General features: G+C 43.0%; 4 protein-coding genes across 9 annotated transcripts; all 4 read left to right on the forward strand.

Moving 5' to 3' along the window:
- The first annotated feature begins 12,646 nt into the window (after positions 1 to 12,646).
- Positions 12,647 to 13,500, forward strand: LOC108934797 (dual specificity protein phosphatase 18). The gene has a single exon (XM_018752899.1). The coding sequence runs from the start codon at positions 12,811 to 12,813 to the stop codon at positions 13,390 to 13,392; it is 582 nt and encodes a 193-aa protein (XP_018608415.1). The 5' UTR covers positions 12,647 to 12,810; the 3' UTR covers positions 13,393 to 13,500.
- Positions 13,501 to 18,607: 5,107 nt separating this feature from the next.
- On the forward strand, positions 18,608 to 34,010 carry tmem116 (transmembrane protein 116). Of its 2 annotated transcripts, XM_018753022.1 has the most exons (11): positions 18,608 to 18,839; positions 19,299 to 19,345; positions 19,439 to 19,502; positions 20,128 to 20,256; positions 22,425 to 22,529; positions 22,881 to 22,930; positions 23,472 to 23,555; positions 24,580 to 24,715; positions 26,328 to 26,472; positions 26,757 to 26,836; positions 32,881 to 34,010. In XM_018753022.1, the coding sequence occupies exons 1-11, from the start codon at positions 18,762 to 18,764 to the stop codon at positions 33,049 to 33,051; spliced, it is 1,089 nt and encodes a 362-aa protein (XP_018608538.1). In that variant the 5' UTR covers positions 18,608 to 18,761; the 3' UTR covers positions 33,052 to 34,010. The 2 variants fall into 2 exon arrangements, with proteins under 2 accessions (XP_018608538.1, XP_018608539.1); XM_018753023.2 differs by lacking the exon at positions 26,757 to 26,836 and having other exon boundaries at positions 32,881 to 33,010.
- A 26,912-nt stretch (positions 34,011 to 60,922) lies between these two features.
- On the forward strand, positions 60,923 to 76,831 carry LOC108934828 (aldehyde dehydrogenase, mitochondrial-like). Of its 4 annotated transcripts, none has more exons than XM_018752969.1 (13): positions 60,923 to 61,162; positions 61,950 to 62,054; positions 62,499 to 62,639; positions 64,196 to 64,275; positions 64,733 to 64,844; positions 65,146 to 65,274; positions 65,674 to 65,787; positions 66,698 to 66,800; positions 66,954 to 67,138; positions 67,234 to 67,398; positions 67,590 to 67,747; positions 68,982 to 69,096; positions 76,799 to 76,831. In XM_018752969.1, the coding sequence occupies exons 1-13, from the start codon at positions 61,022 to 61,024 to the stop codon at positions 76,823 to 76,825; spliced, it is 1,575 nt and encodes a 524-aa protein (XP_018608485.1). In that variant the 5' UTR covers positions 60,923 to 61,021; the 3' UTR covers positions 76,826 to 76,831. The 4 variants fall into 4 exon arrangements, with proteins under 4 accessions (XP_018608485.1, XP_018608484.1, XP_018608487.1 ...); XM_018752968.2 differs by lacking the exon at positions 76,799 to 76,831 and adding an exon at positions 69,249 to 70,391; XM_018752971.1 differs by lacking the exon at positions 67,590 to 67,747.
- A 12,202-nt stretch (positions 76,832 to 89,033) lies between these two features.
- mapkapk5 (MAPK activated protein kinase 5) lies at positions 89,034 to 120,548 on the forward strand. Of its 2 annotated transcripts, XM_018752959.2 has the most exons (14): positions 89,034 to 89,669; positions 91,192 to 91,265; positions 100,761 to 100,836; positions 101,481 to 101,578; positions 101,918 to 102,026; positions 111,286 to 111,375; positions 111,697 to 111,792; positions 116,757 to 116,837; positions 117,485 to 117,672; positions 118,470 to 118,590; positions 118,925 to 119,055; positions 119,255 to 119,370; positions 119,796 to 119,900; positions 120,158 to 120,548. In XM_018752959.2, exons 1-14 carry the CDS (start codon positions 89,634 to 89,636, stop codon positions 120,250 to 120,252), a joined length of 1,416 nt encoding a protein of 471 aa, XP_018608475.1. In that variant the 5' UTR covers positions 89,034 to 89,633; the 3' UTR covers positions 120,253 to 120,548. The 2 variants fall into 2 exon arrangements, with proteins under 2 accessions (XP_018608475.1, XP_018608476.1); XM_018752960.2 differs by lacking the exons at positions 89,034 to 89,669; positions 100,761 to 100,836 and having other exon boundaries at positions 91,199 to 91,265.
- Positions 120,549 to 127,760: the final 7,212 nt, after the last annotated feature.

Consider the following 127,760-nt stretch of genomic DNA (forward strand, 5'->3'; position numbering starts at 1 on the left):
AACCGGAGAATGTGAACTGTGAACTAGAGATGCGTGTGACCGAGAAGTCACGAGGAAGGGTGGTTGTCCCTGACAAGATTCCGCAAAGGTATGGGTGCTGAGGAGGGTCTTTTAAAGGGTAAGCAGTTACTCAGGAACTGGAGTCAGGTGATGTCAATTGGGTTGTGGGCGTGAACGTGACAGATGTAGTCCCAGATGTTCATCACTCCCTTCTTGGTGACAAAGTTTGCGAGGAGTTAGGATTGGTCAAATGAGTGTACTGCATCAATAGTCATGATGTAGCATTGGTACAGCAGGAAACTGCAAATGACATTGTGTCCAGATTTGAAGATGTTTTCAAGGGACTGGGATCTCTTCCATTCACTTACAAAGTTCTTCTCAAAGATGATGTTCAGCCTGTAATACACGCTCCAAGAAGAGTTTTGGCACCACTAAAAGATAAACTAGAAAATGGAATTTGACAGAATAACAACGCTGGGAATAATAAAGAAAGTGGAGGAACCCACAGACTGGGTGAACTCAATGGTTTGTGTCAAAAAGAAGAATGGTGATCTGAGAGTGTGCATGAATCCTTGAGATTTAAATGCAAATATAAAAAAGAGAATATTACCAGATTCCAAAGTCCAAGGAGATTACAAGTGAAATGGCTGGTGTACAGTATTTCAGCAAACTTGACACTTCTCAGGGGTTCTGGCAATTGAAACTTCATGATGACAGCACCAAATACTGTACTTTCAACTTGCCATTTGGACGTTATTTGTTCCTACAATTTCCCTTTGGCATAATATCAGCTTCTGAAATCTTTCATCGTGCCATGGAGCACATCATAGAAGGGCTGAATGGAGTTCGTGCATATGTTGTGTGGTGTGAATAGCGGTGTGGGGATTGTCATTGTAGGAGCACAGTGAGAGGTGTCAGTTTGGTGTAACTAAAATTACCTTTCTAGGCGACAAGTTGTCAGGACATGGTATTGAGCCCGATAGGAGTAAAATACAAGCAATCCTTGACATGCTAAGTCCAGTGGATAAGAAAGGTGTGCTGAGGATAATGGGAACGGTGAACTTCGCTGGTAAATTCATTCCAAATCTCTCCGCAAAAACCAAAAAAAACTCAGGGAACTGTTGAATCACAAAAACGAATTCACATGGACAAGTAAAAATGAGGAAGAATGAAAAATGCTCAAGTAAACTATGACAACAGCACCAGTTCTTACATACTTTGATGCATCCAAGAAGATCAAAATCTCTACAGATGTGTCAAAAGATGGGCTAGGTGCAGTCTTACTCCAAGCAGATGCTCAAGGCTGGAAACTGGTAGCCTGTGCCTCTAGAACAATGTCACAATCTGAAAGCAGATATGCTCAAATTGAGATAGAGTGCCTGGGACTTGTGTTTGGATTTGAGAGATTTCATGACTATATGCATGGCTTACCATCATTCGCTGCGGAAACAGATCACAAGCCTTTAATTGCAATCATTTGAAAGAATCTGAATGAGATCTCTCCACACATTCAGTGTCGAATGATGAGACTGCAGCAATATGACTTTGAATTAGTGTACACTCCAGGGAAATACATTGTCCGAGCTGATGCACTATCTCGTGCACCAACAACATGTAAATTGCATGAGGTGAGCTCTACAGAAATTGATGTGAGCATGGATGTGAATCTTGTTCTGGAAACGCTTCCAGTGTCTGGTCAGAAATTCAAGCAAATAGGTGAGGAGATAAGAAAAGATCCAACTCTACAGACTGTGATTGCAAATCTGAACAATGAATGGGTCAAAGGCTCACGTCCACAATTCTACAATGTTAGAGCCAAGCTCAGTGTAGCAAATGGTCTTCTGTTGAGAAGAAACAGAATTGTAATTCCACAAGTGCTGAGAAAAGAAATGCTTTGCAGGATACATGAAGGACATCTCGGAATGGAGAAATGCAAACCAAGATCTAGGGATTCGATCTATTGGCCTGGACTGAATGCTGACATTGGGAAAATGGTCAGTACATGTGAAATTTTTTTGAAGCATCAAAGCAAGCAGGCAAGAGAGCCCATGATCACAACAGACTTACCTGAGTATCCATGGCAGAAAGTGGGCACTGATCTATTCCATATAAATAGGAAGGATTACTTGCTGGTATTAGACTATTTTTCCAGTTACCCGGAAATAGCCTTGTTGTCCAATTCCTCAAGTACATGTGTGATATACACACACACACACACACACACACACACACACACACACACACACACACACACACATTTTCAGAACCGCTTGTCCCATAGGGGGTCACGGGGAACCGGAGCCTACCCGGTAACACAGGGCGCAAGGCCGGAGGGGGAGGGGACACACCCAGGACGGGACGCCAGTCCGTCGCAAGGCACCCCAAGCGGGACTCGAACCGCAGACCCACTGAAGAGCAGGACCCGGTCCAACCCACTGCGCCACCACACCCCCCATGTGTGATACAGCACATGAAATCCATTTTTACCAGAAATGGTATTCCGCATGTTGTGATGAGTGACAATGGCTCTTTTTACAATTCAAAAGAGTTTTAGGACTTTGCCATTTGCTATGATTTCCAGCATTTGACTTCAAGTCCACAATATCCTCAGTCCAATGGGAAGGCAGAAAAAGGAATGCACATTGTGAAGTAATTGCTCAAGAAGGCATCATAGAGCAAATTAGATCCATTTAGCTCTTCTGAGCTATCGAGCATCACCTCTCGAACATGGTCCATCTCCTCCTTGATGGGCAGCAAAATAAGAGCAACAGTTCCTTACAGAACTGACGCAAAACAAGATGTGATTAAAAAAAACTGCAATGAAACAAAAAGCTCTCCAAAAGAGACAGAAGGTAAACTACAGCAAACATACCAGAAGACTGAAACCATTATCAAAAGATGACATTGTGAGATTTGGAACAAGAAAGCTGTTGTGCTGGAAGAAGTGAGTCCGAGATCATACATGGTCAGAGCAGAAAATGAACATGTCTTCAGGAGAAATCACAGAGGTCTTCTCAAAACACAAGAAACGAACCAGACATTGAATGATCAAAAAAGAAAAAGGGGTTCAAGCCTCACCTCAAGAACAAGTACTACTGAGCACACAGACTTCTTCATCCATCCCACCTGACAATGGTCATTCTGCGGTGACAAATGATCCTCCTGTACTAGGGAGACCATTACGTACCATAAAGAAACCTGATAGACTTGATTTGTAGATGCCCATCTCCTGTGGCATTTAAGAAGAATAAAGAAAATGCATGGTTTTGAAGTTTCCCGGTTTAAGTAGCAATAGACTGTTTTTTGTGTTGCATTCATTGCTGTTGCCATAGTTTTGTTTAATCCAAAGTTAATAGTGGGGGGTGCGGTGGCGCAGCGGGTTTGGCTGGGGCCTGCTCTCTGGTGGGTCTGGGGTTTGAGCCCTGCTTGGGTTGCCTTGTGACGGACTGGCGTCCCGTCCTGACTGTGTCCCCTCCCCCTTTGGCCTTGCGCCCTGTGTTGCCAAGTTAGGCTCCGTCTTGCAGCAACCCCCCTTGGGACAAGTGGTTTCAGATAGCGTGTGTGTGCGTGCGCAAAGTTAGTACTTTAAGGGAAAGGAGATGTCGTGATCAGTTGTTCCTGGTATCACCTGTAGATGGCAGTAGTGTATGGTAGGTACAAGAAGGATGCCTAAGGAGTATGGAGATACTGTATTTCTAACACACGTAAAAACACTCTCGTTGCAGGCCTGGACGCACTTCGTGTGCATTGAGACCCAAAAATTATGGGTCGCTTCACTCTTGCGAGCAAAAAGGGAAAAAGCCGCAGTTTACCTTATCCCCCGTCCACTCGCATTCGGGGCGGGTGAAAACTCCAGCGACGCCCGAGGAACCTCACGCGTTACCGGTAGCACGAACGAAGCGCTATTGGGTTCTCCTCAGTCCTCCTCCGTCACACCAGCGTAGCAGTTCGACAAGACGGGCTGAAAACTCGTAACTGGACGTCTCGTCGGACCACGAGGACACCGCAGAAACTAAAACTTCTCTACACAATCCATACGAAATGATGTTTTCTCTTTGGTTACTCTTCCAGCAACCAAAAAAATATCACCTCCTCACACTCTGGAGCGCTCTTTCAAACACCTCTTTCTCACACTCTCTTCCGCACCTTCTCTCTCCACCCTTGTAGAAAAGTCTCAAAACTTTTCCCATTTGTTCCATCCCTCTCTTCTCTCATTGGTTCGGCACCAAACCGAACCCCAATCAATTTACAGTACGTGCAGAACTGTCATAGCATGTAGGCTGCACCTGTTCCAAAAAGTGTGATACAGCCTCAGCCAAACTACATCAATTTCAAGAAGCTTCACCCAAATCCTCAAAATCAAACACACAACTAGTAGCGCTACAGGGCTAGACTTTCTAGAATGTCCAGGAGGGATGGGCAACCACTGGCCCGTGGACCCCCAGAGGTTTTTTCTCCCTCTACCTTCAGTTGGGAGTTTTTATTCCTTTCCCTGGTGGCCAGTAGGTATAATTATATCTCCTTTCTTCACTATGGTAGCCATTAGTCGACTGTCTTCTTTGTTTGTTTCTGTTTTTCTTGCTTTATGCCTGTGTTAAAGCGCTCTGTGTCACTGCGTGAGAAGAGCACTCTATAAAAATAAATAAATAAATAAAAAAGAAATGTTGGACAAAAAATTCATGAATCACACCTGGGCATGGTGAAATTTATAGAGAGAGCAAGAGACATCATCTTTTGGCCAGGTATGTCAGCTCAAATACAGAACAAGGTATCTCAATGTGCTAAGTGCAACACACATAAAACAGTAATGCAAAAGAACCATTAATACCGCACACACTGCCAGGTAGACCTTGGGCAAAAATAGGTACTGACTTATTTCAGCACAATGGTTCCGAATACTTACTGTGTGTAGACTAGTACTCAAAGTTTCTGGAAATTGCAAAGTTAACTGATACGACTAGCCAAAATGTCATCATTGCCATGAAATCTATGTTTGCCAGACATGGAATACCAGATATAGTCATATCTGATAATAGACAGCAGTATGCGAGTCTAGAGTTCAAATGTTTTGCAGAAAGCTGGGAATCTGAACACAAAGCATTGCGTCCTGGATATGCTCAATCCAATGGACAAGCGGAAAGGACTGTGCAAACTATCAAGAAAATGTTGACAAAATCACAAGGTGAGAAAGGTGATACATACGTTGCATTGCTAGAATATCGTAACACACCACTAGATGACATAGGATTGTCTCCAGCACAACTACTAATGGGAAGAAGACTGAAGACAAAATTGCCAATCTCCACAACATTGTTGACTCCAGAAGGAAATTAGCAGATAAAAGAGAAGCTGAATCACAGACAAGCAAAACAAAAATATTATTATGGCAGACACACAAGACAACTGCCAGAAATAGCTCCAGGAGACAATGTTAGACTACGACAAGGACAGGTTTGGAAGCCAGCAACTGTTTTGAACAAACATGAATGCCCAAGATCGTTCATTGTTCACACACCAGATGGAAAGACCTACAGAAGAAATGGGAAACATTTGATGAAGACCAGTGAACAAGAATCTCCACTGTCTGACAAAGAAACAGACAAGTAATACTGATTCAGACAAAGAAAAAGAAACACAAGAAGGCAACAAGGATCAAGCTGAATCTGCAGTGGTGAATCACTCTCCACCACAGGAAGAAGCGCAGACACAGTTGACTAAAACCACTAGATCTAGAGTGGTAAAATTGCCATCAAGGTTCAGAGACTGAAGTCAAGTAACATATGTAAGATAATTCTTGTTATTGTGTATAAAAACAAAAACAAAATGCTGGATTCATAGTTTAAAATGAATGTCTTCATAGAATGCTTTGCTGAATGTTAAATAGCTAATTGTGCTTACTTGGTTAGACTTAAAAAAAAAGGGGATGTGATATATTCAATTAGAATACATAAAATACATAAGTAATTTGTGATTACAAAGTAGGATGTATTGATTGTATGTTCATGTAAGATGGTGGAATAAAAGAAGCCATGTTAAGTCAGCAAAATCCCCCAGGAAGGCCGCCACGACTTTCGCCGACATGAAGGGATCGAAGACGTGGACAGTCACAACTCTTCTATCTGTCCTCCAGAGTGGCTCGATGGAGTAGGGGAGCAGCTTGGAATGCGCTGCACTCACCCTACACGTCTACAACACCCACCGATAACGTTTGTCAGTTGCCAGCGTGACGTCGCAGAAGGACAACAGCCCATTCCTCTGGATGCAGACAATGTCCTCCGCCAGAAGTCCACAGGAGTCCAAAGACAATTTCATGAACGAATGGAACGTGCTCGTGAAATCCAACGACGTCGTCCCGGTTCCTCCAGCAGAAGCGGATGGTATTCTTCAATGCCTGCATCCTTTTTGCCGTCATCCTCGCCGCCAATGAGGGTCTCTCATTCTCCCCAGGGGCCACCGACGTCTTCAAGGAAAACCCTACTCTGGACAATCTGGTACAGAATGGCTAAAAACAAAATCTCCGCATCACCCTGCGAGGACAGCGGACAAGCCACCCGAAACCCTGCACCTTAGGCTTAACAGGCTACCCAAAATTAAAATAAAACTCCTACAAGGGAGCAGAGCTTCGCCTCAGGAAAGCTGCGGACATGCCACACACAGTTCTGAATACGGCTCCACTTTGCCCCCGCTAAAATCTCTAGTATTACACTTGATCCTAGAGCTCGAGTATTAATCTGGTTTTCCAGCCATTCTATGGTCACTGGCACAGTAAGTTGCCAGCTGTGTGAGGGGAGACTGACTTGAGCATCCAGACGGGTCCCACACAGGGGTCGCAGCAGGCATGAAGTATGGAGATGGCTGGGAGCGCCACAGTAAAGGCACAAATGTCATTGGAGGCGGCGCTGCCCATTCTTGGAGTTTAGTCAGCTCTGCCGGGCTCACATTGACTCGTGGACTTCCTCTGGAAGAGCAGCCACTGACGCCACCCACTCGCATTGCGGAGTTCTCTCGCAGGCGAGGTTGTCTGTTTCCACCGTAGTTTCAACAAAACAGTTGAAATCCTCCTCCTCCCCGTGATATGCGAGCTCTCCCTGGAGGTGGGGTTGGAGCCAGTTCCTGAAACACGACAGGAGTGACGCGGTGTTCCAGCCGCTCTGTTCGGCAACTTTCGGAACTCCAGCGCATAGTCTGCCACCAGGTGCCCGCCCTGCCGAATCCGCAGAAGGCAGTCACAAGTGGTTTGGGTTGCAAGAGAGTTGTCAAAGACCAATTCAAATTTCTTGTGGAATTCGGTGTAGGTGGTCCTTGTGTTGATGCGCCAGCCCGTTGTTGCACAGTGCCACGCTAGGCTGGTTTGCAGCACCACCAGGTAAGTAATTTTAGCTTAATTGGACTGGTAGCCTTGGAGATTGCTGGAAAAAAAACTGCTCACACTGTATGAGAAACCCTTGACAATTATCTAGCAAACCATCATACCGTTCAGGGGTGGCCAGGCATGGGGCAATCGTTAGGGCAGCCAGAGGCACGGTGATTTAGTTTTCTGCAGGTTGGGACTCTCTGAAATTGAAAATGGACCGTGAGAATGAAGGGCAATGATTACACCATGAAGCGTCAGCTTGAGCTGTTGCAAGGTTTACTCGTGCAGTCTTAGTAGGGCAGTGTGTGCTGACATTACATTGTGCAAATGGTTGAGCTCCGCTGAGTCCAATGGAATGGCGGATCCTTCTGCTATGGTCGGGGGGTTCAGGAGAGTGAAGGACTCTCCTCAGGCTTGTTATGTTCACCAGACAGGCGAGTGCACAGTCGAGGTCCAGGCAAGGGTTGGTGGAAAGTCAATCGTCTTCCAACGGGGACAAAAGGGGTCAGGGTCAAGAAGGTACAAGCAATAGGTCAAACCGGGAAACACAGCAACAAAAGGGCATGGATACCAAAGAAACACAGAGCGTTGCGGTGACTCAGAAATGAGAATCCGCATCAGTGGAGCTGGCAGGTCTTCCTTTTATACGCTGCTTCTTTGATTCGGTGTAGGTGTTGTCAGTGTGCTGATGGAGGGGGTGTGACACCTGTGAAAGCTCGTCCTGTCCGTAGCAGGCGTGCTTCCCAAAGATTGAATTTGTAAAGAAAAAAACTTAACCAATGTCATGGAAAATATTTCAACTTGTAACCAAGAAAAAACTGTGTTGGTTATAATAAGCACCAAATGTTTGTTCTAGTTATAGTATTGTTGATTGTTAAGAAATGTTTTCCTTAGGACTAGTAAGAGATTGGAAGTTACAAGGGAGGAGCTGTTGTGTTTTTACACCAAGAGCAAATTATTTAGAGTTTACATAAAATAAAGGTTCTATAAAGAAAAATGTGACAAGAGCTGCTGTTTCTTAATAAACTCTTATTCTGCACTCATAGTGTTCAGTGACATTTTTTAGTAAAACCTCTCAAAGAATGGTCTATCTTCCCTTCAGATACCAGTAATTTAAACTTTACGGAATATACATAAAATATCACACATATATTCCACGTCTTGATGTCATGTGATTTCGAATTGCCTTTTATGTCAAATGTCCATGTATATTCCACCTGTTTATAACCTCTTTTTTCCACGTGTATTCCACATGTTGTGACACTTGGACACTCTCAGTAAAAGCTGTGTCACGACCCCTGAAAATTAGACTCAGGATGAACAAAGCGGGTGATGACCCCGGTGCCATGCAACTGTATCAAGCACACAACCCAATAAACTCCAAATCCCCAGCACCATAAAAGGAGTTGGGGGGGTTGCTGATTCTTGATCACTGGCTTACAAACTGTTACTTTCTAGAATGCCCAGGAGGGGTGGGCAGCCACTGGCCTGTGGACCCCCAGAGGTTTTTTTCTCCCTCAACCATCAGTTGGGAATTTTTGTTCCTTTCCCCGGTAGCCAGTAGGTATACTTATAGCTCTATAATAAGTTCTTCATTATGGTAGCCATTAGTTGACTGTCTTCTTTGTTTGTATCAAGTTTTCTTGCTGTATGCCTCTATTAAAGCGCTCTGTGTCACTGCGTGAGAAGAGCGCTCTATAAAAAATAAAAATAATAATAATAATCAAGCAAGAATTCTACAGCGAAATTCAAAGCATTCTCGACAAGTGCCCAGAAAGCGAAATCACCATCCTCATGGGTGACTTCAATGTGAAGATAGGAGAGGATAACACCAGCTATAAGGAGGTGATGGGAAAACAGGTACTTGGAGAGATGAGTGAAAATGGAGAGAAGTTCATAAACACTTGCACCCTCAATTAACTCGTTATCGGAGGCAGAATTTTTTCACAGAAGAGGATCATGTAACACATCAACCACATCATGTAACAGAGAAGCAGATCAACCACATCTGTATCAGCAAGAAGTTCAGAAGATTGCTTCAAGATGTGCAAGTGAAAAGAGGAGCTGATGTAGCATCAGACCACCATCTGCTGATTGCTAAACTGAAGCTCAAGCTGAAGAAGAACTGGAAAGAGACAGCTGAGACAAAGAGTGTTACAATGTAGGCCTCTTGAGAGACACCAAGGTGCGGGAAGAGTTCAGGCTAAAGCTTTACAATAAGTACTGCAAAAACTTTCAGAAGATGAGGCAATCATAGAAAACCAGTGGCAAAACATTAAAGACATGCTGACATCAACATGTGAGGAAGTAGTCAACCACAGAAATCGCCAACACAAAGATTGGATAACAACAGCAACCTTACGGTGGATTGAAGTGAGGAAGCAGATGAAATCAGCAGTGAATAATAGCTGCATAAGAACATCAAGAGCAAGAGCATAGGAAGAGTACACTTGAAGCCAACAGAGAGGTGAGGGGGAGCATCAAAGTGGACAAGCATACATTGATAGTCTAGCGGAAGAGGCAGAACAAGCAGCTGGCAGCGGCAACGTGAAACAGCTGTACAACATCACCAGGAAGCTATCAGGGCAAATATGGCAAACCAGAAAGACCTGTCAAGGACAAGGAAGGGAATGCCATGATGAGAAAAGAAGAACAACTTAATAGATGGGCAGAGCATTTTGATGAATTGCTAAACAGACTCACCCCACCCAGCCCTCCTGACATCCAGCCAGCTGAAATTGACCTTCCCATCAGCTGCAATAGGCCCACCAAAGAGGAAATCAAGAAGGCAATATTGAAGCTGAAGAACAGCAAGGCAGAGAGACCAGATGATATCCCTGCAGAGGCACTCAAGGTGGATGTAGACACTGCTGTAGAGCTGCTATATCTGCTCTTTGGCAAGATCAGGGAAGAAGATGTACAAACAAACTGGAAACAGGGCTACCTCATCAAGCTTCCCAAAAAAAGGTAACCTCAGTTAATGCTCCAATTACAGAGGGATAACCCTGTTCTTTGTGCCAGGAAAAGTCTGCCAGTTACTGTCAGAAATGCCCCAGCTGTCTCAGTCTTTAAATCTAGACTAAAGATTTGCATGTTCACTCGGGCATATTACTAAGAAATGTAATTCCATATGGCTGAGTTTCTGTTTTTTCCACCTCTGTATTAAAATGTATTAAACTGTCTAATTTCTTTGTTATAAATTACTAATAATTTCTTCTTGTTGAACATTGTTTCCCTACGATAAGAAATGAGGAACCCGGGCGGCCATTACAGAAGCACCCCTTGCTGACGGAAGATGATGAGCAACCGCCATGATGGATGAGACATACCTTGCTGAACTGGGAGATCAAGCTACCATATAGCAACAATGCCATTATTACCTGTAAACTGACTTAGAAGTTTTATTTAATCTAGAATGCTCAGGAGGGGTGGGCAGCCACTGGCACATGGACCCTCAAAGGTTATTTTTCTCCCTCAACTTTCACACCCGCACCTGCCTGAAATCAGAGCAACAGGGTATAAAGAAGCCGCACTTAAACCCCTTCGTTGCGGAATCTCTTTCAAGAAACCTGTATCTCCTGCGCTCATGACTGAACTATCTACTACTTACCCATCCTTCTCAGTCCCTCGTCCTCCTCCATCCCTTGTTCCTTGTTCCTGATGTCCGTGGCCCCTGACTCAGATAGCGACTCCTCAACCATGACTCCAGATTCACCCGGAGATCAACGTTTCTGTATCGACTGACCCATAGCTGTCCCCGATCACGACTTGTCTGCTCCCTTCTGTATCAACAATGAAGATTCTGCAATTGGGTCCATACACATATCTCAGTCTTCTGCCCGCTTCATTGACACGTTCTTTTCAGTTGGACCACGTTGCTGTTAAGTGTCTCGTGTATGGTACTGTATTTGGCTTTAATTTTTCTTGTTTTCTCTCTCTATTATAAATACTGTAGTAAGATTTTTTATTATTGTGCATAGAAAGGTAAACAATATACTATACTAAGATGAACATTTGACTGACATTAGATACGAAACGTACCTAACTGTTCTGACTTACGTACAAATTCTACTTGAAGACAGATTTAGGAATGGAACTTTGTAATCCAGGGACTGCCTGTATTCCACACAAAGCTGTTTTAATAATAACTCACAGACACAGTGGCTGAAGCTACTTGTCCCAAGCAGGGTTACGGTGAACCGGAGCCCAAACCGGCAACACAGGGCGTAGGGCTGGAGGGGGAGGGGACACACCCAGGATGGGACGCCAGTCCGTTGCAAGACATCCCAGCAGGACTCAAACTCCAGACCCACCAGAGGGCAGGACCCACAAATGAAACTTTGTTTACCTGATGCTTTTCTCCAAAATGACTTACAGTGTCAAGCTACCTATCATTTACATACTTTTGAGGAGGACTTTGTACCTAGATTCTCATGGACAAGAGTGAATCAAAATCTGAAATTTTCAAAATTAAATAACACAAAATCAGCCCAATGAACAGATCATTTTTAATGGCAGTCCTAGCATACCATATACTGCCTGGAGCCCAAAAATCAAGACAAGAAAGCATTTACATAGGCAAGAACTCACTTTGACAGACTCGCTTTTGGGCCATTACACAAGTAAGCATTTAAGTAGGCAAGAACTCACTTTGGCAGAAACACTTTTGGGCTGTTAGACAGGTAACCATTTAGGGAGTAAAGAACTCACTTTGGCAAACATGTTTTTAGGCAGTTAGACAAGTAAGCATTCAGGTATGCAAGAACTTACATTGAAACTTGTTGGTTAACTTTAGCAAGTGGAATTTTCCTCCATTAATCCATTATCTTATATTATCTTATAATCTTAACATTACAGTTATACCACAATTATCTTATATCTAACAATGCAGTTGATTAAGTAAAACATGAAATACCTTGTCTTAATAGTGTTTTTGTGTGAATACAAGTCAAAATAAATTTAAAAATCACTCTTTTCCATACTGCCCCAACTTTTGGAACTGGGGTTTTATTTGTATTCTTGAATTCTACCACACCAGGGGCTTTGTACGGTGAACCTTAAGGTTACGAACAAAAAAAGGGCTTAAACCACTGCACTACCTGTTACAGAGGAACAGTCACTGCTTCTAAATATATTATTTATTTAAATATAGAGCATGTTGTGTTTATGGAAGACACAAAATGAAGTTATTGTCAGTTTGTCACACTAGATGGCGCTACTTGCCCACTTACAGTGCGCCACCATATTGCAATCGTTTGCTGAAGAAGGTCGTAATGAAAATACGAAGTTAAGTTTGGACGTTCGTGGACCCCGTAGGCAACTGCGAAGTTGAAATGTACGTTTTATTTCCTCATTTAGTGTGGTCAAGTCGACGGAACGTAACAAGGTTGTAGCCTGCGTAATATTTTTATTATTTGTAATTATTGTTTATATTTGTTTTGTATAACTCATATGATATGGACGTTACAAGTGATCCGCCGTTTAATAGATTTACTCAGCCCCCTTTCCGTGTGCCCAAGTTGGCCGGTCTGGGGCAAATTACCGAACATGTGTTTCTCAGCAACAGCAAGGCAGCGAACAATGGAGCTTTGATAACAGCCCTTAACATCACCTGCATCATTAACGCCACCAAGAAAGCGACGGAGACCCCTGTACCCGCTGTGGATTACGTGTGGGTGCCCGTGGCTGACTGTCCCGATGCGCCGTTGAGCGCCCATTTCGAGGTAGTGGCGGAGCGGATCCGCGCAGAAACAGCGCGCTCTGGCCGCACTCTGGTATACTGCAATGCCGGCGTGAGCCGCTCGGCAGCGCTCTGCCTCGCCTATCTCGTCAGGTACGGTGGAATGACGCTAGCAGAGGCACACAGATGGGTCAAGGCACGGCGGCCCATCGTGAGGCCCAACCCCGGCTTCTGGAAGCAGCTCATCAAATATGAGCATGAGGTTCATGGAAGATCCACTGTGGAGATCATCCAGTCCGCTGTGGGTGAAATACCAGATGTGTACGAGCAAGAGACCAAAGACCTGATACCCTGCTGAAGTGTCCACTGACCCACACTGGGTGACTGGTCTTTGCTGTCATACCCATCAGAGGCTGTGATGTTTATGGAGCACACAAATACATACATATAAAGCACAGTCATTTATAGTGTGAAATCCTTGGTCTCTTGTGTTTCTTTCCCTAAGATGGGGCACGGAGTGAAGATGGTAGTGCGGTGTCATAAAATCACCCTGATGTCCTTTTGTAAATGTGATCAATAGGAAATACATATTTACTAGATATAAGTAGTGCTGTTGTCTCACAGCTCCTGGATTATGTGAGAGGATGAGGGTTTGATCCCTGCTCAGTCTGTGTGAAGTTTGTATGGGTTTCCTCCTGCAGTCCAAAAACATGTTTCAGGTTTAATTAGTGTCTCTAAATTGCCTATAGACTGTGCATATGTGAGCAAAAGAATGTGTGTCTGCTAGCTAGGCTGCAATGGACTGGTGACCCATCAATTCAGTTTATTTTTATAGAGCACTTTTCTCACACAGTAATACATAGTGCTTGAACAAAGACATAAGGCAAAGAAATACAACAAAGAAGAGAGTTGACTACAGACTAGCATAAAACATTATCAAAGTATTTATCAAAGTTACAAGTATGCCTACTGGCCACAGATGAAAGGAACAAAAAATTCCCAATTGAAGGTTAAAGGAGAAGAAAAACCTCTGGGGGTTCAAGTGCCAGTGGCTGCCCGCCCGTCCTTGGAATTCAAGATTAAACAAGACTCCTAAGTCACTTTACAACTAACAATAGTATTGTTGCTGTATGATAACGTGATTTCCCAGTTCACCAAGGTATGTCTCGTCCACCATGGCGGATGGTCATCAACCCCAGTCAGCATGGGGTGTCTGTGTGACAGCCAGCCAGCTCCCTCAGGTCTTATTTTAGGGGAAAAAATGCTCAACAAGAAGAAATTGTTAGTAATTTATAACTTAAAGAAATCAGACTGTTTTAGTACATTTTAATACAGAGATGGAGAAAACAGAAACACAGCCAATTGGAATGACATTTGTTAGTGATATGCCCAAGTCAACAAATAAATCTTTAGTCTGTATTTAAAGATTGAGATAGATGGGGCATTTCTCACAGTAACCGGTAGACTATTCCACAGTTTAGGTGCTCTATAGCTAAAGGCACACCCTCCTACTGATCACGGGTACTTTAAGGTAACCCGCATCCAATGAACAAAGATATCATCTTGGAATGCAAGAATCTTTAATCTCACAAAGGTAAACCAGAGCAATGCCATGTACTGCCTTATAGGCCAGAAGTACATTTATTCATTTAGTAGACGCTTTTGTCCAAAGCGACGTACATCTCAGCAAAAGTACAATTTATGCAGAACTAGGATACTCAATCAACTCTAAGTGTAACTGGGAGCCAATGCCACAATTTCAGTACTGGTGTTATATGGTCGTACCTTCTAGTTCTAGTGACAATTCTCGCAGCAGCATTTTGTAGCATCTGTAGCCTGGATACAGTCTGGTATGGACAACCTGATAATAAAGCATTACAGTAGTCTAGCCTACTTGAGATAAAAGTATGAACCAGTTTCTCAACATCTTGCCTACGTAGGAATCACCTATATTTAGCTATGTTTCTCAACTGAAGGAAGCACAACCTAGTCAAAGCATTAACATGAGACACAAATGACAGCTTTCCATCCAACAAGACACCCAGATCCTAAACTCACTCTCTACAGTTGAAGCATATACCATTTCTGGTGTTGTATTTTTGATGTGATAGTGTCAAGAGTTTTGATATCACCACCCACCACAAGTACCTCTGTTTCACTAGCATTTACAGATTAAAAATTTTTACTCATCCATAGTTTTATACTGGTAAAACAATTAGCTAAAGACACCACATGTGATGGGTCATCATGCTTAAACGAAACATATAGCTGTATGTCATCAGCATATGAGTGGAATCTGACATTATGTTTGCAAATAATATACCCTGCTTAGCCTTGCACCCTTTGCTTCCAGGATAGGCTCTGAACTACCACAGCCCTGACAGTGACAAGTTTGTAATTTGCTTTTTACAAAAGTGCAAGTAAACTAATGTTAATGTATATCATTTTTGTTTTGATTAGGATTAGTTTAATATTTCTGAAACATGACTGAAAGCAGTCAACTGTGGTCAGAAATCCTCCTGTAGAGCAGCTGTGTTTCCATGCATGTTTGTATTTTAGTCACTTATAGAGCTTTTTTTGCTTGTAGCAGCATCGACAAGTTCTAATCACATTCCTAATGATTAAAAAAAAAAAAAAACATTTACATTACACAAGTAGCTGCATGAAGGTTTATCTATTGTTCAACAGTTATGATGTCAAAGTTGTAGAGCATGAAAATTTACACATTCCATGAACTTAAGAGATGATGGGAGAAGTGAGTTTTAAGGTCCTTTTTAAAAGTGGACAGAGATTCAGCAGTTCTGAGTGAGAGGGGGAAGTTGTTTCACAACATCAGAGCCAGAACCAAGAACCTTTTTGCTTTTGGACCTAATTGTGCATAGGACCACCAAGGGGGCAGAGGTGGAGGAGTGTAGCAATCTCGCTGGGGTGTAGCGAATGATCAGGACTTGTAGATAACTGGGAGCAGTTCCATTTATGCTTTTGTAGGCCATAACCAGATTTTTTAAAGTCAGCTGTCACATAGCATTCTTTTTGCAGTTCATAGTGTTGCATTGACAAACAAAAGATGTTATTTTGATGTGACACAAATCAAATAAGACCTAAAATTAACATTGCTGCCTGCATATAAATTTACATTTACATTTATTTATTTAGCAGATACTTTTTTCCAAAGCAACTTCCAATGAACTCTATGTAGTGTTATGAGCCCACACACCTTATTCACCAAGGTGACTTACACTGCTAGATACACTACTTACAATGGGTCACTCATCCATACATCAGTGGAACACACTCTATCACTCACACACTAAATATTCAGCATTGTACATGCTAACCTGGTTGCTGAAGACTTTCCGAACATTGTAGCAATGTGTCTGTCAATTCTGAAGTTTGAGTGATTTTGCTCAGCATGCTACCCCTATCACAGTGCCAGGTGCTCCCTGTGGATTTCAGATTCCTCAGTAGGGCCACCCCTGACTATCACTCTAAGACCAGTCACACACATCCACACACACACCCATTCCTTTGTTGTTCCATGAACGTTGAGATGTTGTCTACTTTTAGCATTACTCTCATGCCACCAAGTTTCAGAGCCACATAATGAACACAATATTTACCACTTAAAATTTGTATGCAATCTTGCAGTTACTGTTAGCTGGATTCTTTGCAGTGGTTTCTTCAGAACCTTGGAGCAGAATGCAGCAGCTTTAACCACTAGACCACCTCTTGCCCCGTTTTTGAGCGGTTCTAAGCCGATTGGCCACATAAGTAAAAAAGAGAAATACTGACAAATTTCATATCAATATAAATTTACATCCTTTGTTGTCTAACTAAACATTAAAATGCACTATTACTGCAGTCCTCTTATTCAACGTTTGAGCTTATATGTAGGGATATATGGAATGCATGTTTGGTTATGGAGTTGGGGAGGAGCACTTGTGACTGTCAAAATATGTTTAGTTTAAAAGTCATGTTTGATATCATTATTTCAGATCTGGACGTTGGACCCTTGTTTCCACTTTTACATTTTTACTGTCTGGACACAAAAGAGTCATTAGAACTACTCAGCCTTATTTCTAGCAGCAATCACAAGATCTACTGACTATTATTATTAGTATTAACTTCTATTTGACTGATACCTTACTCAAAGAGAATTACTAATGCAAGACAAGAAACTTTATATTTACTTACCCATTTACAAATTGGGGATGATTACTGGAGCATTTAAAGTACTTTCAAGGGAATGACAACATTTATTGAGCGTTCATATTAGTATTTATAATCATCATCCAGCCTCTAAACTCATCTCTTAAGAGAAAAGATATCTTAATTTAATTTAGTCATCATTAGTCTTTTGAAGTGAGGTAGGGGTGAGCGGTGAGGAAGCTGAGTACAAGGAGGACTCAAGCTCAGGACTGCAACAGAAACACACTGTAAATGGAACTTTGGAAAAATATAAGTAACCAGGGAGCAAGAACTGCTAGCTTATCACAGGCAAAAATAGTACATTAAGGATCAACAACTCTGCAAGCTTCTGCAATTGTTTTATTGGGAACAGCTGTGCTGTGTTCTACCTGGATACTCTGAACTGGACTTGATTACTACAATTACTGCTCACAGAAGACAATAGATATGTGTTATAACATTGAGGAGGAGTGAAGATTTATGTCTGCTGTCACGCCCCCCACTCCCATGCAACTAGAGACACCTGTGGCTGCTTAAGGAACAGGAGTATAAAGGGTTGCTCCGGACACAAGGGATTGTGGAATCTACACTTCAGCCCACAACAGTCACTGTAGTAGAACCTGGGTTCCGTAGCGCCCGCCCGCCCATTTTTGGACTTTGACTTTTGGATTCCTCCTGTAACCACGTTTGCTCCTCTGTGACCCATTGCCTGTTCCTCAACCACGAGATTTCGCCTGCCCCTTTGAATAAAAACCTGAGCACCTGCAATGGAGTCCGTCACCTCTCTCTATGTGGAAACCATGACATCTGCACAGTTAGCCTTTTTTTTTTATGCTTTTTGTTTGCTCCAGTACATTTTTCTTTCTGAAAGATTGTATGTTGACATTACAAATAAGTGCTTTTGTATTGCTATAAAAAGGGTTTGTTATTGTAAAAGGTATTTTGTGTATTAAAAAAAAAGGTGTCATGTTGTACAGTAGTTGGCTACTAGTATTGTACTGGTTTACCACACTGTAGGATGTAACGTAATAGCGTACAGCGTTCTAAACATGTTCATTTGAAATGTTGTTTCAAATGCCCTTGTCCAACTTTTACATTATTTCTTCGATGACCTGTAGTTTCCTGGCGGTAAAAGGCGCATTTTCTACCATAAATTTTCGCCGTGTGGCGGGGACTCTCCGTTTAAACTGATGACAAGTGTAACAACTAGTGGCCTAAAGCAAATGTGAACTGTCCCGGCAATCCCGGAGAAAGTCCTTGTGTGAGGGTGCGACAAGCCCTTGACAGTGAGGAAATTCCCCACTAATTCCTGGCCGAGGGGCGGGACTGTGCAGCGTGCTCTGGGAGGAGGGGCGGCACTTTATTTTAACAGCAGCGCTGTGTGAGAGTCGGTCTACTGCTTTGCAGTCTCGAACTGGAACCGCAATAACAAGAAGAAGCATTAGCCTAAACATCAGTGCCTTAAGGCAAAAGTAGGAAAATCAGCGACGCTGACGAATCCAAAAGGAAACGGCTGTTCTCTGAATAGATTTCATCTTAATGGTAATGGAAACGTTGCTGTCAGATAGAGATAACGAACAAAACATTACTTCTTTGCCTTTAGAAGACTGGACAAACGTAAGTAATTAGTTTTTCTAAGTGTTATTAAATTTTATTTTTAAACACTTCTGTGTAAATAATTCAGATTAACTGGGGAGTGTTGTGTTTGGGGAAGGTGGGTTTTGTAAATAGTTGAGAACTGTGGGTCTTAAATTAAGGAAGGGTAGACGTTAGTGATAAGATGTCCTCGCTTCTCTCTCCGCACCGAAGCGCTTCAATACGCTAACGCTTCACTCGTACAATTCGAAACTACCGATTTGTTGCTTTTATAGTTCAAACTATTTCCTCATGGTTATTAGCAAGAGCTCATGCTACGGTGTCATTCTCAATAACAACGCGTAGTAGTCAATCCAGAGTTATCAGGTTGAATTTTTACAGTCGTCTACGGTTTGCTGGAATGATTTCAGTTGATGTTATTATACCTGATCAAATTGTCGGGGGAAATTTTTTTCATATGACCTTTTTTCTCGTGCCGAGGTCTACGAGGCGGTTCGATGGATCCAGCAAATTGTGGCCATTCTGAGGTAAAATGTGTATGTGACGCGCTTGCAGAGAGATACTGACAATAAATGATACTCATACTGGTTTCATCACTTTGTAAATCCCTGACTTTGCAGCATCTTGGGCTCGGGCTCCATCATCTTTTACGCCGCTTTTCAGAATCTCATAAGAACCTCCGAGGTACGTATTGTTAAGGTTTACTGAGTGTGCTTATGCAATGAATGAGATGTGACCGAATCGGAATCTCCATTCATGCGTTACTGTAGGCCTATAAACTCGTGATATGATCAAATGTCAACTAAGCAACACATTTAAAAGCAATAAAATGTTGCATGCCTTAGTATTTTCAGCAATTTATTCAGTTCAAATAGTCTGAGTTTCAAAAGTGTAGAGAAGACAAAGAATTTATAACATATCTATAAAACATAAACATAACAACCTTTTTAGCTAGTACCTGTACAGTAACCAATTATGTGCCTGTTTATACAACACAGTATTCTAACTGTATCAGTATAGTTTAAGTCCCTTAATCAAGGGCTCTGTAGCAGGAGCAAGGAAGCAGCAATGATGAAACTGAAAGCTAGCAGCCCTACACACTACCCCACACAACCCTACACAACAGTATGCTACAGAGCACTACCCCACATTACCCTACTCGCTACATTACCCTACTCTACACTAAACTACACTACAGTATAGTATCATACATTTCCATACACTACACTGCCCACTTCCCCACATACCCAGTAGTTAGATGTGTTTCATGTTGTTCTTTGCATACTACCTGTTAGTTTTTCATGTCCAGGTTCGGCCGCTGTTTTTCCTCAGTGTGACAGATATGCTATTGAGTTTGAGCTGGCTAGTAGGAGCAGTGCTTTTCACGCAGTCCTGCAGCAGTCCTGGGGCATGCTACAACCTGCACATCATCGAGCAGGCAAGTAACTCTTTGAATGGGGAAGGTGGCCCATAATGATGTTTATGTATTGAGTTGCTGAAGTTAGTACTGTGATACAGCATAGAAGGGCAAATGTCAAATGTACATCTTAGAAACTTTTTCACTGATCTTAGAGTATATTATCTTAGTGATCCATTCTCAGCACTGAAAAGCTATAGAGTCACTATCAAAAGGAGCCTTCAGTTTATAACTAGCAGTTTTTTGTTGTGACAGCGTACAAGTTATACACTGCAATTTAAGAGCATGCTGTTTGTTTCTCATGAAAGTTTTTCTAAGTTTGAAGCTTGAAATATATTCTCAGATCTGTGGTATTGGATTTCACTGTCTGTTGCTTACTGCCAACCTACATCTGTGTTTTATCAAGCTTGATGAATTCCGTATTCAGCATCTCAGTGAAATGTGGCTTTGGGGCAGGAGCATTAAAGTAGAGAATAGTTGTCCCTGTTGCCAGTACATTCTTTTCAGAGTCTTTCTTTTCCATTTTCATTGTCTGCTTACTGTGAGTGCTACACCTCAGAACAGTTGCCACTCATCCACAGTGTGGACATTCTGTATAAAAACCCAGTCTACATAGAAAATTTTGTCATTTCAACATTCTGCAATGTGCTTGTATCCTGTGCTGGCATTATCCTGCTTTACACCCTTTTTTAAAGGATCCTTTTTAAAGGCTCCTTTTCACCACAAAAATGCATTGGGGCATGTGATAATCGATAACGAATGACTGAATCTCAGAATTTTAGAGATTCTTTCTGCGTGAAGGTAAAGAGGATGTTTGGAAATGTTCAAGAATGCAAGAAATGTAGTATATTTCACATTTTATTTTTCAAAAATGTTCACCATTTTATCATATTAACCTACTGCATTCTAATTAAAGCCAACTCTTTTTGGTGTCAGTGACAAGATAATTAATGGGTTCATTAGCTTTGTTGTTTGGTGACCATTAGTTTATGTATGTGAGACTATTGAAATGCTTTACTTAGATCATGGGCTCTCTGGACTACTGCGTTATGTCAGATTTTCCCACCGACTACTGAACTCAAAACTCATACTGGAAAGAAGTAGGGCAACGCGGAAAGAATTGGAGCAGCAAATGTGGAATGCCATCCGGTGGACTTTGTGACATAAAAGGGAAGAGCTGTTTTTCCGATCAGCCCACTTCACAGTGTACATATGCAGATCACTTGGATTAATGTTTCAGGGATTTTCCTTTCCCTTTTGAAAGTAGCCACTGAGGGCAGGGATTCACCAGAATGAATCGAGGCTGCATTGGATATCGAAACATCCATTCTTAGCAAAGTGTCATACAGTACAGCAGAGTAGTAGGGAATAATTTTTCTCTATACTACAAGAGGGAAAGATTTCACATTACACTAAATACAGTGAAGCCTTTGTAGGGGGACTGTAATGATCTCTAGTACATGTTGACAGGTATCCTCATGAGTGGATCTTGTGACACAGCAGAGTGGTAAGATTATGTAATAAGGTGAGAGTGCCCTAACTGATCTGGTTGGTCCTGTGTTACTGGTACACATGTGTACAGTGATGCAAGCATGGTTACCTAAACTTGGTTGATCAGGTGATAAAAATATCAGAGGCACAGGGATACTGGAAGACTTGGTTGCAGGGAGGGCTGAGCAGTATTACGTATGTGAACCAAGTTTGTTCACTTTTGTTTTGCCAGCTAACATTGGTCAGCTGCCAGCACCCAGACCATAAAAATATGTTAACACGTGCACTCCCTCTGCTGCCTGCTTAAAAAAAAAAAAAAAAATAGCTGGAAGTTTCCTTTCATAATTGTCATCCCAGACAGCCCTGTGTTATACTTCAGTACTATGCAGCAGCTAACTGTCAGGGATAAACTGAAGTACTGCTATGCAAGAAATCCCTTTAATCATCTGTGTGCCACAAAGATAGTGTGAACTGGTACTCATTCTCCAGCATTCTGTTAAGGAAATCACCACAGGGAACATTACATAAGCCATTCCAAACCAGTTTTGTAACTCTGCTAAGGTAAGTAATTGGCTTTGACACTGTAGGTTTTTTATACACTGCTCTGGGACTGAAGAGACACTGAGTTTAGACCTGCTCTAAGCAGCAATTTTGACTCTGCTCCTATTTCTGACCCCCTCCCCCATTGGTCTGTCCAGATATTCTACATGTCCTCCTTTTTCTATACACTGAACTATGTGTGGGTACTCCATAGAAGCCTGAAGAGGACTTACTACAGGAGGCTCAATAGCTACCCTAGCCAGGTAGGCCCAAAAGCAACTGAGATCACAGTAACATGCACAAATTTTTACATACTTTCCATGATTGACTGCTGGTTGCAAAGATTAGGTTACAGAGAAGAACTCATATTCACCACAAAAAGAATAAATTGTCTAAATGCATGAAATTATTACAAATCTAATGGTACAGGGAAGGTTTACCGGAATTAAATTAATTAGATTAACTGGAATTAAAATTCATTTTGTGTGGCCCCTTTCATTAAATCTAAAAATACTTGGTTTGGGTTCCCATAAAAACTTTTTGAAAAATGTAGTGAACTGATATTTTATTCAACTCTGTTCAATCTAACAGGATCAAATTCCCCCCTGTTTCAGTTCCCTGAGATGACAAGTCTGTTTGGTTGCATTGCCATTGTCTTATCATGGTAAGCTGAACTTTGTTTTCCCACAACTATTTGTGCTGTTTCTGGCACCTGCTGTAAGACTTGTCATTATGTGAACCTCAACCATTTGACCTTTAATGACTAATAAAGCTGAGGGTACCCACTAGAAAGCATGTATTGCTGTTTTAGGGCTTAGCATACACTTTTCTCCAAAGCATGTTTCAGATTGTTACATTAAGCTTGACAGTAGTTTCTCAAGGGTACAACAGCAGGGCCTCAAACTTGATGCTTCCAGTAAGAAGCATAAAGCAGTGGGTAGCATAGCTATCAGCACCATCACCTTATAGTCTCAAAGTACTTGATTTGGATTCTGGCGCATGACCCTGGAAAATAGTGCTTTTCCAAATATTGCTCCAGTGAGAATACCTTCTTACATTAATGGGTGAATATTTGGATAAAGGAGTAACTCTTTGAATCTGCTTAAAATGTTTACATATTGATACAGGACTATACAACAATTATCCAGGTTCCCTGTATGTCTCCCTATATTTCTTACTACACGTCTCTCTCTTTTGGCTTCCAGTGTGTTCCCCTTGCTGTTGATGGTACCAGTGTTGGCTGTTGGAAACTCTGATCAATGCTACACCAACTTCAGCCAGCCCTACAAGTATGTTTCAGTTACCCTGGAGTAGTCTGAGAGTCCAGAGGAGTAGACTGGTGATTCCCCCTAATGATATGCAGATAAGTGACACTGGGAGGAATATCAGAAGCATTTCTTGATTTTACCACATTGCAAAAAAGATTTTACATTAAGCCTTGGTTCATATTTGATTATCCTACTAAATATTACAGTCACCCCTTCACATTCACAAGGGTTAGGGGCGGAAGACCCCCGCGAATGTGAAAATTTGCAAATTTCTCTCTCTTGCTTCTTGATATACCTAATGGTTGACTCATTTATCCTGTAATGGTGACCAACCGCACTGGCAGACTTTCCGCTATGAAGCATATCTAGCAATTTCACCTTTTGTGTCAGTCATCAGTCTTCTTCCTCTTAGGAACACTTTCAGAAGCACTGGGAGCACTACATTTTAGACCCATTATTAAAAATACAAAATTAACGGCACTGAAAAGTTTAAAAGTTACTGCGAGAAACGCGACACTCCACAGTCACAAAGCTGGACAGCTAACACATGAGTGAGGCTGGTTTCCAAAACAAAGATGTGCGGCTTACCCAAGCCAAGATGCATAGATCTCACAGTTATTTTTTACCAAAAATAACTTTTAATATTAAAGATCATATAGTATGCACTTACACTAACAAATATTAAATAACACTAATATTTATAATTATGTGATTTTATGTGAATCATTTCCATTATTGTTTATATATTTTTGGCTTACGCCTTGTCTGTGAGTTTCTACGGTGTTTCGGCAAGCTCCAGAAATATTCCCCTTTAATTTTTCACGGCTGTCTGGCGAATAACCAAAACCGCAGATTTCAAATTCATACATCTGGAGGGGCAACTGTTTATCCAATATGTGTTTCAAAAGCACCAAAGAACAAAGGGATCAAGTGACTTTAAGGTCCCTTTTTGTTTCAGCATGCATGTAGAAAAGCTCATGCCTCTTCCAAAGACTCATTGTACTAAAATGAATGGTGATTATTTTCATTGCTGCTGGCTACACAGGTGTCTTCTGATGCACAGAGGGGCTCTGTACCCAACATCCAGGTACAGAAATGAGCTCACCTCCTGCCACATGGTCCATGTGTATGGCATTGCCGTCTTTTTGGCCACATTCCTTTTCACGTTTATGGGTATAGTGGTGAGTAGCTTCAGCTTGTCTCCGTATCTGTCTGTCACTCATTGCAGCTGCAGTATGGGTCTCCAGGATAAGGGTCAACAGCACTGGTCCTCACGTTCGTTTTTCGATGTAGCTGAGCTCTGCCTTACTGAGCTTCACCTGGGAGTGAAATCGAATTAGCAGAATGTAGTTCCTGACAAGTTAGAATTCTTCTTTCATATAACATTGTTACATATACAGTACATTTGTAAAGGGTTGCATAATGGGCTGTTGTGCTGATGGGCAATGATGTGGGTTTCAGTCTAATTCACTTTGCATGGAGTTGGCATGTTCTTGCTGTTTTTTCATGCATATCCTCCAAGTTCTCCTGTTTCCTCCTATAACCTGAAGACATGCTTCAGGTGATTTGGAGAATCTAAATTGCCCTTAAATAAGTGTTTGTGTTAGTGTGTTATGTTACTCTGTTGTACAAATAGGTAAGTGATTGTAGGATGTTTAGTGTAGAGTACCTTGAACTTTGTCTGCATGAACAAAAGCATCAGCTAAATATTAGTTAACATAAGTTGATTATTGTACATTTTTAAGGTAAAAAAATCAGGTAAATATATAAAAGATAATAAAACAGGTTCCCATTACTTGCTGGCTAGTGAAACATACACAGAACATTACAAATTACTATAGCATTTAGTTTAAAAATCCTTAAATGCTCTTTGCAAACACTATCCAAAAAATCAAATTAAGAAAGCATTTACGAAGAAATGAAGTGGGTATTGTCTGCTTCTCATTTAAGGAGGGCAAACACAGATTCAGTGAATTGCCTTAGAATGAGTTCACTGCCCACACCAGGTGTAGCAATCAGTCAGTCAGGTCAGTCAGGTGGTGGTATCTACAGTCCTATTAAAATCCACCTTAAGAGGTATGTCTTAAAAAGTAGATGTGTCTGATTGAATTAAATGCTATTTTTTAACCTTGTATTGTCTCCAGAAATGTAGCATTTAAAGTATTTTAATTACATTTCAAAGTAACCTCCTTGATTATCAGATATAATTAAATGTGTTTCACAGTAATTTTTTTTTTTTTTTTTTTTAGATGAAGCTAATCAAAAAATTTGCAAGGCCTTCCAGGGGCTGACTTTGAGATATGCTGTACTGAACTTTCTGAACAGGTTAATTATTAGAATACTCTAGCCCCTCAAGTACTTATACACATCAGTTCATATTAACACCTTTATACATTCATTCATTTAACAGATGCTTTTCTCTAAAGCAACTTCAAGCAACCTCTGTAGTGTTACCAGCCCATACCTTATTCACCAAAGTGACTTACAATGCTAGTACTGTACACTACTTAGAATGGGTCACTCTTCCATACATCAATGAAACACACTCTCTATCACACACTATGGGTGAACCTAAATGACATGTCTTTGGACTGTGGGAAGAAACCAAAACAACCAGAGGAAACCTACACAGATACAGGGAGAATATGCAAACTCCATACACACTGGATGGGGATCAAACCCACATCCTCTTGCACCACACCGGTGCTGTGAGATTGCAGTACTACTCGCTGTGCCACCATGCCACCCTGTATATTACATGTTCTATAAGGCTGTGTGCTGTGTTCATCCAAGGTGCTCATGGGAAAGGCACATTCCCTGTACAAGCGCTGCGTTGACTCCAGTGGTTACTTTGGTGACCGACAGTGGGCAGCCCTAAGTGTGCTAGAGCGTCGCATGGTCCTCTATCCCTCTGCCTTTTTCTTCTGCTGGAGCCCAGGTATGGCCTACATATATATATGTGTGTGTGTATGTATATTATATATAATATATATATACACACACAGACACATCCACACACACAATTTATATATATTTTATTATTATATATTTTTATTTGCACACTTTTTATAAATAAATCCTAACTGAGTGAGGATGCAGACCAGACTAACACAAGTCTTCCAGATTGAAGTGTACCTTGCTAGGCTGAATTGATCTATTTGCTAGAATGAGTTGATTGCTTTGATGGTGCTCTCTCACTCTTTTTTTTTATCCAATACTCAGCTGTTTTCCTTGCTGCCATGATCTTGTTCAGTCCAAAGACTGTTCAGGGAAAAGTAGGAGTTTTCTTATATATTTTACAGGTAAATCACATCTGTTCTTGCACTTCTTTGTTGTTTATATCAAAGTAATTAATTCATTCTAGAGTTGTGCATTTTACAGTGGTGCTTGAAAGTTTGTGAATCCTTTAGAATTTTTTATATTTCTGCATTAATATGGGGGGTGCGGTGGTGTAGCGGGCTTGGCTGGGTCCCGCTCTCTGGCAGGTCTAGGGTTTCAGTCCTGCCTGGGGTGTCTTACGACAGACTGGCGTCCCGTCCTGGGTGTGTCCCCTGCCCCTCCAGCATTGCGCTGTGTTGCCGGGTTAGGCTTCAGTTCATCGCGACCCTGCTTGGGACAAGCAATTTCAGACTGCATATGTGTGCATAAATATGACATAAAATGTGATCAGATTTTCATGCAAGTCCTAAAACTAGAATAAAGACAACCGAATTCAGTCAGTCAATTTTGTCACTTCCACGATATGTTTGGAACAAACACACACATTTTCAGAACCGCTTGTCCCATACGGGGTCACGGAGCCTACCCGGTAACACAAGGCGTAAGGCTGGAGGGGGAGGGGACACACCCAGAATGGGACGCCAGTCCATCGCAAGGCACCCCAAGCGGGACTCGAACCGCGGACCCACCGGAGAGCAGGACTGTGGTTCAACCCACTGCGCCACTGCGCCACCGCACCCCCTTGGAACAAACATTGGAGTGAAATAGTGTTTCTCCAGCACCACAGTATGACATAGAGGACAACATATAGAACATGTACTATTACTACTATAGTACAATTCACAATACTAACTAGTAAACTAAAAACAATAAACAGAAATGTAAACAGAGTAATGCAAAAAAAAAGTGAGTTTTGTGTAATAATTGCTTGGAAAGAGGATTAGCGTGACCTAATGTAGGTCGATGTGGAATGTACTAAAGAAATACAGCAGCTATACTTGGGATGGACCCCAATTTGAGTGAGGTTTCAGCAGAAACAGTCAGTGACCTGAGAGGACAATCTTTGCAGACCACATGAAATCAGCTGGTGTCCTTCTGGATGGGGGGGTTGATTCCGGTGGTCAGAGGTCAGGATTCTGTTATGTACTGGGCGGTTATGGGTGTTAGTGTGTGGTAGTGGGTATATTAGGTGGTAGGTGGAGTTCAGGATCCTGACAGCTTAAGAGAAAAAGCTGTTGCACAGTCTGGTGGAGCCGGCTCATATGCTCCTGTATCTCTTCCCAGATGGCAGGAGGCTGAAGAGGCAGTGGGAAGGGTGGGTGGAGTTTCCCACAATTTTTGGAGGCTTTGTAGGCACAGTGGGCATGGTAGATGTCCTGTAGGGAAGGGAGTGAGGTCCAAGTGATCTTCTCAGCTATAATCACTATGCGTTGTATGGTTTTGCGGTCGGAGACATTGCAGTTCCCATACCATGCAATGATACAGCTGGTCAGAAATCTTTCAGTGGTGCCCCTGTAAAAGGTGTGCATGATACGTGGTGGCACACTCACCCTTCTCTGCCTCCTCAGGAAGTATAGGCGCTGCTGGGCTTTCTTGGCCAGTGACACAGCGTTGGTGGTCCAGGAGAGGTAATCAGTGATGTCCACCCCCAGGAATTTGGTGCTGCTGACTCTCTCTACGGTAGAACCGTCAATGAGGGATGATGGGTATGAGCTCTCCTGAAGTCAATGACGATCTCCTTTGTTTTCCCCACAATTAGGACGAGATGGTTGTTCCTGCACCATACAGTCAGTTGGTCTACCTCCCCTTTGTTTGATGTTTTATCGTTGTTGCTGATGAGACCCACCACATTTTTGTCTTCAGCAAACTTAATGATGTGGTTGGAGCTGGATCTTGCGATACAATCATGAGTCAGTAGGGTGAAGAGCAGGGGACTGAGCACTCACCCCTGGGGGGGTCCCTGTGCTCAGTGTGTTGGTGCTTGAAGTCCTGCTTCCAATCCAAAGTGACTGTTACAGAGAGAGGTGTTCAGGACCAGCCAGTCTAGTTTGCCCACGAGTTACTGAGGGTTGTTTGTATTGAATGCTGTGCTGAAGTCAATGAACAGCATTCTGATGTAGGTGTCCAAGTATGCCAGGGCCAGGTGGAGGACAGTGGATACAGCATCATCCATGGACTGGTTGGGGCGATATGCAAATTGGAGTGGGACAAGAGTGGAAGGGAGGATGGATTTTATGTGTTGCATGACTAACTTTTTGAAGCACTTCATGATGATGGCGATTAGTGCAATGGGGTGGTAGTCATTCAGGCCGGATACAGATGATTTCTTTGGCACTGATGGTTCTGGTGGTTGCTTTGAAACGTGGGGATAAGTGCCTGACCCAATGAAATCTTTAAGATGTTTGTGAAGACATCTTTAAGCTCTTCTGCACAGTCCTTCAGAACACGGTCAGGTGTGTTGTCCAGGCCAGGAGCCTTGCAGGGGTTGATCCTAGTTAGGGATCTCCTCACGCTGGCTGTGGACAGACACAGGACCAGTTCGTCAGCTGTTGGTGGTGTTTTCTATGCCAGTGTATTGTTCAGCATGTCAAAGCATGCATAGAATTTGTTGATCTGAGAGTTGATCTGGCAGAGAGCTGTTGCTGTCGCATGCCTGTGGTGTGGACCTTTAATCCGTAATGATCTGGATTCCCTGCCACAGACTCCATGTGTCTAGTTGTTGCTGAAGTGTCCGTCGATCCTGTTTGTTTACCAGCACTTGGCCTCCCTGATGTCACTGGACAGGTTGGTATTGGCTGTTCTCAGCACTGCTCGGTCCCCTGATCTGAAGGCAGCATCCCGGGTTCGTAGCAGTGTGCAGACCTCCCCTGTCAGCTATGGTTTCTGGTTAGCCCGCATGGTGATGGTCTTGATGACAGTGACATCACTGATGCATTTACTGATGTAGGCAGTCACTGTCTCGGTGTACTCTTGAATGTCTGTGTGATGGTCGTAGGTTGCTGCTTCTCTGAATACAGTCCAGTGCAGCTGTGGATCCCTCAGGCCATACTCTGATTTGCTTTGAAACCGGTCTGGCAGCTTTCACACGAGGTCTGTATACAAGGCAAGAGCAAAATAGATATGTGGTCGGAGAAGCCCAGGTGGGAGAGAGGGGTGGCTTTGTATGTGCCCTAACGTTTGTGTAAACAAAGTCCAGGTAACTGTTCCCTCTTGTCAGAAATTCAACATATTGTTAAAGTTAGAAAGCACTGTCTAAGTTTGCATGACTGAAGTCTCCGGCGAAAGTAAAAAAAAATCCGTCAGGGTGGGCAGTTTGTGCTCACTGGTGGCGTTACAAAGTTCACTAAGTGCCGTTGGCGCTCTGAGGTATATACACAGCCACCAGTATAATGGCCGTGAATTCTCTGCAGATAATACAGTCGGCACTTAATAAACAAACTCCACCAGCAATGAACAGTGTTTGTAAACCACTACAGCATCTTGACACCAAGCCTCGATAATATAAACGCACAAGCCACCCTTGCAGATCTTACCGGACAGCGCCATGTCTCTGTCTGCTCTGTAGAAGTTTAGCCAGTTCAGCTAAATGGCAGAATCCGCGATGGTTTTGTTTAGCCATGTTTCCATGAAAATAAAAAACAGCTATCCCTCACCCTTCCCTGAGTGGTTCTTCGTAGCCGGATTTATTCAAGTTTATCAAGAAAGAGTACGTTGGAGACCAGCATGGTTGGGATAGCCGGTCTGTTGGGGCTAGCCTTTAGCCTAGACTGGCGGCCTCCGCGCTTGCATTGCTTATGTCCCCTCTCACAGCGCTTACGGCATTTCCGCCTGGGTGTTGCAGCAGTAGGCAAGGTCACTGCCTGGCCAGCTTGATGCATGTAGCAGTCCAAAGCTCCACAGCTCCTCTATTTGGATACTCGTGAGATTTACGTCAGTCTTTCTGCTGATATCTAACAGGAACCGACAACTGTACATACATTTAGGCATACTTTCCGAAAGTGTTGAAGGTACATTAAAAAACAAAAATTAGAAAACACTGTTGTTTCTGAGGGTGCGGTGGCACAGTGGGTTGGACCACAGTCCTGCTCTCCGGTGGGTCTGGGGTTCGAGTCCCGCTTGGGGTGCCTTGCGACGGACTGGCGTCCCGTCCTGGGTGTGTCCCCTCCCCCTCCGGCCTTACGCCCTGTGTTACCGGGTTGGCTCCGGTTCCCCGTGACCCTGTATGGGACAAGCGGTTCTGAAAATGTGTGTGTGTGTGTGTGTGTGTTGTTTCTGAACCAGGAGAGGCCACTGCAGCTGTGCGTGCCACCATCTTGTATTTATTTAAACAAATGAGACAAAACATTATACTTGTTTTATTTATATGGGAAAATGAGCCAACGTTACATATGTGTCTGTCAAAATGTGTGAACCTGTAGAATTATCTGATCATTTGAAAGGGAAATTAGTCAGGTGTTTCAGTCAATGGGATGATGATCGAGTGTGAGTAAGGGAGGTCCTACCTTATTTAAGAACAGAAAGCAGTGGCGTCAGCATCAGAGTCTGATCTTCACAGCACAGGTTTGTGGAAGTGTGTCAAGACTTGAAAGAAGGAGATTTATGAGTACCTCAGATAAAGATTTGATGATGGCTGGAAAAGGTTACAAAATCATTTCTGAAGAATTTGGACTCCACCAGTCCACTGTCAGGCAAATCATGTTCAGATGAAAGAAATTCAACACCATCGTTACCCTCCACAGGAGTGGTTGACCAACAAACATTACATCAAGGGCAAGGTGTATAGTAGTCTGAAAGGTCATAAAAAAACCCAGGGTAAGATCTAAGGAACTAAAGGCCTCTCTTGCATTGGTTAATGGTAGTGTTCATGAGTCCACCATCAAGAGAACACTGAACAATGGTGTGCATGGCAGGGTTTCAAGGAAAGCAACTGCTCTTCAGAAAGAAAATTGCTGCTCATCTACAGTTTGCTAAAGACCATGTGGATAAACCAGAAGGCTATTAGAAAAATGTTCTGTGTATGGATGAGGCCAAAATAGAACTTTCTGGCCTGAATGAGAAGCATTATGTTTGGCAAAACGCAAACACTCTTATGCTGGAATGCAACCTTATCCCATCTGATTAAAACATGGTGGTGGAAGTATCGTGGTTTAGGCCTGTTTTGCTGCCTCTCAACCTGAATGGCTTGCAATCATTGATGGAACTATGAATTCTAAATTGAACCAGCATATTCTACAGGAAAATGTCAGTCATTTCAGTTCATCCATGAAACTGAAACTCAGAAGAAATTGGTCATACAACAAGACAACGACCCTAAACGCATAAGTCATTCTACCAAAGACTGCTTAAAGCAGAAGAAAGTTAATATTTTGGAATGGCTGAGTTAGTCCTGACCGTAATCCTATAGAAATGTTGTGGAAGGACCTGAAGCAGGCAGTTCATATGTGAAGGCCACAAACATCACTAAGTTGAAGCTGTTCTCTAAGGAGTAATGGGGTGAAATTCCTCCAAGCTGATGTGCAGGACTGATCAACAGTTACCAGAAACATTTAGTTGCAGTTATTGCTGCAGAAGGGGGTCACCCCAGTTATTGAAAGCAAGGGTTCACATACTTTTACTACACACAGATTCTCTATTTAACATTGGATCATTTTCCTCAAATACACACACACACATTTTCAGAACCGCTTGTCCCTTACGGGGTCACAGGGAACCGGAGCCTACCCAGCAACACAGGGCATAAGGCCAGAGGGGGAAGGGGACACACCCAGGACAGGACGCCAGTCTGTCACAAGGCACCCCAAGCGGGACTCGAACCCCAGACCCACCGGAGAGTAGGACTGCGGTCCAACCCACTGCGCCACCACACCCCCTTTCCTCAAATACTGAACAAATAATGTTTTTGTCTCATTTTGTTTGAGTTCTCATCTAGTTTTAGGACTTGCCTGGAAATTTGATTACGTTTTAGTCCATATTTATGCAGAAATAGAGAAAATTCTAAAGTATTCACAAATTTTCAGGCACCACTGTATTTGTCCACTTAATTCATATCTTTATCTTTTTCTCTCTAATGTGAGTGTGAAGTGGGTAACTGCTGTTGTCACATTCTCTGTTTGTGCTCTCTGTACAGGCATTCACTTCAGCCTCCCAGGGACTGCTCAACTGCTTGGTTTATAGCTGGACCCAGCAGCAGTTTCGTTCACTCAGCAGAGGTGCCATGCGTGATGTGGACACACAGACGCCTCTTCTGCGCTCGCAGAAGAGCTATGCAGCTCTACACATGGCAGGAACCAAAACCTAGAGGCCAGACTGACACATGGAACTTGTCAGTCTAAAAGAGCATGAATTCTTGAAAAAGAAAACAGTACCTCTGTGTTGTGACTCTGTATCCCATATAGTGAGGAGTAGGGGCTTTCCAGCTTCAGTTCTCACACAATAGCTAGGCAGTGTGACTGACTGTGACAGCTTTGTAATATATCCTAACAAAGGAGAAACAGCAAGGGCAAAAGAACTCGCATACAGTTCAAAATAAGGACCCAAGACTAACAGTAGTTTTGGCCTCAACCAAACCCTAATAGCATTTCCTCCTGTAAAGTGTATGTATCCTTTTTTCTTTACTTGTGGAAAAAAAAAATGTGTACAGCAACAGTGCAACATGTTATGTACTTACTTTTAGCATGTGGTATGCAAACACGTGAACTTGGATGGTTTAGAGCAAACGAACCAACGTCAAACTTAAGAAGATCTTGTTGCATTATTCACATCACATAATTTTGTGGCTCTGCTACTAAAGGGAATAGAAAGGACAATGCCTACACAAGTATCTGCACATAGGGGTCACAAGGGATACATCCACAAGTTGTAGGAATAATGACTGAGCCTGTAGGATGACTTACTGCAGACCAGTAGAGGATCTTAATAAGAAAACTTGAAACCAGTGCATGGAAGGCAATCAGGTTGCTAGACATCCCAGTACAAGTGTGCTTCTCTAAGATTTGTGCTATGTAGTTTCTTCAAAGACAAGTGGGTCAGCTCTTTCCTGACCACATGATGAAAGAGGGCACCAGTGTTTTTTTTTTTTTTTTTGCTCAGGGCCTGTTTTCCCTGTAGACTTTGTTTCTGCCTGCCATATTTCAGCAGCAGCCCTCAGGTTTTCTAAGAAATCTGCTGAAGTGTTACATCCTTGTGCCATTTTGTATTATTGTAAATTAATATTGTTCACTCAGACTTCACAAATTATTAATAAAGATGTAATTTATATTTGTACTGTATTTTAAAAGTATTTAAACTTAATGTTTGAGAATTGCTATAAACAGAAATATAGTAATACAGGCAGTTTTTTTGTATCAGAAATTAAATTTAGATTGGCATGTTAGGTAGGAGTTGTTTGATATTGCTAAAATCTAGACTAGACCTCTCTGACCAGTTAACATTAATGTTACCTATAAATTTAATATTAAATGTAAAAAATTTTTAGGCCCCTCTATACCTGAAATTGCTCTTCCACGGTACAGTATGTTTTAACATAAAGACTCATGGTCTTTTATACTTTTCAAAAATTGATAAGCTGGTTTGTGATAAAATGTACAGTCTAACAGTCTAGTCTAAGGGGTCAGCTGGTAATGTAGTGGTTAGATATACTGCCTTTTGACCCACACGTTCAAATCCTGTTTCTAACTATAGAACCCTTGAGCAAGATACTTACCTTAAATTGCTCCTGAAAAATTACCTAGCTGTACAAATGGGTAAATAATAAGTCACTTTGGAGAAAAGAATCAGCTAAATGAGTAAATGTAAACTTTGCCAGTGATTTAAAATGCACAATTAAAAGTATACTGAACCTTTGCAAATGAAGGTCAGAATATTAAAAAAAAAAAAAAAATTTAAAAATCTGTTGACAGCAGACTAACCACACCAAAGGTGGAGAGTGTAGCCTGGTTAGTTCATTTACATTTATAGTTATTCATTTAGCACATGCTTTTGTCCAAAGCGATGTACATCTAGCAAAAATACAATTTGTGCATTACATTAAGAGAAAGAGACATGGCTGCAGACGTGTGACTCTTAAGCAAACCCAGTTTGTTACCTTCCACTTCATGCACTGATGTTCATCGCTCGAGTAGGTGCATAAAACACAGGATAGATGAATCCTGATAACCTCCTATCAATTTTTTTATTTTTAGTTCAATGCAGTTGTGCAGCCAAGAGAGCATCTGGGCTGTTTGAACATGGGTTTGAATCCAGCTCCATTTGTGTGGAGCATGCATCTTCTTGCTGTGTCTGCACAGGGTGATGCATTTCAGGCTGCTTGGTGACTCGTAAGTTGCCTATACAATGTGAGTCAATGTGTGTGGCTTCCTTGCAATGGACAAAGGCAAAAACCCTTTAGAGTTAGTTGCCTTCTCTGAAATTGCTTCAGTTAGTCAGTCCAGCTATTTTGACAGTTATCTGACTTTGCAATGATTCATTTAGGACATGAACATTAGACAGTACGCAGCACTGGCTTCAATACAATGTATTAAGGTAATCGACTGCAGCTCGCAAAATGGTGTCTAATGTTACACAATAGCTCTCATGGTTTCCACACAGAGAGAGGCGACGGACCCAACTGCAGGTGCTCATGGCTTTATTCAAAGGGGCAGGATAAATCTCATGGTTGAAAAACAGGCAATGGGTCACTGAGGAGCAAACGTGGTTATAGGGAGAATCCAAAAGTCAAAGTCCAAAAAATGAGCCGTGAGTCAGGAAAACCGGGGAGAGGATGACACGGAGGCAGACAAACAAAGGAACAGGGAACATGAAAGGAGTCCCGGAAAACAGGTTTTAATGCAGCAGTCATAGTAGGCTTAATGGAGGTTCCGTGATCCGTTGCGTCCGGAGCAGCCCTTTATACTCCCGTTCCTCGATCAGCCACAGGTGTCTCTGGTTGCATGGGGGGGTGACAACAGTACTTATATTGACATAGACATTCTGGTTAGTAAGTGCACAGAGCTGATTACCTCATTAGTCAACAGCTGTGAAGCTAGTTACATATCAGGATAAGAGTAAGGACCTACAGAGGCATGTATTTAGAGTGTTTTTTGGGTTTCATTACATTTATTCATTTAGCAGACACTTTTCTACAAAGCAACTTCCAATGAACACTATGTAGTAGTATCAGCTGACACCTTTACACCCAAGGTGACTTACAGTGCTAGATATACTACCATACACTACTTACCATCAGTCACTCATTTATACACCAGTGAAACACTGTCTTTCTCTTTCTCTCACATACAATTTAAGAGTGACCAATTCACTTGAATTTTCCATTGTGAGAGAGAACCCATCCAAATACAGGGAGAACAGGCAAACTCTACAGACTGAGTGGGGCTCAAACCCACTTACTTTCATACCACCCAGGCATTGTGAGACAACACGCTGTGCCATTGTGCTACTGTTCATGCACACTGACATTGACCCCGTTAGTGGATGCAGATGGCAACACATGTGAAGTGCAGGTAAATGTGTAGTCAGTTGACTTCTATATTACATCCAGATTTACTATAAAATGAGGAAAATTTGTTCACTACATTCAAAAGTTACATTTAACATTAAATTCCATAAATTGCAAATAAGTTCACAAAGAACTAGGCACAGCCTTTTTTTAGTAAATGAAAACAAATTTTCCATTATGCTTTCCATAATACTTTTCAAATTTTGCTAATTACCATTGCAAAGATATTGTGGAAGATAACAAGAAGGCTTGTGATGGTGTCATTACTCTAGAGCAGGTGACCAAATTTTCAATTTTCAACTTTTCCATTTTGTACTGAAAAACAGGACACCTTATCTTAACAAATCTGTAATAACACATATGCATGTGGGGGTATGAATTTTCTTGACTTTGCAACATTGAATACACATACACACACACACTTTCTAAACCACTTGTCCCATGCGGGGTTACAGGGAAACAGAGCCTACCCAGCAACTCAGGGTGTAACGCTGGAGAAGGGGGGGGGACACACCCAGGATGGGATGCCAGTCCACCGCAAGGCACCCCAAGTGGGACTCGAACCCCAGACCCACCAGAGAGGATGACCCGGTCCAACCCACTGCGCCACCATACCCCCTGTGCAACATTGAATAATACCTTTAAAATAAACTGCCTCAAACAATTACTTAATACTCCAGCCTCTATTTGGAATCTCATCCCACATTGTGACTATTCTAAGAGAGGTGGCCTCCGATTTCACCTAATTTGTAATTAGAGTGTTAGTAAAATCCCCATCGAACTGTCAAATGTCCATAAACAGGTGCACGTCGCCTGGTTATTGGCTTATAAACATAACTTCTCATGTGGAACAATATTATGTCATCTGGAACAAGAGGGATATTCTATATAAACACAAGTCTTTGTTTCTTGAAAGCTGGGTTAAAACATTTTATTGGTGGAACAGCTCTTTAATTCTAGTTGACAACTAATGTGCTATTGTTAATTGCTAACTAAATACACACACACACATTTTGAGAACCGCTTGTCCCTTACGGGGTCACGGGGAACCGGAGCCTACCCGGCAACACAGGGCGTAAGGCCGGAGGGGGAGGGGACACACCCAGGACGGGACGCCAGTCTGCCGCAAGGCACCCCAAGCGGGACTTGAACCCCAGACCCACCGGAGAGCAGGACTGCGGTCCAACCCACTGCGCCACCGCACCCCCTGCTAACTAAATATAAGACACCTATTACGTCAAAGGAATTTGCCATAGTTTTTGATGCAATACCTTCAGGTGGGGGGGAGCCCTGAAACCCCCGCTACAAGCTGTGCATATTCATGGGCAAGACAGATTCCTTGGCCCCTCATCACAAGCAGCAGTCAGTGGTCCTTGTTCCCATGCACATCCCTGGGGATATTCTGTTATGTACTCATCCTCACCATCTGAACACCCTGGTCTGCCTATAGGGTACAGGACCCTCCTGATGAGTTGAACCATAGCCCAAGTCCCTCTGTCTTGGAGTCTGATGTATAACTTATAATTCTGCTTTATAATTACAAACAATAAATATAGATCTTCTGCTTAAACATGCACTAATAAAGTACATGTCAGTTGGCTTTTATTTCAATTCCCAATCCTGTAGGAATGCAGTAATGTGAATCCAAACTGACAATTACACTTCTGTTAGTTTGGGAAAAATGAACTGATGCATTAATGTAAGAATCAGGATTACTAGCAAACTATCAATTATGAGAAATTTCAAATTAAAGTTTCACCCTAGTCCTGTCCTGGGTGTGTCCCCTCCCCCTCCAGCCTTACACCACGTGTTGCCGGGTTAGGCTCCAGTTCACCACGACCCTGCTTGTGTCAAGTGGTTTCAGTCAGTGTGTGTGTGTGTGTGTGTGTGTCTGCAAGTTTCACCCTAGGGTTGAGGAAAGGTTGAATACAAAGCATTAGTTTTGAAATGATTAGCCTGCTGCTTGTAAGAAGAGTTGTGGACTTAGTTACAAAAAGCATTAACCCATTAACTTGTGCAGTTTCAAATTTAAAATGTGAATATTTTGATTTTTGTGATCTAGACCATGGTCAAGCTAGAACAGACTGGAATATGTTTGTAGCACACCGAGGTGGTGGGGAAGGGGGCGGAGCCAGAAATAGAGACAACAATCAGTCCCAGCTGCGGCTGTCTTACCTCGGGCTCCTCCCCCCCTTCCCTGCTGCCTTGGTGTGCTATTATGTTATTTAATCAAGTTGAAAAACTAGTACACCCTTCCACAAACTTATATGTAATAATGGGTTCTTGAAAAACCTTTCATAAGGTGAATTCTTTTAACTCAAAGACATAATTACCATTAGCTGTAATGCTAAAAATGTTTGTGTTCTTCAGCCCCAAAGTGATACCTATGTATGATAAAATATTACTAAATTCTATTAAAATGAGCACAGTCAGTTCAATAGTTAACATTATCATAATACAACAAGGCAGGTCCCCTTCGTTAATTACTCCATATATTGCATGGCTGTCCACATGCACACATTGAGCTCTTTCGTAGCTATTATATACTATATTGCCACACCCACACCAGCGGCATAATCAGACACACCTGGGACCCAGCAGGATATAAGGCAGAAGGAAGCATAGAAGGATCCTGTTCCCACTGACCAAAACCTTTTCCCTTCCTGTGATCTGATCAGTGTTCTCATGTTTGACCTGTTGCTTCTGTTCACCGACCTCGATTCTGAATTTCCTGGTAAACGACGCTGGCGGTCCAAGGACTCAAGCCTGTCCCTGACTTCGGTTCCTGTCCAATCCCTGAATAAACTCCTGTGCACTCTGCAATTGAGTCCGCCTTCTCCTTTCCTGATGAAATCATGGCATATACACCTAACAAATCATGAGTTTCCTCAGGATGTTCCAGCTTCCTCCTGCAGTCCAAAGGCATCATTTAGTTGAATTTGTGACTCTAAAATGCACATAGTATGTGAATTTGTATTTGTGACTTTCACTACTTTGCGGCTGACACCATTTAAACCTTATGAGATAATGACAAATAAACTTGTGCTTATGCAGCAATTAATAAAACATGTAATAGTACATATGTTTGTAAAATGCATTGGAATCACTTATAAAAATGTAAAAACACCAGTATAGACAGAACCAATATACATACACGCTCACTCACTGGCCACTTTATTAGGTACACCTGTTCAACTTCTCGTTGACGGAAATATGTGATCAGCCAATCACATGGCAGTATCTCAATACATTTAGGCATGTAGACATGGTCAAGACAATCTGCTGAAGTTCAAACTGAGCATCAGAATGGGGGAAAAAAGGTGATTTAAGTGACTTTGAACGTGGCATGGTTGTTGGTACCAGATGGGCTGGTCAGAGTATTTCAGAAACTGCTGATCTACTGGGAATTTCATGCACAACCATCGCTAGGGTTTACAGAGAATGGTCAGAAAAAGAGAAAATATCCAGTGAGCGGCAGTTCTGTGGGCAAAAATGCCTTGTTGATGCAAGAGGTCAGAGGAGAATGTCCAGACTGGTTTGAGCTGAAAGAAAGGCAACAGTAACTCAAACAACCACTCGTTACAACCAAGGTATGCAGAAGAGCATCTGTGAATGCACAACACGTGGAACCTTGAAGCAAATGGGCTACAACAGCAGAAGACCACACCGGGTGCCACTCCTGTCAGCTAAGAACAGGAAACTGAGGCTACAATTCGCAGGGGCTCATCAAAATAGAAGATTGGAAAAACGTTGCCTGGTCTGATGAGTCTCGATTTCTGCTGCGACATTCAGATCGTAGGGTCAGAATTTGGTGTAAACAACATGAAAGCATGGATCCATCTTGCCTTGCATCAATGTTTCAGGCTGGTGGTGGTGGTGTAATGGTGTGGGGGATATTTTCTTGGCACACTTTGGGCCCCTTAGTACCAATTGAGCATCATTTAAATGCCACAGCCTACCTCAGTATTGTTGCTGACCATGTCCATCCCTTTATGACCACAGTGTACCCATTTTCTGATGGCTACTTCCAGCAGGATAATGGGCCATGTCACAAAGCTCAGATCATCTCAAACTGGTTTCTTGAACATGCCAGTGAGTTCACTATACTCAAATGACCTCCACAGTCACCAGATCTCAATCCAATAGAACACCTCTGGGATGTGGTGGAACAAGAGATTCGCATTATGGATGTGCAACCGACAAATCTGCAGCAACTGCGTGATGCTATCATGTCAATATGGACCAAAATCTCTGAGGAATGTTTCCAGCACCTTGCTGAATCTATGCTACAAAGAATTAAGGCTGTTCTGAAGGCAAAAGGGGGTCCAAGCCAGTACTAGCAAGGTGTACTTAACAAAGTGGCCAGTGAGTGTAAATGTCTGAACCACATGTGTTCTCATGCTGTGCTGATTTCCACCTAAAGTCTAAAGACATATATTTTAGGTGAACTATTATGAGAATGAGTTTTATTGGCCAAGTGTGCTGACACACACAGAATTTGCTGTGGTTCTTGATTCTTCCATTATTTACAGACAACAAACAGCTGACAGAATTACAGAATAAATAAATATTTACAGAGTATACAAACACAAGAGTATAAATAGTAGTTTAAATACAAAAAATGTAAGTGTCGTGATGAACTCGTCGCAAGGCTTCGCGGCCCCTAGACTTATAATCTGGAGAAGATCCGTTTCTCCCTGCTATTTATTTTATTTGCTAAGAAAGTTAATGCAAAAGGGGGTGCGGTGGCGCAGTGGGTTGGACCGCAGTCCTGCTGTCCGGTGGGTCTGGGGTTCGAGTCCCGCTTGGGGTGCCTTGCGATGGACTGGCGTCCTGTCCTGGGTGTGTCCCCTCCCCCTCCAGCCTTGCGCCCTGAGTTGCTGGGTTAGGCTCCGGTTCCCCCGTGACCCCGTGTGGGACAAGCGGTTCTGAAAATGTGTGTGTGTAAATAAACAAGAAGTAAATTACAAAAGTGGGGGGATATTGTTGCACTGATAGGAGACCTATAGGGGAGTGTTAATTGTTCATGAGGGTGATAGCCTGAGGGGAAAAAAACTGTTCTTGTATCTGGCCGTGCTGGTGGAAAGTCCTGTGTACCACCTGCCAGAGGAGAGAAGTGTAAAGAGTTTGTGCCTAGGGTGTGTGGGATCAGTGATGATTTTGCCTGCCCACTTCCTCATCCTTATGAGTGTTACATTGATCTGCTGTATAGATGTGTGAACATTTATGAAGGTTAGTGCAGTATATCTTGCATGGTAAGTCACCTTGGATGAAATGGCATAATATTCATTCTAAGTTGCTTTGGAGTTAAGTGTCTTCTAAATTAATAAATGTAAATATCTCAAACTACTCAGCTGTCAGGAGACTCACAAACTCCAAATTTGGTCCAAATTAAGTCCACGACACCTCAGGAAGGCTCAATAGTGAAGTCTGGTGCCTAACCTACTCCTTTCCCCACATGTTAGATACCCTCTACCCATAGCAAACACATCAACTCCATAAACTCAAACCATCCCAATTAATAATAGCACACCGTCATGCATACCAAGTGCTAGCCACTGACTTTACCAAGCCATTACTCACCTCACTCCAACCTGCAGCCCCAACTACCCTGCCCTCTTCTTAACCATAACAATTGACTTGCCTTCACAGCAGCCTCAGACAGCTCCTACACTGCCACCCTTAACGAGCAGCATCTAATACCAAATTCCGCCAACGGCAGCGTAACTGATTTAACCACAAACCCCCTTACACCTACCTCTCATGGTCTCACATGAGCCCACAAACCGCAATCTCTTGCATCCGTCACCAAATCCGCATACTCTAACATTTTCCACTTCAATGCCTCTCCAATAGCATTCTCAAATGACACTGTTAACGCTACAATATACACAGTCCGCTTGCACTCAGAATATAACACCATCTCAGGATGCAACAAAGTAACCACAAAAACCTGTGGAACCTGGAGCTGTTTGCCTACTTCAGCCATCAGCTTTCAGTCCTGTGCCATCTGTCTAGACATGTCCAGTCTTGCACAGTGTTACACTCTTCAGCCCACACTAAACCAATCATATTATTTACACTACCAATGGGCAACAAATTCACTGCCACAGGCTTGCTCCCCCGGACTAAATATTTAAGTGCTTGATTATGGTGTCCAGTAGAGTGCCCCTGCACCCAAATTAAACCTACATTCTGACAAAATGTGCTTAAACATTGCGACACCACTATATAACATACAACAACTACCACCTATCCCACTGCTTAACATTCTGTGGCGTCGGCAGCATGTCGTACGTGTAAGGTGCACAAATCCTGTACCCATAAGCAATGGAAGAAGCAATATGGTCTGATGAGTCATCTTTCACCCTGTTTCCTACATCTCAATGGATTTACGTTTGGAGATAGCCTTCAACCACTGGTTCCCATCCTGGGTGTGTCCTCTCCCCCTTCGGCCTTGCATCCTGTGTTGTCGGGTGAGGCACCGGTTCACCGCGACCCCCGCTCAGGACAAGTGGATGTTGTCAATGGAGGGATGGATGGATAGCCTTCAACCCACAATGTCTGTTGCTGTTAAACATGATGGCTAAATGAATGGCAGCTATCTCATGGGAATCATTAGGTCTGATGATTACTCTGCATGATTCTACACTGGCAAAGGAATAGAAGGCTATTTTGCCAAACCAGGTGCACCCTATGGTGCAAGCACTCTTCCCTCATGATGTTCCCATATTACAGGACAAGAATGCCCCCAAAAACACTGCCAAACAAATTCAAAACCTTCTGTGGTCTCCCCAGTTATCACATGTAAATCTCACGTTTAGAAGTTCTGACGTTCAAACTGTGAAATAGACTTCCACCTCCTCCATGGTGAATTATCTCACTACACGCAGTTCAGGACTTGAATGACAGCATTCCAAAAAGGATTGAATCTGTTCTGAAAGCTTTACTTCTTAGGTCCTTGATATTAATGTGTTTTGTTTCAATCGTTTTGTCCATATTCTGCAACTCCATCCAAAACTACAGCCGTTTTTGAGTAAAATTTCAACACAGTGCTAACTCACAACCAAACCTTATCTTGGGGGAGTGAACCATTTAATTCTCATTTTATTTGACAGGGTTGTTTGACAGTCTGAAGTACATTACTGTTAATTTTGCAGTCAGTACAGTCTTGACCGCAGCAACATGCTCAGTAAATACTAGTAGTACAATGTATTAGAAAACTGAATAATTTAATGTACAGGTATCCTGCATTATCACACACTTAAAATTTCACTTTTCTGATTCTTAGAACTTCATTTCTGATTGACCCACTTTTTCAACAAAACATTAGAATCTCAGACATAATGAAGAAGACATTTAACAATGGTTTCTGTGTTACTGCTGGTTTAGTTTGCTGTTGTTTCAACCTAAAGAAAACCCACCTCTAATGCAGTATTGCATCCCTGATAAACTGCCCCTACAACATATACTAGTTGCACTCTTTATGGCAGACCTCAATTTAAGTACTTTATTGGTACACTGACTCTTCATTTTACAACCATTTAAATTCCGAATTTTTGAAGATGCAGACATTTCCCATTTTATTTTTTCATCTTAACTTTTCTATTTTGTAATATTTTTGTCTTTTGCATAGCAAAAGTGACCCACCAAATAAAACACACCCAAATGTGACTGGACCAACCAAACTGTTACCATGTATCATCCCTCTCCATTGGCTTCCTATAACTTTCTGCATAAAATTAAAGGCTCTGGTTACAACTTACAAAACCATCAATGGATCTGCTCCCCAATATCTACCTGATCTGACCTGGTCCAACTCCGCCGAGGGATTCCTTCGGGGTCCCCTGCCAGCCCCAGCCCGGATAAAGGAGGAGGGTTGGGTATGGGGCTAGCGACCCCATCCCGTAAAAAACCCACACCGCTACAGAAACGCCAACAAGTACTCAAGACATCTCGGCCTTGGGTGAAGATGGACTTCCAGCTGGAAGTCTTATGACGCGGAGTGGTGAAAGCCAGAAGCATCTGGAAGCTGCTCAGCTGATCACCATCCTTTCAACCAAGGACACCCTTTATATCGGGATGTGGAATGTGAGGACCATGTACGAAGCTGGAAAGGCGGCACAGGTGGTCGCAGAAATGAGGGCCTACAGACTCACCATCTTGGGAATCAGCGAGTCACGGTGGACTGGCTCAGGCCAGAAGAGGCTATCATCGGGAGAGATGCTGCTGTTTTCAGGACACGAGGAAGACAATGCCCCCCACACCCAAGGTGTGGCTCTGATGTTAAATAAGACAGCCCAGAGAGCTCTCACCGGATGGGAGGCCCATGGACCACGCATCATCACAGCAACCTTTAGAACTAAGATGAGAAGGATTAGCATGAATGTCGTGCAGTGCTACGCCCCAACTAATGACAACGATAAAGAGCAGAAGGAGAAATTCTAAAACAGACTGCAGACCGTCATCCAGAGTTTGCCAGGAAGACACGTCACCATTGTCATGGGAGACCTCAATGCCAAGATTGGTAGCGACAACAGGGGCTATGAGGAGATTATGGGGCAGCAAGGACTTGGTGAGATGAATGACAATGGAGAAAGATTTGTCAGCCTATGTGCCACAAGCAACCTGGTCATTGGTGGAAGCATCTTCCCTCATTGAAGGATTCATAAGGCAACCTGAGTTTCACCGGATCTATCTACAGAGAACCAGACAGACCATGTGTGCATCACAAGGAAGTTCCGGAGATCCCTGCAGGACGTACGCGCCAAGCGAGGAGCAGATGTTGCCTCAGACCATCATCTCCTTGTGGCTCACCTCAGGCTCAAGCTAAAGAAGACATGGACAGGAGAGACAAACCAGCGCCAGAGATACAACACCGCCCTTCTCAAGGAGGCGACAAAGTTAGAGGAATACAGACTAACCCTCACCAACAAGTTCCAGGCTCTGCAGGAGCTTCTGGATGAGGAGACTACTGATGTGAAATGGAAGGCAGTGAAGGAGGCAATGATAACAACATGCCAGGAAGTACTAGGCCCCAGGAAATACAGCCACAAGGAGTGGATCTCAGTAGAGACCATGAAGAAGATACAGGAAAGGAAAGAAAAGAGGTTAGCTCTTAACAACAGCTGTACACGGGGAGAGAAAGCCAGAGCACAGGAAGCATACAGGGAGGCCAACAAAAGTACAAAGAGGAGCATCAAGATTGACAAAAATAAATACTTTAACTCTCTGGCTATTGAGGCTGAAGAAGCAGCTCAACAAGGGAATATGAAAGATCTATACACCACTACAAAAAAGCTGTCTGGAAAGTTTAACAAACTAGAAAAGCCTGTAAAGGACAAGGAGGGAAGGACCATCACTGGAGATGAGGGACAGAAGAAAAGATGGGTAGAGCACTTTGAAGAGCTGCTTAATAGACCAGCCCCTCAGGACCCACCAGACATCCAGCCAGCTGCTGTAGACCTGCCTATCGATTGCAGGGAGCCCACCAGGGAGGAGATCCGTAAGGCCATCAAACTGCTGAAAATTGGCAAGGCAGCAGGTCCTGACAACATTCTAGCAGAGGCATTGAAAGCAGACATCGAAATCACAGTAGAGATGCTATACCCCCTTTTCAAGAAAATCTGGGAGGAAGAACTTGTCCCAACAGAATGGAAGGAGGGATACCTCATCAAGCTACCAAAGAAAGGCGACCTCAGCAGCTGCTCCAACTATAGAGGCATAACACTCTTGTCGGTTCCAGGCAAGGTGTTTAACAGGATCCTCCTCAACAGAATGAAGGACACAGTTGACCAACAGCTCCGAGACCAGCAGGCAGGATTCCGGAAAGAGCGATCCTGCACAGATCAAATAGCCACGCTGCATATTATATTGGAGCAGTCAATAGAATGGAACTCACCACTCTACATAAACTTCATTGACTATGAGAAAGCCTTTGACAGTGTAGACAGAGACACCCTGTGGAAGGTGATGAGACATTACGGAATACCAGAAAAGTGTACCAACATCATCAGGAACTCCTATGACAGGATGACCTGCAGGGTGGTGCATGGTCAGCAGCTCACTAGCGCTTTCCAGGTGCGAACAGGAGTTAGACAAGGATGTCTCCTGTCACCATTTTTGTTCCTGCTTGTGATTGATCAGGTGATGAAGACCTCCACAGCTGAGAAGCGACTTGGGATCCAATGGACACCTTGGGAACAGTTGGATGACTTGGATTTTGCAGATGACCTCGCCCTTCTCTCACATACCCACCAATAAATGCAGGAGAAGATCAGCACTGTGGCAGAGAACTCAGCACGAGTAGGTCTCATCATCCACAGAGGAAAAAGCAAGATACTGAGGGTCAATGCAGGCAAGGACTCTCCAATCATACTTGATGGTGAAGCATTAGGAGAGGTGGATAGCTTCGCCTACCTAGGCAGCATAATCGACAAGCAGGGTGGGACAGACGTCGACGTCAGAGTCAGAATAGGCAAGGCAAGGGCAGCTTTCCTGCAACTGAAGAACGTGTGGGGGTCCAGAGTTCTGACAGTTAAGATCAAGACCCGAATTTTCAACTCCAACGTAAAGTCAGTCCTGCTTTAGGGAGCAGAGACCTGGAGGACCACCGTCACCACCACAAAAAAGATACAGACATCATTAACAACTGTTTGCAACAGATTCTCAGGATCCACTGGCCCGTGATCATCAGCAACCAAGAGCTATGGCAGAGATCAGGACAACAACCAGCTGAAGATGATATCCTGCAAAGACGCTGGCGATGGATCGGCCATACTCTGCGAAAGCCAGCTTCAAACACTACAAGAGCCCTCACGTGGAACCCCCAAGGCAAGAGGAAGCAAGGCCGGCCAAAAAACACATGGCGACGCCACCTGGATGCAGAAACCAACAGGATGGGCCACACCTGGGGAAAACTGGAAAAACTGGCCCAGGACAGAGATGCCTGGAGAGCCCTTGTTGACGGCCTATGCCCCAAGAGGGGTAGTAGGCATTAGTAGTAGTAGTGACCTGGTCCCTTGCTACACCTCAACCAGAAAGCTACACTTATCTACCACTGCCTTCTTGGTGGTTCTAGACACAAAAGGTCCAAACTCAAAAGTGCAAAGGTTTTTAATTATGGTTGCAGTGTGGTGGAATGACCTCAGTCACTCACTCTCACTTACAACTTTAACTGTCTCAAAATTCAAGAAAGACCTCAAAAATCATTTCTTTTAGATTCTCTTCTCCTGTGATCTCCTGTGTACTTCATAAATGTGGACTACATTATCTCCCTAAGACATAAACCTATTTACAGGAAATGACATTCTGGTTGCCAACATTCCCTCCTGATATCCAAATGCTGTTTGATGTGGATTAAGGAAGAGGCTAACCAGAAAAGTTCTGAATTTTGAGTCTCCAGCACACTGTTGCCTTTCATTTTCCCACTTCATATTTCAGTCCCAAATTAATCTATTTTATTTACTTTTATCTGACATTTGAACATGCAACCTCTGAGTCAACAGGCAGCAGTTCTCAACACTAAGTCACCTGCTACCCCTTATACTCTTGTAAATAAAGCCTGGTACTGCATTCAACAAACCTATGTACGAAGAATCAGGAAAGTGCCATAGTGGTGTCAAAACCCAGGGCAGGGTTGATTGGACTGTGATGAACCTTGCTTTGGCTCTACCTTGTACACTAAATCACTGCACTGCAGTAACCACAAGTTGTGCAAATAGTGCAAGCACAGCTGAAAATGGTACAAGCAGAGGACCTGCAAATGATTAGGAAGCTAAAGTCTTTGCCAGTGTGGTGTGAAAATTAATATGTTCTAGTGTGATGTGAAAGTTAATACATTCAGAAAGTGTATGCTGTGCCCCGGCTTCTTGCTCTGTGTGACTGCTTAACGCAATGGGAAATGTTGGTAGGGAAACCAAACGCAAAAAAAAAAAAAATTAATTAAAAAAAAAAAAACAGGGACAGATTGTTCGGAGTAGATCACTTTTGCATTGGACGTAGGGGAAGTTTTGAGAATATTGCCATGCCTATGATGACCTACATATGAGCTTGCAACTAAAAGGAGGTAAAAGGAGGCAATGCAAACCAAACGGAGAGACCTCCAGCTCTCCTATCGGCCAGTGTTATCATGAAAAGTCTCTCTACAGGTCTGAGTGTTTTGAATCTCTTGCAGCTGATCAATTCCGGGGGGGGGGAGAAAGAATTTCTTCCACACTAGACGAGAATGAAGCACAACCCTGGCTGTCCCTATTCAGCAGTTGAAGATGTCACCCAAGGACAGCTGGTAGCCTAGTGGTTAGAGCTGTTGTCACTCCTCCCATTAATGGAGGTTCCTTTTGTGTGTGGTGTAGAAGGAAGCAGACAGGGACACCACATTACTTTGGTAATTGTAGATAATTCAGCCAAATATTCAATTTAATTCAGTTTATTTTTATACAGCCCTCTTCTCATGCAGTCACATAGAGTGGTTTAACACAGGTATAAGGCAAGAAAAACAAGTACATCAGAACAAAGAAACAAAGAAGACAGTTGACTACAAATTATCGTAATATAATGCTTTTATAGAGCTATAAGTATGCCTCCTGGCCACGGAGGAAAGGAACAAAAACTTCCAACTGAAAATCAAGGGAGAAAAAAAACCTCTGGGGGTCCAACGACCAGTGGCTGCCCACCCCTCCTAAGCATTCTAGATTAAGTAACAATTCTAAATCAGTTTACAAGTAATAACAATATTGTTGCTGTATGGTAGCTTGAATCCCCAGCTCAGCATGCTACGTCTTGTCCATCGTGGCAGTTGGTCATCATCTTCAGTCAGCATGGAATGCGTCTGTGACCACTGGCTGGCCTCCTCAGATCTTATGTAGGGAGACAGTGCTCAACAATAAAAAATAGTCATTTGTAACTTAAACAAGTCAATTTAAAATGCATTGGTATAAAGGTGGTAAAAAAACAAACACAGGGAAGTGGAATTACATGTTGAGATGGAATGCCTGAGTAAACATGTAAGTCTTTAGTCTGTATTTGAAGACAGAGACAGATGGGGTATTTCTGACAGTAACTGGTACAGTATTCCACACCTTAGGTACTCTGTAACTAAAGGCGCAACCTCCTACTGAGGTGTTATTGATCACAAGTACATTAAGGTAACCTGCATCCAATGAACGAAGATATCGTCCTGGGGTATAATAATGCAATAATCTCAGAAAGGTAAGCTGGAGCAATGCCATATACTCCCTTATAGGTCAGAAGTAGGATTTTAAAATCAGCTGTAAGTGAACTGGGAGCCAATGCAGCAATTTCAGGAGAGGTGTTATATGGTGTGGACTTCCTAGTTCTAGTGGCAATTCTTGCAGCAGCATTTTGTATCGACTGTAGCTTAGATACAATCTGGTATGGACAACCCAATAATAAGGCATTACAATAGTCCTGCCCACTTGAAACAAAAGCATGGACCAGTTTCTCAGCATCTTGCCTACATAGAAATTGCCTAAATTTAGCTATGTTTTCAACTTAAGGAAGCACGATCTAGTGAATGCATTAACGTGAGACACAAATGACAGTTTTCCATCCAGCAAGACACCCAAGTCCTTAACACAATCTGTATGCCTGAAGCTTATACCTTGGTAAAGATTGGTGTGATTGTGTCAAGAGTTTTGGCATCACCACCCACCACAAGTACCTCTGTTTTACTGGCACTGAGAGATTAATGTTTACTCATCCATAGTTTTATATTGGTAAAACAATTAACTAAAGACACCACTTGCGATGGGTCATCAGCCTTAAACAAAACATATAGCTCTTTGTCATCAGCATATGAGTGGAAACTTACATTATGTTTGTGAAGAATATCAACCAATGGTAACATATAGAGTGAGAACAATAATGGACCTAACACAGAGCCCTGAGGCATGCCATATAGAATCGTAGTTGAGAGGGAGGGGGGCAGTCATCAGATTTAAAAAACAATGCTTATGGTTAGCTAAATACAAGTCAAATCACCTCAGAACACTATATTTTAGTCCAACCAGGTTTTCAAGTCTACTCAGTAGGGTACTATGGCCTACAGTATGAAATGCAGCACTCAAGTACAGTAGCATAACAAGAAAGATGTGACCAGCATCAGAGGAGATGAGAATATTATTAACAAAATGTGCGAGCGCTGCTTCACTACTGTGACCAGTGCAGGTACCAGACTGAAATTTTTCAAATATATTATGATGATTAAGAAATTTTACAATTTCGGAAAGTACAATCTTCTCTAAAATTCATCCATCCATCCATCTTTCTCTGCTTATCCGGGACCGGGTCACAAGGGCAGTAGCCTAAGCAGAGCCCCCCTGACTTCCCTCTCCCCGCACACCTCCTCCAGCTCCTCTGGGGGAACCCCAAGGTGTTCCCAGGCCAGCTGGGAGACGTAGTCTCTCCAACGTGTCCTGGGTCTGCCCCGAGGCCTCCTCCCAGTGAGACATGCCCGGAACACCTCCCCAGGGAGGCGTCCAGGAGGCATCCGGAACAGATGCCCGAGCCACCTCAACTGGCTCCTCTCGATGCAGAGGAGCAGCGGCTCTACTCCGAGCTTCTCCCGGGTGACTGAGCTCCTCACCCTATCTCTAAAGGTGCGCCCAGCCACCCTGCGGAGGAAACTCATTTCTGCCGCTTGTATCCGCGATCTCATTCTTTCGGTCATGATCCAGAGTTCATGACCATAGGTGAGGGTAGGAACGTAGATCGACCGGTAAATTGAGAGCTTCGCCTTACGACTCAGCTCCTTCTTCACCACAACAGACCGGTACAATGACCGCATTACTGCGGACGCCGCACCGATCCTTCTGTCAACCTGCCGCTCCATTTTTCCCTCACTCGTGAACAAGACCCTGAGATACTTAAACTCCTCCACTTGAGGGAACAAGTACCCCCTAACCCAGAGGGGGCAATCCACCTTTTTCCGACTGAGGACCATGGTCTCGGATTTGGAGGTACTGATTCTCATCCCTGCCGCTTTGCACTCGGCTGTAAACCTCTCCAATGCACACTGTAAGTCTTGATTCGATGAAGCCAACAGGACCACATCGTCCGCAAAAAGCAGAGACGAGATCCTGCGGCCACCAAAACAGACACCCTCCGTTCCATGGCTGTGCTTAGAAATTCTGTCCATAAAGATAATGAACAGAATCGGTGACAAAGGGCAGCCCTGGCGGAGTCCAACATGCACCGGGAACAGGTCTGACTTACTGCCGGCAATGCGAACCAAGCTCCTGCTCCGGTCATACAGTGAACGAACAGCCCATAGCAGCAAGCCCTGAACCCCATAATCCCGAAGTACCCCCCACAGGATGCCACGAGGGACACAGTCGAATGCCTTCTCCAGGTCCACAAAACACATATGGACTGGTTGGGCAAACTCCCATGAACCCTCCAACACCCTAGTGAGGGTATAGAGCTGGTCCAGTGTTCCATGGCCAGGGCGAAAACCGCATTGCTCCTCCTGGATCCTAGGTTCGACTATCGGTCGGATTCTCCTCTCCAGTACCCCGGCATAGACTTTCCCAGGGAGGCTAAGGAGTGTGATCCCCCTATAGTTGGAACACAATCTCCGGTCCCCCTTCTTAAAAAGAGGGACCACCACCCCGGTCTGCCAGTCCAGAGGCACCGTCCCCGAACTCCACGCGATGCTGCAGAGGCGTGTCAGCCAAGACAGCCCCACAACATCCAGAGACTTGAGAAACTCGGGGCGGATCTCATCCACCCCCGGAACCTTGCCACCGAGGAGTTTTTTGACTACCTCAGCAACTTCAGCCAGGGTAATGGACGAGTCCCCCTCCGAGTCCCCAGCCTCAGCTTCCTCTACGGAAGGCGTGTCGGAGGGATTGAGGAGATCCTCAAAGTACTCCTTCCACCGCCCGAGGACATCCTCAGTTGAGGTCAGCAGCGCACCACTTCCACTGTAAACGGTGTTGGCGGAACACCGCTTCCCCCTTCTGAGTCGCCGGACGGTTTGCCAGAATCTCTTTGAGGCCGACCGAAAGTCTTCCTCCATGGCCTCACCGAACTCCTCCCAGGCCCGAGTTTTTGCCGCAGCGACTGCCGGAGCCGCATTCCTTCTGGCCTGCCGGTACCCGTCAGCTGCTTCAGGAGTCCCATGAACCAGCCAGGCCCGATAGAACTCCTTCTTCAGCTTGACGGCATCTCTTACCTTCGGTGTCCACCACCGTGTTCGGGGATTGCCGCCGTGACAGGCACCAGAGACTTTATGGCTGCAGCTCCAAACCGCCGCCCTGACAATGGAGCTGTGGAACATAGTCCATTCGGACTCAATGTCCCCAGTCTCCCTCGGGACCTGGTTGAAACTCTGTCGGAGGTGGGAGTTGAAGACCTCTCTGACAGGGGCCTCCGCCAAACGTTCCCAACAGACCCTCACTATGCGCTTGGGCCTGCCAGGTCTGTCCAGCTTTTTCCCCCGCCATCGAATCCAACTCACCACCAGGTGGTGATCAGTTGACAGCTCAGCCCCTCTCTTCACCCGAATGTCCAAGACATATGGCCGAAGATCAGAAGAAACGACTACAAAGTCGATCATCGACCTCCGACCTAGGGTGTCCTGGTGCCAAGTGCACTGATGGACACCCTTATGCATGAACATGGTGTTCGTTATGCATAAACCGTGACTAGCACAGAAATCCAATAACAACTCACCACTCAGGTTCAGATCAGGGAGGTCGTTCCTCCCAATCACGCCCCTCCAGGTGTCACTGTCGCTGCCCACGTGGGCGTTAAAGTCCCCCAGTAGAACGACAGAGTCCCCAGTGGGGGCGCTTTCCAGCACGCCCCCCAGGGACTCTAAAAAGGCCGGGTACTCTGCACTGCCGCTAGGCGCATAAGCACAAACGACAGTGAGAGACCGTTCCCTGACCCGAAGGCGCAGGGAGACGACCCTCTCGTTCACCGGGGTAGACTCCAACACATGGCGGCTGAACTGGGGGGCTATTAATAAGCCCACACCTGCCCGCCGCCTCTCACCCTGGGCAACGCCAGAATAGTGGAGAGTCCACCCTTGGTCGAGAAGAGTGGTTCCAGAACCCAAGCTGTGAGTGGAAGTGAGCCCGACTATATCTAAACGGTATCTCTCAACCTCCTGCACCAGCTCAGGCTCCTTCCCCGCCAGTGAGGTGACATTCCAAGTCCCAAAAGCCAGAGTTGGCGCCCGAGGTTTGGGTCGGCCGGGCACTCGGCCCCGACCACCGCCCAAATCACAACGCACCGGCCCCTTATGCCCCCTCTGGTAGGTGGTGAGCCCACTGAAGAGCGGCTCCACATCTTGTCTTCGGGCTAAGCCCGGCTAGGCCCCGTGGGTATAGACCTGGCTCCAGGGTGGGGCCCCGGTGACCCCATACCGGGCGGGGTGAACGAGATCCTTGATTTAATAGTCATAAGGGGATTTTGAACCGCGCTTTGTCTCGTCTGTCACCCAGGACCTGTTTGCCTTGGGAGACCCTACCAGGGGCATATAGCCCCAGGCAACATAGCTCCTGAGATCATTCAGGCACTCAAACCCCTCCACCACGTTAAGGTGACGGTTCGCAGAGGGGCTTTTCTCTTCTAAAATTTTGAAAAAAAAAAAAAAAAACAGTAGATTAGAGATTGGTCAATAATTACTTTGGTTATTACAATCCAGATCCAATTTCTTTAGTAGGGGCCTAATAACAACAACTTAAAAGAAAAAAGAGATAAAAGAAATAAGTTGCAGTTCTTCTGAAAGCAGCTGAAATGTGGAGAACAAGACTTTGCAGGGAGACTGGGAATGATCAGGGCAGGAGAATGCCCAGAATTTGTTTGAGATGGAATTGACTTTGTCTCTGAAGACCAAGGCAGAATCATCTGTGGTGAGAGGAAAGAGGATGAGGAGTGTGGATTATGATGATTATATGTGGATTATTAACTGCAGACTGTAGTTTATTTGGGGGGGTTTGGTGGCACAGCGGGCTTGGCTGGGTCCTGCTCTCTGGTGGGTCTGGGGTTGAAGTCCTACTTGGGGTGCCCTGCGACGGACTGGTATCCCACCCTGGGTGTGTGTGTCCCCCCAGACCTGCATCCTGTGTCACCGGGTTAGGTTCCATGGGGAATCCGTTAGGAACCCGTGATTCCCACCGTCATTGTTGTTATTATGTCGAAGCTTCTGAAATGGTGTGGACAGCATCTAATATTATCATTGCCACAACCGCCTACACTGGCCTAGACTGAAGTAGAGGGCACAATGGATGGGCAGATAATAATTCCCTTCATATTGTATTCGAGGGGGTGCGGTGGCGCAGTGGGTTGGACCGCAGTCCTGCTGTCCGGTGGGTCTGGGGTTCGAGTCCCGCTTGGGGTACCTTGCGACGGACTGGCGTCCCGTCCTGGGTGTGTCCCCTTCCCCCTCAGGCCTTACGCCCTGTGTTGCCGGGTAGGCTCCGGTTCCCCGTGACCCCGTATGGGACAAGCGGTTCTGAAAATGTGTGTGTGTATTGTATTCGACTGGAATATAGCGTCTTCCGGGGTGGACCACGTTGTCATAGAAACTAATCCCAACGTTTCGTTTCCTATGTTGGAAACATCCTCAGGGTTCTGCATCGTAAATTGTTAGACGTTGTCTTCACAGATCGTTGATGTAATCTAGTAAGTTGATTGAGGAGTTTGTGTATTTATAGTAGTCGGTGGGCAGGGCTGTAGTCAGCAGGGGGTACAATTGGATCATGTATCTGGTGGAAGGCAGGGTTGTAGGTAGTAAGGGGTCCTATTGTCAGCGTGTAAACTCCCTTGAGGGGTTGTACCAGCCGGGGTTTGTTCATCTATTGGCTGTTCAGCTTTGGATTGGTTTGATGAATGGTGTATCTGATGGAGATAGATGAGATTAGTGGAGTCCATGTTTGTGTTGTTTCTTGGTTTCAAGTTGACTACAGCCCTGCCCACCGACTACTATAAATACCCAAACTCCTCAATCAACTTACTAGATTACATCAACGATCCGTGAAGACAATGTCTAACGGTTTACGATGCAGAACCTTGAGGATGTTTCCAACATAGGAAACGAAATGTTGGGATTAGTTTCTATGACAACGCGGTCCACTCAGGAAGACGCTATACTCCAGTCTAATGACAACGACTGCGGAAGTGACTTGACATATTGTATTACTCTAGTCTGTAGTCAACTGTCTTCTTTGTTTGTTTGCCTGCTGTGTTTCTTTGCCATATGCCTTTGTGCAGCGCTAGTCTATGTGTCACTATGTGAGAAGAGTGCTCTATAAAAATAAATTGAATTGTTCTGCAGCTTGGACAGTTTGGTCCTTTTGGCACATAGTAATAGTAAAAGTAATAATCTTGGAGTGGAATTGGGACATGCTGATCTAGATTTTAGAAAACAGAGAGAGCATAGAGAGCAGGATAGGTCTGAGAAGAAGACACTGGTTGCATTGTCTGGGGACAGCTCTGAAAATAGCGCAGCAGAGGGGAAAGAGGTTACTAGGGTTGAGGAGAAGGAAGAGGACGACAGAGATTTTAAATTGCAGTGTGACAGAGGAAGGAGAAGCAGGATAGGGGTTATTTGCTGGAGAGTGCTGCAGATGTGGCTAGATTTTCCAGGGTGATCCAAGTTTCTGTCAGAGCCAGGAGGTCCAATGAGAGGTGGTCGTTACAGTATATTAATTTATTTAAATGAAAGATGTAGCCTTCATCTTTCTCAAGCCAGTCCATGCTCACAATCAGGTTAAGTTTATAAAACAACTTATTAAATTGTCTGGAAGATGTAAGTTTTCAGACCCTTTTTTGAAATGAGTTTCAGCGGTTCCGGGTGAAAAGGGGAGGTCATTCTACCACAATGGAGCTAGAACCGAGAACTACCACCTTTTGTGTGTGGGACCACCAGGCGGGCAGATGTGGAAGAGTGTAGCAGTCTGGTTGGGGTGTAGCAAATTATAAAGTCTTGTAGATAGCTTGGAGCTGTTATTTTGATGCATTTGTAGACTATAACCAGGATCTTAAATTTGATCCGGGCAGCTATAGGAAGCCAGTGCAGAGAAACGAGTAGGAGAGATAGATGGGAACACTTTGGCAAGTCAAACACAACTTGGACAGCAGCTTTCTGTATCAGCTGTAGAGGTGTGATAGCAGTAGCAGGAAGGCCAGACAGGAGAGAATTGCAGTAGTCCAGATGGGATGTCACCATGGCCTGTACAAGTAGATGGGCAGAGTCTGTTGTGAGGTAAGGATGGATCCTGCGGATGTTATGCAGGATGTATCTGCACGTCCGGGTTGCGGCTTCGATGTGCTCAAAGATAGATGAGTTAATCCTCACTCACAGACTCTTAGCTGAGGAGGTAGGCAAAATGAGTGAATTGTCCAGGTTAATCGAGAGGTCGTGACAGGAAGACAGGCCAGTTGGGAGGTGTAGGATCTTTGTTTTGGAGTGGTTGAGTTTGAGATGGTGATCAGACAACCATGTAGAGATGTATGACAGGCAGACAATGATGGTAACTTGGTAATAACTTATTACTTCGTAGACAAGTGTCATTTATACTTAGTCTTCAATTCATAGTAGATTAAATTTCCAAAACATTTGTCTAGAACTGGACCTTTGACACCTGTGTTGCTGCATGCTGTATATCTTTCTTTTTGGACCCATGTGGAGCAGGGGGCTATGCAGATCTGTTTGAAAATGACCACATGCCAAGAGACAACATCCTGCTAGGGCCAGGTCAGGGATTCGAGATTGGGTACCTGGGCCCTGGTCACATACACGACTGCATGAGACTGGTGGGTCATGCTTAGAGGGCCTTAAAGCTCATGAAGAAAAGGGTGGAGCACAGTGCCAGTGTTGTCTCTGACCACTGCTTGCATTTCTGCCACTACTATCTACCTTAGTCTCAGGTTAAGTCTTTTGTGGCCTTTGGCAAGCCACTTGCAGAGCAGGGGACCATGCTGGTAGAGATTACCCAGTCCTGCGTTGAAATGGAAAAGGCAAGGCTGCTGATCCTGGAGGCTGACCATGTCATGGACACTCTGAGGAACAAGGTAAAGCTGGTTGAATGAGGTCCACTCTCCCATATGACCAGAGTTGGGTAGAGTACCCAAACGTAGTACTGAAGTAAAAGTACTGTTACTTTCAAAAAATAATAACTCAGTCAGGAGTGTGCTTGTCCAAAAATGTATTTGGCTAAAAATTTTAAAAAGTGTCAGCTTAAAAATTTAACAGTTACAAAATTTACTTTGATTCGAATTAAACTTTTTAACATTATGAACTGGCAATGTTAACATCTACAATATGCAGTCTGAGCTCATCTGTTCAATAAATCTGCTGTACAAGTAAAACTACATATTGTAAGTGAGATTAATCTTTTAAAAGCAAAACAAATAAAACCCCAGAGTCTGCTAGGTGCTGCTAATTATTATTATTATTATTATTATTATTATTATTATTATTATTATTATTATTATTATTATTATTATTAGGGGGTGCGGTGGCGCAGTGGGTTGGACCACTGTCCTGCTCTCCGGTGGGTCTGGGGTTCGAGTCCCGCTTGGGGTGCCTTGCGATGGACTGGCGTCCCGTCCTGGGTGTGTCCCCTCCCCCTCCGGCCTTACGCCCTGTGTTACCGGGTTGGCTCCGGTTCCCCGTGATCCTGTATGAGACAAGCAGCTCTGTGTGTGTGTGTGTGTGTGTGTGTGTGTGTGTGTGTGTGTGTGTATTATTATTATTTAGCTGATTCCTTTGTCCAAGTTGACTTCTTTTGCATTTTTATAACAAACTGCTTACCACAGTGATGTACCCATTTTTATACAGCAAAGAAACTTTAATGTACCAATTTAGGGTAAGTACCTCAATCAAGTATACTACAGCAGGAGCGGAGATTCAAACTGCAAGGCTCTAACCACTACACTATCTGCTGCTCCAGATTGTTATATTATTGATTAGCCATTTACCTGACGCTTTCTTCCAAAGTGATTTACAAATTTTTACCAATATAAACAACAGGGTTCTTAAACTACACAAATTTAGGATAAATGCCTATACAGTAGTAGGAGGATTGGGATTTGACCACACAGCCTGAAAGTCATTTTCACACTGTTCAGTAACAATAGGCATGAAATAACAAATTTAAAGGCAAGTCAGTTCAGATCCTCAAAATCCAAAGAAAGGTAAAAGGGTTATTCAAATTCTCTCAACTTGACTTACTCAGTAAGTCTAGCTAATTTGACAGTTATCTAGCAGAGCAATGATTAATTTAAGACACCAAGTTTGTTAAGCAGTGAGAATTGTCTTCAATAGACGATATATAGCTAGTTTACCCCTTTGTTGTATGTTGTATCCCTTTTCTTCTCCCTAGGTACGATAAGTAAAAGGGTTATTGCCATGCTATTCATTATAAGTAAACTGAAATGCTTCAGACCAATAGTATTTTCTGTATTTAAATAAAAGGATTTATTTTTCACCTGTACATTTTTGTGCAGCTTGTTTCAGTCATTTAACTTGCAGTTAATATTTACAGGCATTAATGCAAAAAATTGCTGGTCTATACATTTAATAAGCGCAAAAGTTATAGTGCATGAGCATTTACACATTAAATATATTACCGGAGTAAATGTAATTTGTTAATACCCATCTCTAAATGAAATATTTTATTATGCTTTTTTTTAGTAACTTCTTGGTTTTCATTAACAAATCCAAATGCTTGAATTCTGCCATTTAAACTCTTGATAAGATGTCACTTCTATGGAAGTGTGACAGAGCATATTTTTTGCAAGCTGTCTTTCTGTGATTTGCATCCTTTTGGTTTACAAATTCAGTTCATTTACTACCATGCCCTTTGGTGTTCATACAGTGTACTCAGCAATGTATTCTGGAAGTGTTTTTCTTTTTTTGGTGTAGCTTTTTCATTAGGATATAGGGTACCTTTCTACATTTTAGATTTTTTTTTAAAGAAAAGCCACCCTTTGTGGGATGCAATGATTTGATTCAGTTGTTGAATAATGCACTACTTAATCTCTAGAGTGCAACAGCATGCAGTTTACTTTTACATTTATTCATTTAGCTGATGCTTTTCTCCAAAGAGACTCACAATGTTTACCTACATACAATTATATAGCCATTTATACAGAAGAGTAATTTTACTGGAGAAATTTAGGGTACGTACCTTGATCAGGAATACTACAGCTGGAGGTGGGATTCAAGATGACTTGCATTGTGAAATGTTATAAATGTCATGTTTAATGCAACGTGACTCTCATCCCAGGTGCATTGTGTATAGTGTTCAAAGCTGTGTACATACACCCTCTGCCAATATGAAACCACTCATGTGTTGTTCAAGCATTCTTTCAAAACAGGTAGCAGCTCCTGACATCACCATGGTTAAAACTGAGTGCCCAAGCATGGCCCTGGCCATAACTGACCCAGCCTTTCATGTATCTAGCACCAAGGGCAAGGGTGCAGAAGAGACTAGTAGTACAACTGAAGTGGTTTTTCTGTTTGTTCATCCAGGCCTTTGGAATGACTGGCACATGGACCAGATGGGATCCACCAGATGACTATGGTGAAGATGGAGTGAGACAACAGTTTTGAAGGCCACAGTTATTCTAGCACATGTTCTACTGTTTTTAACCTTTTTCAAGGATGGACACGGAATGACTTTCTTGAAAGTATGACAGTGAGCCAGGAATTGGCATGACAGGCTTTTTATTGTTGTGGATTACAGCTAAACTGCAGCTTTTTGCTTCCAAGCTAGTGCTTATGTGGCAAACTGTTAGAGCATGTGATCAGCTCTCTGAAAGTGTTTGCACATGGCCTCCTACTGTAAAAAAGCAGACTGAATTAAAATTATAAGCCATGTGGTGAGGTGGGATGTCTTGGTGCTCAACAGCCACTCTGGAAACATACCAAATTGCATTTGGAGGCCAAGATGTTATAGTGATGTTATGGAGCTGTAGCTAAAAAACTTTTAATTATATATCATTTGCATACAGTATATGCTCATGTAGGAATTTATGACCCAGCCTACAAGTAACACATTCTATTCTTTCCATCCATCTTTCAATTAAAAATGTCCTCCTCTTCTCTTCAAAGGGGGATTTTGCACAGATGTATTTTTTTATATTTTGTAAAATTACTTAAATCAATCAATGAGCCTTATTAGGGAAAGTATACATTTTTAATATTAAAATAATCTACATGGTTTCTGTTAACTCACCATTGTAATAATTTTTAAAGGTTGACATTGGATAATTAGACTGGCAAAATATTTGTTTGAATGTCTTGTTCTTTTTTTTTAATGTGAACCGTGTATACAAATTGTGCCTCTCTCTATCTGGCTTCCAGGATCACAACTACCACGGAGATAATAATGAAATCAGTTCAGTATATGTAGTAAAAAGAACTGGAGATTTTGTGTGTCCTGATGGAAAATAAAGAAAATAAAAGAAATTGTTTTTACTCTTTGTTTGTACTGGAAAAAATATGACGGGTGTGTTGGGTTCGTGACTCGTCGGGATATGAACAGCCGTATCATATAACTATTTCACGGATTTGTTCTACCAATGTGTGGACAGTCAGTTATGACTTGCAAATATGAACGGGGGATAACACCTGGCCTTCGTGCGTTGTCATGACATCCCGTGTTTCCGGTTCGCGCATGGCCCCAGTACCCGGATTGAGGAACTCGAATAGTTGGCAGTGGGCGGTCTATAATCTGTTGGTAAGGCGTTGAGCTGCGATCGTAGTGGACCTAAACAGTATCTTGGCTGAGAGAGTATGTGGCGTCGTATGTTGAGCGGGACCCTGCCTCGGACCTTGGGCCGCACCTGGCCTTCCATTGCACGGGTCCTTGTGTGCCGATACTCGGTTGCTGCCATTCCTACACCCAACAGGCAGCCTGATGTGCAGTTCGATAAGGTACGGCGTTCGCCCTTGGGCCGCGGTGACTACATTCTAGGACTGTCAAACTAAGCCCTGGGCTTCATTTTACGCCTGTTTATTTAAGGGTTGCTGTTTGAAGTTAATGTAGAGCAGTGGAATTTACAATGACAATCTGATCATGTCGTGAGAGATACTGCTTCTGACGCCGTAATAATAACAACGCAACCAACGGAGTGCGGTAAAAATTGTTCAAACAAAGTTTGAAGTGCGTACAGAAAATTTTCCCGAGGGAACAAGTGAACAGCACAAATACTTCCGTCCTTCCGAATTGGGAACTGACATAAACTTGTGTTGCGAGTCGTAGGGCTTCGCGGTCTCGCGTAATTTAGGAAGACAGTCTTAGTCTACTGTACTAGATCATATGCATTATGCACGTGCAGTGGTCAAAGTGACCGCGAGCTAGTAGTAGTAGAAGCGACGACCCCCCCCCCGCGGGCGTGACCCTTGCATAACCCCCAAGAAGCCCTTCATAATCATGTCTCTTCCTCAAGTTAAAATCTTATACTCTGTATGTCGCAGCAAACCAGATCTCACAGGTGCCGTGCCCGACTTATTGTGAGATAGTCCAGGATTCTGTTATTGACCTTCATTTACCTGAACCCTTTTTCTGTGGGCAGTTAAAATGATACGCTCACTGGTTTGGTTCAGCCCTGCAGCCTGTTGATAAGAAAAATGATATTAAGTATCTGTTGCTGTTGGTGGATGGGCTGAACTGTATATGGCCCCGTACCTACCTAACAGCAGCATCACTTCCTTCTCCCAGCTCTTCATCAACAACGAATGGCACGATGCTGTGAACAAGAAGACATTCCCTACCGTCAACCCTGCCACCGGAGAGGTCATCTGTCAGGTTGCTGAGGGGGACAAGGTGCACACTCGCGGTTTGCTTTTAAACTACACCAAACCAAGGTTTTATATCTCTATTTAGTTTTTATAAACTGGAGGGCCCATAGAGTTCCTAAGTGGAGCTGTTATTCGTCTGCACTGCAGATGGTGTCTGAATGATTTACAGGTTTCTGTCGTTCAGTTTCTCAGAACAGTATATGTGTGGATCTGCTGAAGTTTTACATTCAGAACAGTGTTTCCTCACATGTTGACCAGATGCATTTACTTTACTAAATTAACATTCTGAACTGTGTTTTTCTTGCAATATTGTAGTAAAGATGTATTTAAAAGAATTTTCCATAACTTGAATTTGGATCCAGTTTCACAAAACTGAAGTATTTGCTTGTCTTTGTTTTTACTGTCTGTAGTGTGTCAGTTGGATATTATGACCATACTTAAACCGTGCATTTTGATTGCTCCTTTACAGGCAGATGTTGATAAGGCAGTTAAGGCTGCCAAGGATGCCTTCCAGCTGGGGTCTCCATGGCGCCGCATGGACGCCTCTGACCGAGGGTTGCTGCTTAGCCATTTGGCAGACCGTATCGAGAGGGATGCGGCATACCTCGCTGTAAGTGATCTCCACCTGTTCAGCTTGACTGTGTTGCCTTGATTTGGTGTTCTTGTAGTGACACGCATGCACCTTGCAGCCTTTCTGTGTCTTACTATATTCTTTTTTTCCTATCATATATTTCTTTAATGTAGCATGATTTCCCTTGTTTTATTCTCTACTAATTTGATGTTATAAGGAACTGCTCTTGATACTCATCTGGCTAAGATGACTGAAGAGAGTGGAAAACATATCAGTCTTTTCACAGAATTCAAGGTCAAGTTTAAGAATCAGAGGTAAAACTTGCGTGCATCCAGACTGTACATAGGCTGAGGACAGCTGGAGTTGCAGGTGTATCTGGCCTTTCAGTGACCATGCATCTGTTTATTTGCATTTCTTTGTATATTTCATGTCCTTGTGTGTGTACGTGCATATGAATGAAGAGAAAGAGCAAATGAGTGAGACGGATTCAGTTTGGACTACTGTCACTGGAGCTGGGGCTGCGCGCTGTGGTACTAAGTCATTGACAATCTACAACACCTACCAAGATCAGCGACTTAGTAGTCCTAGGATTAGTGCTTGCCCAGCCATCCTGCTGTGGATGAGGGTATCAGTGCCTACTACAAACGGATAGCATAAGTGCTGCAGGCTCTTCCTTCACCAGTTGAAATCTAAATAATGTCCCATATTAGTGTAGTGTATACAGAATGCAGATGAGGGTTTGTTTCATGTTTTTTTGGGCTTAAATGGTTGATTTGTAGATTTTAACAATATTGCAGCTGTTTAATATCATTTACATTTATTTAGCAGATGCTTTTCTCCAAAGCGACTTCCAACGAACGCTATGTAGTGTTATCAGCACACACACCTTATTCACTAAGGTGTCTTATACTGCTAGATACACTACATACAATGGGTCACTCATCCATACATCAGTGCAACACACTCTATCTGTCACTCACACACTGTGGGTGAACCTGAACAGCATGTCTTTGGACTGTGGGAGGAAACCCACGCAGACACAGGGAGAACATGCAAACTCCACACAGACTGAGCAAGGATTGAATCCACGTCCTCTCAAACCACCCAGGCACTGTGAGACAGCAGTGCTACTTCCTGTGCTGCCTGTAATATCACGGACATGTTGCTGTATGCTTTACCTTTTCATCAGAAGTCACGGCTTTAGATCCAGTGTTTTTATGTAGTGGCTGAAATGTGTGCCTTTGGATGCAGGAACTAGACAAACTGTAAGCTGTCTTAACCTTGACATTGCATAAACTTCAGAGTGGAGCATGCTAATGTTAATGTAAATATTCTTTATATTTAAAATGTGTTATTTCTCTTTCCTTGGCCATAGAAACTAGCACAAGTGCTTTTATTGGATGTATAGTGATTTAACTGTGGTGATGTGTGAATAAATCTACTGAAATCACAGTTTGGACTGTATGATAACAAACAGCAAGGAAAAATAATTGCACTAATGGGGAAACAACTGGATCAAACCTTGTTGATTCAACAGTTCTGTAGAAGGTACCCACAAAACACTGTGCAACCAAGACCTTATCTCTCATCTCCAGGAGCTGGAGACACTGGACAACGGCAAGCCATATGCAGTGGCCTATACTGTGGATGTCCCCATGGTGGTTAAATGTCTGCGGTGAGTTTGTTTTCTGAGGTCTGTGACCGTGAACTGGAACTGCAATGTTCCACTCAGCATTGGTAGGAGACCTAGCTTTGTAAGTATTTTTTAAAGCAACTCTAATGCATTATATGAATCTTGCTTGCACAACAGAAGCTGGTTTAGTGCTTTGACAACAAATTCCAGGGTAGTGTCAGTAACAACTGTTTTGGCTGCAGTCAGCTGTCAGCATTTTTAGTGAAGAATTGTCTGCCATCTCAATCAGGAATTCTGATATTATTTATGTTAGATGAAAATCACAAAAACAGCATGTTACTTCAAAGCCAAGTGAAAGAACAAGTTTATTTGCATCACACACAATGCAACAAGTTTACTATCTTCCCTGCACACCATAGTTACTATCACAAGAGATTTAATAAAAGTAATACTGGATGATGGCATCAGCTAAACTGCTTGTGAATGAATAATGGTGCAGGTACTATGCTGGCTGGGCAGACAAGTGGGAGGGAAAGACCATCCCTGTTGATGGAGACTACTTCTGCTATACCCGACATGAGCCCATTGGGGTTTGCGGCCAGATCATCCCAGTGAGTGGGCTAAGAACACACACAAACCTCATCCATCATAGGCTAGCAGCCAGTGGCCAGCCAGTCCCCTAGAACTAACACATTCCTGAGTATTTATAGCACTTGTTGCACCTTCTCTGTGTGTGTGTGTGTGTGTGTGTGTGTGTGTGTGTGTGTGTGTGTGTTGTGGTTGGATCACATGGAAACTTAAAGTAAGCTCTGCTTGTTGAGGTCAGACTCAGCATGGCTGTGGTGTGAATTCCCATTACCTTTCTGCTGAATGCTGGAGAGCTCCGTTTAAGCTCCATCCTCTCTCTCCCAGTGGAATTTCCCCTTGCTAATGCAAGCATGGAAGCTGGGTCCAGCACTGGCCACAGGGAACACAGTGGTGATGAAGGTGGCAGAGCAGACACCTCTCAGCGCCCTGTACGTGGCCCACCTCATTAAGGAGGTGAGTGGTGTAACCATTTCGGGAAGTCAGTGGAGGGATCCATGCTTGAGAAAACCACTGAGTGTGTACACTGACCCCTGGTCGGTAATCCCTTGGTAGGTCACTACCCATATCCAAAAGCTGCTTTTTGCTTCCTGTTTCATGTTGTAATGCTATTTTATTAATTTACTTTTAATTTGCAGATAATTATGGAAATAGTGTTTTTTTTTTTTAATGTTGGGACACTAAGCTACTTAAAGTTTTCCTGTATAAATTTTTTTAGAGTGATTCAGGGTCAGTACCTTGTTCAAGGCTACGACACAGTGGAATTTGAAATCTGCTCCTTTAAGTGGAAGGCAACAGGTCTAGAAACTTCAGTACGTGTTGCCTTCTGCTATCTCCTATAACGTTTTCCTTTAGGTGGGTTTCCCGCCTGGAGTTGTGAACATCATCCCTGGATTGGGTCCCATAGCAGGTGCAGCCATTGCCTCTCACATGGATGTGGATAAGGTGGCCTTCACGGGCTCCACAGAGGTCAGAATGGCACACCCCGCTTTTCACTCATTCCTGCTTCAGTGTGAACCTGTATTTAAAAAATCTGTAAAATTTAATTTTTAAATTATAAAAAATTAGTAGGTAATTGTGCTTCATTAAAATATTGACAATACATACTGATTTACTAGAAAGCATCATGTCTATGTCCAGTGTCGAATGAATGAATTAGTAGACCTCAAATTTTCCTGGAAATGTACAGAAAACCAGTCAATGTAATGTATAAACCAGGCGAGTGTAACCTTCAGTTTTACCTGTTATGTCTTTAATTTGGCATATTTAACTATTTTGGTCTATAGCTAGAAATGTGTAGTTAATAGCATTAAGCTATGAAAAGTTAAAAAATATAGTGCTATTTCCTGTGGAGTAATGCAGGAAGGTCATAGTGCAGCAGATGCTCATGAAGGTTCTTTGGTCAAATACAGACACCACATTTAAGCAACTCCACATTGTAGACAAAAATATTGCCATTCAGGTGTTTAACAGGAACTTTTCTCCAGTGCCATATGCAAATGCTTCAGTTTATTCAGATATTTAATGTAGAAACTCAGCAGTAACCAAAAGGTATCATTGCAAGTTCCCTCCTGGGAATTTGTAGCAATCTTAACTTCACACATTTTTAAACACTTCTCATAAATGGTATGTAGTGAAAGTCTAATGCATTAATACAGTCATAAGATACTCACCCCAAATATTCATATTGTGGTTTCTGGCCTCTCCAGGAAGCACAGAGCACAAGCTACTTAGGGTACACCCTAAGTATGCTAGTATATTGCTGTTACCAGTACCAAATACAGATTCTTCTTTTATCCTCACATGGACGTAGCATTATACTGTTCCAGACCAATTGGGACCACTTTAACAGTTGCAGTTTTCATGGTTGCTTCCGAAGGTGGGCCATCTGATCCAGCAGGCATCCGGCACCAGCAACTTGAAAAAGGTGACCCTGGAGCTGGGTGGCAAGAGCCCCAACATCATAATGTCTGATGCTGATAGTGAGTTGCCCAGCAGTCTGTGTGCACAGGCAACCAAATAAGCTGCTGCTTAATTATAAAATCAGGTGGCATCAGGCTCTGACATACTACTATTTACCTTCACAGCGAAGGTAAACTGTAAGTAGTAGTATGACACTTTTTTTTTTTTCGTAGTTGAGGTGGCAGTGGAGCAGGCCCACTTTGCCGTCTTCTTCAACCAGGGACAATGCTGCTGTGCAGGCTCCCGCACCTATGTCCAGGAAAGTATTTACAACGAGTTTGTGGAGCACAGTGTGGAGAGAGCCAAGAGGAGAGTGGTGGGAGACCCCTTCAGCTTTAACACTGAACAGGGTCCCCAGGTAAGGGCTGATCCCCAGTTCTTGCAAATACACATCGAGTTCCAACCTTGGGCCTGCCAAAGTCTTAACTCATTTTGACTGTGTTATTCTCCCAGGTGAATGAGGAGCAGTTCAAGAAAATCCTAGGCTATATTAGCTCTGGTAAGAAGGAGGGGGCCAAGCTGTTGTGTGGGGGAAGTGTTGCAGCTGAACGTGGATACTTCATCCAGCCCACTGTCTTTGGTGATGTGAAAGACAACATGACCATTGCCAGAGAGGAGGTAGAGAAACAAATCCATCAGATGGTCTCAAGTTTATTTCCAGTTTCCAATCGCATCTCCAGTTTAATTCTCGTTTCTTTGTACCTCTTTGCTTACCTCTGCTAATTGTCTTTTTACTCTTTGGAGATCATTCTAGGGTATTCTGCTGTTAACAGTGAATTTCTGCACTGCCCTCTATTTCCTGTGGTCAGATCTTTGGCCCAGTGATGCAGATCTTGAAGTTCAGGACCTTGGAGGAGGTGGTAGAGAGAGCCAATAACACTAAATATGGGCTGGCAGCTGCTGTTTTCACCAAGGATATTGACAAGGCCAATTATATCTCTGCTGGGTTACGCACTGGCACCATATGGTAGGAGTAAATGTCAGAGAACATACTTTCTATCATGTATCTTATTTGTCAGTTCTAGGCAATAGTCAGCCCTTTTTAAGTGAACACACAAAATGATAAAACAGCCCCTAGGTATACTGTATTGTTGTATTATCAGGAGAACAGTTAATACCTGCTGAGTCAAACTGAAAAATTTTTATTATATCAATTAAAATAAATAGCATTTGAAAATACAGTACAATTACAGAAGTGTGAAAGTGTCTGTTACAGTTTAAATCATTTTTTGTATAAAAGGATATTTAATCATCATTTTCATAATACTGATAAAGGTGTTCTACCTTTTAAAAATGAAATTAAAATTAGGTATAAAACACAATTTTCATCTAAATCAGCAGAAATGTGGTTTTCTTTTGCAAGAAGTTAGTGCACCCCTACTTTTATCATTGGATCAGATCCCCGAAATTGGATTTAGGTGCGCTAAAACAAGTGCACATTGTTAGAACATCATGAGAGAGTAGCTTGGAGGGCACTGCCTTATATAAACATCAGCGGTCTGGTTTGATCTTGGAAATTGAGGTGTGTAGCTACATCATGCCAAGATCAAAAGAGCTCCGTGAGTCCCTCAGAAGAAAGGTTGTTGATGCCTGTGAGTGTGGGAAGGGTTTTAAAGCCATTTCCATTCAGTCTGTAGTCAATCACTCCATTGTCCAAAAGATTATCAAAAAATGGGCAAAAACAAACCCCTTGTAACCTATCCAGGCCATGTTGTCCCGCCAAATTCAGCCTAAGAGCTGGATGTAAAGGCAGAGCTGTTTGGCCACAGAGCCAGATATTAAAACCAAAAATCGACCAAAAGCAGCTCATACCGACTGTAAAGCATGGTGCTGAAAGCATTATGGTTTGGAGCTACTTTTTCTGCCCCAAGGCCTGGCCAGTTTACCAGCTTGATTCTATTGATTGATTTGATATTGAAATGATTACCATCATGATTCTGTAATAAACCATGAATTCCACATTGCACCAGAGAATACCTGAGGAGATGGTCTGACAAGAAAAGCTGGATTGTTTAATTGGACCATGCAATAAGACAATTACCAAAAAGTACCGATAAAGCATATCCGCTAAAGAATGGCTTAAGAAGAAGAAATGGAAGATTATGTAATGGCCAAGGTAAAGTACATGAATACAGATGAAAGAAAGACCTTATGAAAGTGCATTTGTAGTCTAAAGGAGTTAAATTTTTTACTTGTTTCAGGATCAACTGCTACAATGTGTTTGGGGCACAGGCACCATTTGGTGGGTACAAGGCCTCTGGGATTGGACGGGAGTTGGGACAGTATGGCCTTGACAACTACACTGAAGTGAAAACAGTGAGTTGCTTCACTGCTTTAAGAAGAATTTGTCTATTTCATTAGGTTAAAATACTGAAAAGAACAAGGCTACAGTCATTAAAAGCATCAAATGCATTATATATTAATCACTATCATATGTTCCATGGTGTAAAGTAAACTTTGTCTTTCAGGTTGTAATCAAAGTTCCACAGAAGAATTCTTAAATAGAAATAAATGGTGCTTCTGAAACCAACAAAAAAGGGAAGGTGGCACAGAATGGAAAATGAATTGGCAACAGCAGTATATAATGCTCTAAAATGCTGTTTTGTTTGTTTTACTTTAATGAGATATTAGAAGTTGGTCGTCATGTCCTTTTGGGAAATGTTACTAAATTGTATATGCATCTTTTCAGTTATAAGGAGTAAAACTATATTAAGATTGCAATCAAAGCATCTTTACACGCATGTTACAGTCACCGTGAATGTTAAGTAGATTTAAGTTGTGGCCAACTAATTTTGTTGCGAAAGCACTTGTACTACTATGCCTTTTGCCACAGGATTTTGAAGGACTTTCAAAATTGCACTCATATTAATCTTTAACTTGTTACAAGTCTGTTGTGGATCATTGAGTTATTTCTTCTGTATTCTCTGATAATCAATATTTGCAATTAAACAATTGGCTTTCTAATTTGCTTAATGTATCAGGCACTTTCTACCATAAATTTTATGGTAGTCTTTTAAAATGGAGAGTTAAATTACGCTAGTTGGTCAGTAATCATATGCCATTTCAAACAAAACCTGTGAAAAATTCAGTGAAATAGAAAATTTAATCATGTTGCTGCCTTTTGTCAATTTCAAACTAGAGATCACAAAAACCTGACAGCATTTACTACTTCACTGGCAAAACAAAAATTCCAGTTAGTGTCACAGCACTGTGGACTATAATGTTTCTGAGAAGTATTTCAGGCTAATTTCCTGCAGAACAGGGTAACACATTTTATTTAGCTGTCAGGCAAATTCCCAAGAGCACTGGATTAACATTATTACTTGCAGAAAAAAATAATTCCAACATTAAAACGGTCATGTAAAACTAAACCTGAATAAAAGGTATTTTGTGCATGACAAGGCCTTGTAGCATTAGAAATGAGTGTTTGAGGTTAGTTTTTCATTTGGTGCAAGATTAAAGCCTGTTGAAATTTAAGACCCTGGTTATTGCCTACAAATGCATCAGTAGAATTTATAATGTTTGTGGCCTTCATAATGGAATAGTTACATTTATTACATTTATTTACTCAGCAGATGCTCTTCTCCGAAGCGACTTACAATAGATATCAAGTCACAGAGGCTTCCGCGGCCGTTGTCATTAGACTGGAATTTAGCATCTTCTGGAGTAGACCGCGTTGTCATAGAAACTAATCCCAGCGTTTCGTGCGATTGGATCGTGTATATGTAGTCAACTTGAAACCAAGAAACAACACGAACATGAACTCCACTAATCTCATCTATCTCCATCAGATAAACCATGGACCATTCAAACCAACCCAAAGCTGAACAGCCAATAGATGAACAAACCTCGGCTGGTACAGCCTCTCAAAGGAGTCTACATGCTGACAATAGGACCCCTTACTACCTATGACCCCGCCCTCCACCAGATACACGATCCAATCACACCCCCTGCTGACTACAGCCCCGCCCACCAACCACTATAAATATCCAAACTCCTCAATCAACCTAAGAGACTACATTGATGATCTGTGAAGATGTTTCCAACATAGGAAACGAAACGCTGAGATTAGTTTCTATGACAACGCAGTCTACGCCGGAAGATGCTAAATTCCAGTCTAATTACAATAGATACTGCGTAGTGTTACCAGCCCACACACCTTATTCGCCAAGGTGACTTACACTGCTAGATACACTACTTACTCATCCATACATCAGTGAAACACACTCTCTCGGTGCTGCAGGTGTGTATTTATGGTTGGAGGAAGGTGACTTCAGTGAGAGGCCTAAGAATACATCAAGGCAAGAAGAAATGTTTGGGGGAACGAGGGCAAGGGCCTCGTGTTGATCACCACGGCCTACGAAGTGGCCCAAATAAGTCGGGTGAAGTCCAGTGGCAGGTTGCACACCAAAGTCCACAGGACATCAATACCTCTGTCTTAGAGGAGACGAGACCAAACACGGATGCACAAGGCAGCATCGATTGTGGGAGGGATGTGGGGCCGTCGATATCAAGATACGTAAGGAAGGAAAGGTTTGTTGAACAAAAACCTAAAGTAAGATGGCCAGGCGCTGCTGACTGCAAGGAGTGGACTTTCATTAATGATGACTTAACGGGGATTTTAGATGGTACAGCTGAGCGTAAGATTAATCAGTTAGGGGAGATTATATATGATTATGGAATGAAGAGATTTTGGGTGTTTCTGAAGAAGTATAAGGGTATGCAGTTTATGCCGAGGTCAAGACGGCAGATAGAAATTGAGAGGTTGATTCGGGAAAGAAGACAGTTAAAAAGACTTGGGAAACATGCAGATGAGGAAGGGAGGAGGGGTATTAGTATTTTGCAGGAAGAATTGAAACGTAGACTATTAGTGCTGAGGAGAGCAGAGAAGCTTAGGTTGAGAAGGAAGGAGAAAGAGCAGGCTAGAGTGGCGTTTTTTAAGGACCCATTTAAATTTGTGAAGTCGTTGCTTGAGCAGGAGAAGACCGGTTGTTTAAATGTTCAAAGGCGAGAATTGGAAAGTTATCTGCAGGACATGCACACCAATGGTGAAAGAGGGAGGGTTTTTGAAGTGCCTGCAGATATTCCTCCTTTAGGGGAGATTGTGGTGCAAATGGATGTGTCTTCCAAGGTTGAAAGAGGTACAAGAGGCAGTGCGGCGTGCAAGGGCAGCATCTGAACCAGGACCCAATGGGGTTCATTATCAGGTTTACAGAGGTGCCCCAGATGCCCTGGTGGTTGTATGGAAAAAAGGTATTATTCCGAAGGAGTGGCGAAGAGCAGGAGGGGTATTCATACCCAAAGAGAAAGATGCTGCAGAGATCAGGCAGTTCAGGCCAATTTGCCTTCTTAATGTTGAAGGAAAGATATTTTTTAGTGTAGTGATGCAGAGGTTGTCTGCATGTTTGTTAGCAAACAGTTTGACACATCTGTGCAGAAAACAGGAATTGCAGGATTTTCAGGTTGTCTAGAACATTGCAGTATGGTCTGGCATCAGATCAAGGAGGCCAATATGGAAGGTAAAGACCTCCACATGATTTTTTTGGACTTGGCGAATGCCTTTGGTTCAGTACCACATGCTTTGTTGTGGAAGGCATTTGATTTTTTTCAAGTCTCAAGAGTGCATTACGAGACTGGTTAAGGTGTATTTTGAAGACATTCAGTTTTATTTTTGCACCAAACAATGCATCACATCTTCGCAGCGGTTGGGGATTGGCATAATGGCCAGATGCACAATCTCACCTTTGGCTTTTACCATGGCTATGGAGGTGATAATGAGATCTTCGAAATGCGTGGTTGGGGGAATGAGGCTGAAGGATGGTAACTGCCTTTCACCAACCGGACATATATTGTTGATATGACCATGCTCACTACTACTTTCCCGTGTACTTGTCACTTACTAACAAAGCTAAACAAAAATCTAAAGTTGGCCAGATTGAAAGTTCAACCTAGCAAGTGTAGGAGTTTGTCAATAGTTAAAGGCAAGTTATTGCAGGCAAATATTCAGATTGATGGGCAAAGGATACCATCAGTGGCTGAAAAGCCAGTTAAGAGCTTGGGCAGATGGTATGATTGTTCATTAAGCGACAGAGAACAGGTAAAAGGTCTAAGAGAGGATGTATCGCGGGCAATTAATAAGATTGATAAATCTTTTTACCTGGGAAACTGAAGGTTTGGTGCTTGCAGTTTGGTATATTGTCTCGTATTAGGTGGCTGCTAACTGTGTATGAGGTTTCTGTATCAGAGGTGGAAAGGTTGGAAGGTGTTATGAGCAAAGCTATAAGGAGATAGTTGGGGGTTCCTCATTGTTTGAGTAGTGTGGCTTTGTATGGAAAGGGGGTCTTGGAGTTGCCACTAACTAGTGTAGTAGAAGAATTTTGTGCCAAGGTTGGCTTGAAATCGACATTGTCAGGCACAAGGGACCCAGTGGTGAGATCGGTTCCTGTAAGATTAAAAACAGAACGTAAGTGGAATCCACGGGAAGCCGTCGCGCAAGCTCAGAGAGCGCTTGAGCATAGGGATATGGTTGATCAGGTGCAAGTAGGTAGGTAGCCATCGATCCGATAAAGTTGTGGAGCAACGTTAAGTTGCCGGAGAGGAGGAAGATGGCGATTGGTTTTATCCGCGAAGAAGAGACGAGGCGGGCAACTGCAATGTCACATGGAGTGCAGGGGTGATGTTTGGCTTGGGAGCGTGTGGAGAAACGGAAGATCGGCTAGCAAATCTGTGGGCGATGGACCCAGGTCGTATTAAGTTTATCATTGGAGCCACCTACGATGTTCTTCCTACTCCACAGAATCTTAGTCGCTGGGTAGGTACAGAGCCGACTTGTAGCTTATGTGGTAGTATAGCCTCTTTGAGACATATTCTGTCTGCATGCAAGGTTAGTTTATCTCAGGGAAGATATACATGAAGGCACAATGAAGTGTTAAAATCCTTGGCATGCTTGTTCGAGGAAAAATGGACTGAGGTCAACTCTCCTGCGTTGCAGGAGAAATAAGGTAATTTCTTTTGTGCAGGAGAGGGAGAGCATCGCATGTCACGCGTGTGGGCGTAGCGGTATGGGTTCTAAGTGGGGCAAAATGTGAGATTGGAAGTTGGTAGCGGACGTGGAAAAACAGCTGCAGATGCCGCAGTGCATTGCAGTCACGACATTGAGACCTGATATTGTACTGTACTCTGAGGGCAGACAGGTAGTGTTCTTCATTGAGTTAACAGTACCTTTCGAAGACCCAATGGAGGATGCCTTTGAGAGGAAGAAATTGAAGGACACTGAGTTGGTTGCTGAGGTGAGGCAGCGAGACTGGCAGTGCGCTATTAGACCAGTGGAGGTTGGTGCATGAGGGTTTCTTGCAAAATCAACCACGTCGCTGCTGTTGAATTTTGGTTTTAGGGGTTGGTCCTTAAAAGCAGCGGTTAAAAACTTCTCAGAGGTAGCGGAAAGATCCAATCAGTGGTTGTGGATGAGGAGACAGCAGAATGTTTGGGGGAAGCAGACTTGAGTGGGGAGTACTCGTTTATGTGAACATCAAATGGTGAGTCTTGTTGTCGCCCCCATGTGCTGATGTGGTGTGTTGGTTGGTTTGTTGGTGGCTAACATAATGTTCCCGGGATGCCACCGCAGGCATGGAGGTGGATGGGTCTGGGACACCAGATCTCGCTGTTGAGCCTTCTGGAGGTGTCGTGGGCACAATTCAAAGAAATATCAACGAAGGAAGGTGCTTGCGGTGGCTCCTGGTGAGGAGGGTAGTAGCTGTCCGTGATGTAGGCTGATTTGTAGGTGGAGGGAGATATTCTGAGGTGGGCTGGGTAGAATATAGGGTTTTAGGAGGGATGGAGTACTGGTGACATGGTTGGTATGTGTCTAGCCCCCTTAATTTTGACACAAGGGTTTGAAGATCTTTCCCTGTGTATTATGGTATGTCGCTCACACACACAACTGCTCCTAGCTATTTACAAGACTTCATCAACTGCTACACCCCAACCAGACCGCTGCGCTCATCTGCTTCTGCCTGCTTGGTGGTCCCACGCACAGAGGTTCTTGGTTCTGGCTCCGTTGTGTCTCACTCAGAACTGCTGAAACTGTCCACATTTAAGAAGGGTCTGAAAACTCACCTCTTCAGACTCACGTTGCCCATGATCTCTTAAGCTCATATAAGGTGTAAATGCTCATACACAATAACTTTATAATTATGCCCAGCTAAACCTTTACACAGCCGCTACTCCTGTATTGAAGGTAAATGTTTGTGTACCTTAAACGAAATAAAAAATCTTGTAGGAAGGTGATCAGGAATCATCCGTGCCGAGTTTTATGCACGTACTTGTACGATGAACAGTGGCGCATATAGTGGAAAGTAACTTAAGAATCACATGTGTGAAACTGTCTTTCTCCTAATGTAATGCACAAATTGTATTTCTCTGAGATGTACGTTGCTTTAAAGAAAAGTGTCTGCTACATGAATAATACATTAGTAAAAAATACATTAGTATAATGCTATCAATGTTAACTGTTTATATGACAGTCACTCACATAACTTCGTGCACAAGGTAACAGCGATATAAAGGGACAAGGGTCAGTGTCCTCTTAACCCTTTATTTGTACCTTCTCCAGAAAAAATGCAATAGGCCCGTCAGGGTGTAGACCTTCTTAGTGTCTTTCACAGTTATCCCTCACCAATTATCGTTTCTGTAAATATGAGAAATAAAGCAGAAGTTTTGCCCACACCTTGAGACTGTCTTCAGCCATGCTCCCTGAAAGAACCCAGCAGATCACAGTGATTTATGTATTCTTATCTTTATTTTCAATTCAATTAAATTTATTTTTATATTTTGGTTTGTTGTTCAGTTTATTTTCATAGGGACTGAAATGACCCAGGATTGAAACTCATCACCTGCTGTAGTACCCTTGACTAAGGTGCTTATCTTGAATTGCTCCAGTAAAAATTACCATGCAGTGTAAATGGGTAAATAATTTAGTTACGTTGTAATCACTTTGGAGAAAAGCAGCAGCTGATGAATTAATAAAATTTGAGTCTCCTGTTTCACTTGTGACATTGGGGGAAGCAGACTTGACAATTGATCATTATGCCTGGATAATGTCAGTGTAATATGTTCTCCCATGTTGCCTTGCTGTAAACATGATTGCTTCTGTACATAGTTAAATTCATGCTCTTTTAATTTCTTATATGTCACTATGAGTGTATTCCACATTTACTTTGTTGTTACTCTGGTGAATTACTACTCTGATCTAATAACCAAGAAGAGGAGTTGTCAGGAATCACCCATGTGTATAGTGAACACAGAGCTAATAATGTTAGTATTTTATAAATACCATTATAACTATACATATCAAAAGAGGTTGAAAAGTAGTATCAGTAACATCAGAAGAGAATCCCAGCTGCTCTAATGAAGATGACATGAAGTATAATTTGAACTAAGACCTGTAGTAGTCCATGAGACTGACTTGGATGACACACACATGGTGTGTAAAGCAGGAGATGCTTGCAGAGTTGGGTGTGCCATCGTATCTGTAATGCAGGGGAAGGGGCATGTGACTGCTTTGTGCCCCATACGATAGACCGAAACCCTCGGCTGGTGATGGTAAAATGATACTTTCTGAAGCACTGAAGCTTTCCAGCCCATTGATTTGCCCAAAGGTTCATTACTCAAAGTAGAATTCAACACTGTGTTCGCTAGTAACATCTACTGGAAAAAGTTATTTATAATCAGCCAAATCAATTGCTCGTGAATTGCTGATATAGTGCAAACATTACTAACCTGTGGTAATTTACTGCAGCAATTGATAAGGACTCTTGTGATATCACACTGGAACATACTCATTCTCACTAGGTTAATTTTACTGTTGTAATTATTCCATTATGTATTGTACATTATACCCTGTGTTAAGAGATCGATGAATGCATCTCTCTAGATGGATATAGATGTCATATGCATTAATGTATTATTATGAAATTGGTAAATAATACATACACACATTGCCTGAAACGACTCGTCCCAGGCAGGGTCGAGGCGAACCAGAGCCTAACCCAGCAACACAGGGCACAAGGCTGAAGGGGGAGGGGACACACCCAGGACAGGACACCAGTCTGTCGCGAGGCACCCCAAGCGGGACTCGAACCCTAGACCCACCGGAGAGCAGGACCCGTCAAGCCCGCTGCGCCACCGCACCCTCCCGGTAAGTAATACATCTTTGACATTTTTTACTGTTCATGATTTAAATAGAGAAAGATTTGTGTGGAGTTCAGGTAGGCAAAGTTCTTATATGACTGGGGACTTGGAATACAACTGCAATTAGACAGTGAGTGTGGGAAAAGAAGGGAGAGGAATTTTTACAGATTTTTGTTCAGAAATAGAAGTTTCAACAGTACCTCTACTCAGGAAACCGCACCTCAGAACTATTCGTTAACCAATGAACCTACAAAGTAGTTTCATGTTTGGAGCACTTATATCCACAAATAATAACAAGACAAAACATTCATGTGATTCCACAGAAAGCTTTTGTTGTGATGTTCTGCAAAACAATACAAGCTCCAGGCTTCAGCAGACACTCGAAAGACACTCCGGAGCTTCGTTATCAAATATAACATCACTACCCTAGACTCCCTGGAATGGGAGTTGTGAGAGACCAGAGCATTGTTGGGATATGATATCGCATCACATCCTGAGAGTCCAACATGCACCGGGAACAGGTCTGACTTACTGCCGGCAATGCGAACCAAGCTCCTGCTCCGGTCATACAGTGAACGAACAGCCCATAGCAGCAAGCCCTGAACCCCATAATCCCGAAGTACCCCCCACAGGATGCCACGAGGGACACAGTCGAATGCCTTCTCCAGGTCCACAAAACACATATGGACTGGTTGGGCAAACTCCCATGAACCCTCCAACACTCTAGTGAGGGTATAGAGCTGGTCCAGTGTTCCACGGCCAGGGCGAAAACCGCATTGCTCCTCCTGGATCCTAGGTTCGACTATCGGTCGGATTCTCCTCTCCAGTACCCCGGCATAGACTTTCCCAGGGAGGCTAAGGAGTGTGATCCCCCTATAGTTGGAACACAATCTCCGGTCCCCCTTCTTAAAAAGAGGGACCACCACCCCGGTCTGCCAGTCCAGAGGCACCGTCCCCGAACTCCACGCGATGCTGCAGAGGCGTGTCAGCCAAGACAGCCCCACAACATCCAGAGACTTGAGAAACTCGTGGCGGATCTCATCCACCCCCGGAACCTTGCCACCGAGGAGTTTTTTGACTACCTCAGCAACTTCAGCCAGGGTAATGGACGAGTCCCCCTCCGAGTCCCCAGCCTCAGCTTCCTCTACGGAAGGCGTGTCGGAGGGATTGAGGAGATCCTCAAAGTACTCCTTCCACCGCCCGAGGACATCCTCAGTTGAGGTCAGCAGCGCACCACTTCCACTGTAAACGGTGTTGGCGGAACACCGCTTCCCCCTTCTGAGTCGCCGGACGGTTTGCCAGAATCTCTTTGAGGCCGACCGAAAGTCTTCCTCCATGGCCTCACCGAACTCCTCCCAGGCCCGAGTTTTTGCCGCGGCGACTGCCGGAGCCGCGTTCCTTCTGGCTTGCCGGTACCCGTAAGCTGCTTCAGGAGTCCCATGAACCAGCCAGGCCCGATAGAACTCCTTCTTCAGCTTGACGGCATCTCTTACCTTCGGTGTCCACCACCGTGTTCGGGGATTGCCGCCGTGACAGGCGCCGGAGACTTTATGGCTGCAGCTCCAAACCGCCGCCCTGACAATGGAGCTGTGGAACATAGTCCATTCGGACTCAATGTCCCCAGTCTCCCTCGGGACCTGGTTGAAACTCTGTCGGAGGTGGGAGTTGAAGACCTCTCTGACAGGGGCCTCCGCCAAACATTCCCAACAGACCCTCACTATGCGCTTGGGCCTGCCAGGTCTGTCCAGCTTTTTCCCCCGCCATCGAATCCAACTCACCACCAGGTGGTGATCAGTTGACAGCTCAGCCCCTCTCTTCACCCGAATGTCCAAGACATATGGCCGAAGATCAGAAGAAACGACTACAAAGTCGATCATCGACCTCCGACCTAGGGTGTCCTGGTGCCAAGTGCACTGATGGACACCCTTATGCATGAACATGGTGTTCGTTATGCATAAACCGTGACTAGCACAGAAATCCAATAACAACTCACCACTCAGGTTCAGATCAGGGAGGTCGTTCCTCCCAATCACGCCCCTCCAGGTGTCACTGTCGCTGCCCACGTGGGCGTTAAAGTCCCCCAGTAGAACGACAGAGTCCCCAGTGGGAGCGCTTTCCAGCACGCCCCCCAGGGACTCTAAAAAGGCCGGGTACTCTGCACTGCCGCTAGGCGCATAAGCACAAACGACAGTGAGAGACCGTTCCCTGACCCGAAGGCACAGGGAGACGACCCTCTCGTTCACCGGGGTAGACTCCAACACATGGCGGCTGAACTGGGGGGGCTATTAATAAGCCCACACCTGCCCGCCGCCTCTCACCCTGGGCAACGCCAGAATAGTGGAGAGTCCACCCTTGGTCGAGAAGAGTGGTTCCAGAACCCAAGCTGTGAGTGGAAGTGAGCCCGACTATATCTAAACGGTATCTCTCAACCTCCTGCACCAGCTCAGGCTCCTTCCCCGCCAGTGAGGTGACATTCCAAGTCCCAAAAGCCAGAGTTGGCGCCCGAGGTTTGGGTCGGCCGGGCGCTCGGCCCCAACCACCGCCCAAATCACAACGCACCGGCCTCTTATGCCCCCTCCGGCAGGTGGTGAGCCCACTGAAGAGCGGCTCCACGTCTTGTCTTCGGGCTAAGCCCGGCCAGGTCCCATGGGCATAGACCTGGTCACCAGGCGCTCGCATGCGAGCCCCCCCGCTCCAGGGTGGGGCCCCGGTGACCCCATACCGGGCAGGGTGAATAAGATCCTTGATTTAATAGTCATAAGGGGATTTTGAAGAGAGGAAGTACTGAGCAGCAAATGTGTCTGGAGACTTTGGTGACAGAGGGATCCCAGTATCAGCACCAGAGAGGGGAGTATGGTTGGTGTAGGTCCTGCTTGTCTGAGAGGCCAGGGCCTGGTGAGATTGGCTGAGAGTGCTCAAATCTCATGGCCCACAAGGCCTTCACAATGATGCAGTCAAGTCTCCATACTAGTAATCTAATCTCATCTGAACACCTCAGTGACACACAGTCTATAGTATGCAATAATTTGGATTTCCAAGTACTCAAACAATAAATAAATACAACTGCACACAAAAAACATTACTGTTATCTATATGCAGAATTACACAATGAGAATGCATGAAGGGATATAGCATCACCAGAACAGCAGTCAATGCTGCTAGTTGCCACCCAAGGAGGCTGCCAAATCATTGACCCCTGAGAGTAATGGCACGACAGCCTTCCACCAACTGGTAGGTACTGAACCCTCAGCAGCAGGTGGAAAGTATATTGATGGACAGCTACCTGCCCTCACCTAAACACGTTAATGATGACCAGCTGCTGGCAGTCGAAACCACATCAGCCAGGACTTAAAAGCAGTTGGTCTGAGGTATGGGGTGTACCAGGGATTCTATCTGCAGACTAGGTTGCTGGCAGTTTAGCCATTGTAACACACCCTGGTTTTTGGTTTCCTATTTACCCTACCTTTGTCACTATGTGCTGTTGTATATACTTAAAATAAAGACTCCTTGCTGGTGAGGGGAAAATCTGCTATCTTGTCTCACTCCCACCCATCTGGCCACCTCTGCTCCACACCAGGCCACGGTACCTTAGGCTAACACATTATATATGTATGGTATCTAATAAATACAATGAAAAATACATTGTCACCACTCAAGAAACCACTCCAAAAACAATATATACTACATTGCTTTGTATGTAACAGTAATATTCATACTCATTTTTCACTTGCCTTCACTAAGATCTGGAGGAGTTTTCAGGGGCATCATGAGTTTGTGTGTTCAATGTGTGAATACATCATTGATGGTGTCTTCAAATTGCTGACTCCATCACCAGTATTACTGAATTCATTGTTTCAGTTGCTAGTACTGCTCCTCTTGAATTTAACCTAAATGTGGCACAGAGGAAGATTGCTTTTGGCAAAAACATTTACATTTATTCATTTAGTAGACGCTTTTCTCCAAAGCGATGTGCATCTCAGAGAAAATACAACTTGTGCATTATGTAAGGAGAAAGTGAGACATAGTTGCAGACATGTCATTCTTAAGTAAACCTAGTTTGTTTCTTTCCACTTTTTGCACCGATGTTCATCGCATGAGTAGGTGCACAAAACTCAGGCTAGACTAATCCTGATCACCTTCCTACATTTTTTTTATTTTTGAAAAGGTACACAAACATGTACATACAATATAGGAGTAGCGGCTGTGTAAAGGCTTATCTGGGCATGATCATAAAGTCACAGTGCATAAACAAATTCCACCATACACAAGCTGGAGAGATCATGAACAATGACATTAGTGGTTTTGGATGAAATAGTGGATCGGAAGAACCTGATTTTTGAAAAAGGTTCACAGCCCATTAGTGAAGTGGAAATGAATAAAATTAAAGACTTTTTTTGTTACTTTATTAATGTGATTAATATTTTTCATTGTGATACTGAAAATTTGAATTTTCTTTAATACAAAGTTTAAACAAATCATTATTTAAGTCTCATGATTTGCTTCATACTTGCAAAGGTTCACTGTGTCTGCAGGGTCCTATGTATATAAAACATATTTTAAAAATAATAGTTTTAGAAAGTAAACTTTCAGTGACTGTTCTTGGACTGCTTGAGAAAAACTATATGTCACAGTGGCGATATAGTGTTGTAGAGAGTAGTGCTCAATAGTCCACCGGCTGTCTCACAGTACCTGGCCTGTGCAAGAGGATGTGGATTCAGTCCCTGCTCAGTCAGTTTGTATGTCCTCACTGTGTTTGTGTGGGTTTCCTCTGGCTACTTTGGTTTCCTGCCACAGTCCAAAGATGTATTTTAAGTGAACTAGCAGCTCTAAATTGTCTGTAGTGTGTTAGTGTTTCACAGGTGTATAGATGGCTCACTGTAGATAGTGCAACTAATATTGTAAGTTACCTTGAGCTAAATGCCATGTAAAACATACTGTTCATTGGAAGTCACTTAGGAGAAAACTTTCTGTTAAATGAACAAACAGGTGAGTAGCCTACCCAAGCAAGACCACTTAGTGCCTACAATGCAAGGTGTCTCACAGTCTCTCTCACACAACTTCTTGGTGCAGTTTTCAAATATAGCCTGAATTTAATGCTCTAAATTGAAAGTTTGGGGCCTAGACCAAATGTTGCAGATTGGATACATAAAAATCTAGATCGATTAATGATAAGTGGAATAAATAATAGCAGACTATATTACTAAAAAAACGAACATCAGAAGACCAAATAATCGGAAATGATGAAGCTGGCACAGTGAAGTTTGTACTTAACTTTCGATAATAGTGGGAACAGTTTCCCAAGGATACCGGTAAAGAAACCATAAAACTATGGTATTAATATACAGTCATACCCTGAAATACGCTCGTTTGAGTCACGACTTGATGAGGAGTTTCATTTAATACCATTAGTACATCTTGCAAGGCATTCCCACTTTTATGAACACCAAATTTGGAATTTGAACACCTCCTGACAGCTAAGCAGCGAAAGACATTGATTAATTTAGCAAACACTTCTCCAAAGCAATGTACAAAGATTACAATGCAGCACCTATTTGACACCAGGTGACTTACAAAACTGAACATTATGCTTTATACTTTATTTTTAATAAGTAATAAAAATATAGTTTATAAACATGTTTAGCATTTGTGGAATAAAAATGAGCCACACAGACAATCAGAGCTGCATAGAATATATTTCCTTTAATCATGCGCAATACACATACACATTAATATAGGAGAGTCTCTGTGCAGAGGGTCTCTGTACAGAGGGTCTGACCCAATAAAGCATACCGCAGTTACTTATACACCTGTTGCGTTGAGCCGATACGCCCCCTTCAGTAACTTTCCGCTTTCTTGGGCTCGTTCTTTTCTGGGGATTTTCCAAGTGTGTGAACCTTATTCTGTTTTCTGCGCTTGACGCAAACACGTTATCTGTTTTGTCTCCAACCTTGGATCATTGTGCCGTTTCAGTCTACTTGTGTATGAGCGCATCAACATAGCCGTTTTCTCAGCCAGTCTATCTTTGTTAGTTCCTGCTCCTTGATACAGCGTGCAGCATCTTTCAGTTATTTTCCATAAGCACCTACCCTACTGGATACTGCATATTTATATTTGCTTGTAGCACTAATGTCTAATATTAAATTTTCTCTCACACATTACATTATATTGTCTTATTAATTTTTGCACAAGTCCAAGTTTATTGTAACACATCTCATAAGGTTTGTGTGGTGTTCAGTGGTTAAGACATGAGTTTTAGCTTTATGCACATTAGCAGCCGAACCACGTGAAACACACGCTACAGCTAATTTACAGTTACCAATTAAACTAAAATACTTGCCTTTGGATAGGGGGGTGTGGTGGCGCAGTGGGTTGGACCGGGTCCTGCTCTTCTGTGGGTCTGCGGTTCGAGTCCTGCTTGGGGTGCCTTGCGACGGACTGGCGTCCCGTCCCGGGTGTGTCCCCTCCCTTTCCGGCCTTACGCCCTGTGTTACCGGGTAGGCTCCGGTTCCCCGTGACCCTGTATGGGACGAGCGGTTCTGAAAATGTGTGTGTGTGTGTGTACTTGCCTTTGGAGTGAGGGAGGAAACCAGAACACCTGGAGGAAACTCACACTTTTATAAGTGTATGATATCTAATAGCTGCAAAAGAGCTGAAAGAGCAGATAGACAACCATACAGTATTATAGAGTAATTAATGAAGGTAAAACCGCCTTGTTAGGTTGTTTTGTGATAACTAATGTTAACTATTAAAGTACTTTGGATCCATTTTCATGAGATTTGATGTTATTTTAGCACAGAAGATCCAAGATGGCACTGCGAACACCCGCCTTGGTGCGGTACTTCGTACTACTATTTATACTCTCATGTTTGTATACTCTGTAAATATTTATTTATTCTGTAATTCTGTGTCAGCAGTTTGTTGTCTGTAAATACTGGAAGCATCTAGAACCACGGCAAATTCCTTGTGTGTGTCAGCATATTTGGCCAATAAAACTCATTCTTCATCTGATTCTGAAATGGTTGTCAATTCAAATTTACATTTACATTTAGTCATTTAGGTGATGCTTTTCTCCAAAGCAACTTGCAATGTTCAGGTTACAAATGTAAGCTTGCAATTACAATTACAATTCTGGGGGCTCTAGAACTTAGAAAGTTAGAAATTTTTGCCATTGAAATTACATCTTTATGAGAATTCACCCGAAAAATGATTTGGCAAGAATGTATTACGATAAGAATGTAGCCTACTATACATATCATTGCAACTGAATTTTACTGGCCATGAATTTGGGATTGATTCCTTATAAACATGTTTGTCAGGATGTACTCACTTTCAGTTTTAGAATAAAAAGTGGGATATCAGGCACATAGCTCAGATAATTTGGTGGGTAGAGTCTGTAAAGGTTATCCACCTGCAACAATCTTCTCCCACATCCATTTTTTCCTCCACACTTCCCCCTGCTTCCCCTCTTCAGAGTGTGTTTTGCTGTTGACTAGTGGCGGAAATCAGAATCAGAATCAGAACGAGCTTAATTGCCAAGTATGTTCACACATACAAGGAGTTTGTCTTGGTGACAGAAACTTCCACAGCACAGACAGAATGACAGTGACAAGACACAGATGAGAAGATAGAATATGTGAATAAAGGATAAAAAATATATAAAAAATATAAACTACACAATATACAAAAAATAGTCACTAGACATATGTATGTACAGGTATGTTCTATACAAATGCAAGGGAATGTGAGTAAGAGATATGATGTGATAAATAGATATAATTATAAATATAAATAGCATTGTGTATTGCGCTGGTGTACTCTCTAGGGGGGATTTAGCTGTTCACGAGGTAGATGGCCTGAGGAAAGAAACTTTTCTTGTGCCTGGCTGTCCTGGTGCTCAGTGCTCTGTAGCGCTGGTCAGATGACAAAGGTTCGAAGAGGAAGTGGCCTGGATGTGAGGGGTATAGAATGATTTTGCTAGCCCTTTTACTGACGCTGGACAAGTGCAGTTCTTGGAGAGCTGGGGGGGTGTGCCGAAAGCAGAAAGCTGAAATGCAGGCTCTAAATGAAGTTATGTCATTTCACTGCAAAAGAAATTATAAAAAAAAGAACGGTGAAGAATTTGCAATTTAAATTAAACAGTCACCTTGGAAATGTTTCTATTTTCAAAAATTCATAACTCTGATGTTTGTAATACATTTATTCATTTGGCAGAAGCTTTACTCCAAAGTGAGGTACATTTCTGAGAACAATACAAAGTGCATTACACCATCAGAAGGAAGTCTATTTGTCATATACTACCATACAAGCTAATATACTTTATTCAGGTAGCTGCACATAGTTTTTTACATATCCAAAAGAGATTGGAGCCAGAACCTCTGTACCTTTGACTTTGTGCATGAGACCACCAAACAGGTAAAGATGGAGAAGTGTAGTAGTCCGGTTGGGGTGTAGTGAGGGATCAGGTCTTGAAGATATTGGGGAGCAGATCCCCAATAGACCTGAGGTGGTCAGCCGGCCGGCTGGCCGTTATGCAAGCACCCCATGCTGACTGAAGCTGATGACCAACCACCATGATAGACGAGGCATACCTTGGTGAACTGGGAAATCAAGTCAACATACAACAATAATACTATTATTACCTGTAAACTGACTTAGAATTCTTGTTTGATCTAGAATGCCCAGGAGGGGTGGGCAGCCACTGGCACTTGGACCTCCAGAGGTTTTTTTCTCCCTTGGCTTTTTGTGTCCTTTTCTCCATGGCCAGTAGGCATACTTATAGCTTCAATAAATGCAATGATAATGTGTTACACTGGTCTGTAATCAACAGTTATTTTTGACTGTTTGTCAGATTTATTTTTTTCTTTTCCTTTTTGTCTATGTTCAGCGCTCTGTGTCACAGTATGAGAAGAACAGTCTATAAAAATAAATTGAATTGAACTGAATTGAAAAGGACATGAATTTGAATTCCCGGTCCTGTTGTACTACTCTTGGTCAAGGCACTTTCCCTGAATTGATATTGTAAAGCTACACTGCTGTATAAATGGGTAAATTGTAATCTTTGTAAACAGCTAAGTATACAAACCGGAAATTGTAAGTCACCTTACATTTATAAATACAGCTGTTGCTTTTATTCAAAGCAACTTAAAATTCTACGCTACCTACAATTATTTACCCAGTTATTCAGCTGGGTAATTTTACTAGAGCAACATTTTTAGGGAAAGTACTTTGCTCAAGGGTACTACAGATGGCAGTGGGAATTCAAACCTATGACCTTTAATTCCAAAGGCAGCAGCTCTAATCCTTACACTACCACCTGTCCTCACATTGGACAAAGGGGGCAGCTCAATCATGGTTAATAACAATACATAGCAGAATGTAGTCATATGCATTTATTTGATTACAGTAATTGATTTTCTGATTTTATTTGCACAGCAAATTTAATTAATTGAAAATGTATTGAAAAGACAACTTCAGACTGCAGCTGATGACGTTACATTACATTTACTCATTTATGCTAAAGCTTTTCTCCAAAGTGACAAACTATTTAGCCATTTATACAAATAGTCAATTTTACTAGAGAAATTTAGGGCAAGTACCCTGCTCCAGAGTATTACAATGGTAGGAGAGATTTGAACCAGGAACCTGCAGCCAAAGGCAAAAGCCACCCCCTACTGGTTCATAACATTAAAAAAGCTTCGTTTTGAATCAAAGTAACTTTCAAACTTAATTAGCTTTTGACCAGTTTTTTTTTTTTTTACTTTCATTCTTTGTACATTTTTATATGAGTACTTTCACACAAGTAATTATTTTTTGAAAGTAGTAGTATAAACAGTACTTTTATTGCAGTACTGCGTTTGGCTATTCTACCCCCCTTTGGCTGCAATCAAGTTCATATAGCGGATCAGTTGTAATAAAGTTATACTAAATACATCAATAAATTAAAAATCACTTTTTTTAAAAAAAAATTAAGTGTTCTTAAATGTAAGAAAAGCTAGTTATTGCTGAAATTGGAAATGCTTCATTTCACTTATGAGCATTTTAGCATTATTTAATTTGTGAATTAAGCGCTGTTGGACAATTTACACTACACCACGGTCCTCTTTCTATAACTTTTCAAACAAATCTAACTTTGACAGGACAAGATTATAAAACAAGTAAAATCAAAAGACAATTCCTTATGTGTAATTAATATAAAAATAATTTCAATTTAGTTCCTTGAACAACGTTTCTGTCCAATCCTATAGGCAGTTCATATTAGCCTTGATGTGTTTATGTTTCAGAACACAGAAAAATTTCATTTACTTTTTTTTAATTAAGAACACAAATAGGAACATTTACAATCAAGCAGAAATAATATCAACACTAATCAAAAATCTTTTTAACATGTCAATATAAAATGTCAAACAAACGGGTTACACCACAGCAGCAGCATCAGGACTAATCATATTAAGGATTAGCTATATTTTGCAAATTATGAGTTACAATCTATTAAAGAATTACCAGAATTAAAACTGGTAAAGAGAAAAAGGTAAATGAGTAGAGGAGTATCATAAAATTATCAATATTTAACACTGAATAGAAATATAGTACACACACATTTTCAGAACCACTTGACCCATACGGGGTCACAGGGAACCAGAGCCTACCCAGCAACACAGGGCGTAAGGGACCCACCCAGGAGAGGACACCAGTCCGTCGCAAGGCACCCCAAGCAGGACTCAAACCCCAGACCCACCGGAGAGCAGGACTGTGGTCCAACCCACTGCACCACCGCACCCCCTAGAAATATATAGTACATATATTAGTGCATTAATGTAAAAATTTACATTTATTTAGTGCATCATTAAGGGGTATCTGTGAATAGTACCTTATGCTTAGTAGTAATTAACTTTTCTTGCATGATAACTGTTTTACATATATTAATTTAAATACAAAATATGTTTCACATGTTTTCAGTAGAATTACTTAATTTTTGTGTATATATATATAAAAATTAGCATACACAATTAGAGAATTTACAATATATTTACATTTATTCATTTAGCTGACACTTTTTCTCCAAAGCGATTTACAACGTTAAGCTACTTAGAAGCTACTTATCCATTATACAGCTGGGCAATTTTACTGGAGAAATTTAGGGTAAATACCCTACTAAAAAGGTACTACAGCAGGAGGCTGGAATCGGGTCCAGGCAGCAGCTCTAACCACTACAGTATCAGCTGCCCCGTAGCGTAGACTAGTAGTATATTTAACACATCATTTTCATAATACATAACAATGTATTTGACAGTAACGATAACGAGCGACTGCCCCTAACATATTTAAACATATGACAAGCTTCTATCCAGAAAAAACTAAGATGCTACATCATGACACGAAATTAAAAAAGTTAGCCTTGGCAGTCTGAGTCTACTGCACAAACAAACATCTTCCATGGACCATCATCCGCAAATTAATGACTAAAGATTTTATAGGAGAAATGGTGTGGAGAATTTTAAACTGTTATTTCTTTCACTTTATAGACATGCAATATTATAATATTTAAGGCATAACATAAGCCTTATTATTTATTATGTTACACTTCTTAGCTAAAAAATGAATTCCGAAAAGGTTTCCTACTAGAATTTTATTCTCGTCTCTTTATTACATTTTGGTATCTTAATTCAATTCCATCTAAAGCCATCTTAGTTGGTATGATGTAGATTTAATCATGGATGAAATTACTGTACTAGTTCAATAAGTCCAACTGGAACGCTGGGTAACATTTAATTTCCTGTCATACCACATATGTGTCGAGAATGAGGTCATCACAATGCCCGTAGCGAAAAGGACCCAAATTTCACATCCACTAAGCCCCAGCAAAACGGTTGTCTTCCTTCTGCCTGATGAAATTAAAAGTGTGGAAAAGGAGAAAGGTTAAAAACTAAAGTTACGATTGAATAGAAATAACATGTTTTGAAAAACTAAAAATATATTGAAATAATTATTTGGTAGTTATTCAATAAGGGAAAAGACAAATGTCATTTTTTCCTACCGAGCTCATACAAGACAACTTATTCGCATCATAGATCAGTCCAGACCAGTTCTGTTGGGTATGACCTAACTACTCTAGCTGTACTTCTTCAACTACGTTCGTATTTATGTATCTCTACTTAATCCTACATGAGCGGAGCTGTTTGTGGGAGACGTTGTTCGGTTTTTCAGAGAGTTCAGGAAAACTGTGTTGAAATGGCGATCTAGCTCATGTGAGCTAATCCCCCCGTGGGCGGTTTCCTTTCTCTCTGTCCCCCGCTGACTGTGGCTCCGCGTTGTGTCCGCGCGTCCGGTCCCCTCGAGACGAATCCGGCTCTCTAGCTCAGATCCGGCGAACGCACTAGCTGGTCGGCTTGTGCACGCTTGCTTTACGGTTGTGGCGAGCTCATCTCATTCTCTCATGCTGGTCGGCTGCAGAGCCCGGGGGGGTCCGGCGCTACACACACAGCCATGGCACTGACCACTCAGCATAAATCTTTAGACTAACAATAAATACAAATAGACACAAAACATAGGGAGAAGCCGCGTCTCTCCCCGAGAACTAGAAACTGGGCAGCAACCTGCGGTGAGTGGCCGAAGGACAAAACTAACTATTCAAGTCAAGTGCCCAACAGTGAGTGCGACGAAGTGCCATGACGGAGGAAAACAGCGTTGACAAGTTTATAAAGGTAGGAGAGCGCTGTGTTTTTGGTAGGTGCTGCACAGGAACTACTGTCTGTGTCTGTAAGGAGTAAGTACTTCGGGAGTTAGGCGTTTTACTCGGTACTGAGGCACTGCACACGTACTGTGTCAGTTAGTGCCTACCCAGTACAGACACAGCAGGCTGCAGCAGTACACACTGCTTACCCACCGACACAGCACCCACACGATACTAAGAGTAGTACCTACCAGTATAGACATATGTAACAGTGCCAACAACAGTGCTGACACCGGCACGGTGCCTTCCCAGTACAGACGCAGAACTTGTGCAATACAACTTATTCAATTTCATATATTGCTAAGAGCACTACTGACACAGTACCCCAGTAAACACAGCACTCATACACATTTGCTATAGGAATTTTGCCTTTACAGGGTAGGCACTATCATAGTGACTATGGTGGTTGTAGGATGTAATGTTAGGCTAAGGTTAGTGAATTACAAATATACAGTAATAATAATACATGTAAATAATAAAAGAGTAAGTTGGGTGGCAACACTCCCAATCACAGCCAAAGGGAAAAAAATATCTCTGCAGTATATCAGTATCCCCTGATTAACCAGTGGCTGTGGGGATGTGTCAAATAAGTAAAAACATCAAGGCTGAACTGCAGTCTAAAGAAGTTAGAATTTGTTGCTTAAGCCCAAGGTTGCTGGTCCTGTCAGCTTAGGCTAACAAAGTACATCAAACTTTGTTGGCTGGCAGTGGCTCCTGTGATAATTCCACGCTCCATCTAAACTTAGAGTATAGGTGCTGTATAGCTAAAGGCATGCTCTGCTACTGAAATCTTATTAATTTTGAATATCCAGTATCTAAGGATCATAGACATTGTTCACAAATATAGGACTTAATATCACTAAGGTAATTTGGAGCAAGGCCATTAACTACCTTGTAGATTGAGAGATTTTATAGCCTGCTCTAAATTTAACGGGAAACCAGTGTAGCACCTTAAGAATTCAAGTTATATGGTCATATTTCCTGGTTCCTGTAACAATTCTAGCTGCAGCATTCTGAATCAACTGGAGAATGGACATAGTCCAATGTGGACAGTCTGTTAATAAATTACAGTAGGCACTGCATGGTAATCGATTTCGTTACAGTAATCAGTTCGGCTCAAGATCAAAGTATGGACCAGCTTGTCTAGATAAGTTTACCCATATTTCTCAGATGGAGGAAACAAAATCTAGATAATGCAGTAACATGACAGCCAAACAATAATTAGTATGAATACAACGCCCAAATCTCTAATGCAAGTAAAGTTTAGTCCTCCAGAATTTACAGATAAAACAACTTCTTCACAGGTTACAGCATACAGGTTACGAGTTATGTTTGGACTATTCAGCCTTTGGACTTCTCAAATGATTAAATTATCAGATGATTTATTGTCCTTTTCCTTCACTAAGTCTGGTTCACCTTCAGCTCACAGGAATTATGTGATTTAGTAGTATAGTGATATGTATTAAGCAGGATGCTTTTGTGCTATCTGGCAGGAGAGCTCCATCCTGGAGGAGTACAACATTAACTGGACACAGAAGCTAGGAGCAGGTATAAGTGGACCTGTCAGGTGAGTGTGGCTCAACCATTTTTTAATTTCTAAGTCTTTCCCCAATTGTTCTTCAGTCATGAATCCAGAAGTGAACAGAAGAGTCAGTATGAGTGTGTCATTACTGTGACATCAGTACTTTTTGAATTTCCTCTCCTCAAGTTGTAATTGAATGAGAGTTTCACTTCATCTGAAATGGTTTCTGCTTGCAGTGTGCAATATGTCATCAGTGGAGTATTGTATTATGTTTCTGGTGTATATTCACCTTATTGTGTAAGAATATTCCTAGGAGAGGGGATTTGGGGATTATCTCAGCAGAGGTTTGGGGAGCAACAGGAATCAGCAGTGGCTCCTGAACCTTTTCCCTTGAGCATGACCAGACACCCCATTTCCCCTTTCTCAGAACAGATAAGTAGTCAGAATTGGCAAAACAATCCAGTGTGGCAGTGGTTTCTGAAAAGTCTAACATCTGAAAAGGCTATGTCATGGGTGAGAGTAGCACCATTACTGGAGGATGATGGCAAATTCCTGATTGTGGATGTTTCATCTAGTTTTATCTCATATCATTACATGTACATTTACAGTTAAGCATCTGCTAAATGAATTTCTCCAAAGCAATGTACAACTCAGCAAAAATACAATTTGTGCATTTCATTAAGAGAAAGAGACATGGCTGCAGTGCATGTGAATCTTAAGAAAACCCAGCTTGTTACTTTCCACTTGATGCACTGATGTTCATCGCTCAAGTAGGTGCAGAGTAGCGGCTGTTTAAAGGCTTATCTGGGAATGATCATGAAGTTATGGTGCATGAACATTTACACCATACATGACCTGGAGAGATCTTGGGCAAAGTGGGTCTGGAAAAGGTGAGTTTTAAAACCCTTCTTGAATGTAGACAGAGTTTCTGCAGTTCTGAGTGAGAGGGGAAGGTCATTCCACCACAATGGAGCCAGAACCGAGAACCTCAGTGCTTTACTTTTCGTGCGCAGGACCACCAAGCGAGCAGAAGTAGACGAGTGAAGGGGTCTGGCTGGAGTGTAACGGTTGATCAAGTCTTGTAAATAGCTGGGAGCGGTTCTGTTGATGCATTTGTAGACAATAACCAGGGTCTTGAATTTGATCCGGGCAGCTATAGGAAGCCAGTGCTCAGGAGATACATGGGAACACTTTGGCAAATCAAACAACTCGTGCAGCAGCATTCTGTATGAGCTGCAGAGGTTTGGTGGCAGTAGCAAGAAGGCCACACAGGAGAGAGTTGCAGTAGTCCAGACGGGAAGTCACCATGACCTGGACAAGTAGTTGGGCAGAGTCAGTAGTGAGGTAGGGACGGATCCTAAGAATATTATGCAAGATGTATCTGCAGGACTGGGTTGTAGCTTCGATGTGCTGATAGAAAGACAGACTTGAGTCAGTTGTTACTCCTGGACTCTCAGCTGAGGAGATAGGCAAAATGAGCGAGTTGTCCAGTTTGATCGAGAGATCGTGACAGGAGGACAGGCCAGCTGGGAGGTGAAGAATCTGTTTTGGTGAGGTTGAGTTGCAGGTGGTGATCAGACATCCATGCGGAGATGTCCGACAGGCAGGCAGCAATGTGTGCGGAAACGTCTGATGCACCAGGTGGAAAGGAGAGGAAGAGCTGGGTATCATCAGCATAGCAGTGGTATTTGAATCCATGGGATGCTATGACCGGCCGAGGGAGGAGGTGTAGATCAAGAAGAGCAGAGGACCCAGTACCGAGCCCTGCGGGACACTGGTTGAGAGAGTCAGAGGAGAATAACAAGAGCTCTGCCAGACCACTTGATAGGATCTGTCAGATAGGTAGGACTCAAACCATCTTAGTGCCGCTTCTTTGATCCCAAGCTGACTAAGAGAGGAGAGTAGAATCCGGTGGTTGATGGTGTCGTATGCTGCAGACAGATTGAGGAGGATGAGGACTGAGGAGAGGGAGGCAGCTCTAGCAGATTGGAGAGCATGAGACACCACCAGCAGGGCCGTCTTAGTGGAGTGACCAACTTTGAAACTGATATCCATCGAGGAGATGGTTCCGGGTGAGGAAATCAGACAGTTGATCACAGGCCGCCCGCTCTAGAGTTTTAGACAGGAAGGAGAGGAGAGAGACTGGTGTGTAGTTTCTGACCGAATTGGGATCCAGGGAGGGTTTCTTTAACAGAGATGAAATGAGAGCAGTTTTGAAGGCAACTGAGAAACAGCCAGCGGAGAGCGAGGTGTTGATGTTAGAGATGAAGGTGGAGGGTTGCCGGGAAATGTTCTGTAGGAGTGACGATGGGATCGGATCAAGCGAGCAGGTGGTGGCTCTGCGCAATATTAGGAGGTCAGCAACTTCAGATTCGGAGAGCAGCTTGAATTTGGAGAGGATAGCTTTGCAGGGAGGTCCAGCGTGAACCGGGCAGGGTGATGCTGAGAATTTGACTTTGTCTCTGAAAACAAAGCAAAGTCATCAGCAATGAGAGAAGAGGGAGGAGGAGGTGGCAGAGGACACAGAAGGGATGAGAAGGTGGCAAAGAGTCTTTGTGGGTTTTTAGATGGAGACTGTATTTTGTTGTGGTAGAAGGACATTTTGGCTGAAGAGACAACAGAGTGAAAAGTAGCTAAGAGTGACTGGTAGGCATCCAGGTCTGACCAAGTTTTGGATTTACGCTATCTTTGCTCTGCAACCCGGAGTTTGGTCCTGTTAGCTCATAACGTATCAGTCAGCCATGGGGTGGCACTGGGGCATGCTGGTCTAGAAGACAGTGAACAGAGAGAGTCAAAGGAAGATAGGGCAGAGAGGAAAATGTTTGTTGCATCATCTGTTGATAGATCCGAGAATTATGCAGCAGAAGGGAGAGTGGACAGCGTAGCAGGAAGGTGAGAGAGATTTTAAATTGCGGTGGAAGGTGACAACGGGTGCAGAAAGAGGCAAGGAATTAGTGGTGAGGCAGGGTTGAAAGGAAATGAAGTGATCAGAGACATGCAGCGGAGTAACAGATTGGACGGGACAGCCACAGTTGCGGGAAATACAAGGTCAAGACAACTGCCTGCTTTCTGAGTAATAGGGATTGGGACAAGGAGAGATCGAAGGACTGTAGAAGCAACAGAAGGCCGCTTGCATGAATGTCGTCAACATGCAGGTGGAAGTGACCCAGGAGAATCAATGGAGCATTGTCCCCTGGCAGAGAGCTCAACAAGATGTCAAGGTCATCCAAGAAGCAGCTGAGAGGGCCAGAAGAGTGATAAAGAACAACCACAACAAGAGTGATTGGGGCAGTGATAGAGACAGCATGCCATTCAAAGGCGGACAGATCATGCAGGTGAATGGGAAGAATAGATTATTACCACATGCAGAGAGATGAGCAGGCCTGTGCTTCCACCTCTGCCGGACGAGGGGTGTGAGAGAAGGAGTAGTTAGTGGAGAGAACTGCAGGTGTGGCTTAGTTGTCTGGGGTGATCCAAGTTTCAGTTAGGGCCAGGAAGTCCAGTGAGAGATGGGAGGCGTAGGGTGGTATGAAGTCAGCCTTTCTCACAGCAGACTGGCAGTTCCAGAGTCCCATGGAGAAATTAATGCAGGATGGAGGGTTTGACAGGCGAGGACAAATCAGGTTGCTGTAGCAGCAAGAGCGTCCAGGTGTTCGATGGGGACGACGGCGCACAGCTTAGTTGCCATAGACAACTTTGATAGTCGACGTTTGCCGCATGATCCCTTGTGGAACAGGGTGCCGGTGGACTCCCATAAGTAGATTCCCTTGTCCTTGCACCAAGAGGCTGCCACTACAGGTCACCAGCTGCTATTTAAACCGGGCCAGTTCTTATCAGCTGAGATTCCTAATCGAAATTGAAACTACTCCAACAGTGGCGACCAAAACAACCAACCAGACGCTATTAATCAATCAACAGAGTCACGCCCACTCCACACTACAGGACACAGAATTGTTCAGGAGGACGTGCGTGAAACTGTTGTACATTAATACTTCATTGCCTGCTACTTTTTTGTGTACCTGTTTTCATTTTCTATGAAGGGCACTAGTCAGGGAGGCCACCGAGGCATTAACTACGAAGGAGTTACAGCCTTCAGTGGCTGAGGTGAAAGTGGCTGCAGCAGTTGTCCATCTGCTTGCCCTGTTTCAGCTTTATGGGAAACTGGCAACAATTTATTGTTGCGGGGAAAAGTCATGGACATCTGTTCTAGTGTTTGCCAGAAGGCATCTGGAAACCTCTGAAACAAAGTGGGAGAAAAAAGGTTCTGTGGTCTAATGAGATAAAAATTTAGTTTTTTAGCCTTCAGGCCAAATGCTATGTTTGGCGCAATGCAAGCACTGCATGTCATCAGAAACACATCCTCTCTGCTATAAAGCATGGTGCCAGGGTCATGTTGTTCAGTTTTATGCAGTTCATCTTGGAAGGCTGATTACAATAAAGGGTTAAATACATACAGTAAAGTACAGTTAAGTCCTGCTTCAGTCTACAAGATAACTTCAACTTGGTACATTTGTTTTCTAGCAGGGCAGCAACCTCAAATGCAGTGCCAAAGCTATACAGTTATGACTTAAAAACAAAAATGTCAGTGTGCTGGAGTGACCAAGTCAGAGCCCTGACTTCAGTACAATTGAAAATTTGTGGCAGGATTTGAAAATTGTCACTCATCGTCCCCACCGGGTTTGACAGGACTAAAAAAGTTTAAGAGGAATTTGCAAAAAGTACAAAAAGTTATTTGCAAAGCTGAGAGTTATTCAAATACACTTAAGGCTATAATTGCTGCTAGAGGTACTTCCTCTGAATATTGATTTCAAATGGTGATAATTTATAATATAAGATGTTTCTGGTTTTATATTTGTAATTAGTCCAAAATTGATTTGTAGAAATGTGTTTTCACTTTGAAATAGTATTTTTCTGCTAGTTAGTGTCAAAAAAGCCTAATTGAATCGATATTAATTCAGCTTTGTACAATAAAACTGACTTTTTAGCGATACTGTAGATAATGAGAAGAGTTGTGACCCAGCACTGACCCTTGAGCTATTGCATTTGAACTCCACTCTTTTAGATTACAAACCTTTCTGTAGAGAGATTTAAAAAAAAAACATAGACCTGTGTTGCTAAAATGAGAAGCTGCTACTGTATGGCATGGTTTTAAAGTTGCACTATGGGATCTGATTTATTAAGCCTCCTACCAGAAATACCTATGAGAGAATGAACATATTAATAACAAATATTAGAATTAAAAGTGGAGTGCCTAGAGCAAGAACATAAACAATCACTAACCTAGGAGAATTGGAACTGATTAACTAAGGCAAAGGCCAAATACCAGCTAATTTATGCAAATCATATTAAAAAGCTTCAGCTCTTTACAAAACAGGGTTACTGTGAATTTGGGAATAAACCTAATCATCTTCTCAAACTAAAATTCAAACAGAATAAGAAGTAGATTAAGGCTATAACTAGACACCTTCAGGTTTAGTTAAATATGGCCCATTGGTGATTAATAGCCATTAAAAAAAAATATTATGGATCCCTTTACTTCCCTCGGGAGCAAGGTGCAATGGATGAAATAAATCATATTTAGAAAGTTTATCACTGCCTAGTGTCTCAGATAAGGACTGTACTTTCCTAGACACACCATTCAGTAATAAATCTGGAATCTGGGACATCCATCCATCCATTTTCTTTCCCGCTTGTCCTAGTAGGGTTCGTGATGGCAACAGGGAGAGCAGAGAGGCCCAGCTACCCCTGTCCCCCGCAACTTCCTCCAGCTCAGCCTGGGGGATCCCCAGCCGTTCCCAGGCCGACTGTGAGATATAATCCCTCCAGCAGGTCCTGGGCCAACCTCAAGGCCTCATCCCAGTTGGCCGTGCCTGGTATACCTCCAAAGGGAGGCGCCCAGGGGGCATCCTTATCTTCTGTTGAATTCTATAGAAATTCTGGCACAAATTGTACCTTTTATTAATGACAGTCATTAATGATATACTCATAGAGGGCCCTGGAAAGGGAAAAACCTCCTGTAATAATCTCTCTTGATGCTAAAAAAAAAGCATTTGACGAAGTAGAATGGAGTTTATTTGCTGTCTTGAACAGACTTAAGATGGGTAGTAACTATTAACCTAATCAAGCTCTTATACTCAAACCCTTCAGCACAAATTAACACAAATGGCTTTCTGTTGGACAGATTTAAGCCATCCAGCCTTTGTCAACCGAAAGACAAGGTTGGTGCTTCTGTACCAAATATGAGGTTTTACAGTTGGGCTGTACAAATTAAACAAATGACTATTGCATTGGTTCCAGGCTTGACCAGATTTGCTGTGGATAGGTATGGAGTCAACTTCATGCCACCTGAGACTAAGATTTCTAACTTTCATTTAAAAATTTCATAAGATCCCATCTTTATCTAAAATTTTGGTGTATTGTACCACTGTCTTTGGAAAGATTTTGAGACACCCGGGGATCCTGAATTGTTTATCACTATGGTCTCTAATGCTCTCAACCCAGATCTGACTCCAACTATTTGCCAAATTGAGCTCCAGAAATGGCTGTCTACAGGAGTGTTAGATATATCATCTTTATTTACAGATGAATCACTGGTGAACTTCTACCTTTTAAGAAATAATTTCAACCTACCGAATGTGGACTTCTATGAAATATCTAAAATTATGTCATTCTATTGCTGCCCTGGAAGAGGACAACACTTTATGGACAGAATTAACAAAAGGTGAGAAACAGGCCATTACACCAAACAATTCCAGGAGTATGATTTATGCATTATGTACAATTTTCTCAAGTGCTGGTACATGCCTTTTTGACAAACTAAGTGAGACCTGGGAGCAGGACTTGGACTTACCTTTTAGATATCATGAATTGTCAACTATATGTGCTAAAGTCTTCCATGCGTGCACCTCCATCACCATCAAGGAACAAAACTTCAAGCTCATTCCCAGAATCTACCTCACTTTAGTGAGTCTTCATAGGATGTACATATTTGGCAAAGAAATGCACTTTAATACTGTAGTCTACATCATAACTTTACATTGTAAATATGACTGAATGTCATGACTGAATATTGACTTGACATGACTGAATATTAAATTTCCCCCACTTTAAGAACATTTGATTTGCATGACAACTGTAATGAAGTCTGGAATATGTGAACACCTTTGATCATACCTGTGATAAATTGTAACCTTTTGACCCTGAGCCTTCTTCAGTCTATGTATATGGACATATTTGCAATTTTTTGGTGTACTATATCTGTCTATATGCTGTTGTGACCCTGTGTTGTTCATATAACCAATTAAAAAAAGGCGATAATGAGAATGGTGTTGAAGTTTATACCAACATATATGTATTAAACTTTTTAGTGATGTCCAGTTCAAACCAGTTGGGAAAAATCCTAGATGGGCTCAAACATGTCTCCAACCGTTGTAGAAGGCTATTTTGATCTGCTTTGTCAAAGGCTGTTGTAAGATGCAAGAACATAAACACTGTTGGATCAATGATGATGATGAAGAGGACATGGTTGGTGACTCTGATCAGAGTCGTTTCAGTACCGTGGCAAGGGAGAAAACCAGATAGAAATACAAATCATTTTTGTCTTGTGTCACTTTACTGGGTAGATAGTGGAATGTATACTCTGAAAATGGCTGTATCAAACAAACTGTGCTTCAGAAATTGCTTGCTTGTTTCTAAGCCTTCTATCTGTTGTGGGATGCACTTTTGAGATGTATGTTGCTTTGAGAAGATCATCTGCTAAATGCATAAATGTAAATGTAGGAGAACTCTGCTGCATAGCAGTCACTTTGAATAAAAGCATTAGCTAAGCAGTGAAATGATAGCAATAGGAACAACAGTAGATGTCAAAGTGCACAAGTAAATGTGTTTTCTGGGTTTTCGAGGATTCAGACTTGAGATATAGGATTGCTGTTGATTGCAAAATTGCACCTGCTGTATTTTAAACTTTTTTTTTTTTTTTTTTTTTTTAAAGTATGTGAGAAATGTACAACATTAGAAATCTACACATTGTTGCACAAGGGCTATAAACCATAGAGTGTATTGCTGTTTACTTGTAACAGCATTTACATTTATTTATTTAGAAGATGCTTTTTTCCAAAGCGACTTCCATTGAACTCTATGTAGTGTTATCAGCCCACACACCTTATTCACCAAGGTGACTTACACTGCTAGACACACTACTTACAATCGGTCACTCATCCATACATGAGTGAAACACACTCTGTGACACTCACACACTAACACACTCACAGCATTTAGAATACATGCAATATTTTGTTTTTTGATTTTGACAGCATGTAACGCCATACCTACGTTAGAATACATTCTTATCGCCCAGATTGACCTGAAACTTAAATGACTTGCATCTAGTTGGAATTTAGATTTGTAGCAAAAAAATTGTGGTTTTTGTTTAAAGAAACATACAACCAGAGTCAAACAACACCTTTGCGGTGATTATTATTATTATTATTATAACAATAATAACAAGTCTGTCTGTTCTCTACTCAGAAGGTACTATGGGCAGCATTCTTTTTTGTTTTAAGCATTCCCGTTTTAAGATGATCTTTATGGTCTATGGCTTATTTCTTTTTTCAGATGAGATGGACTGTAACAGTCAGTGGTTCAGGGTATGAAATGTTGATTTTTCTTATTTAGACACACTCACACATGCATGTAAATACACATTACTTCTCCCACTCTCTCCACCAGAAATCCTTAATTCCCTTGTCTTCACCGCACATTTGGCTAAAAGTCTTGCAAAACACCCAACCCCAGGTTGTCTTTCAAAGTGTTTTTGGTGGAGGTGTGTTTTTACAGAATGTTTTATTATATTTTAACTTGAGGTTTGGAAAGGGGGGGGCATGGTGGCGCAGTGGGTTTGACCATTGCCCACTGTGTGACGGGTCTGGGGTTGGAGCCCTGCTTGGGATCCTTTGCAGCAGACTGGCGTCCCCCCCACCCCCACCCCCAGCCTTGCACCCTGTGTTACCGGGTAGGCTCCGGCTTGCTGTGTGTGTTGAGGTTTGGGTCACAAGTGGTATTTGGTTAACAATAGAAACTTTATGGTTGAAGGAAAAGTTATGGCAGGAATATCTGCTTACTTTTTCAGACTGTTCTGTGGTGAATAGAAGAAAGTATAGTTTTCTAAAGAAAGTTTTGCTGAAAAGAACATCTGTGCAAATTAAGTACTGTTGTACATAATCGAATGTTTAGTTCTTCAGCTTCAACACAGAAGTTGTGGGCTTAAGTTCAGGGAGAGGCCCTGCTATAGTACCTTTGAACTAAGTACTTCACTTGAACTGCTTTGTTATAATATTCACGAATATGTCACTTATAACTGTTAAATACTGGTAATTGTACAGTACAATTTAGGAATCCTGGCTTTGCAACAACAAATGTACTGTTTCAGATTATTCATAAATTAGACTCCAGTTATCTTTCATACAATTAGATTTTAACCTGCAGTACCCACAGGTCTTAAACAGATCAGTGTCATCTAGGGAACTTTGTGTTTCTACACAGGGTGTGTGTGAAGAAATCTACACAGGACAGATTTGCCTTAAAGATCCTTATCGACAGGCCCAAGGCTCGCAATGAGGTAGGACATAACAGTACACTTACAGGTCTTTAAGCCTTGTCTGTGAGTGTACATGTGTTGAAATTTTCTTACATTCATTAATACATGATTTTCTAACCTGGGGGTTTGCGACCCCCATAGGTCACCAGGCTTACCGAGGGAGGGGAGGTCAGTTGGCCGACTTCATTTGAGAAGTGGGGAAAAACATAATCAGAAATGTTTTGAATCTGTTCTAAATGTTTATTTTCAAAAAGGATTCGTGAGGGTAAACATCCCAAATCATGTCTCCTACCTGATTCCTACCAGTGGTCCATATTAATGGGATGGGGATTGGGGATCTTGGGATGTCTGACATAACTAGCTAAAAAGTTAAAACAAGTGATGCCTAAGGCTAATGGCACCAGGCTGAATACGGCTCTCTGTCTGTCAAAAAGAAAATGAACACTAAATTGTGATTTTAACCACTTTCAATATATATATATATATATATTATTATATTTAAACATTTTATATTTGTTATCATTTTGCCCTTGTGCTGAGGGGAGGGATGCATGAAATGTATAACTTATAAATTTAATGGTACCTCGGGAAAAGGTTTGAGCACCACTGCATTAATACACTCACACTTGCCACTGGTCTTCCTGTAACACCACTGTCTTTGGCAGGTTCGACTCCATATGATGTGCGCACAACACCCCAACATTGTCCAGATTTTGGAGGTGTATGCCAACAGTGTGCAGTTCCCACATGAATCTAGTCCCAGGTAAAGGTCTAACGCATCAAGGATGTCCTACAGTAGGGGTGTTGTTTTTGCATGTTGTTGTAGCCTTGAGATAAAAATTTCTAGATGCAGGAACTGTACTGTGCTATTGTTAGTACTGTTAGCATTACTGAAGATATTTAATAATGCACATATGGTAATAGTAATGCACAAATTACAAAGCTGAACCAAGGAATTGTGTGGTCATTTAATTTCACAGTATCACATATATACAGCAATGTTGACTCATTGACAGCCTTTACATCAACATATTTGTCAAGTGAAAACTTGACCTCAGTAACTTAGCCTGATGTCCTTGTCCTTCCCATTTTATGCTCCTAGAGCAAGGTTGTTGATCGTTATGGAGATGATGGAAGGGGGTGAGTTGTTCCACCGAATTAGTCAACATCGTCATTTTACTGAGAAGATGGCCAGCCAAGTCACCAAGCAGGTAGGGGTAGGGGGTGGCAAAGCTATTTTAGACAAGTTGTTTTACAGTTCAGTTCTGTTTTTTTTTTTTTTTTTGTGGAGCACTACAAGAGATAAAGCACTGAATAAGGTTTCTGTAAATGGTCAAGAATAACAACAGATTTAGTTAAGTATAAAGTAAGGAAGCTGGCAGTGGAGGAGAGTAAAACAAAAAAACATCCTCATCAAAAAACTCTTGAGGTTCAAGTACCAGTGACCACCCACCCCTCCCAGGCATTCTGCTGCTGTGACAAGAGGACCTTTGTGGATGTGTCTAATACAAAAAGACAAGTAAATCAGTCACGACGCAGCTGTAGTCAATGAAAGTATTTCAGTCGTTTCAGGGAATGTAATCCCATCGTAAAAACGGGGATCACCTGTAATTCAGTTTAGCAATTAGCTAAAGACAAAGGAGGCAAAGGCTCATTTGATTTACAGTAACATAGATTTGACTATCATCAACGTTACAATGAAAGCTAATTTTTTAAATATGATCCCACAGTGGCAGAGTGTAGAAAAAAAAAACAGTAATGGACTCAGCATTGCACCTTGTGGAAGACCATAATTGATGGAATGAAGGATCGCTGTCATTGGACTTCTGTACAAACGGAACCACTGAAGAGCAGTATCTGATATTTTTATGAGCTGATAGTTTCTGGTTAACATAAAATGCTCCTCTTATATCCAACAACATAATAACTGAGGTATTTCCAGCATCAGATGTGATCAAGATGTCATTTACAACATGGGTTAATGCTGTTTCCCTGCTTGGACCAAGACCGAAACCACACTAAAATTTTTCAGATATATTATGTTGGTTGAGGCAACAGTGACTTTTCAAAGCTACAGTGCATTCAGAAAGTATTCAGACCCCTTCACTTTTTTGATGTTGCAGCCTTATGCTAAAATTGTTTAAATTCAGTTTTCCCTCATCAATCTACACTCAATGTCCTATAATGAAGCAAGAGCAAGATTTTAGAAGTTTTTGTAAATTTAATACATGTTAAAAACTGCAATGTCACATTGACATAAGTATTCAGACCATTTGCTATGGCACTTGAAATTTAGCTCAGGTGCACCCCATTTCTGTGGATTATCTTTGAAATGTTTCTACACCTTGTTTTGAGCCCACCTGTGGTAAATTCAATTGATTGGACATGATTTGGTGCTGTTTTAGTATAGAGGACAACAGGTAGTTTTCATAGCACGGATTAGGGCCGTAACGTCCTCTCTGGTAACTAGATTAGAATTACTTAAGCAGTCCACAGACGGCATAGTAGATTTGGAGATAGCGAGACTAGATCTTGAGCTCTCTTTCACAGTGCCCGAATTAGACAGTACAGACACCCCTCGACTTAGGCAAATAGACCGTTTTTCAACCCCTTACGTAAGTCAAAATTTACGTGTCTGATCACCCCACCCTCCTTGATCACAGAGCCAAGTCTTCTCCTTTCCTTCACATTTGTTATAAACACTGGTATAAAAATAATTACACAATATAATTCTCTAGTAAATATCAGACATATTAAATACTGTAATAAGATATAGATCTAGTCAATGAAATAAATTTTTACATTTCTATAAGCATAAATTCAATTAAACACTGCATACGGGGTGGGGGGGCGTGGTGGTGCAGTGGGTTGGACCGGGTCCTGCTCTACAGTGGGTCTGGGGTTCGAGTCCCGCTTGGGGTGCCTTGCGACAGACTGGCGTCCCGTCCTGGGTGTGTCCCCTCCCCTTCCGGCCTTACGCCCTGTGTTGCTGGGTAGGCTCCGGTTCCCCGTGACGCCGCATGGGACAAGCGGTTCAGAAAATTGTGTGTGTGTGTGTGTGTGTGTGTGCGCGCTGCATATGGGACACGTACAATATAGTACTATGCGTGCTTACTTTATCTGGTATTATGCTGGCACACAAGAGGGTGCTGTTGTTACATAATTTATCATTTTTCCATCTCAGTTATTGCACCTTGACGTTTCTCTGTTGTTTTTTATGATAGCTGTTCCTATCACATCCTCTTTTATACATGCAGTATCGTTTTCACAGTCGATACTGCTAAACTGTGCTATAGACGATAGTCTTTGTCCACCTTCAAGCATGAGCCATAGAACAAGAAACAAGGAGAACTTTCTGTTGCTGTTTGTTCTAGGTTCCCCCAAATCTTTTATAGATTTACTGGTCTGGTGTCTTACTTTTTATCTACATGAACAGTAAAATCACCCATGAAATCTTCTTTTGTCATGGGTGATGGCTAAATCTACTAGGAGATTTGCTGAATTGAACAAGGAAAGAGGAATAAGGTTGACTGACAAGTACAATAATACACAAGGAAAGATGTTCAACCCCTCGTGCCAAAATCAAGGGGACTGGACACAAACCAACCACGCCACCAATATTCCATCCCTCCCAAAACCCTACCTGCCCCTCACCCCACCCCAATACAGCTCCCCCTAAAAAATCAACCCACGTCATGGACAGGCACCACCCTCCTCACCAGGAGCCACCACAAGCACTTTGCTGGGGTTGTCAAGTGGGCGCCTTCCTTCGTTGATGTTTCATTGAATTGAGCCTACGATACCTCCAGAAGGCTCAACGGCAAGATCTGGCATCCCAGACCTACCCCCCCTCCATACCCGCGGTGCCATCCCGGCGACGTTACGTTAGCCACCAACAAAGCAACCAACACACCTTATCAGCAGATGGGGGCAACAACAAGACTCACCATTTGATGTTCACATAATTGAGTTCTGCCCACTCAAGTCTTCTTCCCCCAAACATTCTGCTGCCTCCTCATCCACAACCACTGATTGGATCTTTCTGCTACCTCTGACAAGTTTTTAATCGCAGCTCTTAACGACTGACCCCTGAAATCAAAATCCAACAGTAGCGACATGGTTGATTTTGCAACAAACCCTCTTGCACCAATCTCCACCGGTCTAATAACGCACTGCCAGCCTTGTTCCCTCATCTCACTGGCCAACTCAGTGTACTTCAGTTTCTTCCTCTAAAAGGCATCCTCCAATGTGTCTTCGAAGGGTCTTGTTAACTCAGTGAAGTACACTAACTGTGCGCCCTCGGAGTACAGTACAATATCGGGTCTCAGTGCCGTAATTGCAATGCACTGCGGCATCTGCAGCTGTTTTCCCACATCCGCTAGCAACTTCGTCTCGTACTTCACCCCACTTAAAACTCATACTGCCGCGTCCACACGCTTGACATGCACCACTCTCCCCTTCCCCCACAAAAGAAATTACCTTATTTCTCCCACCATGCAGGAGAGAATTGACCTCAGTCCAGTTATTCTCCAGCAAGCACGCCAAGGATTTTAACACCTCATTATGCTCCAAGTATATCTTCCTTGAGATAAACTAACCTTGCATGCAGACAAAATATGCCTCAAAGCACCACACAAGCTGCAAGTCGGCTCCATATCTGCCCAGCAACTAAGATTCTGTGGAGTAGGAAGAACATCGTAGGTGGCTCCAATGAGAAACTTAATACGATCGGCGTCCATCTCCCACAGATCACGCCAGCCGATCTTCGGTTTCTCCACACACTCCCAAGCCAAACATCGCCCCTGCACTCCATGTGACATCGCAGTTGCCCGCCTCGTCTCCTCTTCCTGTTTGCGGGTAAAACCAATCACCATCTTCCTCCTCTCCGGCAACTTAGCTTTACTCCACAATTTCATTGGGTCCCCGGCACCAAGCCCCGCCTGCCTGCCTGCACCTGACCGACCACATCTCTGTTCTCAAGAGCTGCCTGCTCACGCGCAACGGCTTCCCGCAGATTCCACTTGCGTCCTGTTTTTAATCTTACAGGAACCGATCTCACCACTGGGTCCCTTGTGCTTGACAATATCAATTCTAAGCCAACCTTGGCACTTGAATTCTTCTACTAGACTAGTCAGAGGCAACTCCAAGACCCCCTTTCCATGCAAAGCCACACTACTCAAGCAATGAGGAACCTCCAACCATCTCCCTATAGCTTTGCTCATAACACCTTCAAGTTGTTCCACCTCTCACATAGAAACCTCATATACAGTTAGCGGTCACCTAATACGAGGCAATAAGCCAAACTGCAAGCACCACACCTTCAATTTCCCTGGTAATGAAGATTTATCAATCTTATTAATTGCCTGCTTTACATCCTCTCTTAACCCTTTTACCTGTTCCCTGTCGCTTAATGAACAATCATATCATCTGCCCAAGCTCTTAATTGACCTTTCAGCTATGGACGGGATCTTTTCCCCATCAATCTGAAAATTCTCCTGCAGTAACTTGCCTTTAACTATTGACAAGCTCCTACACTTGCTAGGTTGAACTTTCAGTCTGGCCAGCTTTAGATTTCCATTTAGCTTTGTTAATAAGCAACGAGTACATGGGACAGTAGTAGTAAGCACGGTCATATCATCCATATATGCTCTGATTGGCAGGAGGCGAGAACTGTCCTTCAGCCTCATACCCCCAACCACCCATTTATATCACCTCCATAGCCATGGTAAAAGCCAAAGGCGAGATTGTGCATTCAGCCACTATGCCAATTCCCAGCCACTGCCAAGATGTGATGTATTGTTTGGTACAAAAATAAAACTGGATGTCTTCAAAATACACCTTAACCAGTCTCATAATACACTCCAGGACTTTAAAGAAATCAAATGCCTTCCACAACAAAACATGTGGTTCTGAACCAAAGGCAGTCTCCAAGTCCAAAAAAAACACGTGGAGGTCTTTACCTTCCATCTTGGCCTCCTTGATCTGGTGCCAGATCATACTCTTGCTCCTTGGCATCCATAAATCTAGAAAGACCATGGAATTGCGCCTTGGTTTTGTCCGCTTCACGGTGGTTTGCATCGCCGGCCATGACTGTGAAGGCCCAATCGAGAGTGACAGTCCTTGCCGCAGTTGCAACAGATGTGCTGGGTGCCGTTCATATGTTCCACTTGAAACCTGACCTTCCTGCATCCTCGCCTCTCCTCAGCCTGTAGTCGCAGCTTTTGTTCGCCACGTCCCAGACCTTGATGAAGTTCCCGCCTCCAGCTGCAACGATCAGTTGCCAGCTCCTCCCAGCCGTTCGCATTAATGTCAAGCTCTCTCAAATCCTTTTTGCACACATCCTTGAAGCGCAAATGAGGCCGTCCAGTTGGTCGTACACCAAAGGCCAGTTCCCCATACAGGATGTCTTTTGGGATCCTTCCATCATCCATCCGACGGACGTGCCCTAGCCACCGTAGCCTGCGTTGCCTGAGGATGGTCTGCATGCTTGGCAATCCAGCCTGATTAAGGACATCACTGTTAGTAACTTTGTCCTTCCACGAGATCTGGAGGATGCGTCTGAGGCAACACAGGTGGAATGTGTTCAATCTTTTCTCCTGGTGGGCATACAAAGTCCACGTTTCACTTCCATAGAGCAGAACTCCAAGAACACAAGCACAGTAAACTTTGATCTTAGTATGCTTGGAGAGCATGCCATTCATCCACACTCTCCTGCTGAGACTGGACAGAATCGTGGCGGCTTTTCCTATTCTTTGATTGAGCTCAGGCTCCAGTGACATGGTATCTGTGATGGTCGACCCGAGGTAACTGAATGCGTGAACGACCTCAAGAGTGTAGTTGCCGATGGAGATTGATGGACGTTGAGGGGTACTTTGTCCCATAACATTGGTTTTCTCCAAGCTTATTTTGAGACCAGAGGCCCCAACTGTGCGAGAGAAGCAATCCATCAGCCGCTGAAGCTCTTCCTGTGTGTGTGACACCAGAGCAGCGTCATCAGCAAACAGCATATCATGGATGAAAACCTTCCGTACCTTTGACTGGGCCTTAAGCCTCGCGTCACATCCGGTGTGTAGGTAGACCCCCTCTGTGGAATTTCCAAAGGCTTGCTTCAGCAGCACTGCGAAGAAGATCCCAAAAAGAGTTGGAGCAAGCACGCATCCCTGCTTGACACCACTTCTGATGCTAAAAGCGTCAGACGTCAATCCATTGAAACGGACTGTGCCATGCATATCAGCATGGAAGGATTGAATCAGCTTAAGTAGCTTAGGCGGACAGCCGATTTTACCGAGAACCCGGAAAAGCCCACTTCTGCTGACGGTATCAAACGCCTTGGTCAGATCGATGAAAGCGACGTACAAGGGTTTCGTTTGCTCTCTACACTTTTCCTGCAGCTGCCTCAAGGAGAAGATCATATCAACGGTTGATCGTCCGGCACGGAAGCCGCATTGTGATTCCGGGTAGATCCGCTCTGCAATTTTTTGAAGCCTTCTGAGGACAACTTGAGCAAAGAGTTTCCCAGTAACGCTGAGGAGTGAGATGCCGCGGTAGTTGTTACAGTCACTTCAGTCTCCCTTGTTCTTGTAGAGAGTTACAATCGTGGCATCTCGCATATCCTGTGGTACCACACCTTCTTTCCAGCACTGACATAGTAACTCATGGAGAGGTTGCAGAAGAGTGTCTCTCGCCCACTTGATGACTTCTGGTGGTATGCCGTCCTGTCCTGGAGCTTTACCAGCAACTAGGTGGTTGATGGCGTTCTTGAGTTCCTCCACCGTGGGCAGGTCGTCCAGCTCACTCATGAGTGGCAACTGTTCAATGGCTTCAAGAGCGGTGTCTGACACTGTGCTCTCGAGGTCATACAGTTCGGAGAAATATTCCAGCCAGCGCTCCATCTGTTTGGTTTTGTCGGTTATAATATCACCTGACTTGGACTTCAGAGGAGCTGTCTTATTCTGCCTGGGACCGATAGCTTACTTGATGCCATCATACATCTCCCGGAGATGACCGAAGCTGGCATGGATCTGAATCTTGTTACACAAGTTGAGCCAGTAGTCGTTCGCACACCGCCTGACTGTTCGCTGAACTTCTGCTCTGGCTGCTCTCAGCGCTCGCTTGGTGTTCTCGCAGGGTGATCGTTTGTGTTCCAGAAAGGCGGCACGTTTCTTCTCAACGGCTGGAATCATCACGTCAGAGTACTCCTCAAACCAGTCGTTCACTTTCCTAGACTTCCTCCCGAAAACTGCCAAGGCCGTGTCACGAATTGTGTCCCTTAGGTGATCCCACTTCGAGGTGACACTTTTTGTATCGCATGTGGTGGGTAGCGTTTTCTCAAGGCAGTCACGAGTATCTTTGCCGTCTCTACATGCAGTGCCTTGTTTCCATCGATGCGGGGCTTCCCATAAGGTTTCGAATGATGTAACTGCTTGGGCATCAGCTTAACTTTTGAACACACAAGCGAGTGATCCGTGTCGCAGTCAGCGCTCTGGAAGCTGCGTGTAAAGAAGACATTGTTCAAGTTTGCTTGCCTAGTGATCACCAAGTCCAGTTGGTGCCAGTGCTTCGAGCGTGGATGTCTCCAGGAAACCCTGTGCTGTGGTTTTGTGTTGAAGAAGGTGTTAGTAATGCACAGGTTGTGATATGTGCACAGTTCCAGAAGGCGCTGTCCGTTTTCATTCATTTTTCCCACACCGAAATAGCCTAAGCATGAGGGCCAAGAATCCCGATTAGCTCCTACTCTTGCATTAAAATCACCCAGAAGGTATACTTGCTCATTTGCAGGTATGCGTTCCAGGACGGCATGGAGATCGTCGTAAAACCGGTCTTTTGTTTCGGGCGAAGCACCGAGGGTTGGTGCATAGGCGCTAACTAGGTGAGCACAGCCGGCACAGGTTTGTAGCTTGATGCAAAGTATCCGTTCTGATCCACCCGGACATAGTTCCACCAGTTGCAAGAGACCGCTTCTGATAGTGAAACCCACCCCTCAGATCATACTACAATGTTCTGAACAGCCTGAAAATCCCGCAGTTCCTGCTTTCTGCACATGTGTCAATTAAATTGTTTGCCAACAAATATGCAGACAACCTCTGCGCCACTACACTAAAAAATGTTTTTTCCTTCAATGTTAAGAAGGCAAATTTGGCCTAAATTGTCCTATTTGTACCACATCTTTCTCTTTGGGTATGAATACCCCTCCTGCTCTCCTCCACTCCTTCAGAATGATACCTTTTTTTCCATACAACCACCATCTGCTTCCACAAAAATTTAAGGACATCTGGGGCACCCTTGTAAACCCAATAAGCAACCCCACTGGGTCCTGGAGCAGATGCTGCTATTGCACGCCGTACCACCTCTTTCAACCTCGAAGGACACACATCGATTTGCACCATGATCTCCCCTAATGGAGGAATATTTGCAGGCACCTCAAAAACCCTCTCTCTTTCACCATCGGTGTGTACTTCCTGCAGATACCTCTCTGACTCCCGCCTTTGAACATTCAAACAACCAGTCTTCTCCTGCTCAACCAAGGACTTCACAAATTTAAATGGGTCCTTAAAAAAAATGCTACTCTAGCCTGCTCCTTCTACTTCCTCCTCAATCTAAGCTTTTCTGCTCTTTTCAGCACTACTAGTCTACATTTTAACTCTTCCTGCAAGATATTAATGTCTCTTCTACCTTCCTCATCTGCTCGTTTCCAAAGTCTTTTTAACTGTCTTCTTTCCCGAATCAATCTCTCAATTTCTATCTGCCATCTTGACCTCGGCATACTCTGCACGCCCTTACACTTCTTCTCAAACACCCTAAATTTCTTCATTTCATAATCATATATAATCTCACCTAACTGGTTTATCTTACGCTCAGCCGTACCCTTTAACCCATCTAAGATCCCTCTCAAGTCATCGTTAACAGAGGTCCACTCCTTACAGTCAGTGGCACCTGGCCATCTTACCTTAGGTTTTTGTTCCTTACGCCTTTCCTTCCCTGTCTGTCTTGATATTGACTGCCCCACACCCTCCCCACGATTGATGCTGCCTTCTGCATCCGTGTTTGGTCTTGTCTCCTGTAAGACAGAGGTATTGATGTCCTGTGGACTTTGGTGTGCAACCTGCCACTGGACTTCACCCGATTTATTTGGACTACGCAGTAGGCCGTGGTGATCAATGTAGGGCCCCTGTCCACGTCCCCCCAAACACTTCTTCTTGCCTTAATGTATTTTTAGGCCTATATAGGCCTATATAGTAATATAATTATGCTATTTAGATTCAAGATTTTTTACACAGCTTCTGTCAAAGGGCTATGTTGTATTATGCAAGTAAAGTGTGGACTTGGAACACAATAAGACACCATTTTACTCTGTTATGATTATGTATGAGTGGTTACCGAAACCCCATTGAGTTTTGACATGTCTGTTGATGAATCCCAGGAGCAGTACCAGAGTGCAGCAGTTTGACATGTGCTCCTCTCCCTGGCTAGATTGGGCAGGCACTGGCACACTGCCACTCTCTCAACATCGCTCACCGAGATCTGAAGCCTGAGAACTTGCTGTTCAAGGACAACTCACTGGTGAGGACCTTAGGCCTGGGGTTTCATCTTGTCTTATGACTTAGGGGACAGGCCTCAAGCCCAAACAGATCATTAATCTTATTCTTTGATATACTTTGAAGCAATTCTTATGTGGTTGATTGATCTTTCAATTGTAAATGGTAATAAACTTTTATTTTGGGTAGCATAGGTAAGCCATATCACTAGCATACATCATAATACGATGTGCTAAATTAAAATTATGAGGTTTGTTTAAATCCATATCTCCACTTATTTATTTTTATGAACCTTTGTTTCAGCTGATTATGTTAACAATTTACCCTAACCTACATGTTTTTCCAGGATGCACCGGTAAAGTTGTGTGATTTCGGATTTGCAAAAATTGACCAAGGTGACTTGATGACTCCACAGTTTACACCTTACTACGTATCACCTCAGGTAAACCCTCAAGTACCTCTGTGTGTCAGTAATGATGGTAACACTGTTATGCCCTAAGCTACCAAAACCATCAGCTATGAACACAGGTAGACTACATCAGATGATACTTCAGTGGCCCAGTTCCTGGATGTGTCCTCAGCTGTAAAACCCCAAGAATCCCCTAATTAATGCTGGTTTATGGTTTACATGCCACAACGTGCCACAGAACTGCAGTGCAATCAACACTATTTTTGTTTCTAACGCTAGCTTGAAGACACAATCCATTGTATATTTCTGCCTTTAGTTCATTATTTTCATATGAGCTCATTAATTCTGGATCCTTGTTAAAATAATTGGTCTGAATTGTCATATCACTTAAAAGCTTATTAAAATGTTAATTTTCATGTTCATTGCTCGAGTCAAAAATCAATAACTTTTGTTTTCATAGAGTAAAATCAGATTTCGTGTGTAAGACAAGAATACAGACATCCCTGATTTAGGAACTCTTTACAAAATTTCAGTGTAATGGTTCTTGACTTTGGGTACCAAACTTTTGATTTACAGAGCAAAAAACCCATATAATGAAATGTGTGTGTTTCATATCATGCTAAAATCATGGGTTTATAGTTATATACTGTAGGTGTTTTTAATTGCTCTAGTAATATTTACATTTATATTTATATTTTTTCATTTAGCAGATGCTTTTCTCCAAAGGGAAGTGCATCTCAAAGAAAATAAAATTTGTGCATTACAATAGGAAAAAGAAAGACATAGTTGCAGGCGTGATTCTTAAGTACAGTTAGTTTTCTTTCCACCATCTGCACTAATGTTCATCACACAAGTAGCTGTATAAAACTCAGAATATCAACAATTCCTGACCACGTCCCTACTAATCTTTTTTTTTTTGAAGGTACGCAAACATTTCCATACATTATTGGAGTAGCTGCATAAAGGCTTATCCAGGCATGATCTTAAAGTTATATTGCATGCACATTTACACAGTAGAGGAGATACATGGGAACGCTTGGGCAAGTCAGCCACTACTCGAGCAGCAGAATTCTGTAATAGTTGTAGAGGTTTGATGGCAGTAGCAGGAAGACCAGACAGGGGAGAGTTGCAGTAGTCCAGACGGGGTGTCACTATGGCCTGGACAGATAGTTGGGCAGAGTCTGTTGTGAGGTAAGGACGGATCCTGCGGATGTTATGCAGCATGTATCTGTAGGTCCGGGTTATGGCTTCGATGTGTTGGGAGAAAAATAGACTTGAGTTGATCAACATTCTCAGACTCTTAGCCGAGGAGGTGGGCAAAATGAGTGAGTTTTCCAGTTTGAGAGATCGTTATAGGAAGACAGGCCAGGGAGGTGTAGGATCCCTGTTTTGGAGAGGTTGAGTTGTAGGTGGTGATCAGACATCCATGCAGAGATGTCTGACAGACAGACAGGCAGCGATGCGCAAGGAAATGTCTGATGCTTCAGGTGGAAAGCAGAGGAAGAGCTGGGTATCATAGGGGTAGTACTGGTATTTGAATCCATGGAAGGCTATGACAGGGCTCAGGGGGGAGGTGTTGATCGAGAAGAGCAGAGGGCCCAGTGCTGAGCCCTGCAGGGCACCAGTTGAGAGAGGCAAAGGAGAATAATGGGAGCCCCGCCAGACCACTTGATAGGATCTGTCAGATAGGTAGGACTCGAACCATCTTAGTGCCGTTCCTTTGAGCCCAAACTGACTAAGAGAGGAGAGTAGAATTTAGTGGTTTACAGTGTTGAATGCTGCAGACAGGTGGAGAAGGATGAGGACCGAGGAGAGGGAGGCGGCTCTAGCCGACTGGAGAGCATCAGACATTGCCAGGAGCGCCGTCTCCATGGAGTGACCAGCTTTGAATCCAGAGTGATGTCCATTGAGGAGATGGTTCCGGGTGAGGAATTCAGATACTTTATCACAAGCTGCACATTCTAGAGTTTTAGACAGGACGGAGAGAAGGGAGACTGACTTGTAGTTTTGGGTTAAGTTTAGGTCTAGAGAAGGTTTCTTTACAAGAGGTGAAATGAGAGTAGTTTTGAAGGCAGATGGGAAGCAGCCAGAGGAGAGCAAGGTGTTGATGATCTTAGAGATGAAGGTGGAGAGTTGCAAGGAGATGTTCTGTAGGAGTGATGATGGGATCGATCAAGCGAGCAGGTAGTGGCTATGTGTGATATTAGAAGGTCGGAGAGTTCAGATTCTGAGAGTGGCTTGAATTCAGAGAACACGTCTTTGCAGGGAAATCCAGGGCGAACAGGGTAGGGTGATGATATTTGGGGGAAATTGGTTTGGTGTTTACAAATGAACTGAGGAAACATTATTTTTCCCATTTAGAATAATTGGAAATAAGTGTTTGGTTTCTGAAATTTAGATATCTACTCAGTTTTCAAGAATGGATTAATTTCATATATGAATGGATGCCTGCATGTTTTTATAAACGGATTAAGATAACCAGGCAATGTAGTGTTACAGGTGTTTCAGTTTACGTACAGTGTTTCAGTTGCTGTAGAGCAGGGGTATCAAACTCAGTTGCACAGGGGGCCAAAATCCAAAGCACACTTTAGGTCGCGGGCCGAACAGGATAAACATTTATTGAACACAGTAAAACTAAACTTTTAAAACTTTAAAACTTTTAAAACTTAACTTTTTTGAACATAAATATGAATAAAAACAGACAGGAATATTATTCCGGAATAAATCAACTCAAACCTTAAATAACTTATAATATTTTGCTCTCCATAAAAATATATCCTGTCTAAATTATACAAGTTAGAAATAAAGTAAACGTTAAAAGAACAAACATTCGAATTTCTTTACTCTTATGTCATTTTAAATAAAAAATAAAGTTAAATTTTAAATATCCCAAAAGATTTTGCTCTCCATAAAAATATATAGTAAACATATACTCAGCCTCCCATCGGTTTTTAAAGGCTCTGTTTTCAGAATCAACTTTTCTCTTCGGCATCGTGAGGGCTAGCTTCGCAATAACTTGCAGCATCATAAGCTAGACTTGATTAACGTGGGAAATGTTCGGCAAGGCAGCTGAAGCGCTGCATTATGGGATCTGTAGTTTATTGTGTTACCAGCACTTCATATCGCCGGGCCATTAATAACAATAATATATAAAATGATCTCGCGGGCCGGATATAATTACACGCCGGGCCGGATGTGGCCCGCGGGCCTTGAGTTTGACACATATGCTGTAGAGGAATGAATCCAGTTGCGTTCCTTCATAATTATTTATCAGGTTATCAGACATGTGATTTTGTTGAGATTAACCTGAAGTTTTTCTTAATAATATATATATATAGGTATACGCCGCTTTACGACGTTTCAGGCAGCGACGGACCGCATGTACGACAGTGGTCCCATAAAAATACATGCGTCACTTAACGACGGAGATACGTTCTGAGAAATGTGTCATTAGGCAAATTCGTCATAGTGCAAACATAAAGTGTTCTTATACAAACTTGATGCAGTCAAGAGATGCGATAAACACAAGATTTATGACCCTGCTGCCAGCATAACACAGCATACTGTTTTACAGTAAACTGTTTTTCATCTCCATTATAATCTTATGGGACCATAAGGTTAATTATCTACAAAAAAACGAGACAGTATCATGAATACACACACACATACACACACACACATTAGCTGAAGACGTTTGTCCTGAGCAGGGTCCCGGCAACCCGGAGCCTAACCTGGCAGCACAGGGCATAAGGGGGAGGGGAACCACCCAGGATGGGATGCCAGTCCATCGCAAGGCACCCCAAGCGGGACTTGAACCTCAGACCCACCAGAGAGCAAGACCTGGCCAAGCCCGCTGCGCCACCACATCATGAATACACACACACACACACACACACACACACACACATTTTCTGAACCGCTTGTCCCATATGGGGTCGCGGGGAGCCGGAGCCTAACCCAGCAACTCAGGGCGTAAGGCTGGAGGGGGAGGGGACACACCCAGGATGGGACGCCAGTCCATCGCAAGGCACCCCAAGCGGGACCTGAACCTCAGACCCACCAGAGAGCAGGACCTGGCCAAGCCCGCTGCGCCACCGCATCATGAATAGTCAGACTAAAAATATGTAAGTTAATAAACATTTACAAGTGAAAAGGGAAGTGCTGAAAACTTCTTATTGTACAAAGTCAGATCTAGGTGCATGTCATCTTATCTTCAAGAACTACAGTGTAGAAATGAGTGTAGGACAGAGGTTTGCTTCTAATTAAAAGAGCCAGGGACTACAGGGAGTTCAGACCATGCACTCAGCACCTGAAACATGAAGATGACTTCTCTTTAGCAGGTATCCCCTCCTGTAGACTGGAACAAGTTAACAATTAGTTCATAGCTTCCCTCCCTGCAATATGGAGCAATTGCACTCGACATTGCTCCTTAAATTTATGCTGTTCAATTCAGTCTATTTCTATAGAGCACTGACATTTACATGGATACATTAAGCTGATCCTTTTGTTCAAAATGATTTATAACGTTTACTTACTGTGATATACCCGTATATATAGCCAGGCCATTTTTTGTGGAGCAATATAGGGCAAGTACCTTGCTCAAGGGTAGTTATTTTGCAAGGCAGCAACTCTGGCCACTACAGTACTTGCTATAAAATGTACTGCTGTAAAACAGTCCATCATTTCCTGCATGTGAGTAGGCCTCACAGCATTATGTCAAAATGAACCCCTGTTCACACAGAAGGAGAACATTACAATTGCTCTCCATCAGTTGGTTTCCTTGTCACAAACTTGCTATTCCTGGTTGCCATTGGTGGCGGTTGTGTTGTTAGCCTGACTGGTATGCAGCAATGTACACAGTGCAGTGTGGTTCACAAAGTTGACCCAATAGAGGGTGAGGAAAACATAAATTATAATTGAAAATGTGATCTTAGTTATTAAAATTAAATTTAGGAAACGTATGTGATGATGGGACAACTGTTTACTTCACATTCCAGGTACTAGAGGCACAGAGGCGACACCAGAAGGAGAAGTCTGGAATTATACCTACCTCACCTACTCCCTACACCTACAACAAGGTTAGCACAAGTAACGGTGCTGTCTCTCACAACCACAGTGCAGAGCATCTGCATCTGACCGTAACCTTCATCCCAGAATACACACAAACACATACACATTGGCTGAAACTGCTCGTCCCGAGCGGGGTCGCGGCAAACTGGAGCCTCACCTGGCAGCACAGGGCGCAAGACTGAAGGGGGAGGGGACACACGCAGGGCAGGATGCTAGTCCACTACAAGGCACCCCAAGCAGGACTTGAACCCCAGACCCACCAGAGAGCAGGACCCAGCCAATCCCATTGCGCCATCATGCCCCTCTTCATCCCAGAATATATCCACATAAATGAGAGCTTTCCAACTCTGGGTTTTTATTATTGAAATAAAAAAAATTACTTATTTATTTGACTTACTTGAAAGAAATGAGATGTAATAAAGAGGTGAAACATATATTGAAACACATCACAATTAAAGCATAGATAAAATGAAACTCTGACACCTCGAAAACTTAATTGCACTCTGATCTCCCTCCCCATGTAACAGCACCACAGAGCCAAATCCTTTAACACTGCCTTTCCAGTTTAAGCTTCTGCTTCTCTCTGCTGCCTTAACTCCTCTACATTCTGCTTCCACATCTCGCCCATTTTCCTTGCACACCCTGCCATCTGCAGAGCTGTGACCTGTGGTCACTGGGGGTCATCATCTACGTGATGCTGTGTGGCTACCCACCCTTCTACTCCAAGCACCACAGCCGTACCATCCCCAAGGACATGCGCAAGAAGATTATGACAGGTAGCTTCGATTTCCCCGAAGAGGAATGGAGCCAGATCTCAGAAATGGCCAAGGACATTGTTCGCAAGTACGTCCCCACCCAAGTGTCTTTAAAAGTAAATTTGGTCATGGAATATATGCAGTAGAAAGTGTCTGGAGGTTTTTTCCTGTGTTTCCATGTTGTCAGGTTGTGGTGGACTCTTATCAAGGGGCCAATCCTGCTTCTCCCTGTTTCTGATTAACACCCACAGGCTCAGTTAGTTTAGTTAGGAATAGGTTAGGAAGGCTGAAGCCACTCATACCCTGGCCTGTGTGGATTAGGACAGTAAACTCCTGCTCCAGATGTAGTGGGCTGTTCCCAGAATTAATTTTACCATGTGGTTTTTACATTTACATTTGTTCATTTAGCTGACACTTTTTGCCAGAGCAAGTTATAATGTTAACTTACCTACAGTTACTTACCCATTTGTATAGCTGGGTCATTTTTACTGGAGCAATTTAGTGTATGTACCTTGCTCAAGGGTACTATAGCCAGAGGTGAGATTAAAACCTGTGACCTTTGGGTCCAAAAGCAGCAGTGCTAACCACTATGTTATTAGCTGTTCCATTTTATTTTTTTAATAAGTAAAGAGTAATTTTCAAGTTGTGCTGACTTTACTTAAATACAATCTATGCAAATTACTTGCGTAGCTTTTGATGCATGTACATAATTCCAGTTTTGTTATTTTTAAACTATTATCAGTATGAACATTTACAATGTTAGTATTTTAATAAATGGTCTACTTAACTTCACAGTAATTGACTTGTGTCAGTGTGTGGGGAAATGCGTGGGTAGCGTGTTTGTTTTCCTAATATGTTCTTTTGGATTCTCATCATGGTCCCCAGGCTCCTCAAGGTGAAGCCAGAGGAGCGTTTGACAATTGATGGGGTGCTAGCTCACCCCTGGCTTAACTGCACAGAAGCCCTGGACAACGTACTGCCCTCTGCCCAAATGATGATGGACAAGGTGAGTAAGAAGGGAGGAGAAAGGGCATGGGTGCACTGCATCTCTGTAACATTATTCTGAAAAGCTCCAACTTGCCCATGCTAATTTTTGACAGTTCACTGAGATTTTATTACTGGTGTAAGTGAATTTATGCCTGATTGATTATTCCTTTTGAGGTAATGTTTCAGAATCTCAGTGGTGAAATACAGCTAAGACTCAAAGATCTGAAGCATAAAGGCACTAAAACTGATTTCTCGTTCAAATGGAAGGGCGGTAGAAGTAGAATGCATTTCTCAGTTTGGCTTATGAGCACACAGCGTCATTGTTGCATTGATGCGGAAATGGCTTTGACCAGGCGGTAGTGGCCGGTATCCAGCAGGCCCATGCTGAGCAGCTGGCCAACATGAGAATACAAGACCTCAATGTCAGCCTCAAGCCCCTGAACTCTGTCAACAACCCCATCCTGAGGAAGAGGAAGCTGCTCGGGTCTGTCTGCTGTGTACAGTATCTCTATGTGCTTTCAGTTGGTCAGTTTTAGTCTCTCTACTTTTTTGTTAATCATTGCCACTCACTTATGATTGTCAAGCTGTATTTTGATCTCCTGGATGAAATGGCTGTGTTTTGGTTTTAGAAGTCACATTCAGATGGTTACAGTTGGCAGTAGCATGTTACTGTTTTACTGCAGCACAAAGCCCAGGGAGGGCTTATTCATCCATGACCCAGAGAATGGAGGGGAGGACTCCAACGTGGCCTTGGAGAAGCTACGGGATGTCATCGCACAGTGCATCCTGCCACAGGCTGGTGAGTAGAGAAGCAAATTGTAAATTTACATTTAGTCACTTAGCAGACACTTTTCTCCAAGGCAACTTACAATCATGGATACTATATAGTGTTATTAGCCCACACACCTTATTCACCAAGGTGACCTACACTGCTAGAGACACTACTTACAATGGGTCACTCATCCATACATACATCAGTGAAACACACTCTCTCAGTGTCACTCACATACTATGTGGGGGAACCTGAACAGCATGTCTTTGGACTGTGGGAGGAAACTGGAGCACCTGGAGGAAACCAACGCAGACACGGGGAGAACATGCAGACTCCACACAGACTGAGTGGGGATCGAACCGACATTCTCTCACACCCCATGGGCGCTGTGAGACAGCAGCACTACTCATTGTGCCACTGTACCCTGCACTGGTGTTATGCTCTTCCCACAGGGGAAAATGAAGATGAAAAGCTGAATGAGGTGATGCATGAGGCCTGGCGCTTCAACCGCGACTGCAAGCTGCTGCGAGATGGTCTGCAGGGTCTCAGTTGGGACGGTGGGTGGTCCTCAGCACATTAATTGTCTCGGCTTTTCTATGACAGTGGACTAATGTCACCACGGAGAGCTCTACTTATATCACCACATCAACCAAGACCCACAATATTGAAAGTCATGAAATCATAATGCCTTTTGACTTTTCTAATTTATGTATAACTGTTCATTCAGTATCCATTTGTCCCTATAAAAAAACTGAAAGTGATAAAACTTTGCTGAAGTGAGATGATTTTAATTCCTTGTTTTATTTTTTTTAAGGGAGGGTGTTCTCAGACAAAGTCGACCGTTTGAAGTTGGCAGAGATAGTCAAACAGGCCATAGAGGAAAAAACAAACCTGCAAGACTCTCCGTAACATGTGCTGCTCTTTTGCTTAATTTTGTATAATATACCCAGTCTGTTCTTGAACAAATAACTGTAAAGAGTAATTTTTATGTAAATTAAGTGCAGGACTTGCATATTTTCATGAGCTTGCTTGCAAAAGTATTGTACAACTGTAGATATACTAAATGAGGACTTATTGGTACTGTTATTTTTTTTAAACCTGGCAATGAGAAACATGGATGAACAGACAATGCAGATGTTTTAAAACTAATTTAGTATCCATTGGAAGGGAGATTTTCTTTTTACTACTTGCTCATCTGAGTTACCCATAGCAATGTTTTTATTTAACCTTTTTCTTGTAATGATATTGTTCATTTAATTAATTTAAAAATGAATTTAGTCTTTTTTAAACTATAGTTTGGTAATCAACACCAAATAAGAAGTTAGAATGATGCCACTTCTATTTTAGATATATCCTGGTTTGCAGTGGTAACCAGGAGGCTTGTACATCATCTTTACATTAGTCCTGCTGTGACTATGGAGCTGCTGGGGGAGGTTCATTTGAGTATTCTCCCTGTGTGCTTTGGGGCTGCTGTTGTCAAGCTGTTGCTCCTCTGCCCTTGGCGTGAAAAGGGTCACAGTACACTCAGTAGGCCTAGCCCTTCGCTAGAGTATTGTGAAACACTTTCTTTACCCAGTACATTGCTTTAATACCAGTAATAACTGTTGTGTGAACAGCTTTTTTTTTTGCTATTATGGTGTCAGCTGTGTGGCAAATGATTTGGGTCAAGAGCTGAACTACAGAGTGTGTATATGAAATGTGTAAGAATGTGCCTGCCTGTCCTTGGAAGTTCAACTGCCGTATTTAATCCACACTTGGTTTCTCTGTGCCAGCTAAAAAAGAAATATCCTTTTTTCATTGCTCTCTTTTCCAATATGATTGTTTTAATCTGAGAAAAAACTGTTTCAGCTATGAAATGAGCCCAGTTAGTAATGTTTTGTGTCCTGTAAGAAAAGTTTAGTCCTGCACTAAGTTTTCGGTTATAGTTGATCCAGGAAGTGTAAAGAGATCCTTCCCCCATGAACATACAAATTATACATTTCAGGACCCTCTTGGCAGTTATGACAACTTGGCTCCAACAGCAGCTACAATAAAAGGACTGTTAGTGTGTGCAGATTTTATTGGTTGTATTCAAATAAATGGGATGTTGTCTGTGGCTTGTGGAGGGGCTTCTATAGCAGTAATCAGCCACTATAATGTTTTTTCAGCAATCTTGTACCCTGAGTTAGAGACCTGTGATGAAAAATCTGTTAGTTTAATCCAAGAAGTAATAGGTGACGGAATGGTCATACCAAATTTTCATCTAAATACTGATTGTACATTCAAATGTCTAATTTCTAGTTTGTTTTTTTTTTAGCAGCATTAGAAACTAAATAGGCCAGAGGTGACCATTTATCCTGTTTGCCACAATTAAACAGACAAGACATGTACTGGGTTTACAGTGTAGATAATACTAAAATAATAGGAGTAAACTTGCGTATCTACCAAATGGATCTACCAAAATGCCTTTATGGGGTAAATGCGTAATAGAAAATAAACAAGATGCTGGTATTGCTCCTGACCATTTAACATTTGTTTAGATTTAATTTTTTCCTTAAGTGGCACTTTTATTAGATTACTTTAAAATGACTGTGTTTCAGAGTATTTTTGTCCTCTACCTTTTACAGCATGTCATGAATATGCTGGATATTTGTATTAAAGGAATTCCTTACAGCAGTATGGAGAATGTCTCATCTTTTCCCTGTACTGGAACTGTGTTGTGTACATTTTACTCTCTAGGTAAAGAGTACTCTGTTCCTCCATTCATCACAGAATTCTTTCACTTTGTCATCTTCAAAATACAAAACAAGCTATAGATCATTTGTGTCTGTGCATCTTTGTTTGCAAGTGCAGCGTATCTTCAACACAAGTTGAAGATACGCTGCACTTGTATTGTTGTACTGTACTGCGCTTATACTGTTTTGTGATTGAATTTAAATTGTGATATTATTATTGTTCAATGCTGTCACGTGCCCAAACAATGTAGAACTTTGCCCGTTTCATATGGTTTAGTTTTATAGCAGGTTTCACCTTACATCTAAACCAGTAATAGAGGTTAGAAGCTTGTCCTTCAACATTAGTTTCTCCTTTGTTTACAAAGGAGACTGCAGGAATGAGTCCAGTCCATGTCATCTACATTAGGTTTTTCTGATTTCCAAGTCCTAGTTTTACAGCCACCGCTTTGCTAACATCTTTGTCTTCCACTTGGCATTCTGGGACATTTTGAAGGACATCTACTAGTCACCCCTTCTCTGCCTGGTGGTCTCTTCAACTAGCTCTTTACCTCAGTGTCCAGAATCGGAATATAATGCCTTCAGTCAAATAACACAAGTACAAAGCTGACCGTTGATCTTGGACAGGCCTGTAGCTGCACCAGTCTGGCTGCTCTCATCTACTGGGAGAAACATACGCTATGAAAACCTCTGGGTCAGCTGTAAGATAGTGCATACCTCTGCACCCCCTGGGGCCTTCCAAATGAAGCAACTCTAGAGTATCTTTATCTTCCTACCTCTTGCTTGAGTTCTAGGTATTTTTCCTACCACTGTAATGATGCTCTGTGTCCAGGATACCGTACCATATGATTGAATTTGTCACATTTCTCTGAAATTTGTTTGCATCGCAGCAGCTCTGCCCTTCAGGGCAATGACATTACAGAAAAGAAACAAGAATAAGAAAGGAGAAAATAAGTAAAAAGAATAAAGTACATAATGTATTTTTCCAAATAATGTACACACACTAAACACGACACAAAAGGCAACACACAACATGTCCACGTATGTTGCGTTCATTCGTTTTTTGATTTGAAATTGAACAACAAAATGCGAATTAGGTCTGTGTACATTGCAGAAAAAGGAGAAAAACTGCTTTTTATTGTTTGAGCATACACACAAAAAAGAAAAAGGACTTATTAATTTTGTAAAAATTAAAATTAATTAAAGTGTAGAAATCAAAATCTCACAATACCAAATATGATGAATGCCCTAAAGTGCACAATATTTCCATTGTAAAAAGTAGCCCAAACTAGAACCTAGAACTTCATTGCTTTTACCACCTGCACACCTGCACTTGATTAGTAAGATTTTTAAGAAGTAGCACCTGAAAAATCCTGCCAGTTTTCTCGGTGGACATGTCATCCTCCTTTAGTGTCACTCTCTTGCTGCTTTTGAAAAGCACATAGTGATCCATATTAACTTATGAGTAACTCGGAGTGAAGCCAGCATGTTCAATAAGGCCACTGATGGATTATGCACAGTTTCAATTAGTTTAAATCTGGGTTGTTCAAGCATACCACAAAACGAAATAACTCAAAGTCAAAAAATAAAATGGCAAGAAAGTATAAATGAGATATTTTAAATATTTTACATTTTGAGCAAAAAAAAGTTTTTAGACATAGTTAATTCATAATTACTTTATTTTTAAAACAAAAAACGAATGAAGGCATCTTAATTCGTATTTTGTTTTTCAATTTCAAATCAAAAACAAGTCATTGCACGTACACAAACCCAAGATATATCACAATGTCCAGTATGTTCCACACCCAAATTTTCCCCTAGGAATATTTTACAACTATTACACTTTTTGTTGTGACCTGTACAATCGTTATTGTGAACTAGACTGCACTTCCCTGAGTATACTGCTCTTGTCACGCCCACACCCTGGCTCAGCGACAGCACCTGTTGCCGATTAGCACAGACCGGTATAAAGGCAGCGCCGTCACTGAAATGGGTGTGGAATCTACAATGCCCCTTCTTTGGTCTGTGTAGTCAGCATCTTGGTTTCCCAGTACCCCATTCCGTGTTTAAAGTTCCTGCTTCTCCTGGCTTTTTGACCTTGGATTGTTTATTGGTTTCCTGAGTTTTGCTTTGCCCTTTAAAACAATGTTTGCACCTCGGAAGACCCTCGTTTGTCCCCGACCTCAGTCTCTGCTTGCTCCTGTGTTTTAGCACTGAAACAAAAGCACCTGCACTTGGGTCCAAACCCTACCTTCCGTCTCCTGTCCGTGACCGTGACGGCTCTCTTGGTTGAGCAGCCTAATTGATTCAGGAATGAAAGGATGATGGTCCAAGGACCAGGTTCCCTTGTACATTTGGCCCTCACATAATGAGGTCCCATACAATATTAAACTTGTGAGACAGCATGTGGATATACGTAACTTTTTCATACATAAGACTAATAAGTACAGCAGCATTTCTGTCCATTACAGGCAGTATGGGGTGTATGGGGTATCAGGGAGGGGTAGCACCTCAGGTGGACGAACATGTCGCACCCTCTTCAGGGTGGTTCGTCTACCTTTGGTCCCCACCTGTTGCTCGACTCTCACCTGTGGCTCCCCGTAAGCTGTTTGCATGCGACAGCGGCCACACCCCGGGCAACGGCTTCGACAGGCCGGCTAAACCAGGTGAGGGTAGCCGATGGGCCTCAAACCCTCGGTGAGTTAGGGGATCTTCACGCAAGCATGTGAAGATGGATTTCGGCGGACTGAGCGGATGAGACCCACGAAAGGTCCAACGGTCAAGAAGGCGGTCTCAGTAATGCTATGGGAGTAAACCCAGACAGAAAATCCGGAGTGGAGCCCCGAAGGCAGATGGATGTCCTTGACACCCTACCGGCAGCTCCTGCAGTCAGACTGGCATCAAATGTATTGCATTGCTCTCCTTTGGAACATGCCAACTCGGCCGAGGGGGGGGTTCTGATCATTGGGCATCTCAGGACCCCCGAAATCATTGCCCAGGTTTGCGCCTTGGAGAAGTCACTCCAACGAAACAACACGGGAGACAATAGATACCGGTTATAAGTTCTTACTCGATTGGCGTAGAGAATGAACGCCAGGGATTGTCTCCGATGGTGGGAGAGATCATCGCGTCTCACTGGACAGCTACCGCCCGTCTCAAGCTGAGCAGCCCCCGGCCAATAAGGTGCTGTCCCGCCACAGTTCACCTGCCTCACTGGGTGCGTGGGGCTTAAGGCTTTCAACCCGACAAGTGGACTGTAATTAAAGCACCAGGCAAAAAGATAACCAAAAAAAACAGGAAGGTCTTTAGGCTTGTCTGCTGGAATGTACGGTCTATGCTAACTTGCCTGACTGATAATCTACAAAATGTGAGTGACGCACGGAAGACTGCCGTAATCAACAATGAACTGAAGAGGGTTCGTGTTGACGTTGCCGCACTACAGGAGACAAGGCTAGCTGCGTCAGGATCCCTTATGGAGGCTGACTACACATTTCTCTGGCAAGGAAAATTAGACGGTGAACCAAGAGAACACGGGGTGGGTTTCGCTATCAGAAACGGTCTCTTGCAACTGGTGGAACTATGTCCGGGTGGATCAGAATGAATACTTTGCATCAAGCTACAAACCTGTGCCGGCTGTGCTCACCTAGTTAGCGCCTATGCACCAACCCTCGGTGCATCGCCCGAAAAAAAAGACCAGTTTTACGACGATCTCCATGCCGTCCTGGAACGCATACCTGCAAATGAGCAAGTATACCTTCTGGGTGATTTTAATGCAAGAGTAGGAGCTAATCGGGATTCTTGGCCCTCATGCTTAGGCTATTTCGGTGTGGGAAAAATGAATGAAAACGGACAGCGCCTTCTGGAACTGTGCACATATCACAACTTGTACATTACTAACACCTTCTTCAACACAAAACCACAGCACAGGGTTTCCTGGAGACATCCACACTCGAAGCACTGGCACCAACTGGACTTGGTGATCACTAGGCATGCAAACTTGAACAATGTCTTCTTTACACGCAGCTTCCAGAGTGCTGACTGCGACACGGATCACTCGCTTGTGTGTTCAAAAGTTAAGCTGATGCCCAAGCAGTTACATCATTCGAAACCTTATGGGAAGCCCCGCATCAATGGAAACAAGGCACTGCATGTAGAGACGGCAAAGATATTCCGTGACTGCCTTGAGAAAACGCTACCCACCACATGCGTTACAGAAAGCGTCACCTCGAAGTGGGATCACCTAAGGGACACAATTCGTGACACGGCCTTGGCAGTTTTCGGGAGGAAGTCTAGGAAAGTGAACGATTGGTTTGAGGAGTACTCTGACGTGATGATTCCAGCCGTTGAGAAGAAACGTGCCGCCTTTCTGGAACACAAACGATCACCCTGCGAGAACACCAAGCGAGCGCTGAGAGCAGCCAGAGCAGAAGTTCAGCGAACAGTCAGGCGGTGTGCGAACGACTACTGGCTCAACTTGTGTAACAAGATTCAGATCCATGCCAGCTTCGGTCATCTCCGGGAGATGTATGATGGCATCAAGTAAGCTATCGGTCCCAGGCAGAATAAGACAGCTCCTCTGAAGTCCAAGTCAGGTGATAATATAACCGACAAAACCAAACAGATGGAGCGCTGGCTGGAATATTTCTCCGAACTGTATGACCTCGAGAGCACAGTGTCAGACACTGCTCTTGAAGCCATTGAACAGTTGCCACTCATGAGTGAGCTGGACGACCTGCCCACGGTGGAGGAACTCAAGAACACCATCAACCACCTAGTTGCTGGTAAAGCTCCAGGACAGGACGGCATACCACCAGAAGTCATCAAGTGTGTTAGAGATACTCTTCTGCAACCTCTCCATGAGTTACTGTGTCAGTGCTGGGAAGAAGGTGTGGTTCCACAGGATATGCGAAATGCCACGATTGTAACTCTCTACAAGAACAAGGGAGACTGAAGTGACTGTAACAACTACCGCGGCATCTCACTCCTCAGTGTTACTGGGAAACTCTTTGCTCAAGTTGTCCTCAGAAGGCTTCAAAAAATTGCAGAGCGGATCTACCCGGAATCACAATGCGGCTTCCGTGCCGAACGATCAACCGTTGATATGATCTTCTCCTTGAGGCAGCTGCAGGAAAAGTGTAGAGAGCAAACGAAACCCTTGTACGTCGCTTTCATCGATCTGACCAAGGCGTTTGATACTGTCAGCAGAAGTGGGCTTTTCCGGGTTCTCGGTAAAATCGGCTGTCCGCCTAAGCTACTTAAGCTGATTCAATCCTTCCATGCTGATATGCATGACACAATCCGTTTCAATGGATCGACGTCTGACGCTTTTAGCATCAAAAGTGGTGTCAAGCAGGGATGCGTGCTCGCTCCAACTCTTTTTGGGATCTTCTTCGCAGTGCTGCTGAAGCAAGCCTTTGGAAATTCCACAGAGGGGGTCTACCTACATACCCGAAGTGATGGGAACCTGTTTAACCTCGCAAGGCTTAAGGTCCAGTCGAAGGTACGAAAGGTTTTCATCCATGATATGCTGTTTGCTGATGACGCTGCTCTGGTGTCACACACACAGGAAGAGCTTCAGCGGCTGATGGATTGCTTCTCTCGCACAGTTGGGGCCTCTGGTCTCAAAATAAGCTTGGAGAAAACCAATGTTATGGGACAAAGTACCCCTCAACGTCCATCAATCTCCATCGGCAACTACACTCTTGA

This window comes from Scleropages formosus, chromosome 1 (genome assembly GCF_900964775.1).
Source record: "Scleropages formosus chromosome 1, fSclFor1.1, whole genome shotgun sequence".
NCBI classification, from domain to species: domain Eukaryota; kingdom Metazoa; phylum Chordata; class Actinopteri; order Osteoglossiformes; family Osteoglossidae; genus Scleropages; species Scleropages formosus.

What these genes read in the sequence shown, in the direction of transcription:
- LOC108934797 (XM_018752899.1), top strand. Translation starts at nt 12,811, where the DNA reads ATGGACGTTACAAGTGATCCGCCGTTTAATAGATTTACTCAGCCCCCT.
- tmem116 (XM_018753022.1), top strand. Translation starts at nt 18,762, where the DNA reads ATGGTAATGGAAACGTTGCTGTCAGATAGAGATAACGAACAAAACATT. An exon ending in CTTTAGAAGACTGGACAAAC is followed by an intron (nt 18,840 to 19,298) that starts GTAAGTAATTAG and finishes TCTCGTGCCGAG; the next exon opens with GTCTACGAGGCGGTTCGATG. An exon ending in ATTGCCATTGTCTTATCATG is followed by an intron (nt 22,931 to 23,471) that starts GTAAGCTGAACT and finishes TTTGGCTTCCAG; the next exon opens with TGTGTTCCCCTTGCTGTTGA.
- LOC108934828 (XM_018752968.2), top strand. Translation starts at nt 61,022, where the DNA reads ATGTGGCGTCGTATGTTGAGCGGGACCCTGCCTCGGACCTTGGGCCGC. An exon ending in TGGCCCACCTCATTAAGGAG is followed by an intron (nt 65,275 to 65,673) that starts GTGAGTGGTGTA and finishes GTTTTCCTTTAG; the next exon opens with GTGGGTTTCCCGCCTGGAGT. An exon ending in ACACTGAACAGGGTCCCCAG is followed by an intron (nt 67,139 to 67,233) that starts GTAAGGGCTGAT and finishes TTATTCTCCCAG; the next exon opens with GTGAATGAGGAGCAGTTCAA.
- mapkapk5 (XM_018752959.2), top strand. Translation starts at nt 89,634, where the DNA reads ATGACGGAGGAAAACAGCGTTGACAAGTTTATAAAG. An exon ending in GGTATAAGTGGACCTGTCAG is followed by an intron (nt 91,266 to 100,760) that starts GTGAGTGTGGCT and finishes GTTTCTACACAG; the next exon opens with GGTGTGTGTGAAGAAATCTA. An exon ending in GCAGGGTCTCAGTTGGGACG is followed by an intron (nt 119,901 to 120,157) that starts GTGGGTGGTCCT and finishes ATTTTTTTTAAG; the next exon opens with GGAGGGTGTTCTCAGACAAA.